This window comes from Podarcis raffonei, chromosome 14, assembly GCF_027172205.1.
Source record: "Podarcis raffonei isolate rPodRaf1 chromosome 14, rPodRaf1.pri, whole genome shotgun sequence".
NCBI classification, from domain to species: domain Eukaryota; kingdom Metazoa; phylum Chordata; class Lepidosauria; order Squamata; family Lacertidae; genus Podarcis; species Podarcis raffonei.
Window position 1 is genome coordinate 34932296 of NC_070615.1, and position 144179 is coordinate 35076474.

The following is a 144179-nucleotide window of genomic DNA, read 5'->3' on the forward strand; positions in this document are numbered from 1 at the left end:
CGCCTGTGGGCAGGGACTGTCTTTTTTTTGTTATTGATCGCATGTAAGTTTCTCTGGGATACTTTTTGGATAAAGAGCAAAGCGGAAATGCTTTTAGATAAGCTGCCCACTTGTTGCATTCTGCAGGGGAGGCCCTGCTAGCAATTTGGCTGCCGAGTGAAGTTTTGGGAGCAGCGATGCACAGCAGGGTGCTTTCTGTGGTGGCCCCTAAATTACTGAATGCTATCCCTTCTGGGCTCATCCCTGTATACCAGTGGTGTGCTATGAAATTTTTCATAGGGGAACAATTAGAGACAGAGGCACTAGCTTGTGAGGGGTGGGGTGGGGTTGATGTCATACACTGTGGTATTGTGACGTCCTGATGTCACACACATGAGCATCGCACCTCCCTCTCGGGCTTTGGGAAGGAGGTGCCAGGGCTCTGATAGGAATGCTGGAGCCTTCCTGCCTCCTTCCAGAAGCCAGATGGGCTTTTGGAAGATGGCAGGATGGGTCCATCAGAACCTTGTGCCTCTGTCCCTAAGCCAGGCAAAAGCTTCCCAGGCTTTGGGAAGGAGGCCCCAGGGGAACATTTAGGGGACTAGCCTAGTCCCCTTAGTTCAATGGCCACATGCCACTGCTGTACATATGTTGACATCAGGTCAAGTCCTCCATTTTGTACTGGCCTTTGGGTGTGGAAAATATTCTATGCAGTGTTGTTGTTTTTTCAGGGGGTACTCAAGGGTACGCAATACTGGCACCTCTTTTTGTTTTTGTTAAAAAGTGTGGCACTTACTGTAACAACTTCATGGTGAGTACCGGCACCTATTTTTCTAGGAAAAACCCACAGATTATATAGATTAATTGTATTGAGTTGTCTGTAACCACATATTGAAGGGCCACATCCTGAAGGGCCTATGAAAAAACAAACAACCTGCTGTTAGAGCCATCAGCTGATGATTGCGCATAGGATTACTAGCTTGTAGTAGCACAGTGGTGGGCTTTTTCAACAGGTAGCACAGTTTTGTGGAACGCTCCTCTGCTGATATACGAGATGCCCCATCAGTATTGGCATTCCACTGGATCTTGAAGACACATCTGGCTAAACAAGCATTTCTCTGATCTCTCGCTTGAACCTCCTGTTTTAACTGCTTTGCTGTTTTAATGGGCTTGTTTTTGTTGTTGTTTGATTTTATTGGTGGCTGTTTATGTTAACGTTTTGATGATGTTGTTTTATCTTGTATCTTAATGATGTGTCTTTGTTTATTTTTATATTTTGTTTCACACTTGTGAATTACTTCAAAGCCACCTTGGCAATTAAGCTGCATTCAAATATATCAATCAATTAACTAAACACCTACCAGCTCTGAGATCTGCTGACCTGTTGAATATTGTTATGAAGTAAGAACATTACATGAGTTTTTAAAGTTGATAGACAGAGAATCGAAAGTTTTCTCTCCTTTTTTCTTCTCATCTTTATCTATTTTCTTTTAATTTTTATGTTAAAAATGCTTGATATTTGATATTTATTTCTTTATACTTTTTCTTCTTTGTTCTTTCAAGCTTTAATAAAAATTCAAGGGAGGGGAAACAATCTGCTGGTTTCAATGGGATTAAAACAATTTAACTGCCTGGTTACCAGTGTAAACAATTTATAGGGTGAAAGAAAACTCCATTATAGGAATGTTCACCCTATTTCTATATTAGAGACAATGGGTTTTTTGCATCAGTGGCCAGAGTTTTCCAATGACCCAAGCTTTGAGAAGCCTGAAGCTGGTAAAAATCAGATTCATTTCCCTTCATGCATTTATCATTGATTCAACACTCCCACCTACCAAACTTCAGGAGAGTTCAGAGGGGGGACGGCAGCTCAAATTATGTGACTAGCAACCTCAGCTATGGCCCACAACAGACAAGAACCCCGATCCCAATCCCACACTTACCCCACCCAAACCATCATGCACTTGGGGCAGGATGAGGAGGGCAGATTGAAAGAGCAGGAGGTTGTAAAACGTCATCTTAAAAAATAGCTTAAAGCTTTACAAAGATGTTATGGCAACGAAATTTCTTGTAATTAAAGTTCTGTTGTTGCTGTTTAAAAAAAGAAAGTGGTTGTCAAACCAAGTTTGTTCGTGTGAGTCCCATACAAATGAAAGAAGCCTGTGTGTGTCCAAACACATCCTTTGGAACGATGCAGGACCACTTTATCGCCAAGCACAGGAGGTCCACAGTCCATCCAGGACAGGTGGTTGCCTTTTGCTGTAATCCTGCCCAGGTGAGGTTTGCATGGAGAAGCTGGGCCTCTATGCGGTGGCAGAGCTGAGCCAGTTGGTTGGCCCAAGTGGAGGGTTTATCGGATGATGATTGGTTGGGATGGATTTTTCCTGTTCACAGAAGATTCACAAACAAATTGAGTCTCCCCCCCCAAGCCCATCCCTCTTCATGCAAAATGACCCGCAGCGCTTCAACCCTCCCCCCCTCCCCAAGCTCTTTGAACCCAGACATCTAGTTGGGGTGTATCAAATGGTAAACATGGAATATCTTTCTTCTCTGTGGTCTCCTAAGCACCCCCAATGAGCAGGGAGCAAACCCCATGGCACCCCTATGGGGACTTGCTTCTGAGTAAACATGCCTTGGAAGTTTGTAAAACAGGTTGGATGTGGTTAGCATTAATCTCAGTGTATAGCAGGACTTTTAAAGATGGTTTCATTCTGGTTTCATTACTTTTTTTAGCTGCCTTGAGTCTCTTTGGAGAAATAGGTTGGGTAGAAATGTCTGAAATAAATAAACTAAGCCTGAATGGCTAAACAAGGGATGGAGAACCTGTGGCTCTCCTGATGTTGCATTGGCCATGCTAGCAGGGGCTGATGAGAGTTGCAGTCCAACAACATCTGGAGGGCCACAGGTTTACCAGCTCTCAGTTAATCTCATATTTATTTTACCTTATGTTTTTATCCAAACAAGCAAGGTGTTATGAAATGCTGCATGTTTTAAAAAAAATGCAAATGATTTTATTTATTTTTTAATTAATGAATGAATGACCGGATATAACCTTCCTCTAAATCAGCCTTCAGCAACCTGGTGCCATCCAGAAGTTTTGAACTACAATTCCCATCAGTCCCAGCTGGTTGTAGTCCAGAACCTCCGAGATAATTTCTGGGGAATCCACAAAGAAAGGAAGCACTCTAGTTCTGCTAAGGAGATCTGCAGACATAGTTAGATCCCTGGCCAAGGATGGTAAAAACACACACGAATTGCCATTGGATTTATAACAATCGAGCCAGAGTTCCAGGAACACATGGGAACTCTTTCTCAACCGTGAGAAGGAAAGATTAGGTAGACTCCATCAAACCTTACTTTGGTTGGTTTACTAGTTACTCCCAATGGCTGTGCTGGATGGAACTGATGGGTCCAAAACATCTGGAAGGCGCTAAGTTGGGAAAATCTCTGTTATACCTTTCGAGGAGATTTGGGGTCTTCTCGATAGGGTTTAATTCATAATAATCAAGCCATTGAGATATTGCAAATGGGTCATTGGCAATGGGTTTGGGTTTTACTTAATGGGTTTTCACTGGAAAGGTACAGCTGAATTAAATATAGGCTGCCAAGTTGATGTCAGTAACACTGTCTGGACTCCTGCATGCATGAAGAGCTCCAGATCCCACAAGAAACACCCATCTGGAAACACCTTTAGCTGGGGAGAAAGGTTTAATGTTCTGAGAAGGCACCAGCTGGAGCTTGTTCATCCTCTGTTCTCCCCTGCCAATATACAGTAATGACTGGTGCCCACTAGTGAGGCAGAAATCAGGGAAGTCCAACAGGAGGCAGAGCTAAAGCCAACTCATTCTAGTTTTGTCCCCGTCCTCCTACTCCCTGCTGCATTCTGCAAGGGCAACACTGAGACTAAGGAGGAGGAAGCCAACAGGCAGTGCTGGGACCTCCTGGGTTGCATGTGAGTAAGAAGGTAGGTGGATGGAGACTGGCTGGGGGCAGACTGGGGTGGGTGCCCCACTCACCGTGATGGACAAGCCTCCACTGCCAATATATAAGGAGGAGGTGAGGCTGGGTTGGGAGTAGGACTAAGAGCTGCTGCCTTTGAGGGCTAAAGGGAGGAGGAGGCTGTAGCATTCCAGACCTATCACTTAAGCTTGAAGAGGGAACTGCTTGCAGGGTATGTGGGAAAGCTACTGATAAGAGAAGTGAAGTTAACGCCATAAATATGGGACGGAATTGTGAGGGGTTCTGCGACTAGAAAAGGGCAGGCAAATGCAGCGCTTGCTATGTGTGATGCAAAGAGTCTCAGGCTTTCTCCTGGAAGACCCGCCGGGACCACATCATGCAGTAGTAGAGCTCTGAGGATAACACTGAACCTAAACAGAGCTCTAAAAACTGAGAGGAAGGCAGTGAGTAATCTCATAGCTGCCAAAAAGAAAGAAAGTTGCTCTGTGTATTTTTGAAAACCTTTGATCCGCACATCTTTTAAAAGATGAATGAAATAATAGATTGCCGTACAGTGGGGAGAGAGGGATGAGCAGGGAGTGGGAGATGGGGTGGGAGACTGTCCTCCTTTCGTGAGCAGTATTAATATAAAATGCATTACTAGTGCTGGAGCTGAATCCTCGGCTCAAATTAAGCCCCAGCGCAGTGATAATGCTGGGAAGACTCAACAGAGGTAGGGCTGGACAGTGCCTGTGGTCTCTTTCTGCTGGTATTGGGGATGATGGCTTAGCTGCAGGAAGAACGATGGGGACATTCGAATCAGAGGCCGCTTCTTCGGCATCACACATTCCTGTTTCTCCAAGCCACAGACTGGAGGAATAGTGTTGCTCAGCTGTGGCTGGTGCCCATTGGGTCTGGTGGGGCGGAAGGCTGGGAGGTCAACAGTAGGTGGCGCCAGAGCTAATGGCTGGCAGAGCCAACTAGTTCTACTTTTGCCCCCATCCTCCCACCTGCTGGGTTCTACAAGGGCAACACAGGAGGGGGAAGTTGACAGGCAGTGCCACCTGCTGGACTGGTTGTAAGAAAGAAGGCAGGCATGTGAAGGCTGGCTGAGGGCAGACTGAGGTTGCCCTAATGGACCTGCCACCACAAAACCGTAATGAGAAGGCCACCAAAACACCATGAATAGGAAATGGCACAGTGTGTAGTAAAATATCTGGGGCTGGCCCAGAGCAATAGGTCAGCTATCATCAACCTGGCACACTCCAGGTGTTTCAAACTACAACTCCCATCAGCCCCAGCCAGTGCCAGGCGGGGAGGGCGGCAATAGGCAGTGCAGGTGGTTGCTTTGGGTGTTGGACTTCCAAGCGAGCCAGGTTAATTCAGGCAAAAGCCACTAGGGGGAGCTTAGACCTCCTTTCCCTAACCTTTGGGACAATGTTGCCTGGGTTGCGTGTACCATTTGCAACATCCCCTTTCTCTGCCTCTGAAGAACAGGACGCAATAGGCGATCCCTTTGCTTGTCCCTTTGCTTGTCCCGCCTGGGTGGAAAAAGGAAACAGGGCTGCAAACACCTGGGAAACCCGCAAGGAGGGCACGCACTTGCCCCATGCAACAAGATGCAAGAAGAGAGGCAGAAAAAGTCTTCTGAGCCTTCCCTGAAAATCCCTCCTCTCATTTCTGCAGAAACACGGCACAAATCATGGCTTACATCCCTCAGTGCAATCCTAAGCATGCTTAGTCTGAAGTAAGGCCCACCATGTCCAACAGGTCTTACTCCCAGGTAAGGGTGCACAGGACTGCCACCGTGGCGACTTGGGTTAGCCTGCGGACACACACTTGCACCATCCAGCGAAATTGGAAGTAGCCCCTCTTTCTACCATTCCCCAAAAGGAGAAGATGAGAAGCCTTCGCTGTTTGGAGGCGAGCTTCCTCCTTTTTCTTCCAAAGCAGTGAATCGGGCAGAAGGGTGTGTGTACAGGTGCTAGAGCGAGCGGCAATGGCAAGCGAGCATTGCTCATCAATAAAGCAGCGGCTCTAGCTGTCCCGACAGGAGATCCCACCACCGGGATACAACGTGTCCTAGCTGCTTCAGAGGTGCCTGTCCAGATCCTGTAGCTAGCTGTGCCTCTTTGGGGTGGATCTCCATGGTAGCTTGCAGCAGGGGAAGGTGGATGGTTGGGAGTGGAGTGCCTGAGTTATTGAGGTTGCCCTCCAGCACCCGAGGGCCAACAGAGCCCCGAAAAGGACTTCGAGAAGCTACCAAGCAATGTTTAAAAAGAGGTCAAGGATCATCAAGCAACGGCCAGCCCGATCCTTGACCCAGGAGAGGGCAGGGCAATAGACTCTGGAGTAGGGATGGGTAAACCTATCCATTTTGGTTTCTCAGTTTCCCAGTCTTAAATTGAGTTCTTCACATTTCCACACCAGTTGGCATATCTTCCATTAAAAAGCCATCATGAAAACTCACTGGTATTTTCTTTAGTGTGAATTCTTCCTAATATACACATTTTTTTTGCAAAGCAGTTTTCCTTGCTCCAATGAATTTCCCTACGTTATTTTCACTAACAAATGCATTGTTATGCACTCTTCACCCCAGTATATGCATATTTAATTTGCACATTTACTTGGCTGCGGAACTGCATTGCAAAATTCAGAGAAGTGCGAAGGAGGGCTGTAGTTTTGGTTTGCGTATCATTACAGAAAGTGTGGATTAGGTAGATTCGTATCTGAACACAAACTGAATCGAATCTCTCCCTCACCCCTACTCCGCATTGCCCACTTCGGTTGGCAGGGTTGCGTAAGGAAAGGAAGGAACTGGTGTGTAAGGGGGTGGTTTGCGGGAGGTTCAGGGAAGGAGATGCCTCCATCTCCACTGGGCGGAAGCAGAAGACACAGCTGAAAAATCCCTGTGCATCAGTAAATGGAACGTGGATGGAAATACAAAGCCACACCAGCTTTACACTGGAACAGACAAGCCGAGCCCGGGGTCAAGGCTGCTGCCCACAGCCCTGCCCAAGACAAAGCAAAATCCAGAGTCTACCTTACCACAAGACGGAAGCAAGCGAGCATGCAAAAGCTGCGGGTTTGTTCCGAAGAGAGGAAGAAGAGAAGAAGAAGGAGGAAAAACCCTTCATCATTAGCAAAATAATAATAATAATAATAATAATTTTTTTAAAAAAAACCCAGAGGGAGGCAGATGGCTGTCTGCCAAGCATGGCATGACCTCAGGGTCAGCCAGGATTGTTCAGATGACTGTTTGTTAAATCCATTTCCTGGGGAACATTTGCTCCTTGGCTTGCTCTCTTCATGTGAAGATGACTTACAGTCAACACACCAGCTTTTGCCTGTGGGAGCACCCATCCACCCCGGTCTCCCAAGAGTCACGGGGACAAGGCTTTCTTTCACAGCGTTGATCGGTTTGCTTATTCTATCATTTTCTTCCCTCCCTTGTCTCCTCCTATAAACACTTCATTGCAGCGTCCCATTCTTGGAATCCAGAGGTGGAACCCAACACGCATCTGTAATCGCTCCATTATTCATCCTTAATTGACCTTCCTCTATCTCTTTTCTTCAGCTTTCCACCTCTACCTCGAACGACGCCGACTGTTTCAACCGAAGGCTCGGCCATCCAGAATCCATACCTGGGAAGGCCATCAAGGGGGTCTCTCTCCCCTTATTCTTGCATTACAACCCACCCAAGACTGGGCAGGGGGGGACACAGGCGAACCTCTACCCACCAGCACTTGGCCGGAAACCACTTTTGATCCAGCACTGAGCGGCAGCAGCTTTTGCCACCAACTTGCCAATCTGCCACAGCGGTTTCTTGTTTCTTTCCATATACCACTTTGTTTGTTTTTCATTTGTGTTTTTGTTTTTTTTGTTTTTGTGTTTTTTTTAAGCATCGTTATTTTTTTTCAAAAATTAAGATTTCAGGACAGATCACTACAAGGAAGACGGGAGGTGATGGAGGCATGGGGATTTTACAAACTTGAGGAGGGATTTCTTCCAAGTTGCCACTGCCACGGCTTCATGGGACGTGGACGCACATGCAAAGTGCGCTGGTCATTCATACGCACGATCTAACTCTTGGCTTATGATTTGCCACACGTTGCGTTGATCTCTCTCTCTCTCTCAGTGTACATGTGAGTGCATGTGTGGTTTATAAGTCACAGCATCTCTCCCGGAAAAGAAAATATATATATATAGATATATTAAATGAATAAATAAAACCATGACTCTGATTGGTTGGTCAGTGCTGGGTTGGGATTGGAGGACCTGGCTCCAGACGATGGTCAGATTCTTCCAGGGAGCGGCTTACTCGATCACCATGCAACGGGGCAAGTGTTGGGAAAAATATTTGAAAAGCTCTGGAGTGGCCCCTGGACAATTTGTCAACTCGAGTTCTTCTAAGTCTTGAAGCTGGACGAGGCCCGAGAGCCCGGTTGTGGTCAGGAGAGGACAGCCTGGAAAGACCAAAATCAGAGAGCACTCCATGAACAAGAAACATCTCATTCAGATGACCACAACTTACAGCAAGCAAGGCTAACAATGGTCACATTCACACGTCACATTTAAAGCACTCTGATACCACTTTTAATAGCCCCCTGCAAAGTGGGATTAATTGTGAAACCACTCTGGGAACTGTAGTTCTGGGAGGGGAACGGGGCCTCCTAACAATGCTCAGCAGCTCCCAGAAATCTTTGGGGGAAGCCAGGCCCATTCAAAGTAGCGACATAGTGCTTTACATGTGTGGTGTTAATGTGGCCTCAGAAGTCATCCCCACTGAATTCAGCTGAAGCTATTTTAGGGACACATGAATTCATTAGTTTTGGTTTCTCTCAGTTTCTCATTTCTCTAGCCTCAAGTTCAGTTCTCCACAATTCCACACTAGTTCATGATTCTTTTAAAAAAGTTAGCATGAAACTGCATCAGTATTTTAGTGCAAATTTATCCTAATATACACATTTTATGCAATTTGGCCGGTTACACATTTTTGTATGCCATTTCCTTGAACACAATGCATTTTTATAATATGATTTTCACAAATATAAGTGTTTTAATAGACATTTTACCTCAGTTGTATGCATTTTTGTGCACATTATTGTCGTTCTCATGAGGCAATGCAGCCCTTAGGCCAGGCTTCCTCAACCTTGGCCCTCCAGATGTTTTTGGCCTACAACTCCCATGATCCCTAGCTAGCAGGACCAGTGGTCAGGGATGCTGGGAATTGTAGTCTCAAAACATCTGGAGGGCAGAGGTTGAGGAAGCCTGCCTTAGGCAGAAAAGGGTTTCCCGCCTCTGAAGTAAAATGACCAAAGAAATGAGTATTATCAATTCCCTTTTGCCACTTTCAGCTCTCTGGGGAGAGGGTGAGGTAGTGTGTAATCCCTAGCCAAAGTTTCCCTTATTTTCCTTTTGCCCTGCCCCCACCCCACACAAAAGAATGTGGTGACAGTGTTTGTATGAATGAGTTTCTCAGCAAAGTGGTGGGTTCAAATGGATTCATGACATGCATCAGAAAATTTCCCCTTAGTTTGGCTCTCACCAGCAACAGACAAAAGGCGTAAACTTCTCATTCCCAGCAGATGCTTCAGGCCAAAATCTTGAACCTGAAACAGGAGAGAAGGAGGGAGGATTTGTGAGCCTGAATTGCTATTACTTGAGAAGCAAGTGGGTTAAGTCTGTTAACTATGCTCGTTTTTAAGACCTGAAGTCTTGCTAATATGGGGGTATTCTATTGGCACGGGTGCCAACTGTGAAATGACCATAGCTGTCAACTTTTCCCTTTTCTTGCAAGGAATCCTATTCGGAGTAAGGGAATTTCCCTTTAAAAAAGGGAAATGTTGACAGCTATGTAAACGACCTTTCTAGAGAAGTCTGGGGCAACCTTTGGCTTTTCAGATGTTGCTGAACTACAGCTCCTATCAGCCCTGGACACTGGCCATGCATGCTGGGGATTATGGGAGTTGTAGTTCAGTAACAACTGGGAGCAGAGGGTTCCCTACACCTGGTCTAGGCAGACATAATGGTGGCCTTGAAAGGTCTGAATGGCTGTTAGGCGGAAGATGGAGCAGACCGGTTCTCTGTTACTGCAGATGACAACATTAGGAGAAACTTCCTGATGGCTAGAACTGTTCAGCAGTGGAACACTCTGCTTCAGGAAGCAGGGGGCTCTCTTTGACTTGAGATCTAGCAGCAGAGGCCTACCCAAAGATACCGCAGCTGCATCCTGTATTGTAGATCTTACACTGAGAAAGAAATTGGACCAGATGACCAACTCTATGTCTGTCCGTATTTTCATCGACAAAATATTGGAGCGGTGGAAGCCGGTCCATTTGGGAAAATATGGCACTGTCCCACCAGCCTCAGTCTGCCCTCAGCCAGCCCCCACCTGTCTGCCTTCATACCTACAGCCCATCCAAGATGTGGCACTACCTGGCAACTTCCTCCTCCTTAAGTCTTGGTGGTTGCCCTTGTAGAACTCAGCAGGGAAAAGGATGGAGACAAAACTAGAATTAGTTGGCTGTGCCTGTCATTGGCTCTGGCTAGTCCCAATGGGCACCAGCCATCACCGTTGTCAGTCCTTCAAATAGAGGACTCACCTCCCCAAAGGTGAGGCTCCAGGACAACCTGAAACTCCAGAATGTTGTCATTTGCCCACTGTCCTGGCAGCTGCCACCACTTGCCAGCTGTTGGGGGAGAGAGCAGGAAGCAGGGATTGTGTAAAGGGAGACCCCCAGAATCTTTCCCACCTCCCCAACCTCTTTATAGCCTCTGCCAACAGATTGAAAGAACCAGGCTGCTCTTTCCCCATTACCAGAGGATTCTTGGGGACTGCCCAAGAGATTTTGCCCCTTGAAGACAAGGTGGCATCCCACCCTGCTTTCCACACACAGAAGCTGGCTAGAGCCACTATTGAATTGTACTTCAAGCCTAACAAAGAAAGTCATGTCAGGGGGGAGAGCTGCCCCTGCTGCCCCTCAACATTTGCCGCCAGAGGCACTTGCATCAGTCTATTAGTAGGGCCAGCCCTATCTATTACCTACCTGGCAGCACCAACGGAGATATAAGTTCCTAAGAGATGACATGGTGGACAAGTAACTGAGCCCGGTATCTGTGATCCGCACACACCTGCAGGAGAGTTGGGAAAATCGCAGCTGTGAGGAGGAAAGCATGAGCAATAGCAGCAGGGGGAAAGGGGGAACTTCTCAACTGCCCAGTCCCTTTTTATTATTGATATAAAGTAGCAGTATAATTGATGTTTTTAAATGCCTTTTTTATGCTGAGATGAGTAATGTATGGATTCCATATTTTGAGAGCTGGAATATTAGAAAATGTACCATAATAAAAATAAAATAAAATAAATAAATAATTCTATATAATCTATATCTATCTTTTGAAGAGTTGTTTCTCTGTTTGCTCCATGTCTGGACAGCTCTTAATATATCCTAACCCAATTTTGCAGGATGGATTCTTCAATCAAGGAGCAGGTTTCATCTGTGTTTGGATAAAGTTGGAAGCCATTTGGAATCAAGATGGCGGGGCACACCTTTCAAAACTGTATACTGATCTTAACAACTGATTTCAAAACTGAATCAATATTTTCCCCCTTAGAATTCCCTAGCGAAGCCAAATATGAGGCTGCCAGTGTGATATAATTCAATAGATTTTATTTATATGATATATGATGCTGTTGATGAATATAATACCTATATGTACTAAGTACTGTATGTGCTGAAATACTGTATGCACCATATTTTTTAATATTAGTAATACTAGATACAATTTTTAAAAAGCTGGAGCAGCAGGCATGGGGGGGGGGAGAAAGCAGGGGACCTTTTGATGGTACAGTTTCTAAAACCATCAGGTTGTATCAAATGTTAGTTCTACTCAGAGTTATGTCCATTAATTGCAACGAGTGTACTCTGAGTAAAACTTAGTTGGCTACAGTCCAACCTTTCCAAATGTGTTGCCATGAAAACCTGGGCAATGTGCATTTTAAAACAAATTGACACCACATTTTAGTGAAACACCAATAAAATGAACAGCAGCAGTTGTCAGAGGACCAAACTGGACTAGGCATTAAATGCATGTATGCATTGCTATGCATTTTGTACTGGAAGGAAGGAACCTGGGAAATGGGGCAGGGGGGTGTTTCTCGGTGACATCAGAGTGGACAGCCAATCAGTGCTGTGCACTTTGAAGCTTTCAGAACTGGGTCGCCCAACCCTCTTCATAAGAGCTCCATTCTGGAGAAGCACAAGTGCATTTTGAGCTGACTACTTAGAAGGCATCTCCACATCCAGAACAGCTTCCAGATGAGGACTTAAATTTGGAGACAGGTCTTGGAGAAATTGCACATGGGTTATTGGCAAAAGGCTTTTTAAAAATCAGATTTTCTTCTAAAAAGGTAAATCCAGATTAACTTGGTGGTGAGGACATACAAAAGTTGGCATTTTGATGCCAACAATGCCATGTGGACACTGGCATGATTAAGGAGCACCCATCACCCCAAAACAGGTCTCTTTCAGGTGTCCCTTTTATTGTGCATTCATGATTATTTGTGCTCATGATGTTTGTGGGATGGTCACACGTGATCCTACATTCAAGACTGTTTGCACCCGTAGAACCTTTGGGGCAGCCATAATGCTTCATTTCCAGGTAGCACATATCCTGAAACTTCCTTGTTGGCTTTGCTCTGCTTCCATGGTCAAAGGCATTGTGCTCCTGAATACCAGTTTTCGGAAGCTCCAAAAGAGGAGGGTGCTCTTGTCCTGCTCACAAGTTCCCACAGGCATCTGGTAGGCCACTGGGGGAACAGGATGTTGGACTTGGACCACTGGTCTCATCTAGCATTTGTGTGGTGTAGTGGTTAAGAGCAGTAGACTCGTAATCTGGTGAACCAGGTTCGCTTCCCCGCTCCTCCACATGCAGCTGCTGGGTGATCTTGGGCCAGTCACACTTCTTTGAAGTCTCTCAGCCTCACTCACCTCACAGAGTGTTTGTTGTGGGGGAGGAAAGGAAAGGAGATTGTTAGCTGCTTTGAGACTCCTTAGGGTAGTGATAAAGCGGGATATCAAATCCAAACTCTTCTTCTTCTCTTCTTATGTTCATAGGATCATTGGACTCTGCCTTACTCCAAGTCAGACAACTGGTCCATCTAGCTCAGTGTTGTCTATACTAACTGGCAAAGACTCTCCAGGATTCCAGACAGGGTTGTTTCCTATCTGGAGATGCCACAATGTTCTGGGGTGGGTGGGGAGCTGTTGCCTCACTTTTGTTGCACTTCTGTACAGGAATAATGTGGTGGCATTGGAGAAGCACCGCAGAACAGCTAAGCAAGCAGAATAAACTTACCACAAACACCCTATGATTGTGTCAAGCACATGTTGCGGAATACAAACGCTACAGTCTGGAGAGACCCACAGATTCTCTGTATGTGCTAGGATAACTCACAAGGGGGCAGCATTGAATTAGAGAAGTTTCATTGACTCTGTAGTCCATAGACTGAGGGGAGGGCCTTTCCGGATGCCCAGAGATCAGAAGCTACACACACAACTGGTACCTGAAGTTATGGGTGGGGAGGCAGCTGAGATAATTAGTGCCTTGGCATAACTGGAGCCAGACACTGATGGAGAGAGCCAGCCTGGTGCAGTTGTTAGGATGCCAGGCCAGGACACAGAAGAAGGGGGTTCAAATTAGCCCTGAAACACACTGGTGGGCTTTGGGCCAGTCAGCATCTCTCAGCCTCACAGGGTGGTTGTGAGGATAAAACAAGAAGTATATAGTCCACCATGAGCTTATTGGAGGAAAGGTGGGCTAGAAACATAATCTCATATAAAGACGTTGCACCAGCAGGGTCATCTACAGCAGCAAGTGGAAATGAGCCACAGGTGTTTGGAGATCAAGGCGAGAACATTGTTCCTTGAGGCACTGCAGTTCCCTGGAAACCCCTTGGTCTCATGGTGACCAAGCTGCATTGCAGGCAGATAGACAGCTGCCTCATTGTATCGATCAGGCCACTGGTCCACCTAGCTCAGTACTTGTCTACAATGACTGGCAGTGGCTCTCTAGGGTTTCAGGCAAGAGGGCATTCCCAGCCCTACCTGGAGATGTTGGGAATTGAATCTGAGGCCTTGTGCATGCTAAGCAGGTGCTCTACCCCTGAGCTATGGGCCACCCCTGGTCCCCACCTTGCCTGCTCTGACTCTGCCCTATCAGCAAGTGTCTCTGCTGCAATCAGCTTCCCCTGAGCCTTGAGTAAAGAAGGGAGAAACTGCTGCACAGACGTCTCTCCTTGTTTTGCCCCTCTGGAAATAGGCCCAGCCCATTTTAAACCGCACCATTAGCTTCTAACCCTTTCAGCGGTTCTCAACCTGTGGGTCCCTATATGTTGTTGGACTACAACTCCCATCATCCCTGAATTCTGGCCTTGCTAGCTAGGGATGATGGGAGTTGTAGTCCAACAACATCTGGGGACCCACAGGTTGAGAACCGCTGCAGATTGTTGTGTGTCTGTGCTAGAACTAAGCCCTAGGGTTGTAGGAAGCCATTTAGCTCAGTATTGTCTACACCAGGGGTTGTCAACCTGTTACCTACTGCCCACTAGTGAGCGTTTCAGGATTCTAGGTGGGTGGTAGAAGCTGAATCCTCCTTCCATCGAACCCTGGTGGGCGGTATGGAAATTTCACCATCAAGAAAGATGCATTAGTGGGCGGTAGGTATAAAAGGTATAAGAAGGTTGACTACCCCCAGTCTACACTAACCAGCAGCAGATCTCCAGACTTTTCAGGCAGGGGAAACATTCCTACCTGGAGGTGATGAGTATCAAAGCTAAGACCTTCTGCATGTCAAGCAGGTGCTCTGCCACTGATCTATACAGCCTGGTTTCTGAGCTCAGCCGAGGCCTGGCAAGATATTTAGCCATTGCTCAGCATATCATGCTTCAATCCTCCATCCCATCCTCTGTGAAACTTCAAGAGGGCTCAGTTCTCTACCTACCTATCCAGGACCAGCTCCTCCAGCTTGTGCAGGTCACAGGCAATGTACTCCAAGGCCATGTCTGTGATCCGAGGACACCATGACAGGTCCAAGCTTCGGAGTTTGCGGAGGTTCTCTGCCACCAGCTCCACGCCATCGTCTGTCACCTTAGAGCAGCCAGAGAGGCTGAGGACACTCAGGTTAGGGAGGCTGTGCACCATGTTGACCACCCCGTGGTTTGTGATCTCCCAGCAGGAGTTCAGGCGGAGGGTGTGGGTTGTGTAACCCTGCTTGGCAGTGAAGTAGGCTAGGGCCGTGTCCGTCACATGATAGGCTTGGAGATTCAGCTCGGTCAAGTTGGGCAGCAGCTGGGAGATGGCGGCAATGGCGTCGTCGGCCACGTTGATGCAGTCGCTGACGCTCAGGGAAGTGATGCGGGCATTCAGGCTCGACCAGAGGCCAGCTTCGGTGAAATCATTACAGCCGGACAGTTCCAGCCGCAACACCCCTTGCATCTGTTCCAGCATGACCTGAGAAAGGGAAAACACAGATTTCATTTTGGGGGAGGGGGTCGTAGAGTGGCAAAGCTGGAAAGGACATTAGAAATCGTCTAAGCCAGGGATCAGCGGGCATCAGGCTTGTGGGTGGAGACAGAGGTGTAGTAGTCTGAGGTCACCTAGGGTTAGGTAAAGGTAAAGGTAACCCTGACCATTTGGTCCAGTCGTGCGGCGCTCATCTCACTTTATTGGCCGAGGGAGCCGGCGTACAGCTTCCGGGTCATGTGGCCAGCATGACTAAGCCGCTTCTGGTGAACCAGAGCAGCGCACGGAAACGCCGTTTACCTTCCCGCCAGAGTGGTACCTATTTATCTACTTGCACTTTGACGTCCTTTCGAACTGCTAGGTGGGCAGGAGCAGGGACCGAGCAACGGGAGCTCACCCCGTCGCGGGGATTCGAACCGCCGACCTTCTGATCAGCAAGTCCTAGGCTCTGTGGTTTAACCCACAGCGCCACCTGCGTCCCCACCTAGGGTTAAAGACCTGTTAATATTTCTCCAGCAGGGTCTCTGTCTCCAGCATCCTAGAGCCGTCCAATCAATAGGAAGGGGAGCTTTTTAGCCAGTGAGAAGAGGTCTTTCTGACACTTTGTGCTGATTGGAGCCAATCAGAGTGGGAAGAGGTGAGCGGCCCTAAGTAATGGCTGAGTGGGGATTGGGACCTTTGTCTCCCAGGTCTGACACTCAACTACTATGCCACACTGGCTAAGCAACATTGGGAGGGCCAAAGGTTCCCCACCCCCCTGCTCTTTTGAACCAAGTGGGGCTTACTCTCAAGCAGACACATGTAGGTGCGTACTGCAAATCACCTACAAGGTATGTGTACTTGGAAGTCAGTCCCACTGAGTTCAAAGGTGCTTCCTCTGATGCAGCTGTACAATAGTATTGCAACTTTCACCCGCCTCATGCTCTCTCAAAGAGAGAAAAAAAAGAAGAGAACCACACTCTATGGATGCTCAAGAAACTGAATTTCCTTGAATTCCATTGGGAATAGACTTGATCTGCGCATTCCAACCTTATCCATGGATTGGAATGAAATTATTCTCCAGATTTTGCACTTCTCTGAATTTTGCAAGACACTCCTCAGATCCCAAATTGCCAACAAGCCAACAACTATTTAATTTGCATATTTTAGGGTAAGATAGGTTTAGAAATGCATACACCTAGAGGCAGCTTTTTGGGAGGTGGTGCTCCTAGGAATTAATTTAATAACAAAACAAAATTTGATACCAATCCCTCCATTAGAATTACTGGGGATATGAGAGGGGCCAAATGAAGATGATTTGGATAAAGAATTGACTCTGTATCTTTCTCTTAAGAATTGATTCTGTATGTAGTGTTAGCTGCTAGGATGATTATCGCAAGAAAATGGAAACATTTAGAGGAGTTCAATAAGGATTTATAGTGTAGTCAAATCTGGTCCATAGCTGTTGCTGAAAAACTAATTCAAAAATTAAAGTATACTACAGGACAATCAGAAAAAGTTTCAATTTCAACTAAGTGGCAAAAATATATATGATGATAACAACGTTCAAATGCCTCCTGTGAATTATGCTACTGTCTGGAACTCTTAGTAACATTTCAGCTTTCCTGATATTTATGAATAAAGTAAACTTTTTTAAAGTTACTACCCTGCAACACCAAGAATACACCCCCCCCCCCGGAATATGAATAAAATTAACTGAATTTATACTTTGTGTGTGCATGTGTTTAATTTTCATTTTCATTCAATTGCATTGTTTTTCTGCATTTATTTATGCTTGTCTATTATTGAAGTATATGTAATTGTTTAAATAAGCAAAACCATGCTAAAAGGAAGGAAGGAAAGAAGGCATATAGTGGGATAAAATATATATTTTTAAGCATGCATTTCATGGGAAGATATGCATTTAGACAGGATTTTCTCTGCATGATTTTTTAAAAAGTAAGTAATCAAAGCTAAATGGGGCAGACGGGCTTACAGAGGCACTACCATAAACAGACTGCTGATCCATCCATCCACCCTTACCTCTCACCCCATCAGCCTGCTCAGTTCTTTCTGTGGATCGGGGCTCTCTTTTGCCCAGGCTGCTCAGCTCCTGTAGGCCACCTCTGCTCTGCTTGTCTTTAGACCCTCCCCTTTATTAAAATAACAGCAACCATCATCATATGGTGTTTTGGGATTGATTTTGCACTGGATCTGTGTTTCCATTGTTTGCATATGTTGGGTGGTTTTTGTGATGTTCATATTGTGCGTACAATATGGTTGTGGCTGAGTCACATTGGAATAATGGTTTGTCCTTAAAGACGGGGTGTAAACAAGCAAACAAATAAGGTCACATCTGTACTATGCATTATAAAGCAGCCTTAGACTTCCCCACGGAAGATGTATTGATTAACACAGCACTCTGGGAATTGTACTCTGCATGGGGAATCGGTGTCTTAGCTCCCCGTACCCTGAACAAACTGCAGCTCCTAGGATTCTTTGGAGGAAGTCATGACAGTTTAAAGTGGTATGGTGCTGCTTAAAATGCATAATGCAGATGGGGCCTAAATCAAGACAGCCGATGCTCAGGGATGTTGTAGACCAGCAACATATGCAATGCCGCACTCTCCCCAGCCTTGCAACAGAGGAAAGCAGACCCTCCAAGTGTCCCTCTTTTCCAGGGACAGTCCCAGATTTACAGAAGCTGTCCCAGTTTCTCATTTGATCCCAGAATGTCCCGCTTTTCCTTAGGACGTCCCTATTTTCATTAGAGGAACGTTGGAGGGTATGGGAAAGGCTCTCTCAGCATGAAGGTAGGGGACCAGGGGCAGGGGACATACTGCACTGCGAGGGCCACATTCTCTTCTGGGCAACGTTCTGTGGGCCACATGCTGAGTGTTGGGGTCAGGAAGAGAGGCAAAGTTGGATAGAGAAAGGTAAAGGGACCCCTGACCATTAGGTCCAGTCGTGGCTGACTCTGGGGTTGCGGTGCTCATCTCGCTTTACTGGCCGAGGGAGCCTGCATACAGCTTCCGGGTCATGTGGCCAGCATGACTAAGCCACTTCTGGCGAACCAGAGCAGCGTACGGAAATGCCATTTACCTTCCCACTGGAGCAGTACCTATTTATCTACTTGCACTTTGACGTCCTTTCGAACTGCTAGGTTGGCAGGAGCAGGGACTGAGCAAAGGGAGCTCACCCCGTTGCGGGGATTCAAATTGCCGACCTTCTGATTGGCAAGTCCTAGGCTCTGTGGTTTAACCCACAGTGCCACCCATGTCCCTGGATAGAGAAACACATGTAAAAATTACTTTCTAAGTTACATTCACACACCCTTCTCTATCTATCCAGGTAAGCAAAAGGCATTACTGGAGTTCAGGGACACATTCCAGCCAGGCAAAAACACCCAGAGGATAAAGTCCGACTGGCAAGGGGTGTGGCCTGGGGAGAGGGGGTGTGGCTGTGGGAATGAGGGTGTGGCTAGAAGGGGGTGTGGCTACCTGGAGGACTGTCTGTGGCTCCTGGGCCTGAGTTTCCCCCTCTGTGCAGGAGACCTACCTCAAGGCCTGCGTCTGTGATGGTCGATCTCTTAAGGCTCATGGATTTCACCCCCTTCTTGGACAGAGGATAGTTATCGATGAACTCACAAATGTCCAGGTCAGAGACGCCGACCAGGCAAAACCCCTCAAAACCCCTGATAGCAAAACCCTGGAGGTTGACAAACTCCTTGTCTCCACTGGGCAGGACGTTGTAAAGCTCTTTGGTGTGTAGCACCGGCGTCAGGCCCACCCAGAACTTGGGCTGGTACAAGACCCTCCTCCATGCCTTGCAGACCTGGGCCAGGACACACTTCTCGCAGGCGGAAAAGTACGTAAACAAGCGGTTGAGGATCTTCTCGTCCACAGCCAGCTGCCGTTCACTGGGGGAACCGGAGAGGCCTTCGAGGGAAGTGACCTCCCCGTTTGTCGGGGAAGCCTCGCTGGAGTTCAGTCCCACCATGGCAGCTCCAGAAGGAGATGGCACCCCGGCCAGAGCCGCCAAGGACAAGGGTGGCGCCAGGCCAGGGATGGGCAGGTCGCTGTGATTTGCTAAGGCTGGACCGATGAGAGCAGGCACAGATGAAGGCTGGCACAAGCGGTTTTTCATCGCTGGCGTCCCTTTGGTGATGCTGGCAGAGCCGAGTCCATTGGCCTGGGCGGGAATCTTCACAAGTCCGTTCCGGGGTAAACATGGAGGTTTCGTATCACCGTTACTCTGGTTCGACATCTTCCAAGGTCACTCTGGAAAAACAACAAGGAAGGCTGTTAGGGAATTGGACCCATGGCGCACCAGGGAACATTCAGCTTTTCATTGAATCATCTTGCAGGAGGAATTGCCCCCCTTTTAGATGGTAATGGGCAGAAGTGTAGTGGCCTATGATCACAGTAGGTTGAAGACCCATTACAATTTATGCAGTAGGGTACCAGCAGCGTCCCTGTTTCCAGCATCCTAGGGCCATCCAATCAGCATGGAAGGGGAGCTTTTGAGCCAATGAGAAGAAATCTTCTCACACTTTGTGCTGATTGGAGTCAATCAGAGTGAAAGGAGGTGAGTTAGCCACTGAGGATTGACTCCTAGGGTCACTCTGTGCATAGGAAGAACAACATAGGAAGAGTTACTCCAAAGCTAAGCATTTAGGAACACAGAAAACGGAAGGGGAGCTTTAGTTTAAAAGAGAATGGTGTTCAAGTTCTGTTACATATAACAGAACTTCAAGGAAAACACAACTTAAGTCACTTCAAAAGAAGATATTGGAACACTCCAAACCATTTGCCCATGTATGTCTACAGAAAATAGTAAATCTGGCTGAAAGGCAACACATGGAAATCAGCACTAACTGTTGCAACGCATCCCTAATTAATATTGTATAACAGCAGTATTGTACAATCTTAGAAGGTTGCATAATCTTAGAAGCGGGTACGGCTTTGAGGGGGCATGGCTGTGACTGGCAATGGGTATTGCTTTGCTTACTTCATCAGCATTTGGGTGTGAATTTCTCCCATCTTTGCATGCAGTTTCGATGAAATGTACATCTTTTTGCAAAGCAACTTTTCCTAATATAATGCATTTAGGAATGTTATTTTCACAAATACAGTGGTACCTCGGGTTAAGAACTTAATTCGTTCTAGAGGCCCATTCTTAACCTGAAACTGTTCTTAACCTGAGGTACCACTTTAGCTAATGGGTCCTCCCACTGCCGCTGCACCTCCACCATGCAATTTCTGTTCTCATCCTGAAGCAAAGTTCTTAACCCGAAGTACTATTTCTGGGTTAGCAGAGTCTGTAACCTGAAGCATCTGTAATCTGAAGTGTGTGTAACCCGAGGTACCACTGCATATTAATTTTCATGTGCACTTTCCCCTATAATATATGCTTTTTTGTAAACTTTGATTGCTTGGAAAACTGCACCCAAAAATTTAGGTATGTGCGAATTTTGAAGAAGAAGAAGAGGAGGAGGAGTTTGAGTTTGGATTTGATATCCCGCTTTATCACTACCCTAAGGAGTCTCAAAGCAGCTAACAATCTCCTTTCCCTTCCTCTCCCACAACAAACACTCTGTGAGGTGAGTGGGGCTGAGAGACTTCAAAGAAGTGTGACTAGCTCAAGGTCACCCAGCAGCTGCATGTGGAGGAGCGGAGATGCGAACCCAGTTCACCAGATTACGAGTCCACCGCTCTTAACCACTACACCACATGTTGGTTCTCACAGTGATATGGAAATTGCAACTTTGATACACTGCCTTTTCAGTACAATACCTTTCAGTGAATTTCATCCCCATCCCTATCCATGGGGAATGTTTTACACGAAGCAGCATTCCATCAACCAAGCTCCCTCTGACAGCCCAGAGATCCCTCCCCCTCAGCGAGTGCGAGTCCTGAGTCTGCCGCTCTCTCCAGTAAACTAAGCAGAAGGTTGGAAATTGAGCCAATTTTCCTTTAGTGAAATCTTTGTTGCTGAGTTCGTCTTGCTCTGCTATTGTCATGTGAATGAAACTTTCCGGCCGTAACCACAGCAACCAAAGGTGGCAGCTTTGATAGCAACTTAATCCTGGGGCTTGCAAGAGTGGGCGGTGGTGGTGCAAGGGAAGCCCACGTGTTTAATATTGGTCTTCTAGGAGAGAACAGATTAGGAAGCATAGGAAGTTGGCTTACACAGATCAGACCACTGGTCTATCTAAGCTCAGTATTGTCTAGACTGGCAGCAACTCTCCAGGTTTCCCTACCCAGAAATGCCACAGACTGAATCTGGGTGGAAGATGGAGTCAAAACTAGACTGAGTTGGCTCTGCCTGACATGGGCTCTGGCTCCCCCTACTGTTGGGCTCCCTGCCTTCCACCCTACCAGCTACAAGGGGCACCAGCTGCCATTGGATTGAAAGTGCCTTGTTTCCAAAGAGTCTTCATCCTTTTTCTTTCCAGTTACCTCTGGCCATAAGCATCGTCAACAATTTTTTTTTTTAAGAAACCCTCATGATTTATCTACTGCCTTTATTTATATGCTGGACCCAACATTACTAGAACAGGAGGATACAAATATTTTACATATTTTTAAATCCCACACTTTTAAGGTCACACTTCATTTTGCATATGTGTTATCCATTGAACCTAAATTCAGAAGTCACACACGCTTGGGTAGCTTTTCTGGTTTGTTTACAGGGGACTGTTTTACCCAGCTGCCTGGCAGGACTCCTAATGCAGGCCTGCAGCAGGGATTTCCCTGAGCCAAGAGATGGATGGATGGGAAGACAGGTGTGGAGATTGGCTTGTGCTTAGCAGGTCACAGCACAGATAATTCACAGGGCCTGACTTCAGTACAGTGTGCAACACAGTGCACTGCTGGACCAGAGCGTTTGCAGACCATAGTTGTGATGCTCTGGCTGCTAGAGGGTGCCATCTTGGTTACAGAGCCTGATCACTTAAAGAGCTGAACAAGATGATGTGGTAAAATATATTTCCAGCCCTGTCCCTCAGTCCAGAGAATAGTGTGGCCCCAGAGAGTCCAGGCACTGGCCAGCTCTGAACTAAAGTGCACACTTGCATCTTGAGGTATACACAATCAATAAAGCCTTAGCTAATGTAAGCCATTATCAGTATCTTATGCGCCTCAGTATTGCATTCAACAGAATTTCATGTTTAATAAGAATGGGGAGGGGGGCGGCGATGAAAAAAACATAGCACAAGCAATAGCTCAAACGTGCAGAAAGAAATCAGAATTTGTAGACTCCAAATGGTTATTTTCAGTACACAAAACTGATTGACAAACAGCTGGCTGTTGTCAGGAGTTAGAATGTGTGTGGGACCAAGATAAACTGTTGCTTGGATTTTCTTATTTCCCTCTGCTCTCTTGCTTCCTCCTCCTCCTCTTATTAAACTTTTGCACCTCCCCTGTTCTCCATTAGTGAACCCATTTGCAGAGGGGTGTGTGGGTGTGGGTGCGTGTTAGGGAATATTGTTCTTTTTTTAAAAAAAAACCATGTGCTTCTGTAAATCTTGGGGGTCCCTCTGAGCATGCAGACACCTCCCTTCACTGCATCTATAAGGCCAATTGCCATCCAGAGTGATCCTCAGGCCCTATCCAAGTTGGCCGCTAGAGGGAGAAATCTGGCCGCCACCATCCCACACGTTAACACTCCTTTGCTGGAAAAGAGCAACACAGTGGAGGCTGGTCCTTTGGAGCAAAGGGGGCACCAACCTCAGTCTGCTCTCAGCCAGGTCCCCTCTTACAACCAGCCCCAGGGTGTGGCACGAGCCATCAGCTCCTTCCTCCTTCGTTTCAGTTTTGCTCTTGCAGAACTCAGCAGGGAGGAGGATGGAGTCAAAACTAGAACCAGTTGGCTCTGCCTGCCATTGGCTCTGACTCCATCTGCAGTTGGACTCCCTGCCTTCTGCCCCACCAGCCCCAGTGGGCATCAGCCACCTCTGCAGCCGTGACAACTGCCCACGGCACATAAAGCAATTGCTGCTGTTTTTCTTCATGAAAAGGATGGGAGCCAGGGAGAGAATTGCAATTTTAGACAGAGGAGGCAGGGACACTTCTTTCCTTCTTGTGTTGCCAGCTGACCTGAAAAAATCACTTTGGCCTGCTCTTGTGCATCGAACAGCAGATTAAGGTGCAGAAATTGGCAAGGGAATATTTTGATGACAAAAGCAACCCGTTATTACCTCCTAACACAGGTGCGGGGAACATTTTGTGGACTGAGGACTACATTCCCTTCTGGGAAACTTTTCAGGGGCCACACGGCAGTGGGGAGCAGGGCCAAGGGCCAAGGGGTCAGAGTAATGAATGTGAAGTTACCTGGTAACTTTTGTACCGTAATCTAGTTTCTATGCACATTTACACCCCCCCATCTCTATTGATAACTTCAGGCAAGCAAAAGGCATGATCAGAGCTCAAGGGCACTTTCCAGCCAAGCAAAAGCACCCAAGGAAGGAATGGAATTGGTCTGCTGAGTGGGTGTGTTCTGGGAGAGGCCCAAGGGCCAGACAGAAAGGCCTGGAGGGCCACATTTGACCCTTGGGCCCAAGATACACCACCCATGCCCTAACACCTGCGCACCAACCTGCCACTAAGGCACAGCTGCGGCAGCTGGTTGAAAAGTTGGCAACGGCACTGCCTTCCCCTTGCCCTCATGGGATGTATTTCTAAAGTGCTTTTTCAGTCTATAAATAAGCCCATGAATTATTAAGGGTGCCTTCCACTGGCCAGGCCTTGGACTGGGAAGGCCCCAAAACGGCAGCAGCCCCACAGCCTGTCGCATCCCATTTGCCTTGGGAGGTGCACCCTCCCCCCAAAAAAACCTTGAAAGGGAGAGGGAGGAAGCAAAGAGTCTGCATCCCAGGAGACTCGGCAGCACAGACATGTTTGAAGCAAGGCTAGGATCTGCTGTCTGCCGGCCTGGACGCTGCTTGCAATCACGTGCCAATGCAGATGACTGCCTGTTTCTATGCTGAGCCAGCTGGGTTGGAGAAACCCCACAAAGACACACACACAGAGAAAGAGAAATGCTCAACAGTCATGCTTTCCTCTCCACTGACAGACAACGGGCCTTCCTTCAGTTCAGGCAGCTGGCTGGGAGAGGAATGGAATACAGATGCTGGGTGGTTCTCTCCCCCTCTTCTTCTGAAAAGCCAGTAGCCTCTCCATTTGCACCACCCCACATTCTGCCCCACAAGAACGCAGTGGCCAAGAGAACTAGATTCTGCACCCTGTTTAAATGGCACAGAGTAGTAAGGCTACTCTCTCTTAGGAGACAGGATTGATTTTGCAATGTTTCCTATTTTAGCCAAGAGTTCTGGCAGGGAGAGGGAACCTTTTTCAGCCAGAGGGCCGCATTTCCTTCGGAGCAACTTTCCAGGGGCCACATGCTGGCATTTTGGCATGGGCAAAAGTGGGAGCAGCAATGAAGGTAAAATGTATCTTTGTGCAGTAGGCTAGTTTCTACAAATGCACACACACAGAGAGAGATAAGCAAAAGGCGTTATCAGAGTTCAGTGACATATTCCACCCAGACAAAAACACTTGAGGGGGTAGTCTGGGAAGAGCCATGAGGGCCGAAAAGAGAGGCCTGGAGGGCCACATTTGATCTTCATGCCTTGGATTCCCCACTGCTAAGTTACAGGAATCCCAACCACTGAACATATGTTTCCATCACGCTTCTAGTTTTGGATACTTCACCAGGCAGCTTCCAGCACTATTATCACAGCACTGAATCTTTGCCTCCCACTACCCTCCGCTCCAAAGGAGACCCCCCCAAAGGAGATTGACAAAACTGACAACAGCCTAGGAGGAAAGGTTAAAGGAGTTGGTGTGTCTTGACTAGAGAAGAGACAGTTAAGAGGCTGTATGATGCTGTTTTGGATGCTTTAGTTGAGATTCCCCCATTGCAGGGGGTTGGACTAGATGGCCCTTGGGGTCCCCTCCAACTCTACAATTCTATGATAGCCACCTTGCCATGGTCAAATATATGATGGCGCAAATGTCTTTCCTACTGTTCCAGAGCAGGGATTGTAGGCATGGCGCTCATTAGATGTTGCCGGACTACAGCTTTCATCATCCCTTACCATTGGCTATGGCTCTTAAGGCAGTTCTGCAACATCTAGAGAGGCTATTGCTGCCCTGGAGGCGAAGCCTCAAACTTAGCAGTTTAAATCACAATAAAAACGATAGGGTGAGCTTCCTGGCTGTGGAAGCTGTTTGATAGTAGAACAGACTGCCTTAAAAAGTCGGGGACTTCTTTATTAGGGTCATTACTCAGTGGTAGAGCACCTGCTCTAAATGCAGAAGTTCCCATGTCCACTCCCTGGCATCTCCAGGTAGGGTTGGGAGAGACTCATTATCTGAAACCCTGGAGAGCTGCTGCCAGTCAGTGAAGACAATACTGAGTTAGATAGACCAGTTGTTTGACTCAGTCTAAGGCAGCTCCCTGTGTTCCCAGTGAAATGACTTGGTAGAAGCATCCATCCCATGCTCACTTAGGTTGAAAACTGGATCATAGCACGTCGAGTGTATGCTTGCTGTGCAAGAGAGCCCAGACTCTATTCCCATCATAACCAGTTCAAAAGCCTCTCAGGTAGCAAGTGATGGGGGAAAGACCTTTGGATTGAGATCCTGAAGAGTCACTGTCCTCTATTTCCATTTAAATCAGAGTCACTCTTTCTAAACGTGCAGCTAGGTGCAGGCAACAGCGTGGGCACAGTTCCTGCAAAAATTGTGTCCTCTTTTTCTCTTGTGTGCATTTAGTGCATCTGTTTTTGACAATGTGAAACTGGCAAACTCCATGTGTGCACATGTGTGTATGGTCCCCTAAGGGGATTATTTATTTTAGGCACATGGCAGGGGGTGCAAGGGAAGGGAAGACCGCCGTTGGAATTATCCCGACCTCAAGCAGATGGAACATGGCGATAACTCCCAAGCCAGGTGGCGGAAGGGAAGGATGGTTTGTAAATAAATATGAATGAGTCAGATTATGTCTGGCTGGGTGGCAAGCTCATTGGGAAGCTTCCCAATGAGGGGACTGCCCACAAACCCTCTGGGTTCTTCCGGCTTCCCAGTAGCCTCTTCTTCCCATCCCACACCCATTTCTGATTGAAGAGGGAGGGAATCAGAGAGAAGGCCAAGCAAAATCTGTGTTTTTGTTGTTTTTTTCCTGCTTGATGTGGAGGTAGAGACTGGTGAAGGTTGCCACTTTCCATTAGCTGGCTCCTGTGCCTTTTTAACAGCCGCACAGAAGGTTGTCTGCAAACAACCTGTTTGTTCAGCATCCACCCTGATTTGCCTGCGCAAAGACGTCCCTGATTTAGAGAAGCCGTCCCGGTTTCTGATTTGATCCCGGAATGTCCCACTTTTCCTTAGGATGCCCCTATTTTCATTGGAGAAATGTTGGAGGATATGCAGTTATCTGACCCCACCCCCAAGCCGTCTGAAGGCAATCCTATATAGGGAAGTTTCTACATGTTTAATGTTTTATTATTATTTTTATGTATGTTGGAAGCTGCCCAGAGTGGCTGGGGCAACCCAGTAAGATGTGTGGGGTACAAATAGTAAAATTATCATTATGGAATGGGACCTCCCTATTTTCATCAGAGAAATGCTGGAGGGTGTGTGTTATATGGCAATGAGTTTCCACCCCGATTTGCTTGCAGGGTGTTTACAAGGGATGCCAAACTACCCAGGGTCTCCAGATTCACCTGCTGCTCCTCCAGGTGAATAAGCTGGTTTCATTACACACTCACACTTCCCCTTTCTCTCTGTCCTCCATCCAGGCAATTAAGAGGCACAATCAGAGTTCAAGGACACATTCCAGCCTATCAAAAACACTCAAGGAAGGCATGAAACAGAGCCAGTGAGGGGTGTGGCCTAGGGAGAGCCTCAGAGGCCGGAGAGAGAGGCCTGGAGAGTCACATTTAGTCACTGGGCTTGAGATTCCCCATCTTTAGCTTATCTAGCTGTGGGTGGTGATTTGAGATGGGGGAGAAATTTAAATCAGTCTGCATTTACAGGTAAGCCTACCTAAATCACATTTTCTGAGATAACTACATAAACTGAAACACACTCATCCTTTGAAGTTTGCACTTCTGTGAATTTTGCAATGTCATTACTCCAGTCAAGTAAAGTGCATATAAAAAGCGTATAATAATGAAAATAACACACAAAAATGCATGATATTAGGCAAAATTGCCTAGGAAAATGTGTCTATTTGAATAAATTCACACTAAAATGCTGATGAATTTTTATGAGGGCAATTAAGAAAAAATCACATGATGTGGAAATGTGGAGAGCTGAATTTAAGACTGGAAAAATGAGAAACAGGGAGAAACAAAAATGGACAGATCCATCCGTAGTAGTGACAGGCAAATGCCAAACTTTAAAAATGTGCTACCCCTATGTAGTAAAGAACACATTATGGAGAAAGGTGACAAAAAGCCTGCTCCTTTAGATGCTAGCTAACTAGACTAAGGGAGTTTTTGAAATGAACATTTTGGGATTTGCAAGCAGACCTGCTGGATTTTCAAATGACCTTCTGTCCCACAGCAGTTACAGAGTTACACCAGCCTGATTTTATGAGAAGGAAGCAGCACTTCAACCATTGCTGGGATGATATGAGGCATGATAATTTTTGGATTATGTTCCTTGGTGTGTGTGCATGTATGCACATATAGTGTGTGTGTGTAAAAGGTAAAGGGAGCCCTGACCATTAGGTCCAGTCGCGGACAACTCTGGGGTTGTGGCGCTCATCTCGCTTTACTGGCCGAAGGAGCCGGCGTACAGCTTCCGGGTCATGACTAAGCCGCTTCTGGCGAACCAGAGCGGCACACGGAAACGCCGTTTACCTTCCCACCGGAGCGGTACCTATTTATCTACTTGCACTTTGACGTGCTTTCAAACTGCTAGGTTGGCAGGAGCTGGGACCGAGCAACGGGAGCTCACCCCGTCGCGGGGATTCGAACCACCGACCTTCTGATCATCAAGTCCTAGGCTCAGTGGTGTGTGTGTGTGTGTGTGTATCCCCCCACATTGGTGGGGGGAAGCTACACAAACTAGCCCTCCCTGCACTGGAGGAGGAAGAGGAGTGCGGGGGGAGCGCAGAGCCCCCGGCAGCGTGATCCCCGGGGTGCCCCCACAGGCGGTGCGCCACACCCCCAGGACACGCGCCACACCCCTGCGGGCTGCGCGCCCTGCTCCCGGGATGCGTGCCAGCCCCCTGCCTGCTCTCCTCCCCCCCCCGGTGCCGGAGCATGATGCTTCACCACTGCCTCCCCGGTGTCCTACTTTACGACATGCATTTCCCCCCCCCAAAAAAACCACCCTCTTCCATGGAGAAAGTATTCACAAATATGACACTCACACCCTCGGTTGCATCCGAAAGTGGTGCAGTCCATAATTCCACCCCCCTGCAGCCTGCCTAGTGTGCAAATAGGTTCTCATCTCCAGCCGCCTCCATCTTTAGTGTGGGCGTGAGGCCTGAAGCAACTCTAGGACTCATCACACTGCAAAGGGGAGGGGGGACCACTGAGGCTGTCTAGGCCCATTTTGATCTCGGAGGCCGTGGGCTCTGCAGATTCCAACCGGTGCCTACAATGCCATCAGGCTTATTAGCACAGATCCTCACACTCCCAAGTGGAAAAAGCTTTAGGCTCTCACTTCAAAGGAAAGGTGCCAATTATGGGCTCACATCCTCCCACACCTCTCTGCTGCAGCACTGGCAGCAAGCACATCGTGCGAGCCCAGCATGGGAGCCGAAGATTGGGAGACAGCACTATTACCCACAGTCTTGGATAGAGGCACAGTTCTCCTGCGATTGCTGTGAACAAGCAAAGGGTGGATGGGGCGACCCTTTGCATAACACCATAGAAGAGGCAACGCATCGCGAAGCGAAGAAAAGAAGGCTCAGATTTGCAGGAAATCTGTGCCTGCTCCTTTATATGCATGGATGCAAATTTAGAAACAACTGAAACAGAACTACACAGTGCATTTCCCCGTGGTGAGGAAGATTGTGGTTCGTTGCCGTGTGTGTGCATTCTCTGCCTGCTGTCCGTGGTGCTGAAACAGTTGACCAGCAACTGTAACCCTCCACCCAGCTCTCCCTTCTTACGGTTCTTTATTTTTAAATCATACTTGATTTTGAACTAGAGGTATGTTCTCTGTAATGCAGAACACAATTCCTGGCATCTCCAGACAGGGCTGGGAGAAGCCCCTGCCTGAAACCATGGAGAGTCACTGCCAGTCAGTGTAGAGAATGCTGATGTGGATGGAGCAATGGTCAAGCTCAGTATAAGGCAACTTCCTTTGTTGCCTTTTGTGATAATCTTCTAAGCTGTTGCTTATGAAATGCTAAAGGGATGGGCATAGCTTAGGTACAATCGGAGAAAGTCAGGATGTGGGCTTGCAAGATTGCCTTACCCCATGCGTAGGAAACCTAAGGCCCGGGGGCCAGATGCAGCCCAATCGCCTTCTAAATCTGGCCCACAGACAGTCCGTGAATCAGCATGTTTTTACATGAGTAGAATGTGTGCTTTTATTTAAAATGCACCTCAGAGTTATTTGTGGAACATAGGAATTCATTCATTTCCCCCCAAAATATAGTCCAGCCCCCCACAAGGTCTGAGGGACAGTGGACCGGCCCCCTGCTGAAAAAGTTTGCTGACCCCTGGCTTACCCCACATGCGCCCACTCAACTGCTTCCATCTGCAGAACTGGCGCTGTTGCCACATAATACTCATTCTGTATTTGTAAGAAATGAAGCTTTTAATGTGGCCACACCTACACTTTGGAACTCCTTGCCTATTGACATCAGGCAGGTGCCTTTGTTGTACTTGTTTCAGCACCTGCTCAAAACATTTTTGTTTAGGCAAGCCTATCCCAACATATATAATAGCAACATGTGCTTTAATGTGGTTTTCAGCCTCCCGCACTCCTCTGCATCCAACCACTCCATGACAATTCATCAAGCTGGAGGGCTTCATATTGAGGGAAGGACCGTAGCTTAGTAGTGGAACATTTGCTTGACATGAAGAAGGATCCAGGTTCAGTCTCTGGCATCTCCAGACAGGGCTGAGTGATACGCCTGCCTTAAACCCTGGACAGCTGCTGCCAGTCAGTGTAGAGAGTACTGAGCCAGGCCATTCCTGGAAGCTTATACTGAATCAGACCATTTGTCCATCTAGCTCAGTCCATGCTGACTGCCAACAGTTCTCTGAGGTCTCAGATAGGGAATCTCTCCCAGCTTTCTAGCAACTGAACCTGGAGTCTCCTGGACGCAAGACATGCACTCTTCCATGGAGCTACAGGATGGAGAAGACTTCTAGATGAACACATGTGATAGTTACATGGATAGAAAACAGATTCACCCATTCATGAACCTCTAAGTCCAAGACTGCTTTCACTTCTGTTCTGGGCACCTGATCCACCTTTGATTTTTATTTTTCACCCTAATAGGTGAAGATCAAAATGCAACCACAGGAGAGTCTAGAACTGCCAACAGTGTAGTTTTCCCTCCTGCAAAGTCACAGGATTCAAGGGGTTGGTTTGATCCATCTGCCTCCTTTTCAGGTACGCTAAATTTACTTGGAATCAGATGAAGTAGGAGGAGAAAGGGAAGGGGGAGGATGTAAATGCAAAAGAGAGAAAGGGAGAGGGAGAAGTCAGCTGAGCGCCTAGCAGCAATTAGAAGAAATGAGCGGCACAACATGCAAGGACGTCTAAATTAGAGGGATGCGACACAAATCAAAACAGATAATTATGGCACAGTCAGCACAAAAGGCAGATGACATGGCGTGGAGAGCCTGCAATTTGTGGTGGCTGCGGATGTCTGGCAGGGAAGGAAGTGGGACATGCTCAGCAGAGGACGGCTAGGCCAGGAGTCAGGCATTTGGTCCTCCAAGAGGATGCTTGTGGCATATCAGCACAGGTTTAACAGTCAGCTGCCTTCCACAGGTAACCCTGGGAAATGTAGTTCTGTGAAGGGGTGGGCTAGAGTCTCTGAGAATTCTCAGCACCCTTGCGAAATTACACTTCCCATGACTCTCAAGGGGAAGCCACAACAGCTACACTGGCGGAAAACCCAATATATGTATGTAGCACAGATTAGGCCTGAAGGACTAGGCAATGGCGGCTGGTCCATTAGGGCAAATGGAGCATTGCCCCAGCAACCTCAGCCTGCCCCCCAGACAGCCCCTACCTGCCTGCCTTCCTACTTACAACTCATTGAACATGTGACCCTAGCTGTCAACGTCCTCCTTAGTTTCTGTTCTGCCCTTATAGAATTCACCAGGGAGGAGGAGAATGGGGGGAAAACTAGGATTAGTTGGCTCTGCCTGTCATTGGCTCTGGCGCCACCTACTGTTGGGCTCCCTGCCTTCTGCCCTACCAGTCCCAACGAACACTGGTCACCACTGGGGATTGTCTTTGCTTAAACCCAGAATGGCCAACTCTTTTTGCACCCAGCTGCAGCCAATCTGCAATGGCTCATGCATGGTGCAGAATCAGCATGTGAGATATTGCACTGCCAGCTTCAAACTACACTACTTATTTAAAAAGTTCTCGCTAGCAAATATCCAGAAACTTAGAATGACCCAGCTTTCCCCCCACCTTGAAGCAGCACAAATAGATTGGTATGTCTCCCACAGTTAATTGGCCGGAGACGAAGAGACTAAGAACCCTTCATGGTGCATGTGAAGTTTCGGCAAGACAAACCTGGACACAAACTGCTGGAGATCATTAGACCCAGCTGGGAAGCACAGCTATAGTGATGTTTGGCAGTAAATAACATTTCCGGAAGATGAGGGAAACATCCAATTACTACATTTCCTAGAAGCCAGAACTTAAAAGTCTCCTTGGATATGTGCAGAGAAACCTGTTTAGTATGGTCCTTCTGCAGTAACAGAACAGACAGCAGAGAATCTTCCCTCCTGCAGTGACTGTGTAGACCCAGGGTAGAACCCCCATGCAACCGAGCTCAGAATGGACACGGGAGGTTTCTCATGCAATGGAGCAGGAAGATGGAGATTAAAGGTGATGCTGATGGACAGGCGCTGCCTATGGAGGAATCAATTAGGAGCTCAGGAAAACATTCCCCAAGGGGATGCTTCCCTTCTAAGAGCCTGGCTATGTGTTAACATTCATCACGTCCAAAGGAGCCACATCTGTGCCAGGACCTGACAGTTGAGAACGGATTGAAGAAACCCAGAAGGCAGACAAAGGCAGCTGGAGGGGATCAAAGGGCCGAGCCCACAAGGAACCAGGAGACCCTGACCACCTTTCTGCCATTCATCTCTGCTTATCTTCACTCTCTAGGAGCAGCTGATTGTCCCCTGCTCCTCCCCTCCCAATCCCTAGAGAAATTAGCTGCTAAAAGAGCAAAAAAGCATAAGGGTGGGGGAGCAAATTGAAGAAGCGGATGGAGCAACATGGTCAAGGGCTTGTGTTTCTCTGTGTGCTTGATCTCTTCCATCTTCCTCTGCTTTTCTGCAAGGAAACTTCAGAATTCTCAGGGTGGGGGAGAAGCACTCCACACAGTGGCAGCCATGTCTTTTGAGAGGCAGTGTGGTGTAGTGGTTAGTGTTGGACTAGGACCTGTGAGCCCACAGTCCAAATCCCCACTTGACTACGAAGCTCACTGGGTGACCTTGGGCCAGTCGCTGCCTCTCAGTCTAACCTACCTCACAGGGTTATTGCAGGGATTAAAGGAGGAGAGGGAGAACGATATACGCCACCTTGAGCTCCTTGGAGAAAAAGGTGGGATAAAAATGTAGTTGTTGTTCCTGTGTTTGCGGGCATTTATAAAATAGGGCAAGGTAGCAGCAGCAATTTTATTTGCCAAGCTATAAGCCATAACAAAGATAGAAGATGTTCAAAGTTGAGCTACAGAATTGGCTCTTAATGATGAGACAGCACAAATTGGGAGACAGGCTAGGAGATTGAATTTTCCTTGTCCTACATCAAAAAAGGACACAAAGTCACTTGGTGTAACAAAATGATTCCTGTGGGTAAACCCACCAATTAAAATGGCCTGTTGTGGGATCTAGGATTCGACATGTGTTTCCCTGCCTCTTCCCTACCACTACTGGTGCACCTGATGCACAAAATTGACAGAGCCTTCTTGGTTGTGGTACCATCAGTATGGAATATCCTATCATAGGAAGGAGGTCTATCCAGCTCCATCTTTGCTACCCTTTCAATTTGATTTATTAGGTTTATATATACAGTACCCCCAAAATAGTCTCAAAGCAATTGACAGTATATATATATCTATATCTATATCATCTATCATCTATCATCTATCTATCTATCTATCTATCTATCTATCTATCTATCTATCATCTATCTATATCTGATGATGATAAAACTTCATACAAAACGTATTCAGACAATACATGGTATCAGTACAATAGCAATGAAAAACACACACACTGTGAAGGTTGGATTGAGGAGCTGTAGCAACAATATCATTAAAGCTCCCCACATACCCAAGAGAATAAAAAAGGTTTTACCTGACGCTGAAATGATAGTAAAGTTGGCGCCAGGCATGCCTCCTTAGGGCACTCATTCCAGAGACAGGGTGGTTGGGAGGGGAGCTATTACAGGGAAGGTCCATTTGATGGGCTGAGAAAAACCTTTTTATTCCAACAGGCATTTGAATCTTTTCAGTGGACTAGGCCTTTTAATACGCTAAGATGCCTTCTGTTTTTTAGGGGTGGGGTGGGGCCTTTGATTTGCTCTCATTCATTTCTGTTGCACTTATTGATGTGCTATACATTTTCTCCTAAGCAGAAAAGCAGGGTACACAACGAATGGAAATAAATGGAAATAAATATCACAATGCTTTATATCCCTGCCCAATCACTGAGATCGTAGGTGGGAGGTTCTCTGTCAGTGGCCCCGTGACTCACACGCAAAGTTTATGACTACCAGAAGTCATGCATTCTGTGTTGGGAGCCCAAGCCTGTGGACTGCCCTCTTGACTGTGATTAGACAGTCAAGTTGAACTTTAGGTACATGATAAAATACTTTCTTATTCCAGCAGGCATTTTCAGCTGGTGTTTGGGTTTCTGCTTGGTTTTATGATTACTTTTTATTATTTTATTTTCCATGTGGATTATTTTTATGCACACCATTTAGAAATGCTAATGATTAAGCAATATACAGTGGGACTTTGGGTAAAGAATTCATTCTGGAGGTCCGTTCTTAACCTGAAACTGTCCTTAACCTGAGGTACCACTTTAGCTAGTGGGGCCTCCCACTGCCGCCGCGCCGCTGCCAAGCGATTTCTGTTCTCATCCTGAAGCCAAGTTCTTAACCCGAGGTACTATTTCTGGGTTAGCGGAGTCTGTAACCTAAAGCGTCTATAACCTGAAGCATCTGTAATCCGAGGTACCACTGCATATGCATGGATTGGGCAAATTAATTGAGGATAAGGCTATCAAGGGCTACTAGCCACAATGGCTCTGTTCCACTTTCATGGTTAGTGGTAGTGATGCTTCTGAATAGCAGCTGCTGGAAGCCAGGGGAGGGGAGAGGGCTTTTGTGCTCGTGTTGTGCTTGCTGTTTTCCAACAACCATCTGGTTGGTCACTGTGAGAAGAGGATGCTAGAGCAGATGGGCTATTGGCTGGCTCTAGCAGGCTCTTCTTATGTTGTTATGTACTGTCTTGTCTTGGAGAGCAAGTTAGGAATATAAGGATGGTGAATGAGGGCAACTCAGAGAGAACCAGATGCCACAGGAGAGTTGGGAGCTGCTGCTGCTGCTGGCCCAGGCCTCCTTGCACTCTGGAGCCACTCACCCCAGCATCCTTGAACTAATACCAACCCTGAATGATGCCCTGCTGACCTGTCTGTCTGTTCACCTGTAGCTTTTCTTGAAACTGCACGAACCTGTTTTGCCCCCAATCCAGCCACCTTGCACATGTCCTGGCTTTCCCCTTGCCAACCACAGGATCAATAGATGCAATAGGTGTGCAATTTGGGCCCACTGTGGGCCCTTCTCCTTACTTGCTCCTGCCTTCAAGGATATCATGAGTCAGTTTCCATCCATGTGTCAGGCGTGCACATGTTACAAGAGTGCCATTTGACTCGCAGCAGAAACAGGCATCCATTTGATCTCAAGCTCCACAGTCTGAGTTTGGATGCAGTTCCCCATGGATGGGGGTGGGCCAGGAATCGTGATCCCTTTGTAGTGCTGAGGCTGCCCGGAAATGGAGAGCCTTGCATTGGAGGATCACCTTGCAGTCTGCAAAGTGGCACAATGTGAGGCAAGCGTTCTCTCATCCTGAGCTCACAGCTGGCAAGCATCCTCGGAAGAGAGATCAGCTTACAGCCTCTGGTTAAAGCGGCCAAGAGATACAAGCCTGGCTTCTTCAGAGGCAATTTCTCAACATAACAATCATCTTTCATAGGAATATGTACAGAAGGAGAACTCTCACATTGCAATGGAGGGGGGAAGGGGGCAACACCACCTGTGCAACTCCACCTGCAGATTTTTCATGCAAAGATCCAGGAGTCATTTGTAAGTTGGTGATTTATATCTATCCATCTATTTCTATCTGCTTTGTGTTCATTTTATAAAGAACAGCAGAGATCCAATCTGGCCCTTAGAGACTTCCTGCCTGGATCCAGAATATCCCATGATCTCAAGAACAAACCTTTGCTAGGTACCAGTGCTTTCTGAACAGAGATGCTGACCTGCTCTAGAGTTTCCCAACCCTCACCCCACACCCTCAACAGCATCAATCAATAGGACTCACCATGTGAATCAAGGCCACATGGATTTGCCATCTTACCACCAAATGACATGGGAGGTGGGTTATGAGCACAGACACTCCCAATGTTAGGTGAGACCATGAGCCAGATGTAGCCTGCAGTCATATTTCATCCAGCACTCTGGATCCTCTCCTGCCCATCAGCTGTTCAGGGGGAAGCAGGTGAGAGGGAAAACACCTTTGGTGTTGAACAAAGTGTGTGACTGCAGCCCTTTCCTCAGCAAGAAGATCAAAGTAGGGGGAAATGTGTCAGCAGAGAGGTGGACTAGTGTTCCTTGCAAATATTCAGAAAGCTATATGTGCATTTGCAATTGTACCAATGCAATTTTTAGGATGCAGTTCCACTTTGAAGTTTGAGGCTTGGTGTCAGTTGCTGTAAGTTAGCAGGGTTCACAGTTCAGCTGTATATTGACTTTATCTGAATCCTTCTCCTGGGATGACTGGGATTTGTTTTGCCTTTTGGGCTCTCAGGACACATAAAGGATAAGCGGAGTTTCTGGGCATTGAATCTATGCTGGTTTCCATGGGAAATAGTGCTCTCTGTTTGAGAAAGAGAGAGAAGGGGGGGAACTAATGGATTGTGCCCCCAATACCTTGTGGTCCTTGGCCTGAAAATATTGCCCCACCCCTGCCCATCATGACAGCCCAGACTCATGTGCTTTCCTTACTCTGCCTTTTTCAAGCAAAAGTCTTGGCATTTACTCCTGTGGTGTTCAAAGCAGCTCTCATACGCTGCAGCACAAAGATGTTCCCAGGTAGCCTGGTGAGATTCCAAGAAACATGTGAACATCTTTACAGTGTGAGCATCTTTGTAAAGTGAGCATCTCCCTATCTGGCTGAGGCATACAACACAGATGGGGTAGTACTGATCTTTAAAAACAAACAACCGCCACAGCTATATAACCACAGTAGAGCCAGAATGCTGGGCTTTGAGCTAATGATCATTACTATTTTTATATATATATGTAAATAGCACCTCTTATTCCATAACTGCACCCACTCAGCCTAAGAGAGGTCATAGAATCATAGAGTTGAAAGGAACCCAAAGGTCATCTAGTCCAACCCCCCCTGCAACGTAGGAATCAAAGCTAAGTGATTCTGGAGAGCCAATAATGATATTACTGGTACTATGTAAGATCTTTCCTGGACTTAGCTCTGCAGTTTAAACAACCTATCCATGATGGAAGCTGCAGGGCAGACATTTGCCCAGCCCTTAAAAATAATTGAAGGTCCAGAGAGTTTAGAGTTGGGAGGCACCCCCAGGAATCTAATAACTTCTCAATTTTTGTTTTGAAGGGAACTTTCTGGAGAAGCAGAGGTTGGATGGCCATCTGTCAGGGATGCTTCAGTTGAGATTCCTGAATTGCAGTGGTTTGGACTAGATGATCCCCAAGTGCCTTCTAACTCTACAATTCTATGATTTTATTGGTTGTAAGCTACTTTGAGCATGGTGTGTGTGTGTGTGTGTGTGTGTAAAAGCAGCATACAAATAAAATTAATGAGTGGGTGGGCCCTATAGGAGACCCACCTCTAAGCTATTAAAAGGGACTGGCCTGGTTCCTGCAACTTCAACAGCCCAACAAATGGGTAGCAGCCCATTGAGTAGTACTGCCAAATTGCATCTCCAGGTAGAGCTGAGGGAGACTCCTGCCTGAAACTTTGGAGAGCTGCTGCCAGTCAGTGTAGACAATACTAGATGAACCAATACTGAGCTAGATGGTCTGACTTGGTATAAGGCAGCTTCCTATGCTCCCTCTTTGATCCACTGCAGGTTCCCACAGGCTTTCAGGCCACAAGAGCATAGTGGCGGTAATTTCAGCACCTTGGACAGCAAGGCAAGTGCTTGGCTGGCATTTCAGCACCTTGGAGAGTAGCAAAAAGTTCAGTAGGCCAAAAACCCATTTTCGTGTTTTCGCTGCATGGCTACTTGCTGCAGGAACGAAGTAAAGGGAAGTCATGAAGAATAAACACAGTCTTTCCTCAAAGCACACAAAAGCTCTCTGGCTTTCAAAGCACCCAGGGGCATTCAGAGCCATTTTACACTCTTGACTTCCTTCTCAGTTTCTACACCATCCTGGCTAAAGAGCCCAAATATTTATTGTCTCCAAGAGTACATGGGGGTGGGCTGAGATGCTGAATTTTTTGTCTGCAAAATGCACCCACTTCCTCTTGCCATTATTTTGAAGCCTGGGCCCCAGTTCCACGTCTCCTTCCTTCCTTCCTTCCTTTCTTTCTTTCTTTCTTTCTTTCTTTCTTTCTCTCTCTCTCTCTCTCCTTCTTGTCCACACATTAGGAAATTCAAGTGCTGAATTTCATTCCCACATTTATGCACCAAGGAGATATTATATTATTTAATCACAAAAGTTCATACATTTGTAAGACTGCCTCCTTCCCAGCAGTCCCTCTTGGGTGTTACGATAAGCAGAGGGAGGCCCCTGAGTAGTGCCACTGCCCTCAGAAGTTGGGAGTGGAGGGAGTGGCCGACGAGAAGGCTCTTCTCTGTAGCAGCTCCCATGTTGTGGAATTCTCTCCCCACATTCTCTCCACACCTTCATTATATAGCTTCTGCTATATGCTAAAGATGTACTACTTTACCTTCCACACCCAAGATACGTGTTTTCAGGACCTACCTGACTCCTGTAATTTGTTCTGTTTTCAACATTGAATTTTAAATTGTTATAACCTTAGGACCTCACAGTAAAGGGTGGGTACTGCATTTAAAATGATGATGATGATGATATGAAGGGTGTAGATGTATTTCAAAGGCAGATTTCCCCTTAAAACACACAGAAGCAGAAGGCTGTCAAGTTCTTATATGTCTCATGTCCATTTAAAGAGGAAAGCTACATTTGAAACAAACATTTTTCGTGCTTATGTATCAATTGCATTCAGTAAATAATTGCCATTATAAAGTGGTGGTGACCAGAAGTGGGGGAACTCTTATACAGCACCCCAGTTAGCCATGACTCTCACTTTGTGACCTTCGGCCAGCCACTCTGTCTCAGTCTAACTTACTTCACGGGATTGTTGTGAGTCAGAGGCTCTTAAACTGTGGTTTCTGTCCCCTGTAGCCCACAATCTCTATTCAGGTGATCCGTGGAAAGGTTGTGGAACATTTTGCTTACAAGAACAGGCACATCCATCACACTAGAAGAGCAAGGCTACCATTATTAAAATATGAATTATGGATGCACTGTGGTTTGTAGAACCAAAAAAAAGTTTATTAAGTGATCCACTGAGACCCCCACAGCAATTTTCAAGTGGTCCATAGGAGAAGAATTATGACTACTGGTGTCATGAGAGAAGGGGAGGGTTTGAGCTTCTTGAAGGAAGTATAGTATGTATATATATCACCATTCTTCCAAAGAGCTCAGGGAGGGAAGCATACATCTCCCTGCCCCCCATTCTCACAATAACTCTGTAAGGAAGGTTACACTTACTGCACCAAAGTCACTACACAACTCAGCAGCAATTTGAACCCAAGTCTTCCCCAACTTATATCCAACACTACAGTCTCTAGACCAGCCTGGCTCAAAGTGATGTAGCACAGAGGTATTTAGGCAGTTGAGAACCCCTACTGGAGTACAGAACTTCCTATCTTGTGGGAGGCAGTATATGGGCACACAGGAAGATATAGATGTAGGCAGACTGATGGTAAAGATATTTCAAGCTCTCCTTTCTCAGCCATGTTTCCTGAAGACAAGTGCTCTGTTTGCCAACAAATAAGCATGATGACACCTTGTATTTTTATGTATATAGGAAGATAATGGTAACCTTTGGGTAAAAAGCATCTAACAAGTCATCATCATCATCATCATACCGTATTATAAGTTGCCACTTAGAAAGAGTGGCCATCTCTAATATTTTCTTTTTTCATTCTCTATTACAGAAACACACTGGAACCAAAGTACCTTCCAAGTATGAACACACAGTGGGGCTTCACTCTTTCTAATTCCAAGGTACCTTTTCCTAATTGACTTGCTTTGCCAAGGGATCTGGAATTCTAGTATGTTGCAGAGGATTCTGGAACATATGCCAGACTGCACACTCTGCTCCCAAGAGGGTTACCTAGCCCTGCCAGGCCTCACTATGCCCTCAAGTGAAGTTGGAGCACAATATGAAACACAATACATCAAAATTGTGTTCTTCAACCTTGGTTCTCCCAGAAATTGTTGGTCTATGGTTCCCATCATCCTTGACCATTGGAGTAAGCTGGCTGGGGATTAGGGGAGTTGGAGTACAACAACATCCAGGGACTCAAGCACTGTGTTCAAGCACACATAGGGAAATGAGTCAGCCATCACTTTCCCTTCTCATTGAGGAACTATGGAAAGTTCTAAGGGGCTCAAGAGCACAGCCTGGAAATGGTGGGAGTAAATCTTTAGTTTATCAATCTACCCATTGAAGAACACAGCCCCAATGCAAATACACAAAGGGTTATCATCAACTGCCTTCATGGCTGCAGCTCTCAGTTTTTGCTAATGTTAGCACTTCAGGCTGCTCTCAAGGAGAAAACAAAACAACCACTGAACTAGATAACTCTGTTTTCGAGAGGAGGAATAAGAGAGGGATAAAGACTTATCTGGATCCTTTGACGAGTAGCCTGGGGGGGTGGGTCTAATTAGCTGTGCAGTTAAGCATTCAGCAAGCTTTGGGTGGTGAACCTCACTAGGTATATGGCAAGAATAAAGTCATTCTCTGATAAATAATGCACCTCCCTTGTATCCTTTTCGCAGATGGTGCTGAGCACTCTGCAAGCTGATGTCATCCAGTTGACCTCTGCTCCTGTTGTTTATTTAGGCAGATCAATATATATTATCTGTCTCAATTGTAAGATCCCTGTCAGGTGCTTGGAACTTATGGGGCTGGGAATGTTGCAAATTCCTGGAAAGGCAGCATGTGAGTGTGCTTGTGTGCATCCATGATCTCATTTCCTTCCTTCTACTGTTGTATTAAGCCATTTCCATACTTTTAACTGTGACCCCCTCCCCAAAGTAATAATGGGGCATGTTTAGGAATGATTGTGGTTCTGTACGGATATGGTTGCTGAAATTCTTTTACTGGTCAGATAAAGACTTCTCTTACAGCTATTGTAGGCACGAACTCCCCACCCCTAAATTTCACTGGATGTTGTATGTTTCCAATTTTTTGCTACCCCAGCAATATCAGGAGGGTGCAATGGCCAAATGTGCTTGACTGTGTTAGGCTGCAGGCACAGGGCCAATCAGAAGCTGCAATCATGCCCCTCTACCTAGCCTTCTGCCCTTGCTAAGCCTCAATGTGAGCTAATATTTAGCTTTTCATCAACAATTATGAAATTTCCACACTAAAAAGAAATAATAACATCCCATTATCTTATTCAATTAAAGAAACCAAACAAGCCGCCGATGCTCGCCTGCTTAGGGACTTAGTTCAGGTTGCACTCAGGGCAGATGTTGCTGTTGCTGCAGCTGGGCACAACCAAAGATAAAATACAATCCAGGCTGTTGTGCAGCAAAATGGCCTTTAATTTCAGGTGTAGGGAGGGCTGCAGTATTTGGGGTTGGGAAATAAATTTGAATTTATGTCAAAGTGCATCAACATGACCCAGGCTTTCAGTTTTGTGTATTGACTGCTTAGGTGATAACAAGCCAATTAAATGCAGGTGCTTATTTTTCTGACCCCATATCAGCTAAATAACTAATGAAGCAATCTGAAGGTACGTGCAAAGGGGAGAGAGATATTTGGTGGCAGAGGAGGCATTGTGGCCTCAGCCGCCTTGGCTCACTCTGGCCAGGACCGAAGGTGGGGGTGGAGATGATTTTTCAGTTCCCTCTTCCCCAATCCCTGTACAGTGGTACCTCAGGTTACAGATGCTTCAGGTTACATACGCTTCAGGTTACGGACTCCGCTAACCCAGAAATAGTACCTCGGGTTAAGAACTTTACTTCAGGATGAGAACAGAAATCGTGCTCCAGCGGGGCGGTGGCAGCGGGAGGCCCCATTAGCTAAAGTGCTGCATCAGGTTAAGAACAGTTTCAGGTTAAGAACGGACCTCCAGAACAAATTAAGTTCTTAACCTGAGGTACCACTGTATTGCATTTTAAATTTCTGCACTTCCCATTGATGTCAAAAGCAGAAAAAATCAGTGTGCCAGCCTCAGGGCTATTATAATATCCAGCCCTTCTCATAGGCAAGTCAGGGGATAGAGGAGACTTTGGATTCTCTAGACCCAAGGCTTTCCATGAGCCCCCTATGGCACACCCTCTTTGAAGCCCCACTGCTGGTGAGGGAAGCACCACTGGCACTAAATCGACCCTTGGGGAGCTTTCCCTTTGGGGGGGTGGCGGCACTGTTAGAGGTTCTCCTCTCCACCAATGGAATGACCCTTACACCACACCTAAGACCTCTCAGCTGGCTTTTGATGGGCATTATTTTTTCATAGATCAGAGAGTTGGAAATGAATCCAAGGGTCATCTAGCCCAACCCTCTGCAATGCAGAAATCTTTTTGTGCAAAGTGAAGCTCGAACCCATGACTCTGAGGATAAGAGTCTTGTGCTCAACCAGTTGAGCTATTTGACAGGCTTTTACATATATCCAGACATTCTTGGCAGTTGCTGGTGCTATTTTATATTTAATTGCCCCACAAACCTATCCGTAACCATGTATCATCACGGACTGCGAGTTGTCATCCCCTGCTTCTCTTCATTAGTGACCTTGCTGCATTATTTGGTGTTCTTTCTTTCTACTGCCTGCAATGTTTGACAATTATTACTGTATTTTAATATTTTGTTGGAAGCCGCCCAGAGTGGCTGGGGAAGCCCAGCCAGATGGGTGGGGTATAAATACATTATTATTATTATTATTATTATTATTATTATTATTATTGGGGTTCTGATCTTGAAATGAAACACAGGAAGCTGCCTTATTGGTCCATCACTCACAGCACTGGCTACACAGCCTGGCAGTGGCTATTCAGGATTTCAGACAGAGGTCTCTTTTAGTCGTACCTGGACATGCTGGAAATTGAATCCAGGACCTTCTGCATGCAAACCAGGTGCTCTGCCACTGAGCTATACAGCCTTTCGAGAGCCAAAGTGGAACTTTGCTGCTTAAGACTCTCAACCTACCCCCTCTTCCTCAAAAGTCTCTCATCTCCCAGGCCCCATGTAGTTTCAGCAGCCTGACAATGAAACAACAGCCTCTCACCTCCAGATAACCCATCAAATACACTGGGGGAAACCCAAGGCTGGTTCCTATTTGCCTGCTATTTATAGACTCATCTGAACTCCACAAATCAAAGATCGGAGACAGCAAGGAAATCTATTTCTTTGGATTCGCTGTCTCTGCCTTTAAATTACCAGAATCCACATGTCAGTTTTAAAAGAGAATGTCCATGTGATACTCACATAATCCTCCCTGAGCTCATAATGGGCGCTGCAAGTATTTTCTCCTCTGCCCCGCTCCCCTTCACGTTTCTGCTCATCCATGCAGATTCAGAAAAGAATTTGTAAATTTTTGAGGAGGGGAGGGGCTGTAAGGATACAGTCGTGCCCTCCCCTACTCAAGCCCACCATTTAAGACCAAGAGGCTACTTTGACTCAAACCACGCATCCCTTTTGCTTTGGAAAAGTTATTTCAACTCCGCTGGGTTGCTGTTTGATTTAAAGGGTTCCCTGCTTTGGGCTCCCAAGACCTCAAGCAACCTCCCAGCTGCTGGCATTCCACTGCCAACATATAGATACAGTGGTACCTCGGGTTAAGAATTCGTTCTGGAGGTCCGTTCTTAAGCTGAAACTGTTCTTAACCTGAAGTACCACTTTAGCTAATGGGGCCTCCCGCTGCCGCTGCGCCACCGCCAAGCAATTTCTGTTCACATCCTGAAGCAAAGTTCTTAACCCGAGGTAATATTTCTGGGTTAGCGGAGTCTGTAATCTGAAGCGTCTGTAACCCGAGATACCACTGTACCACTATCTCTGACTTATTTTGTCATAGCCCTGATAGCTTAGCCAAATATGAAACGTGGTTGGATTAAGCAAACTTTATTACTACAGTAAAAGCTGGCTGTAACAGGTTCTAATATGATTTGCTTCTAATAACAGTGTTTGGATGCTTTGAATTTCAGCATGTGCTTATAATTCTAGTCCCATTCCTATCCTGCCTGCTCTACCCCTTACTCCTCAGCACCCGCCCAGCCACCCTCCACTCACTCCCACACCCAACTATCCTTCCCCCTCACCACAAACCCCTGTTCTGTCACACTCCAATCTCAACTAATCAGTGTGCAGCACACACCATGGTGCTATCCCTCCCTCCCCTGGCACTCACCTTACCTTGTATCTTGCAAATATCTCCCCACACAAAATTTTACCCTCCACCACTTAATAGTCAAACCTCTACAAGTCTACAAGTTTGTGCTCTGAACTGGTCATTGGCGCCACCTAGTGTTGGGCTCCCCGCCTTCCAGCCTACCAGTCCCCCTGTGCAGTAGCCATCATTATCAGCTGTAGGGGCAAAGGGCTGGGATCCAGCCCTGACATCTTGCCTTGGCCGCACTATGGCTTGGAACAGATGACATACAGAGGCCTTTTGCTTTGGCGATGAGCCAGGTTTGATTCACTTTCTCCCACTTCCCACTTGATTCCACTGGCATTCTGAACCCAGAGCTGGAGGGGGGGGGGCATTTAGACATCCCATTCCTTTGTCCTCCAATGTGGGAGAGGGCTTTGGAGAGCCCTTCCTGCTTCTCGTTACACAAAGAGAACGCAGCTGTGAAGGGGGACAGGGAGAGAGGGAATTTGTTTCCAAGCAAAGTCCATTATTTTATTCTTCCCCTGTATCCCTGGAATAGCTTTTGTCCCTCTCTGAGTCAGCTGGCTATAGAAATCAGATAATGGATCTCAGCATGGGTCATGAATCTAGACCTCCGGGGAAGGAGGAACAGAAGAAGCAGGGGTTGCATGTTAGCTGGTGCAGGGAAGGGGGGAAGGACAGTGCTTGCTCTGGCATTAGCAAACACACACCTCTGGAAAAGTGTGTGGCTGGTTGGACCTGCACTCTTGGCTGGGTGGGTGGGGTTGCCATCAGTGAGCAGAGTATCGAAGATTCTTGGAACTTGCTGTAGTTAAATAGAATTGTCAATAGCACAATGCTTTTTGACAAATCTGCAGTGTAATCACACTGCCCTACACTGAGTCAAATCACTGGTCCATCTAGCCCAGTATTGTCTACCCTGACTGGCAGCAGTTTTCCAGGGTTTCAGGTAGAAATCTCCCCCAGCCCTGCCTGGAGATGCCAGGGATTGAATATGGGACCTTCTGCCTGCAAAGCAATTTTCTGTGGCAAGAGATTATGGCTTTGGGTCACAGGACAGCTCAATGGAGCCTCCAGGTCACATTCTAGAGGAACTGGGAAGACCCATGTTAAGGCATGAAGGCCGGAGTTCTCCCCTGTGACTGGGTATTCAAAGATCATGTCTGCACCATTCATTTTGAGAGCATCGCTTATCCCAAAGAATCATGGAAACCATAGTTTGCTAAGGGTGCTGTAGTAGCTTTGAGAGGGGCTAAATTACAGTTCACAGGATTATTTTTTTTTGGGGGGAGTTGTACTTTAAATATATGTGGGGTGGCTGTGACTAGAGGCCTTCCTAGAGGGCTGGCTGAGGCTCATGGCAGCTGTAGTCCAAAACAGCTGGAGGGCACCAGGTTGGGGAAGCCTGCTTTACATTTTCCTTCTAGTTCATCTCCATAAATCTTTAAACCTATCTACCCCAATGGAAGCACACTCACTAAGTCAATGGATGCAAATCTTTTACTTTTGCATAATAACCATTTCCAGAAATCTAAATGAGTTGTGGTTTTTTTAAGGCTTTGAAAGGGACCAACACCCACCTCATCAAAAATGCTAGATTCCCTTCCCATTGCGTGAGCTGCATCTGGGTACCAAGCTATGCAAATCTCAACTGGAAAGAAAAATGCCCCATGCAAATTTCAGAATAATGGGGGGTATTTATTTATTTTTTGTCTCTCCCTGTAGGAACAGTGTGGCAGTAACAAAACAAAGAGAGGGCCCTGAAGAGACGTGATAAGGAGTGCTGTGTTCACGAAGCTGGAGGACTGACCCCCCCCCCAGCTGAATAGCTGCCTCGCTCTAGCAGGAAGATGGGCATCAGGCAACGGTAATCATTTCTCTTTTCAAATATGAATGAAGATGTAATTTGAAGTGTCATGCATGAAGCGTATGACGCCATTAGACTAATCAGCCACACACAATAGACTACTTGATTGGCCTGTAAGTATCTGTCTGGGATGCACAGTTGAATTCTGTTTGGAAGAACAAAGCAAAGGCTTGTTTCTCTCCAATTTGGATAGCGGTGTGAGCCAACACCTGGATTTAATCCTTCGTTCAGAACATCTGTATATCACTTTTCACTTCTGCGACAAACTATAAAAGCAGCTTGCATATGAAACACAATACCATCTACTACAATCAATAAAATCAGATTAATAAAACCAAGTCAGAACAACAGGGGGAAATTATACACACACAAACACGCAAAGCCAAACCAATAAAGCAAAAATGATCAGGAAAATGCTGTGGTAAGTGAGGACTTTTTAGACCACCTAGCATTGAAGCAAGCCTGATCTCTGCTGGAAAATCATTCCGCAGGGCAGGTGCCACCACTGAGAAGGCCCTTCCCCACACTGTAGTCAGGTGAACGGCTCAGTCAGCCTCCGTAGATCACAGTGGTGGTCTATATAGGAGAAGGCAGTCTTTCTGATAGCCAGGTCTTTTAATACCTTGAAGCTCTCTCCATAGTGGACTGGCAACACAGTTATCTCCCCAAAATATTTGTAAGGGGGATTCAAGGCTGCCCCATTAGGGCAAATAAGGCACTGCCCCACCAACCTCAGTCTGCTGTCAACCTTTCCCATTTACAAGTGGTCCAGAGGGTGGGCCCTGCCTGTCAGCTTTCTCCTCTTTAGTCTCAGTCTTGCTTGTGTAGAATTCAGCCGGGAGGAGGAATAGGACAGAACTAGAATCAGTTGGCTCTGCTTGCCACTGATTCTGCCTATGAGCATCCTTGGCTCTGGCTCCACCCATGGCTGGCTTCCCTGACTTCCCTAGTCCTGATGTGAATCAACTGCCACTGAGAGCTGTTTGCTTCTGCCAGCTTTGGGCACAGAGAAACACATATGAAAATAAGTCTGTGCAATAAGTCTGTTCTGTCCCATTTTCTACATTAATCTACCATTTTTTGGTAGATATTATGAGTCGAGAATTGCACCATAAAATCTGGAGAAGTGTGAAATCTGAAGGGCAGCTGCAGAAGGGTGCCTAGGGTCTCTTGCACCCCTGGCAAGGAGCCATATCGGTGCCTTTGTGCCACAGTGCAAGAAGGATGGGAAACTTCTCCCGCATTTGATCTCACCATGACAGCTGCAGTGCAGAGCCACAGACATATACGTCATACACTACATAGCCTGATAGGTTATTTTTTTGGGGGGGTGGCAGCCTACCCCTCCCCCCAGGGGGGCACTTTTGCCAACCCCTAGGTACACCCCTGGGCAATTGGAAGCTGATCCGCCCATTACCCAGAAGGTGCAAATCAGGTCAGACTGCAAATAATGATTTCCTCAAGAATGATTTCCTATACCAGAGGCTTTCAACCTTTTTGAGTCCGCGGCTCCCTTGACCAACTACATTCTTTACGCGGCTCCCCTGTGGGATATCTGGTAAAAACTTGTGTAGTTTCATCATTTACTGGTTTTGCCCACCATTCCTTTAAGGCTTCAAATTTAAGCAGTACAGCTTTGAAAAGGCTTTTAAAAAATTATGAGCCATTCATTGCTTTGCTAAATGTTGCTTTTGAAAGTTGGGAGGAAAATGAAAACAAATTTATATAGCAATCAGAAAAAGATACAAAGTGCACTTTGAAGCACTGATATACTGATATACCGCAATGGCCATTTAGTCTTCATAAAAAACACACACAGATCTCCCCGGTGTGTGTGTGTTGTGTGTTTGTGTGCATGGTATGTGTGTGGAGATAAGGAATTCCATTCCCTGCAATCCTAACTGTGCCTACTTGCAAGCAAGTCCTACTAAATTCCCACCCCTAGGGTCAGGGGTGTGTGTGTGTGTGTGTGTGTGTGTGTGTGTGTGTGTGTGTGAGAGAGAGAGAGAGAGAGAGAGAGAGAGAGAGAGTACATGCCTTGTAACTTCACCCCATCTGAGGCAGAAACAGGGCTCAGGAACTACATTTCCCATCAGGCCTTGCAGGCCATGCCTTGCAGGTGTTGCAGCCCTCACTTCTGCCACACACAGCCTCTTCTATTAATCTAATCTATCTATTAAGAGGAAGGAAGGAAAGAGGGATGGAGGCTGCTGCTGCCTGCGACTCTCTCCACCCACAACACATCTGACCGTCATACAAGGCACCCAAGGGCATGGCGGCACATCCATTGAAAACTACTGTCCTATATGAACACATGCAAAGCAGTCGTTGGTACCTGACATTGTCGGGCAGTTGTCAAAGGCCCAAGCACCCCAACATGGCCCATGTCTGATGCCAGCCTTTGTGGTCAGCAGCTGCACCTGGAATAGGATTCCTAACTCTTCCTTGTTTCAGTGAATGTTTCCTTATTTATCAAACCTCATTTATTTGTGAGATGACGGTGACAATAAAAAGCAACATAAGCTGGATACCTTGTGCAGGTTGCAAACTAGTTTTAACTAAACATTTCTTCAAGCAGCACGTAGTTAAGTTCTGGAATTTGCTCTCCAAAGGTTTACTTTTTTATTTAACATAATTTATATACCACTTGATTGCTTAGAGGGTCTATTTGCAGTTTGCCCAAAAACAAAAAAACAAACCGCACACCACAGATTAAAATTGTCAATGCAAGACAAAATTCAAAACATGCACTCAAAAACTCCAAAATATAAATAAAACAATTCATCTGAAAACTGATTAAAACACATGCCAACTTCTACACGTCTGGATAGACTTGCCTGAACAAAAATGTTTTTAGCAGGCGCCAAAAGGAATAGAGATGTGGGCTTGTCCACACACCTAGAAAGCAAGGGTCCAAGCAGTTTCCCATTTGCCCTGCCGCATTCCCTGGGAAAACACATTCTTCACTGCTGAATCAGAACAAATGTCAGTCTGTGGAAAAGCCAATTGCTCCAATTCAGTGATAAGGAGCAGGTTTTCCCAGAGGAAAGTGCGAGACAAGTGGCAGTGTGGACATAGTCACCAACATGGATGGCTTTCAAAGGGGATTAGACAACTTCATGGAGAAAGAGGCTATCAATGACTGCTACTCATTATGGCTGTGTGCAGTTCCTCAATACAGCCTCTGAATACCAGTTCTTAGGGAACGTTAGTGGAGAGCGTGCTGTTGGGCTCACGTCCTGCTTGTGTTGCCAGGTTGGCCCCTGTGAGAACAGGATGCTGGACTAGATGGGTCTTTGGGCTGGTCCAGATGAATTCTCATTACGTTCGCATTTTCCTTATCCTGAAGCGTAACTCCCTCCACACACAATTACACACATTTAACAGTATTTTTTTTTTAGCTGAGACCTGTGATGGAACACCCAGGGAAGTGTGGAAACTGTTTGATAACTAGCTTGAGCTCAGTGACCGAGCATCTGCTTTGCATGCAGAAGGTCCTGAATTCAATCTGAAGCATCTCAAGGTAGGACTGGGATTGTTCCTAGTCTGAAACGCTGGAGGTCCATCAATACTGAGCTAGATGGACCAATGGTCTGATGCAGCATAAGGCAGTTTCCTACTTTCCTAAATTCTGATTTGCATGCTAGCCTAGAAAAGACAGATCAGGTCAGTTTCACAGTGGACTTTGCCAAAAACCTAATCCCTCAAGCATTCCTAGTATGAAGCAACTCTGGTTGTGTGAACAGCCCTAGGATTGCTACCCTAGAGGGTATAATAGTGACTTGTAATCATGGTGGGTGGGTAGACGCAGCTGAAACACTCTGGAATACCTTGATCATGGAGGCCTTGGCTGTTTGCTCTTAAGATAATGGAACAAATTATCCTTAACTGTATGCAAACAAATCCTCTGCGTGGTAGACATTCCCCGCCATCCTGTTTTTACAGCAGGGTTTCCCCAGTGTGCAAATGTCTTCATGATCTATATCATCTAACCAGCCTCGTGAGCAGGGTTTATTCTGAGTTCAGCCTTCACCAGCACTCGGTTCCAAAACCCAAAGAAACCCTCCATTAAACCCAAACCCTTTTGAGGTTAATGGGAGTCGCTGTCTATCGCAAGAGTGAACACACCAGCGCCCTGCAGGGTTATTTACACAAAGAGGCCTGGCTTTCACCCTCTCTGACATCCCACTGCGAGTGGCGGAGGCAGCAACCACAGCCCCTCCCCTCTCCCCATCCCCCTCTGCCTGCAAATTGCTGCAGCTTTTGAAAAAGCGAACATATGGCTCTCCTTCAGTGGCTATCTGAGAACTTAAAGGCAATGCTGTTGTGCTCAGCAAAGGCAGTCTGCAACCTGAACACCCACACCCACACACCCCACATCAGTTTCCCTTTTGGGATCTCCTGCACAGTGTGCTTTCCAACGATGTTTGCATCTACCCAGCAGGGGTGCTACCCTATTCCTCTTAAAACGTATGCTCCAAATGGCTCCATTTTTTGGTTCGTGTCCCTAGTAAATTCATGTCCCCTGCCTTTTGGGGGTGCCTTGTTACATTCCCCCCCCCCCCTTGAGTGTGAGTTGCTAAAGTCGTTCTTCTTCAGAATTCAGCTGCGTCCCCAGACTCCCTGGAAGTGAAACCTCTGAGCGGGGAGCAGATGCCTCCTCTCTAGTGTCGAGGCAGACATGAGGACACTGAAGCACTGTGCAGTTCACAGCCTGCCATTTCACACTCAGCAGCTGCTGAGACGCATCTGAACTGCTGGTCACCTATTTTGGGACAGCTCTGTTTTGTTTATTTTGAGCAGAAAGGAACAAAACCCTCTTCTGGCTTTGGAATCGCTGGAGGAGAGAGGCGATTGCAAAGCAAGCAGAGAGAGCACAAGGAAGGGATAGAGTCAAGCCCTTAGCAATGGAAAATAAGGACGGTGGAAGGTCTCAGGACCACTCATTCTTGGGTCCTTCAAATGAGAATTGGTGTGTTGCGAGCATGTCCCTATTTATTATTATTATTACATATTAATGACTCAGTGCTGAGCAGAGAAGCACCAAGCCAGACAGACTCAGCAGATACCATCATCCTTCTCCCACAGTACTTCTGGGTTTCCCCACACTATTCCCACTTTGACCTGGAGATGCCAGGTTTTGAACCTGAGACCTTCTGCATGCAAAGCAGGTGCTCTACCACCAAGTTATGGCCTGTTTGCTAAAAAATAAAATAATGGAAGCTTCCAGTCCTCATGGCTATGATTAAAGGGCTGACACATCAATAGAAGCCTGGGAAGCTGGCTAATACCAAGTCAATTAGTCCATCTAACCCAGTATTGTCAACACCAGCTGGCAGAAGCTCTCCAGGGCTTCAAGCAGTTCTCACAGTGGCCAGCCAGAGGCCCCTGGAGGAAGTGTGCAAGGACCTGACTACCACAGCACTCTCTCATAGGAAGCTGCCTTAAACAGAGTCAGGCCAACCATCCCATCTAGCTCAGTATGGTCAGAGCTGACTGGCAGCAGCCCCCTGGAGTTTCAGATAGGAGCATTCCCCAGTCCTATTTGGAGATTACAGGGTTTGAACCTGCGACTGTCTGCATGCAGAGCAGCTGCTCTGCCACTGAGCTATTGCCCACTCACCCAGCCCATCCCCTGTGCCATCACAAGTGATCAGGAAGATGAGCTGGACGGATGGGGCTTTCTCAGTAAGTTGGCGGTGGTGGTGAAAGTGACTGTTTCTACATCACCAAAAAAACAGGATAAGAGAGGGTGCAGATTTGCATGAAATATGGGTTTATATGCAATTTGTAAAGAATTACTACAATTTTTTTAAAAAACACAATACTTTTCACCACAGTGGAGAAGACTCTGAGCAGATGACCTCTACTGCAATATCTGGAGGGTCAAGGAGCCCCCACCTCTGCAGAAAATCAACCACAAAAACAGGCAGGTGTCCCTGGAAGGAATAAAATGGTGGGGCGTGGGGGTGGGTTCAGGGTTTGTTTTGTTTTTGTTTTTGCATCTGATCACCTGCCATTAGCCACACTCAAGACTGCAAACTCTAGATTTAGGAGGAAGAGAACAAGGGGCTCCAGGATGAAATTCTGCTGCAGAGTTTTTTGAAAAGAAAAGCCATTCAAAAAACTGAAGCCGTTAGTGACTCAGCTGAGGGCACATGAGGATAAAACCAAGGTTTCCTGAAGATGAACCACAAGACCGGACAGCTTCCTTTTGGTTTAGACAATTGAAACCAATAGTGGGCCGTTCCCCCACAATCACGTTTAAAAACAAATATATATACAAATCCAGTGAGATTCGAGAACCCTGTAGCAGCAGCAGAAGAAGAACTTCTGGGTGTGGCAAACAAGGAATAGGACGACATGATCACCAGTTTCTTTTTTGAATATCAAGATGCAGTTAAAGGGTCAGGAGGAGAACCCACAAAAGTGATGTTGGCTGAACAAGTTTGATGCTCTCTAATACAGATGGCACAAGAGTGAAGGAGGTGGGCAAATGCGCCCATTTCATTTTTTCCTCATTTTTCCAAGCTTAAGTTCAGTTCTCCACATTTTCACATCAGTTTGCAAGAAAGAAAGAAAGAACAAGTCCCTATTAAAATTCACCAGCATTTTTGTGTGAGTTTCTCATACATATTTTTGGTATGCAATTTTGCCCAAAGCATAATTTTTTGCAAAGCCATTTTCCCTAATATAATGCATTTTTGTGTTTGTGTTCATGAATATATGTATTTCTATGCACGCTTGACCCCAGCATATGCATCTCCTTGCTTATGCAAGGATTGTTATCTTTAAAACCAGACTTGGAATGGATAGATCGGCATTTGAACAGAGCTGGGGTGGCAAACTGGTGGCCTTCCAGATGTGGCTGATCTCCACAGCAACTGGCATGGCCAGTGATCAGGGATGATGGGTGTTGTGGTCCAAAAGCATCTGGAGAATCACAGCTTACCCAGCTCTGAAACAGAGGATGTCTTCAAATAGAGGACTTTCCTCTGTAAAGTGGGACATAGGGACAAAGACTGCCATGTTCTCTGGTCTACGGTAGACATGTAAAATAGTAAAAGACTTCTGGGAAATGATATACAATGAATTGAAAAAATGTTTAAGATAACTTTTATTAAAACAACATCCCAGAAGCCTTTTTACTAGGGTTAACAGGAGATGGAATACCAGAAGATTTTAAAAAGACTATTTATGTACATGACAACAGCCGCAAGAATGCTACTTGCCCAGAAGTGGAAGGAAAAGAAAGTCCTAACTAAAGAACCATGGATAACCAAGATGATGGACTATGCTGAAATGGCAAAGATGACCGTGAGGATCAGGCACCAAGATGACAAGAAATTCAGTCAAGAGTAGAAAAAGTTTATAGAATACCTTAAAGACCACTGTATATACTTAAAAACATAAACAGCATTGTTGTAACACTTATAATGTAATATGAGTTAAGGAGTTCAAAAAGGCGATAATGTGGATTAGAAAAATGTAATTCTATATCTATATCATCTATATCTATATCTATATCTATATCTATATCTATATCTATATCTATATCTATATCTATATCTATATCTGTATCTATATCTATCTAAATAGATATAGGGGGTGGGGGGAGTCCAAGGGATCTGAGTAATCCCAGAAATATAGAAACTGAAAAAGATGTGAGTGTATAACAATATCGTCTTGAAAAATGAAAAATGAAATATTAAAAAAAAGACTGCCGTGTTCTCAGGCCTCTGTTACCACTTCTGGTTCAAAGGAAGACTCAGAGGGGAGAAGGCATCACGCAGGGAGGCATCACCTCCCGCTCCAGGACCTTCCTGGTCAGATGACATGGCTTCACCTGATTCATTGGACTAAAAGCCCCCTGCCCCATGCAATCTTCACTGCCCCTTCGCCCCAGGAACCTGCAATGGCCCTTTGAGAAGCAAACAGGTCTTCAGAGGCAGGCAGGGCCCACAGCCAGTCAGACCAGTGACAATTCATAAGGAATCAGCCAGGCTGCTAAGACAACAGCTCTTCTTGGGAGAGTTGCAGCCAGCATTTGCCACAGTGATCTGTCCAGGGTCCTGACAGACCTGCCTTTTTGTGATCCTGCAGAGCCTACCTTGACTCTGCTCTACCAGACTGGACTTTGCATTGTTATTGGTTGTGACTCTTCCTCTTCCTCACATAACCCTGCCTTGCCAGGAAGTGCCAAATCCTCAACACAGTCTTCCCCAGAAGCCTTGAGCCAAGCTAGAAGAGGACATCAACAGGATAGGTCTCTACTGTTTAGCCAGCACCTGCTGAAGACCTTCCTCTTCCAACAAGCCTTTCATATAGATATTTACACTGGAATGCTTTTAATATATGTGTGTGTGTGTGTGTGTGTGTGTGTGTGTGTGTGTGTGTGTGTATGTATGTGTATATATATATATATATATATATATATATATATATATATATACAGTCGTAACTTGTTTGTCGAACAGAATCCGTTTCAGAAGTCGGTTCGACTTCTGAAAAGTTTGCAACCAAGGTGTGGCTTCTGATTGGCTGATTGGCTCTGGAAACAATGCCAACAGCCAAAAAAGACATTCGGCTTCCAAAAAACATTCGCAAACCAGAACACTTATTTCCAGGTTTGCAGTGTTTGGGAGCCAAACGTCTGAGTACCAAGGCATTCGACAACCAAGGTACGACTGTATATGGAATTGTTTTTCATCGTTGATTGTTTTATCAGTAATGTGTTTGCTGCCCTGGGCTCCTCTGGATGGACAGATGGGATGATACAATAAACAACAACAACAAGGCATATCACCATTAAGGAAACTCTACTGGTCAGTTCACCTATGCATCACTTGCTGGTGGCAGCATCAAGCAACAGGTTGAATGTGTGAATGAGCCACCTATTGCCCACTTAGAGTGTTCCTGTCACCAGATGCTGACTCAAAGGCAAACGTTTTGCCACGGAGGCAGTTCCTGTATGCAGCTATGAGAGTCCAAAGTCTTGAGTGCCCCATCCCTAGCTGAGGCGGTTCTGTTTGGGTAATCTTACCATCTCTTCCCTTAGGAACTGGCTCACACAACTTTCTTGTGAATACTGTATTAAACTTTGGAGGGTGGTGGTGGGGAACAGGTCTGATATTTTTGGAAGTGAGATACTGTGAAAATTTAAAGGTGCTAATTTGTGACATTTAAGTGCAAAAGCTTTTCTGGCCTGAAGGGAAAGCTGTTTTGAATATCTCATTTTTTTCAATATCTCTTCAGTAGAGTGAGCTACCAGGTTCAATTAATGTGACATCTAAACTGCTCACTGCAGCAATCGCCTCACTCCCCCCAAATATTTTGTGTAATCGTTTAGAGGTTTGCAAACTTCAGGCAAGTAATGATACCTTTCCCCCACCTCCTGAATTATATATATTTTTTCTAAATTAAAGTTGGAGTGTAAGAACAGCCCTGCTGTATCAGGTCTGTGGCCATGTAGTCCAACACCCTGTTCGCATGGAAGCCAGGCAGGTGCCTAAGGGAGGCCTGCAAGCAAGATCTGAATGCAATAGCACTGTCCCTATAGGAATGGAGGAAGCTGCCTAATACCAAGCCAGGCTAGCTCAGCATCATAGCTGCTCTGGCAGGTCTTCTGCAGGGTTTCAGGCAGAGAAGGATCTTTTGCCTCACCTGCTATTTTGTACAGGGGCAGAGCATCTGCTTGGCATGCAGAAGGTCCCACGTTCAACCCCTGGCATATCCAGGTAGGGCTGAGAGAGACTTGCCACCTGAAACCCTGGGGATGCACTGCTGGTCAGCGTAGACAATACTAGGCCCAATGGACCAATGGTCTGAGTATGAGGCAGCTTCCTATGTTCCTATCTAATTAAAAATGCCAGGAATTGAACCTAAGGCCTTCTGCTTGCAAAGCACATGTTTTACCACTAAGGAGTACAATATTGCCCATTGGTCTAGTCAAAAGTTTTGTTTTCACTCTATTAATGTGCTGCATTTCCTCACAGGGACACCCTTTCCTCCACGTGGTTTGAGAGGCAGAAACAGTAACCAGCTTTTAAAACACCTCTTAAACATACAGTATAGGATTGCATTCCTCTAACGCCCCATCTGCACTATTTGAAGCATCATCGTACCACTTTAAACAGTTGTGGCTTCCCCTAAATTTCCTGGGAACTGTAGTTTGTTCAGGGTGTTGAGAGTTGTTAGGAGAAACCCCCTTCCCCTCATCCTGCTACAACTCCAGGTGTGGTTTAATAGTCAATCCCTCTTCACGAGGAATTCTGGGAACTGTAACATTGGACATGACCCCTCTGTGTTCACCCAAGCCATCCTAGATTCTTGATTCCCAATTCTTAAACTTTTTCATTCATGCACTGCTCCATTTTATCTATGGTATATAGTTTCAATTCTGGTTTCATTTACCTTTTAAAAGACATTTTATTCAATTGTGTATATATATGAAATTTATTTTTATATTAAGCAGATTTAAATATAGAGAGAAAAATAAGTAAATACATTTCTGTCTGAAGGGCTGCAAGAATAAGGACTCCCAGTCCAGTGCTTCTGAGTGAATCACTGTGCTGGACCCACGTCTGCACTGGAAACAGGAAGAACTGGGGCACTGACTCATGCCTGAGTGTGGCTAATCTTGCTACCTCTCTGCAGCAGGTGTGATTGGATCATCCAATCACACCTGATGCAGAAAACCAAGCATATAAACATAAGAATATAAAAGGAGCCCCACTGGATCAGACCAATGGCCCATTTGGTCCAGCATCCTGGACCCAAGCACAAGAGCACTTCTCTCCTCCTTTGCAATTCCCAGCACTGGTATTTAGTGGCATACAGTCTCTGACAGCAGAAGTGGTACCCAGTTTAGGAACGTAAGAAGAGCCGTGCTGCATCAGGCCAAAGGCTCATCTAGCCCAGCATCCTGCTGTCCAGCGGAGATTCCTATGGGAAGCCTGAAAGCAGGACTTGAGCGCAACAGCCGTCTCCTCACTTGTGATTCCCAGCATCTGGTCTTCAGAGCAGTGGCAGCAGAGCATAGCCATTGTGTCTAGCAGCCTTCTCCATGAACTTCTCCAATTGTCTTTCAAAGCCATCCAATTGGGTGGCCATCAATATATCCGGTGGGAGCAAATAATATAGTTTTAACTATGCACTGTTGTATGTCCTGAATCCTCAGATATCTCCATTGTGAGAGAGGGAGAATTTTTTTCTCTCTGTCTACTTTCTCCACACCATGTATAATTTCATAAACTTCTACCATGTCGCCCTTTATTCATCTTTTCTATGAACTAAAAAGTTCCAAATGCTGTAAGCTTTCCTCTAGGAGAGTCGCTCCATCCTCTTTATTTATCACCTAGAGAATTGTGTTTGTGTGCACACCAAAATCTGGAGAACTTTTGGCATATGTGCCGTTTAAAATTTTCTGAAAGGGATCCCCACAATGTACCCACACAGAGCATTTGAAGGTAGGGTGGTCAGTTATGCATTAGCAAAAGAAAAAGGAAAAAAGGAGTAAGTGAATCACTGGAGATGGAAGGAAGTCCTTCTTCATGCAGTGCATAGTTAAACTATGGAACTCACTGCCACAAGGGTCCATGATATGGCCACCAACTTGGATGGCTTTAAAATAGGATTAGACAAATTCCTGAAGAATCAGTTGATCAACGGCTGGTAGAAACAATGGCTATGTTCTTCCTTCATGATCAGTTGCTGGAAACTATGGGGTGGGGGTAGCTGTGCTCTTGTGCTCAAGTCCTGCTTGAGGGTTGCCCACAAGCATCTGGGCAGCCACTGTGAGAACAGGACGGTGGGCTAGATGTGCCATTGGCCCCATGCAGCAGGCTCTTCTTACATTCTTATGAGAGTCATGTATAATGAATGGTCGGCTTGGGCCTTCAGATCCCTCCTGAAGAGCCACCTTCTCTTTGAACCTTTTCGCACAGCCTCCCACTTCCCACATCTAACTGAGCCTGCAGCCAAACCTCAACACGTGCAACTGAAACAAGCCGATATTCCTCCTCTATTTATTCTGGCTGCACTTCCCTCCTTTTCCTTGGTTTAGACCAGGTGTGGTTAACATTAGGCCTTCCAGATGTTGCTGAACTACAGCTCCCATCAGCCCTAGCAAGCATGGTCAATGGCCAGGGATGATGGGAGTTGTAGTTCAGCGACATCTGGAGGGCCAAATGTTCCCCCAACCCTGATTTAAATTGGAAGGTCCTCGAGGCAGGGATCTGTCATCTGCTACTCTGGCAATACAAATGGATGATAAGGAGGCTGTCCTTTTATAGACACAAGAGAGTTCCTAAATTCATTTGTGAAAAATTTCAGCATACACAGTCACACAGTACCAGCATTGCTACCTTTTAACAACTCCCCCCCTTTTTTCAAGTGAGGAAACAGCTGTGTGCGAAGCAGGAATTTTGCAGATGATTTCGCCACTAACAACCCAATACAACTACAGGAGGCAGTGATGGCCATCAACTTGTTTTAAAAGAAGACTGGACGAATTCACAGAGGAGAAGGTCACTGATGGCTACTAGCCAGGATGACTCTGTTCTGCCTCCGTGGTCAGAGGCACCAATGCTTCTGAGTACTAGTTGCTGAGAACCACAGGAGGGGAGAATGTTATTATGCTCAGGTCCTGCTTGAGAATTTCCCCACAGGCATCTGGCTGGCCATTGTGAGAACAGGATGCTGGACTAGATGGGCATTGGCCTGATCCATCAGGGATCTTCTTATGCCCTCCAGATGTTTGGGGCTATTCTTTCATCAGTCCCAGACAGGAGCTGCCACCCTAAACCTCTGGAGGGAAGCAGATTATGAAAGCCTGTCTGAGGGCTTCTCCATACCTTCCTTTGCCCCACCATTTTCTTCCTGGGGAAACCCAGTTGTTTGCACTGCATTGGAACAAATGGCCATTGGGTTTTCCATGGATTTTCATTTGTTCTGATTTAGTGCGAAGGAGAGGGTTATCCCGGGGAAAGTGTCACGTCAAAGGCAAAACCACTTGGACCAGTGTCTAGAAAGTGTGGGTCAAGTGTGAAACCGCTTGGACCTAAGCTTTTTAGGCACAGGACAAGCAGAAATGTGGATGAGCTCTTACACAGAGTGAAGCAAACACCAACCAACCCAGCATGCTGAAACTGAACCTTGGGTGACCCCTTGCCCTTCTTTCTAATGGCAGGCATGGATCCCACAGAAAATAGTTTCTTTGAGCATATGCAAAATGTTTTGTTTGCCACTACTGAGAATAGCCACAGCCAGCTCCCACATGTCTGGGCTTAGCGATTATGGATTTCCAACGCAGCAGGCACAATTTAACCAGGGAATGGCCATTTTTAGAACAGAAACAGTGAAGAACACAGCCCACCATAATCTGCTCATTGTTTATGTTATTATGGGGAATCAGCACAGCTAAACTTGCACGACTACCAGCCCTGTTTAGTTAACAACTGCGGCGTCTTTCAGTGCTAAATTAAGACTGAATTATTATCGGCTCTCTCTCACACCTTCACAATGTTTACACCACAACCCTCTTTTCATATCAGAATTCAGTTCTCAAACAGAGAGGGCAGCACATCTGGCATATGCCAGGATATGTTTCACCAACCATTGGAATTTCCAACTGACCAGAAAATAAAAATGGCCTAGGCTGTTCTTCTGCCTTTCACAGCTGCTTCATGGACAGATATCAGCAGGTGAAGCTTTTGGAGTGCAAGGACACACACCTGTTCATCTGACAACATCTGTGGCTCAGCTCCAGGTATTTGGGAAAGGTGCAGGAGCAGAGGCTAGAAAAAGAGTTGGCAACTCTACTGCTTGTTAACAGGGGTAGGGAGAGAACCACATCTCACCAGCTGCCACACTCATGGAACAAGGGATCAAGATTTTCAGGACAGAGCACACAAGTTGGAGCCTCCAAAACAGTCATTTTAGAAAGAAACCAAGCCCCAAATTCAACGAGAAAACAGAAGCTCTCCAGCTAGCCACAGACCACTCTCTTAAGCATGGGAAGAAAGCTGCAGAGATATCTTTCAAACAACACAGCCCTCGCATCACCAACCCAAAAATAAATCCACTGCATTTCGAAACAATAACAGGCAAGCCAAACAGCATCCTGCTGAAATCTGCCATTGGTGTCTCCTCTATGGCTGCTGATCACTACAGTGCCATTCCAAATCTCGGCTCTTGGCAGTCTCTAGGCAGAACCCCCAAGAAGACTATTTGCTCTTTGTGTGTGTGTGTGTGTGTGTGTGTGTGTGTGTGTGTGTGTGTATATGGGAAGGGGAGCTTTTGATAGTGTTGCCACTTTTTAATTAAAAAACCCCCAACCCTTCTGGTGTGCCTTTAACTACAGAACCCTGAAAAAATGTAACAGGTGACACTTTCCTGGGTCATTTCTTGTTCTGCGCCAGTCAACCTGTTTTTTATTTTTATTTTTGTACCAGAGGTTCTTAGGGGGGAAGCATAGGTATGGGGGGGGGGGAAGGTCCAGAAAATTAAATTTGTGCAGACCAAATCTGTGCATGGAAATAATTCTTGACGAGTTCAGTGGAGCTTACTCCCAGGCAAGTGTTCCTAGCAGTGGACTCTCAAGACCCACACAGAAGTGGATATACGACATCAAACAAAAATTCCTGCGTTGTTATTATTATTTCTTTCTTTAAAAAAACCAAACCATTTTTTCAACCAGGATGGAAGGCAAGAGACCAAACAGCAGGGCCCTCTTCTCTTTCCACTGGGCAGAGAAGCAAAATCCAAAACAGTCAGGTCAGGCTTGCCCTGTTTTCTTTCTCCCAGTCTACCTTCTTTCCAAACTAAGAGATCCACGTGGGGCCCAAAAATCAACCATCTCACCGCCACATCCTCTCGGCCAGCCCAGATGGGGATCAGGAAATGGCGCCATCAAGACACCCCCCAAATCCATGAATCACAACAGCAGCAACACCCCCCGCTCCCCGAAAAAGAATGACAACAACAACAACAGTGTGTCCCACTCAACACGCAGCCTCTCAATGAGATTGCCTTGGTAGCGATCCACTAAAATTTCCATTCAATGCAGCAAACCAAAACTGGGGGAGGGGGGTGTTTGGGCAGGAGGGGTCAAATTCCTCCCCCCAATCTAAAAACAACCACCACCTAGGCTGCCAGACTATATTAGAGTATCTGCTGGAGACAGATAGAAACACAGAGTCGGATCCCTGTTAAGCAAAGCAAGGAGGTTTGTCCTTATGTAACACTGGCTTTGAGATGCTCTGATCTTCATTGAGGAGGGATGTAATTACAGCCCCTGGATGGTCTCTCCCTTGGTGGTGCAAATGCAAGAAAAACCCTCTGGGTGGGATGCCATCCTACAGACATCAATACCTGGTGGGAAGGTATTCGGGGGAGAGGGAGGGAGGGAGGGAGGGAGTGTGTGTGTGCAAGCGTGAGAGAGAGAGAGGGAGATATTTGTGCTGTAAAGGATTAAATACACAGATGCAGCATGCTTACCTCCAGGAGAGTCGTTTTAGCTCATGCCATGCCTTCCGCACACCGACGGCCTTTTCATGTAAGGAAGAGAAGCATCAGGGACCGGATGGAGGGATGCCAGAGGTGGTGGTGGGGGGACAGCAAAGAGGAGTCGAAATCTCCCTTGTTTTCCAATCCAGCCTGATGGAGAACCTCAGCCAGGGAACCTTCTTCCTTCTCCCCTCTCCTCCAGCACACAAACCTCCTGCTTCCAGCCTGCTCAGAGGAGAATCCACGGCTGGTCTCTGTTGTTTTCAGAAATGGAGATGGGAGACAGAGGGAGGGGGGAGACAGAGAATAATACTAACAACAACAACCTGGGGGGGGGGAATACTCGGAGAGATGCATCCCACCAGATCAGGATGAATGGAGCTGCAGAAGAGGTGGCAGCGATGGGAAAATAGGCGTCCCCTTCTTTTCTCTCCTCCTCTCCCCCCCCCCCCGCAACAAAAATCAAGAGATGGTTATCCAGAGTGCAGGGAATGAAAGATGCTGGCGTTGGTTCTCTCTCTCTCTCTCTGCCTGTTTCCCTCCCTCAACACACACTCACATGCACACACACCCGCTTGCAGGCATGTTCATGCACGCACCCTCAAGTGTCGTAGAGCAAAGCCAGTTAAAGAGGCACGGCTGTTATTATCAATAATGCATGACTGCAGGCCGGTGAGTCCCATCTCTCTCTCTCCCCCCCCCCCCCCACCTCTGCACACTCACTCACACAGAGAGATATACACACCCCTCCTGGCTTGGATCCTAAAGAGATTACAACAACCGCTCGCTGTGAATAAATACAAGGGCTCCCCACTCTCCTCCTTTACGGACTTACCTTGTTTTGATTTGGATTATTTTTACAGTTTAGGTCGATCAAGTGGGGTTGGGTTTGCAAGAGATCTATTGCAAACCGTATATATCTATATCTGCAAGCTCGGGAGGGAGGGAGGGATGAAATGATGGATAGGGGATTAGTGTGTATGGTTTATAATAGGGCTGTCAAGAGGCTTTTTATAGCCCCATCAACAACCCAGTTGAGCCTGGACTTAAACCAATTTACATTCCGATCCTAAGACTTGCAGTGCCAAGGTATGGCCAGCAGCTCTGAAGGCCAGGCCCAGGGTGTTTCAAGACAGTTTCTGACTTCCAAGATTCAAATCAAACCTCTCCTCCCCACTGCGTTCATTGCCGCTAGGGATGGGCAAATATGTCCATTTCAGTTCCTTTCAGTTTCTCATTTTAGTTCTCCTCATTTCCACATTTGTTTGCAATTAAAAAAACAAACAAAAGTCCTCATGAAAATTCAGCAGTAGTGTGAATTTCCGCTAATATACATATATTTGTATTCTATTTTGTCCAATATACACAATTTCTACAATTTGAGGAAAGGCAAAGCAAATCCCTCCTTATATAATGCATTTTGGTATGCTGCTTTCCCAAACAGATGCATTTCTGGACACACTTTACCCAAAGCTTAGTTGGTTAGAGCGAGGTGCTGATGACCCCAAGGTTGAAAGTTCAATCCCCGTATTGGGACAGCTGCTCATTCCTGCATTGCAAGGGGTTGGAGTAGATGACCCTCAGGGTCCCTTCCAACTTGACTACAATTCTATGATTCTAAGTGCATGCATTTTTGTCCACATTTCTTGGCTGGAGAACCATGGTGCAAAATGCAGCAAGGTGCAAATTTCAAAGCATGACTGCATTTGGGTTTGTGTACTGACCCAGAAAGGGCAAATTAGGTGGGTTCACCTAAAATGCAAACTGAATCCAATTTCTCCCTCATCCCCAATCACCATGTTTTGTTTTAATTTTTTGAGGGGGAATTAGGAACGAAATGAATATCCATGTTCCCCCACCCACATTTTCCCTGAGCTGATTAGTAGCATGGACAGAGCAGCATGTTTCTGAATGGTTATTGATGTTCCACAAAGCAGCAGCAACTACCACCAGCACAGAAAGTAAAGGGGGGGGGGAGAATGTGACATATTAGCAAACTATTTTACTGAATCCTACCACACAAGAGCCTACTGTACAAAACAAGAGAAGCCACACAATGGTCTGGTGGGCTGGGGAACCTGTCGCCCTCCAGAAGTTATTCGAACGCAATGTCCAGCATCCCTGATCATTGGCTATGCTGGCATTGCCCAAGGGAAATTGGGGTCATCCAGTGGCGTAGCGTGGGTTGTCAGCACCCGGGGCAAGGCAAGTAATTTGCGCCCCCTAACCCGTGGATTTGCGCCCCCTAACCCTAACCCCCAGATGTTGCGCCCGGTGCGGCCGGCCCCCCCTGCACCCCCCACGCTACGCCACTGGGGTCATCTGGGGCTGAGCCGAGTCGGAGTCCAACCACATGTGGTTTTGTATTGTGTTTTAATTTGTTGGAAGCCACCCGGAGCGGCTGGGGGAACTCAGTCAGATGGGCAGCATATAAATAATAAATTGTTGTTATTATTATGTGGAGGGCACCATGTTGGCCACCTCTGGTAGGGCAGAAGGCAGGCAGCCCAACTGCAGGTGGAGCCGGAGCCAATGACACAACTCCTTCTTGTTTTGTCCCCCTCCTCCCCTCCCTGCTGAGTTCAACAAGGACAACATGGAGACAGAGGAGGAGAAAGCTGGCAGGCAGAGCCCCATTCACCCTAATGGAAGCAGCCTCTATTGCTTAACAGTGTTTGGGTTTATTATTACAGTGGTACCTCGGGTTACATACGCTTCAGGTTACATATGCTTCAGGTTACAGACTCCGCTAACCCAGAAATAGTGCTACAGGTTAAGAACTTTGCTTCAGGATAAGAACAGAAATCGTGCTCCGGCGGCGTGGCAGCAGCAGGAGGCCCCATTAGCGAAAGTGGTGCTTCAGGTTAAGAACAGTTTCAGGTTAAGTATGGACCTCCAGAACGAATTAAGTACTTAACCCGAGGTACCACTGTATTAAATGCAAGGGTATCATCACATACACTAATATCAGTATTCTGTGTCTCATTATACAGCCAAAATCCACACAAAAAGAATATGTATCAGAGTGGTTGGGGGAAACCTCTGAGGTTTACATAAATTGCAAAAATTATGGAGGGGGCAACTCAGGGGGAACGGGACCCAGGCCAGTGAATGTTGAGCATGCTCACTGGGTATGAACTACTTGGGGTGGTGTGTCTGGAACTCAGAGCTGTGCACTGTGTTGCAAGACCCACGTCATCCCTCTAGTTCAAGGTGTGAGTGCCATTCCTTATGTAGCCAAAACAGCTCCACTTATGCACCAGAGAGAGGTGTTAGCAGGCTTGAGGAAGCCCTAAGGTTTTCAGAAGTACAAAAAATATTTAGGGGAGGGGGAATCCAAAATGGGTAGCAGCTAAAAAAGAAAAAAGTTCAGTGCAGACTAAGCATACCCAATGAGCACACAATGCTAATTTACTAGGGGGAAATGGAAAACTCAAGGGGTGGGGCGAGGAGGGGTAGAAGAAATCAAACAGTATTGTAAGGGAGGCCATGGTTGTCTGACTGGAACAGTGAACAGGAACACTCCACACACTGCAACCTTTTGCTTTAGTTCCCTTTAGTTCCCTTTATTGTCATTTATTACTTTTGCAAACTGCCCTTCGTCCACAGATCTCAGGGTGGTTCACAACATAAAAATACAAAATACATGATTAAAACAAAAAGAAAAAAACACAAACCAATCATGCCCCCTCCCTGCTACCCCCTCCTACAAACACATTTAAAAGGGGTATAAGATGTCAGTCAGTCAGTCAAAGGCCTGGTTGAATAGGAACCTTTTTGCTTGGCACCTAAAGGTGTATAATGAAGGCATCAGGTGAGCCTCCCTGGGAAGAGCATTCCACAAATGGGGAGCCACTGCAGAGAAGGCCTGTTCTCATGTTGTCAGACCTCTTACAGAGGAGGCACAAAAGGAAGGGCCTCAGAGGATGATCTCAGGGTCAAGGTCGGTTCATATGGAGAGAGGCAGTCCTTGAGGTATTGCATTATTCTGCCAAGGAGCTCAAGGTGGTATATTCCCCTTGCTCTCTGTTTTATCCCAGCAGCCCTATTAGGTAGGCTAGGCTGAGACAGGGACAGGGACTGACCCAAGGTCACCAAGTACGCTTCTTGGGGATTTGAACCCTGGTCTCTCAGGTTGTAGTCAGACACTCCAGCCACGGCCAAACACTGACGCCCACTTGTTTAACAGAATGTTTTACCTCAGAATGGACCTGAGTAAGGTTGCACTTTTTTGGGAAAGCTTGGCACATCCAGTGTCGGGATAGGCACTGATAGAGGGTGGCGGTGGAGGAGGGGCAATGTGTACCTTGTTTCAGATGCCTGTGTGCTAGAGTCAAAGTGCAGAGATTCATCACCTGCCATAGAGATGGGCACTATAGATGGTCCCTCCAGATGCTGCTGGACTTGCATCTCCCGTCAGCGCCAGCCAGCGTAGCCAATGGTCCAGCGTGATGCCCAGTGACACCTGCAAGGCCACAGGTTCCTCATCCCTGATCTAAAAGATTGGGGTGGGGGGGGGGAGAGAATGAAGCCTAAAGAATTCTGGTTGATGTATGTATCTGCTTGCATTTTTGTGCAGGACCCCCAAGATTATGCAGACACAAACACACACACACAGGTACCAGAAAACTTGACCTGTCCCCTAGTAAACAAGGGCAGACAGTTGGAATGCCTGTAATCAGATCCTGGCAGGGACCCTAATTAGGTGGGAGCCCTGCTCTGTAGGTTACTTAGCATAATGATTAATCCAGCCCAGTCGCTGAGTGATAAAAGGACAGTGAGGAAGAAGAACCATCTTGAACCTAAGGCGGGCGAGGGGGGGTAGGTGAAAAAAGTGGAAGGGAAAATCTGTCTAGAGAAAGGGTCGGCTAATATGCAGGGAATGTGTGTGTGTGTGTGTTAGAGAGAGAAAGGAGGGAGGAAATGTTTCTATTTTAAGAGCTGCAGTCTCCCTCTTCCTCTCCGCCAGCCCCCCCCCCTAGCATTTTGCACGCCTGCCAGATTGAGAAACCTGACCTGCCTTTTAAATAACCAAGGAGGAGGGGGAGGCAGAGGCGGCCGCCATCCCTGCAGGCCCTATCCTGGGTTTCATCAGCCATTCACAGGCCCCGGGGACAGGCCGGTCCCAGTGGCAGCTGGGGAAAGAACCTTTTACTGACTCTCGCATTCGGTGGCAAGGAGGATATGGCGTCCCTTGGCAGATAAACACGACTTCTGCCTCCTCCTCCCATCCCCTGCTGCGTCCTTAATTTATGAGCAGTGCAACTCCTCCCCCCCCCAGCTCCACCCTGGTGGGGTATTTTAGCTGAAGGGAGCAGGTGTCATGGCAACAGCAGCAGAGGGACATGGGTGAAACCCTAAAAACTATACAGGGAGCTTCCGAAAGATTGCTTTCTGCTCAAGAGCCTTCTTGCACCCTCCTCTCAATGAAGGATACAAACTGTTACTGGGCCTTGCTTGCTCTCTCAGCTTGCTGTAGCCCATTAAACTTTGTCCCACAGAACTTAATGGAAGCCACTAAGAGCTATGCATGAGGGGTAGTCAGGAGAAATCCAGCCTTGAAAGGTGAACCTGTCTGGTCTGAAATTTCATTTTGAAATTTGCATTTCTCTGAATTTTGCCACCAAGGTTTCCATCCAGGTGTCCAATAAAAGAAAAAGAGTGAATGCACAGACTTGGGCAAAGTGTGTGAGAACATGTATGTATTAGTGAAGATGGTATACAATATGTGTTATATCAAAGGAAGTTGCATACAGATATATAGACTTCTTAGCCGCCATTGCTTCACCATACCCAAATCCATCCTTTTGTTTCATCCCATATAAGCAGAAATAATCATCCAACTATGCCCAAAACCTAGCTCCCAATGAGGTGGTTTTAAAACATGGGTTTGGGGAGCATTCCCCAAGTAGAGCACTAATATGCACATCTTTGCAAAGCAATTTCCTCTAAAATAGTCCCTGGGTAGTCCTGCCCCAAGCAGACCAGTGAGCAACTCAAATGTGAAATAATCAGAAATAAACCCTCTGCAATAGGAAATCAAGATTGCATGTTTGCATGATCATTCTTTGATGATTTCATCCTGACCTCATGCAGATGACTCTGCCAGGCAAGCATTTGGTATATGATGAGGCAGAAATCCAAATGCAGCTGCTAGGGTGGTAAGTGGGGCAGCCCAATGTCACCAGTCTTGACATTGCTGCACTGACTGCCAGGGAATTACTCTACTCATAACTTTATGTGCTCATAACTAACACCCTAATGGCTTAGGAGACAATTACCCAGAAGAGTGCCTTATCCAATGACAAACTGATAGGAAACTGGAATTGACAAATTCACCCATTCTAACCTATAGGAGCACCAGGTGTCTTACCAGGTAGTCAGCTGACCTACAAAAGACATCATGTGATTTGTCTTGGACGGTGCCAATTGACCAAGGCAGGATAAGGGAGATAAAAAAAGGGATCCCAGTAGGAAAACTATCTTGGCCCACAGATAAATTCCAAACCCGGTTGGTGGGTTTAGACATCAGGTAAGGAAGGAAATGCCAGAAGAGGAGTCATGTTTAGACAGGCCTCTTAAGCACTGCCCAGAAGAATGGGAAAGGGTCATGTATCACCCCTGCCCCCTGCAGAAAAGTTTCAACCCATGTGGCATCTTCAGGTGTGAACAGAGAACACTCCCTACCTTAAACCCTAAAGAGCAGCAGACAGTCAGCGTAGACAATAGTAAGGCCACATCCACACCATACATTTAAAGCCCTATGATACCACTTTAAACAGTCAGGGCTTCCCGCAAAGAATTCTGGGAGCTGTAGTTTGTTAAAGGTGCTGAGAGTTGTTAGGAGATTCCCATTCCCCTTGCAGGTTACAGTTCTCAGAGTTGGTTTTAATTATCAATCTCTCCTCACAGGGAACTCTATGAATTGTAACACCATGAAGGGATTGGGGGGGTGTCTCCTGATAACGCTAAGCAACATTAACAAACTACAGCTCCCAGAATTCTTTGGGGGAAGCCATGACTATTTAAAGTGGTATCATAGTGCTTTAAATTTATGGTGTTAATATGATCTCAGTTAGACGAGGCAATGAATTGGCTCCTGTGATAAGGCAGCTTCCTATGTTTCTGTGGGGAACATGTCACTAAATACTCCGGGGGGGGGGAGGAATCCCCTTCATGTAGAAAACCAGCACTTCAGGGAGCGAGCCTGATTTCCCCCCCTGACATGCTAATTTTCTTTCTTCATTTTATGGTGTGGAAGAGCACTCCGTGGTGTGAAATCTCCACCAGCCACCTGAAGTGGTACAGTCCAAACACTTAGGCCGACCTGCCTCTAGGAGGACTAAGGTTTATGTTTCATTCATGCACCGGATGACATGTGAGGATTTCTCTTTCTCTCTCTCTTTCTCCTATCCTTCTTGCAGAAAAGCACTTCCACAGTGCTCAGGGTATACACACAAAAACATTGCCTTCCCTACTCTCCACAGCAATTGAAATAGATATAATGTCCTTCTGCATATTAAATATTTTATAAAAAGCCTGATTCTTCCTGAGCCCAAATCTCCACCGCTCCCTCCTCCCACTCTGCCGGAAACAAACATAAGCAGAGCAGGGGGTGTGAAACCTCTCAGCAGGCGCTCAGTCACCGTTTGGCCAGCTCCTACCCAAGATAGACTGCACTGCAGATGACTCAGGCTCCCAGCTGTCACCACGGCAACCGGTGTCGCCTAGCAATGCCTGCCTCCCAGTAACCACGGTCTCCTAGCAATAGGATGGATATATATATATATATATATATATATATATATATATATGAGAGAATTTTTTTTTCACAGCTCTGGGTGGAGAGTTTAAAGTTATTTTTGGTATTCCTGCAAATCAATAGATAGCTCTCTTTGCTGTTGGAGAATAGGCTTGCTAGGTATTTTGTTCTCTCTCTCTTTCTATGTTAGCAAAGCATACTTGGTACTTAGTTGCAAGCCAGCTTATGTGCCTCATTTGTGGGACAAGTGGAATCTTTGCCCCAGGCTCCCAGAAGCGTAAAACTGAAAGTTCCTCTTCGGAAGCTGTCTTATAATGAGTCAGACCATGGGTCCATTTAGCTCAGGATTGTCAATGATGATGGCAGGTCCACGCCATAGAGCCAATACAAGACACATTTAAAGCACCTGACTTCCCCCAAAAGAATCATGGGAACTGTAGTTTCCCCCTCACAGGGCTACGACCCCCAACCCTCTTTATAAACTACGGTTCCCAAGATTCTTTGGGGTGAAGTCAGGTGCTTCAAATGTGCACTTGGCATGCTTTAAATGCATGGTAATGACAGTGTCTCTCAGGGATTCAGACTTGGGATATCCTCACCTGAGGATGGCAGGGGTTGAATCTTGAACCTTCTGCATACAAATCAGGTGTCCTGCCATTGAGCTCCGACCCTACCTGAAAGCTCCCTATACTGAGCAAGGCCCTTGGTTGATCTAGTTCAGTATTGTTGTCAATCACTGGCAGCAACCTTCCGGAATTTCAGAAAGGGTTTTCAATCCCGGGGATTGAACCTGGGTCTTTCTGCAGGCATAGAAGATGTTCTTCCTCCTCCTGGCTTCTTCCAGAGAAACCAGGGGCAGCCCCAAACATTTTTGCTGCTTAAGGGCAAGGGCAAGATGGACCTGTCACCTTCCATGTATAAAATCCAAGTGGGAGCAGAATCTCACTTCAGTACTGGTGAAGGAACAGCGCCTTCTGCTGCATCTAGGAATGGCCAAATAGCTTAGACTCGCAGTGGTTCTCAACCTGTGGGTCCCCAGATGTTGTTGGACTACAACTCCCATCATCCCTGTGCTCTGGCCTTGCTAGCTAGGGGTGATGGGAGTTGTAGTTCAACAACATCTGGGGACCCACAGGTTGAGAAAGGCTGGCTTAGAGGGTACAAGTTAGCTTCGGGGTCTCTGAGGGGAATGGGGGAGCCCTACTTTCTTGCCCCTGGGGATTTGCTACCTGAGGCGGCTGCCCCACTCAGCCTAATGGTAGGGCTGACGATGCATTCAGGGCAGGCAAACAAACAAATGCCTCGCCCGTAACATGTAGTTAACTGATGGGATTTACAGCTACAGGAAATAACAGTTAGCAGAGGTTGCCAGCCTTTGGGGGCCTGTAGGCACATCCGGATTTCTGATAAAGTGCTGAGGATGCCAGTCACAAAATGGCTGCCATGGGGTGCGGCAGAACACAAAATGGCTGCCATGGTGTGTGGCAAAATGGCCGCCACATCTAAAAGAGAAGAAAAAAGGGACAGGGCTGCAAAATGTGTGGACATAACCCCCTCCCCATCAGCTGTGCCACTGATATGGGGAAATGCACCCACCACATCTGCCACTGTGCTCACGGAGAGAAGGTCTTTGCGCCTCTCCTCTGTTCATATCTGACTGGAGTTCCAGTTCTTATGTTCTTAAATCATGAACATACATCCACAGGGGATTGGACTACTTCTGAGATCCTTTCAATGCTATGGGTGTCATTCAGCCACGTTTTACTCAGGGTAGACCCACTGAAATTAATAAACATGACTAAGAGCCAGTATGGTGTCAGATGGGGACCTGGAAGACCAGGGTTCAAATCCTCACTTGGCCATGAAGCTCACTGGGTGACCCTGGGCCAGGCCCTGCCTCTCAGTCTCACCTACCTCACAGGGTTGTTGTGGGGATTAAATGAGAAGCGGGAAAACCATTTATGTCACTTTGAGCTCCTTGGAGAAAAAAAAGTAGGATATAAATGCAGGAAATAAATACATAAAAGACAGGTCCATTAATTTAAATGGGTCTACTCTGGGTAAAACATAGTTGAATACCACTCTGTAAGGACTTGGTGCCTTAAATATTCCATTGGCTTATCCTATTCTAATATAGGATGAAAGATTGCCAAAGTTCTGAATATTTTCCCCAATGTACACAACTTAGACCAGAAATGTCTTTAAAAAGATATTTTATTCAGAAGCATAATATGCCTACTCATTTATGGCTGGCATTATTTTCATCCTTTCAAATCTTTTGGCAAGTAAAATTTCTACCATTACCATCACCTTCCCACAAGAACGGTATGTTTCTCTCCCACATGATTCCTGACATGCCCTAATAGATTTAATAATGGATTCATTCATCTCTCATATCCTATAATTGCTTTTATGTGTTCTAATATAGTTTGCCAATATTTTCTAGCCACTTTGCAATCCCACCAAATATGTTTAAAGTCTGCATTGTCTTTGGTACAGTGCCAACATCCTCCAGGACTTCCTGAGTACAATTTGCTTATCCGCAAAGGCATATAATATCACTGGAGTAATATTTTATAAAAAAACTTCCCTTTGGTGTTGTCTCCAACAAGAATCTTGGGAGAATATTCTCCCCATGCAGCCGGAATAGCACACTCATTGTATTGTTTTCTGTGCCTACTAAAACCTTCTTTTTGTTTTGACCCATCCAGAAATATAATTTTGACATGCATTCCATCATGTCATTTTATTTTACTAAATATATTTTTTATAACTGTAGATTTTATTCCTGCATTTTTTTGGGGGGGGGAACAATAATAGGTTAACTTGATTTTCACATCTGATTTTATTGGAATGCCTAATGTATATTTTATATTGTTTTGTGTAAACTACTAAGAGGTATTGATGTTTAAGTGGTATAATTGCTGCCAAATAAATAAAAACAAAAACAATAATTCATGACCCCCTTTTCTCTCACTCAGACAAAGACACACCATAGATGTGGGGTGCAGACTAGTACATTACAGGCCTCTCTTGCCTCGGAGCTAAATGTTACATTGGTGCATCACAAGCTATAAGGATCAAAATTGGCCATGATGGAAAACGAAGCCCTCTTGGAAAGTAAGTGGCTTTATTCTGCCTTTGGCTGCTCTGCAAACAATACGCCGCTCATCCCAAACGATAACCCTAGATGGGAATGCGACCAAAGCTTGGCATCTCTAATGCGTCCTGCAAGAATGCCAAAGTTGCAGTGACTGTGCAAGAAGATGCTGCCCCCCCAATCTCTCTATAATTCACCCCTCAGGTCTTTGCTCCTTGCAATCTGCCTTCATTGGGGTGGGAAATCTGCTGAGTCTGCATTAGGTGTGATTGGATCATTCAAAGACACATCAGAACTGACCAGTTGCTTGGTCATCCCTATTCCTTTTTGTCCCTGAGCCTAAAGATGTGGAATGCAGAGATTCCATTATCAAGTCTCAGAAGCCTCCTCACCTGTGTTTTAAAATGATAATAATCTGATTTATTCTGCCAGAGCACCAAATCCACTTTAAAAACCTGGATTTCCTGTTGTTGTTTAGTCGTTTAGTCGTGTCCAACTCTTCATGACCCCATGGACCAGAGCACGACAGGCACTCCTGTCTTCCACTGCCTCCCGCAGTTTGGTCAAACTCATGCTGGTATCTTCGAGAACACTATCCAACCATCTCGTCCTCTGTCGTCCCCTTCTCCTTGTGCCCTCTATCTTTCCCAGTATCAGGGTCTTTTCAAGGGAGTCTTCTCTTCTCATGAGGTGGCCAAAGTATTGGAGCCTCAGCTTCACGATCTGTCCTTCCAGTGAGCACTCAGGGCTGATTTCCTTAAGAATGGATAGGTTTGATCTTCGTGCAGTCCATGGGACTCTCAAGAGTCTCCTCCAGCACCATAATTCAAAAGCATTACATGCTTGAATTCCAGCTGGAAAAACCAGTGTAGTGTTTGGAGTGTTAGATTTGCACTTGGCTCCATGTGGCCACAAAGCCACAAAGCTCGCTGGGTGACCTTGGGCCAGTCACAGCCTCTCTCAGCTTCACCCAACTCACAGGATGGTTGTGATGATAAAAAGCAGAGAGGAGGAAAACAATGCATGCCGCCTTGAGCTCTCTGTAGGAGAGGCAGGACAGAAATATAAGAATGAATGAATGAATGAATGAATGAGTAAGAGCCAAAGGGGAAGAAATGTTTACTGTAAATACTGGTGTGAGTCAACCTGAGCCTGAGATTTGGGGTGGGTGCTTGAGAGTGAGGAAGAGCGGAGAAGAGATTGTGATGAGTGAAAATAAAGAAATAAAGCTGTTAAAAGAGAGAGAGAGAGAGAAATCCACCAACATTCTGTTTTAAGCAAGTGTGATTTTTTTCTTCTTTCTCCAGCCCTGCCGAAGATGAAAAAGGAGTGACCTTGAGTTTTTCACAGTGGAGTGGGTCAGAGAGAGAGACAGGCAAGCCTCTCAAGGGCTTCTGTCCCATTAGGTTTCCTTGCCAGGGTTAATTAACCTGAATTCAAGAGTATGGACTTCCTCAACCAGTCAGTTTCCACTGTGAAAGTCCCTGTGGCGTCTCCTGCCAAACGGGCTGATGTCGCAGAGGCTCAGCCTTAACTTAAAGGAAGCCGAAACTACACTTGACAGGCAATTGTGTGCATGTTGTTGCTGATTCTTACTTTCAACACACACAAAACCCCAAAGCAGATTTCCTATATCTTTTAATCTTCAGGGAGAACAGAAGATCGGGAACAGGGGGCAGTGATTTTGAGCTGGGAAAGGCTAGAGGAGAAGGGGTGAGGCAGCTCCTCCTCTCTTGAGAAAGTGTCATTGCCCCTCCAGACAACCTTTTTCTTGTGCATTCATGAGGTTTTGTGCTAATGATGCTATTAGGGCAGTTAGATGCAAACCCGCTTTCTATACTGTTTGCCCCTGCAAAACGTTTTGGAGCGGATATCCTGCTTTATTTCCAACCAGTGCCTGTCCAGCAACTGAAATCCTGCAACTTTTTACACCAAAAAATGTTCCAGGCTTATTTATTTTTGTGTCCCGCTTTTGTCGTGCTGCAGTGCAAGGGTGCCCCTCCAGATGGCAATAATGCAGTAACATTGGGGAAGTGTCACAGAACAGAGAACACAGAGGGATTGGTGGATGGACAGCCCAGGATTAATCCATCCCAAATGGCCTGTTGCTGCATCAGTGACCTGTTGCAGAAAACACCAGCAAAGAACCCCCATCAGGTAGAGCAGCAAATGTAGTTTCCCCTTGCTAGAGTAGGCTAGTTTCTGTACGCATTCACACATCCTTCTGTGTTCTCCAGGCAGGAAATAGCTATTGCCAGAGTTCAAGGACAAATTCCAGCCAGGCAAAAACATTCAAAGAAGTTGGAAAGCAGGGCCAGTGAGTGGTGTGCTCTGGAAAGGGGAGGGTGACGTGGGGTGAGCTCTGGGGATCAGATAGAGAGGACTGGAGGACTGTATTCAGCCCCCAAGCTCAAGATTCCTGCCCCCCCCCCAGGTTTAAAAGACAGAAAGGATGGCAACACTTCATACAGAGTCAAAAACAAGTCCTAAACCAGCACCCCCTGCTGCCCCTGTGAACACATGTTGCGGGTCTTCAAACACAATTGCAAGAGATAAAGCTTGGCTCTTGAACTGCTTTTGAGATTGTTTCTGTTAAGGTTGTTTTCGAAGCTTGGGACTGAACAGCTCTTAGGTGGCACCTCTGTTTGACAGAGGTGGTTATTATAAGAAACGCCAACTTGGTGGTGGTGGTGGGAATAACATTATCTCCTTGCTGAAAGGGCGCAGTTTCATTCAGAGTGTGCTGTGACTCAAAGACACAGTGACGCGTGCTATGAATATGCAAGCGTGAATCATTAGAGATGGATTGAGGCGAGAGCAGAGGGAGGCTTCAGGCCTCCTGCCTTGACGCAAGAGGAAAAGGGGGAGGTATCAGCAAGGGCTTCTTTCAAGAATGGCCAGGGCCCGTCAGGACCAACAGGGCCGAAGGCAGGGAGACCAACAGTAGGGGGAGCTAGAGCCAATGGGAGGTGGCAGTGGTGGACTTTGGGCTCTCAAATTTCAGTGGCTCCCTGTGCAATGCTAAAATTCAGCATCCCTCGCTCCATTCCACAGCATTGTTGTGGCACTCGTTGCAGTGGCACCGGTCATGCTTACTTAAAACTGCCTCTGGAGGCAGAGCCAACTCATTCTAGTTTTGCAATACCACCATACCTTTATTCCAGATCCCAACATCTTCCCCGTTGCTCCCACCACCTTGAAATGTTGGTGTAGCCATCCAGCCAGGTGTGTGATCAATGCCTACTGGGCTAATAAGCTGCTTGGCCCCCCTGGCGTATTGCAAAGGCTCCCCGCTGTAGTTGTTCTTAAGCATTCAAGAGCTTTGACGTGTTAATGTGTGCTACACCTGGAGGCTGTAGCAATCAGGTGCTGCAAGCCTAGATCAGATCAGTTTGCCACATATTTGTATATATATTCTACCCGATATTAGTACAGGAGAACTGGCCATTTGTGAAGGAGGGTTGGTGATGACAAGGATGGCGAAGGTGATAAGAGATAAGTGACATCTGTCAGGATAGGCGGCTGCCAATACTTCTGACAACAGTTTTAGCAGCAGAACCTCCTCAGCTGGGGACTCCATTGTAGCTGGGCTAATGCTGGTTTTATGTAGCTTAATGCTGTCTGGGGTTGAACCCACAAGCTGTTCCTCTTCACACAAAAAAGATGAAGGGCAAAGCTATACATTTAAAGTACGTTCAATGCCTGCTTAAAGCAAATTACTTCCCCCAAAGGAATCTTGGGAACTGTGGTTCCCCCTCACAGAGCTACATTTCCCTGCACCCTTAGCAAACTACGCTTCCCAGTATTCTTTGAAGGGTGAAATTGCCACCTGGCCAAGGCAAGAGGCAGGGAACTTTTATCAGCCTGAGGGCCACTTTCCCTTCTGAGCAACCGTTTTGAGACCACATACCAAGGATCTTTCAAATAACCAGAATGTGTGAGGTTTGACCTGTTGGCTTACACTCATTTATGGCTGCCTGACGTGAGAAATCCCCACCATCTCCAATTAATAGGATAAGGTAGAAAGGCACGAGAAAGGCCACCAGATAAGAGCAACGGCTGCCAATCAAGATAAAGTATGCATAACAATAGCTATATTGGTGAAAACAACATGCAGAAAGGCATTCTATTAGGGAAGGGGTGGCCAACTCCCAAGAGACTGCGATCTACTCACAGTTAAAAACTGGCAGTGATCTGGACTTCCGGGGGCGGCGCGAACGGCAATGGCGGTCCCCTTTCACTTGTGAAGGGGAAGCTCCGCAGAAACGGGTCGTCCGCTATGGCGAAGCAGAGACCCTCGTCGGAAATCCACAGGCAGTGATAGCCTGTGGCCGTGGGACTCGGCGGGCACCATTAGCGCCCCCCGAAAACGCAAAGGGACCCCGCAAGGGGCTCCGGAGCGTGACGGGGTTGGCGCGGTGCTGTGAGTCGATCGCTCTTTCTGTGGGGTGAAGCCGCAAAGCTGCTGTCGGTGAGCGCTGACCCTTTTCTTGGGACTATTCGGTTTAAAAGAAAACAACTACCCGTGAGTAGGTGATTGAATCGGGACTAAAAATAACTTAATTTGGCATACAAGCGGGAGACGCAACCAGGAAGTCCGTCTCTTGGCTTTGTTTAAAGATTAAAGCAACGACGTTTAAACAACCTATGCTTTGGAAATTGGGAGTTTAAAAGAATTAAATCTGTACATCAAGCAGAAGACCCCACCTCAATTTATTTGGGGTGGAGAAAGGGAAAATTGACTCTTTCCTCTTTGTTTTTGGATTTATAAAATAACTGAACTCCCGGTTATCGGGCTGTCAACTTTGGAACTGGAAGGCTGTCTGGAACTGCTATATTGTATCTTGCACCTTTCTTTGGAGACATTGTAACTTTTCATGAACAACTTTGCGAAAACTTAAAGGATTTTAAAGGATTTTGAAGGTCCTCTGGTGACTGGCTACTGTTAACTTTTTGGGGACACTTTGTGACTTTGGGGAAAACTTTACAAACTGCAACATCTTTAAACATAGTGTCCCTCTAGTGGTGCATTGAAGTTTGACAACATACTGGGGGAATTTTCCATCTGCGGACTTGGGGATTTCCATGAGAAAAGCAGACTGTGGGACTGACCTTGACGCATAGACAAGAAGTGGGATGAGTGGGAAGACAAGATCAGCTAAAGCCAAAACACAGCAGACTACTATAACTTCACAGCTACGCAGATCATCTGTTCCCACGATTTCTGTGACACAAGAGGAAGATTTAGACCAAACTAGGCCTGAAGGAATGGCCTCAGGAGGGGACTTTACTTCAGTGTTAAATAAAATTTTTGAAAAATTGGAGGGTCTAAGTAAGCAAGTGACTGACCAGTCAGCTAAAATTGACTAAAATACTGCTAGCATTAACAATCTGACCCAGCAAGTCAATTTAAATGCGCAAACCATTGGGAAATTATTGGAAGACACTACTTTAAATCGTAAAACAGCTGAGGAGGCCAAGCAGAAAGTTGAGGAAGTCCAAGAAGAAATTAAACCTATGCGTAAACAGATAGGGGAACATCAGGCACTTCTGTCTATGATAGAGTTAAAAAATAAAGAAAACAATTTGAGAATAAGGTCAGTACCAGAACTTGATAAAGAGGACTTAATTAATTATTTGACAAAGGAATTCGCAGAATTTTGGTCTCTGGAAGAGGAGAAAGATTTTAAAATCGTAAGTGCATTCAGATTGGGAAAGGGAGGGAGGAAGATTAAGTCGAGAGACTGTCTGATCTCCCTCAGAACGAAGGAAGAAAGAGACAAGATTCTGAGTGCGCATTTTAAGAAGCCCTTAGAGATCAAAGACTCAAGGGTGGAAATTTACAAGGATATTCCGAAACATCTACTTGACCTTAGATCTAACTACGGAGATCTGGTGACACTACTGAGAAGCAACAGAATTATCTTCAGATGGGAATTCCCCCAGGGGATGTCCTTTACTTTTAAAGGGAAAAAAGTTAAAATTAAATCTGTAGAGGACAAGGAAAAATTCTTGAAGGACTACGGAGAAGACCTTCGGAAAGGAGTCGAAGAAGAAATAAGAGACTTAGGACCTGGACTATTAAGTTTAATACCTACACCTGGGGGGTTGAAAGATCCTGAGAAAGAGACACCACAGTCAAAGGAGGAAAAACTTTTGGGAGCAACAGGAGGAAAATAGAATTACTTCAACATGTCCCTGCAACTACTAAGTTGGAATATTCATGGTTTAAATTCCCCGGAAAAGAGGAGAAAAATCTTTCACTTATTAAAAAAGGAACAATTGGACATAATTTGTTTGCAGGAAACACATGTTATTAGGCTTCACAGGAAAATTTTAATAAATAAAAAACTAGGCCAAGAATTTATTTCATCAGACAAAGTAAAGAAGAGAGGAGTGGTTATCTATGCAAAAGAAAGCCTATCACCAAAATTTCTTTTTAAAGATGAGCAGGGAAGAATTTTGGCAATTGAAATTCAAACCCAAGGAGAAAAATTTTTGATTTTAGGAATTTATGCGCCAAATGAGGGGAAATCGGAATTTTACAAGAAGTTGCATGAGACAATGTTGGACTTTATGGATTATAATAACATCATTATGATGGGAGACATGAATGGAGTGGTATCTACGAACATGGATAAAGCACAAAGACAGACTGTAACGAAAGAGGGCAGACTACCGAAAACTTTTTTTGAACTGACTGACAATATGGATTTGATTGATATCTGGAGAACCAAAAACCCCCTAGGTAGAGAAGGAACGTTTTTTTCTGAAGCCAAAATGACATGGACTAGAATTGACCAAATATGGATAACTAGAGGACTGGCACCCAAGATAAAAAAGGTGGAAATCTGCCCAAAAACCTGCTCCGACCACAATGCTGTAAGGATGGAAATGAAACTAACACCTATCGGTTCCTTCAGATGGAAGATGAATGACACCTTGCTAAGAGATCAAGAGATTGTAAAGAAGGCCCAAAAGACCTTGAGAGACTATTTTGAGGTAAATTTGAAAACTACAGTGGAAAAAAGAGTAATTTGGGACGCAAGTAAAGCGGTCATGAGAGGGTTCCTGATTCAACAGAATGCAATAAAAAAGAGATCTCAAAATGAGAAAAAGGGAAAGATTTTGGAGAAAATAAAAGAAGGAGAGAAGAAGTTAAGATCAAAACCAAACTCAAAAGAGATTTTAAGAGAAATTAAATTATATCAGGTACAATATATGAAATTGATTAATCAGGAAGTAGAGTGGAAAATTAAACAAATGAGACAAAAGACTTTTGAGTCTGCTAATAAATGTGGAAAATTATTAGCGTGGCAGTTGAAAAAAAGACAGAAGTTAAATACGATTACAAATCTTGAGATTGAAGGGAAAAATATACAGAACCCGGTGGAGATCAGAAGGTGTTTCCAGAGATATTTTAAACAACTTTACACGCAAGGGCCACAGAAAGAGACTGATATAGATCAATTTTTAAGAACAAATGGATTACAAAAAATATCTCAAGAAAATAAGATAACATTAAACTACAAAATTACAGATCTTGAGATTGAAGGTGCCATTCAGAATATGCAACTGGGCAAATCTCCAGGGCCGGATGGGCTAACCTCCAAGTATTATAGGACCTTGAAAGATTATTTAATTCAACCATTAAAGGAGGTTTGCAATGAGATTATGGAGGGGAAGAAGGCGCCAGAGTCGTGGAAGGAAGCATACATCACATTGATACCGAAGACAGAATCTGAAAAGACACAACTAAAGAACTACCGTCCCATCTCCCTTTTAAATGTGGATTATAAAATTTTTGCAGATATTTTAGCTAATAGACTTAAAAAAGTGTTAGCTGAAGTAATGCATAAGGATCAGGCAGGTTTTCTCCCAGGCAGACATTTATCTGACAATACAAGGAATTTAATTGACATTTTGGAGTTGTTGCAAACGAACATTAATACAAAGGCAGCTTTAATTTTTATTGATGTGGAGAAGGCCTTTGATAATATTTCTTGGAACTTTATGAAGAAAAATCTTAAAGGGATGGGAGTGGGACAGGGGTTCAAAAACGGTATAGAAACAATTTATTCAGAACAAAAAGCAAAATTGATAGTAAACAATGTGGTGACTGAAGAATTTAAGATAGAAAAAGGAACACGCCAGGGCTGCCCTATCTCTCCACTATTATTTATTTCGGTCCTGGAGGTGCTGTTGAACATGATCAGAAGGGACCGGTCTATTAAAGGAATTTAGGTCGGAGCTAAACAATATAAATTGAAAGCTTTTGCAGATGACTTGGTTTTGACAGTACAGGAGCCAGAATCTAGTACGAAAAGAGCTTTGGAACTGATTAAAGAATTTGGTCATGTGGCAGGATTTAGATTAAATAAGTTAAAAACTAAAGTATTAGAGAAGAATTTAACACCAGTGGAAAAGGAAAGGTTTCAGAATAAAACAGGTTTAACTGTGGTTAAGAAAGTGAAATACCTAGGGATTAATATGACTGCGAAAAATTTGAATCTATTTAAAGACAACTATGAGAAATGTTGGTTAGAAGTTAAAAAAGATTTAGAAATTGGTCTAATTTGAAGCTTTCCTTGTTGGGTCGAATTGCAGCTATAAAGATGAATGTTTTGCCAAAAATGTTATTTTTGTTTCAATCATTGCAAATTTTGGACAAGATGGATTGTTTCAAGAAGTGGCAGAGAGATATTTCTAGATTCGTCTGGCAGGGCAAGAAGCCCAGAATAAAGTTTAAAATACTAACTGATGTAAAGGAAAGAGGTGGATTTGCCCTGCCAGACCTTAAACTGTACTATGAATCAGCAGCTTTCTGCTGGTTGAAAGACTGGCCGCTTCTTGAGAACACAGACATTTTGGATTTAGAAGGTTTTAATAATGTTTTTGGGTGGCATGCATATTTGTGGTACGACAAGGTTAAAGCCCATAAAGCATTTAAAAACCATATTGTCAGGAAAGCACTGTTCAATGTCTGGATAAGATATAAAGATTTGTTGGAAAGCAAAACCCCAAGGTGGCTGTCGCCAATGGAAGCTAAGTCTCAGAAAAAGCTCAATATGGAGGCCAAATGGCCAAAATATTGGGAAATTTTGGAGCAAGAAGGTGACAAATTGAAATTGCAGAGTTTTGAGAAATTAAAAGATAAAGTGCGAGATTGGCTTCATTATTATCAAATAAGAGAGGCCTATAATTTGGATAAAAAAATTGACTTCCAGGTGGAGAAATCAAAATTGGAAATAGAATTGTTAGAACCTAAAACCAAGATATTGTCAAGAATGTATAACTTGCTGTTAAAATGGAATATACAGGATGAAACGGTCAAATCAGCTATGATTAAATGGGCGCAGGACATAGGTCATAACATTATGTTTGCTGACTGGGAGCAGTTGTGGACCACCGGTATGAAGTTTACGGCATGTAATGCCTTAAAGGAGAATATTATGAAAATGATTTACAGGTGGTACATGACCCCAGTTAAACTTGCAAAAATTTATCACCTATCTGACAACAAGTGTTGGAAATGTAAAGAAGCTGAGGGAACATTCTTTCATCTTTGGTGGACTTGCCCAAAGGTTAAGGCTTACTGGGAAATGATCTATAATGAACTGAAGAAGGTACTTAAATTTACCTTTGCAAAGAAACCAGAGGCCTTCCTTTTGGGCATAGTCGGCCAATTGGTGCCAAAGAAAGACAGAACATTTTTCATGTACGCAACAACAGCAGCAAGAATACTTCTCGCTAAATATTGGAAGACACAAGAATTACCCACCGTGGAAGAGTGGCAGATGCAAGTGATTGACTATATGGAGATGGCAGAAATGACCGGCAGAATCCGTGACCAGGGAGAAGAGTTGATGGAAGAGGATTGGAAAAAGTTCAAGGATTATCTACAGAAATATTGTAAAATGTTTGAAAGTTAAAATGATGTGGGATGTGAAGGTAACATGGCATTTGGGATATGGTTAAAAGAGTTATGAAAAAAGAATCTTAAAAAAGAGAAGGGGTGTGTGACTAGAATAATATTATGTTAAAGTATATAAGGTGGAGTAAAGGACCAAGATAAGGGAAACTAGAGACATAATAAGCGGGAACATATAATTATAAATGAGGTTTGAAAGAGGGTTAGAATTTGCTGAATTTGACGGAATAAAGAGGAACACCAAAAAGGGAGATGTGAGGAGGTCAGGAAAGAGGGATATAGAACCTTGAAACTTAAAAGTGGATTTTTCTTTTTTCTCTTTTCTTTTCTTTACTAAGTGTGTATTTTTTGTTTTCTGTTTTCTGTTTTGATTTATGTGATTGTTTGATTTTTATGTTTTGTAAAATCTTAATAAACATTTATTTAAAAAAAACTGGCAGTGATCTATCCCCTTTTTTGGGGTTCAGGTCAAAGGTTTTTTTTTTTTTGGAAGGAGGAAGACCCATTATGGAGGGGTTCGGGTCAAAGTTGTTGAGTTTTTTCAGACAGGAGGTAAAATGTTGAGCTTTTTTTAGGGGAGCCAATGATCTACTAGTGATCTACCACAGATGTCCAGTGATCTACCGGTAGATCACGATCTACCTGTTGGACATGCCTGTATTAGGGGAAACCACTTCGCAAAAATGTGTATCTTGGGAGAAAGTCGCACTAAAATGCTGGTGAATTTCCAAGAAGAATTTCCAAGAGGGGAAAAAAATCTCCAAACTGATGTGGAAGTGTGGAGAGCTGAATTTAGGATTGGAGGAAAAACGAGAAACTGAGAGGCAAGTGAAAAGGATGTGTTTGGCATGCAGAGGGTCTCAAGATATAAAGCAGGGCTGATGTGGAAGAGGAGAGATGGAGGAGGAAGCACAAAAGAGGGTCCTCATCTCTCCCCAGAAAGGCAGCTGCAAACAATGAGACTCAGAGATTTCCAAACTGTTCATTTAGCAGCCCTGGTCTAAAAATGCTGATGGTTCTTTTTTGATAAGTGCCAGGCAGGCAACAAGCAATCTCTCTCCCCCTGTTTTGTTACTAGCTGTGTAGCACCGCCCTCTGCTGTTTGGAAGGAGTCACATCGGTATGTAGGATGCAGGAACGATTTTCTCTGCAGGTTGGGTGGGTGAGTGACACTAGGAAAGCAGAAAGCTGCCTTATACTGAGTCAGACTAGCTCAGCATTGTCTGCACTGACTGGCAGCAGCTCTCCAGGGTTTTAGGCAGGATTTCAGCCCTACCTGGAGATGCTGAGAACCAACCTGGAATCTTCTGCATGCAGAGGAGATGCTTCATCTTTGAGCCTTTCCTGGGATGAAAGAGAGAAGCAAAGGGAAGCACACTGGGTCCAGCCTTGCTTTTTGTTCCTCTGTCAAAATGAGGATGGGGAACACCTGGCTTGACAACCATACATGTGAAAAGGATCTAGGAGTCTTACAAGACCACAAACTTAACATGAGTTAATAGTGTGATGCAGCAGCAAAAAAGGGCTAATGCTATTCTAAGCTGCATCCACAGTATGTTTCTGTGTCCCGATCAAGGGAAGTAATGGTCTTGCTCTATTCTGTCTTGGTCAAACCACACCTGGAATACAGTGGTACCTCGGGTTACATACGTTTCAGGTTACATATGCTTCAGGTTACAGACTCTGCTAACCCAGATATAGTACCTCAGGTTTGAAGCTTTGCTTCAGGATGAGAACAGAAATCGCAGAGCGGTGGCAGTGGCAGCGGGAGGCCCCATCAGCTAAAGTGGTACCTCAGGTTAAGAACAGTTTCAGGTTAAGAACAGACCTCCAGAACAAATTAAGTTCTTAACCTGAGGTACCACTGTACTGTGTTCAGTTCTGGGAACCACAGTTTAAGAAGGACGTGATAGGGAATATGAAAGCCATCTTCAAATATCTAAAGGACTGTCACGTGGAAGATGGAGTGTGCTTGTTTTTTGCTGCTCCAGAGGGTAAGATCTGAACCAATGGATTCAAATTAGCGGGGGGGAAATTCTGGCTTAACTTTAGGAAGAACTTTCTGAAGGGAAGAGCTGTTTGACAGTGGAACGAACTACCTCGGAAGATGACTTTAAAAGTGAGGTTGGATGGCCATCTGTCAGGGATTATTTAGCTGTGATTCCTGCATTGCAGGGGGTTGGACTAGATGACCCCTGAGGGTCTTCCAACAGTACCATTCTAGGATTCTGTGGTTTAACAAAGTTCACAAAACTAGTTCAAAAATCTCTGAACTTCCCCTGAAAGTGTTTCCCTTAACTGCTGGGTGAACTGAACATGAATTAAGTGCACTTCGAGATAGAACATTAAACAATTTCTTCTTTGTCTTAAAGTTCATTCTCTTACATCTGTGTGTTTACTCTTTAGATTCCTTGGGCCTTAAAGTTTAAAGATCATAATTGTTGAGGAAAATAAAGTAAACCATTCACATTCCACTGTGTGTGTGTGTGTGTGTGTGTGAGAGAGAGAGAGAGAGAGAGAGAGAGAGAGAGAGAGATGATGTTTTCTTAGTCTTATGTATCTTTTGTATGTTAGCACATCAGCTTGTAACACTCAGGATGCTAAGGGGAAAAAATCACTGAGGATCAGTTGGATGATTTGAATCAAACAGTGAACCAAACCAGTTTGTTTGGTGGCAGGATGGATATGAACTGGAATTAGTTCCTTTTTTAAGATGAGCTTTCCAAGCTTTGCCTGTCACTCAACTTCTGGTTCCTGACTCGCTTCATCACTTCAAGCTACTATGGCACCTTGTGTGAGCCTAAAATTTGCCCTTCTCCCCAACCCTGCTTGGGAAGGAGGCATGAGGTGTCTGATAAGGTCCTAGAGTCCTCCCGCCTCCTTCCCAAAGCTGGGAAACTAGGCTCTGGGAAGAAGACAGGAGGACTCTAGCACCCTGTCAGCACCTCATGCCTCCTTCCCTTGCACAGCCCTAAATCTGCCCCTGCTGCCAAGGAAATATATGTGTACTAACTTTAATTCCCACAAATCTTTACCAGTTGGAAGGCAGAGTGTCCTGCTTGCGGGTTTCCCCACAGGAATCTGTTTGGCCACTGTGAGAACAGGATGTTGGACTTACATGGCCCTTGGTCTGATCCAGCAGGCTCTTGTTATGCTCTTATGTTGTTACTCCTAACTGTGGACACCAGAGGGCACTTTAAGACTGCATCTGCTACAGGCCATGACAATCCCCACCTTCCCTCATAGCTTCCTAGATCAAAATAAAATTTCATTACTGCTTACCTCAGCCTTTCCTCAACATGGTGCCAGATTACATCCCCCATGATCTATTGATAACTGGCTGTGCCAACTGGGGCTGATGGGAATTAAGAATCCAAAACACCGGGTTGGAGAAGGCTGACCTATATGATCGTTTTATTACCAGATGAAATACAAGCGTGTCGAAAGGCTCCTGATTCCGTCTGGGATTTCCGGGATATCTTTTTTGCCCTGTCAGCCTATCCTAATTTGGGGAGGCGGGAGGGAGACGTTGGGCACAGTCTGATAAACTTGACGTACCAAACTTTCACATTAAAATGGCTGTTCCCCTGGATAACGCCTGTTGTGGTGGTGGAAAATGTCACAGAAATAAGAGGGGGTCTCTGGAAGGCACTGGTGAGAGGCCCCTCCAACCAGGCCTGCCCCAGACTGAAGTGAACTGTGGGCATTTTTTTACCTCACAATAACCAAGTGTGCCAGTGGTTAGTCACTGTCCTGTCCCGGCACCCGGAAGGCTTTGGAGTGGTGAAACCCCTCTCCAGGGAAGCTGGACAGATCAGGAGCCACCTGGGAAGTAGCTGGCGAGTTTTATAAAATGCAGCAAATTTGGCCACTTTGAACATTCATAGGGTTGGACATGGCTGCCGGCCGCCGGAAACAGTGCTAGCTCAACAACTTTTCCATCTGGATTTTCACTTTTTGAAATAGGGCAACTCTAACTCAGCAGCCATTGCAGACGAAGGTCCTGTGGGATGTGAAACACAAGTAGCAGTCAAGTACAACATTCCTTGTTTGCCTAGAGTGGACGTGCAAAGGGGATGTTTGTTCCAGCCAGTCAAAAACTTCCTGTTTCCTCCTGAGCCGGGACTTACTTCCTCTTGCATGTGACTAGAGGTGGACGCATGCAGTCATCTCTTTCTTTCTTCTCTTCCTCTCTTTGAGTTCCTTTCATCGTGTGAGCTGCAGCGACTGCTAGTCTGCAGTCACTGGGATTATCCTCTCATATGAGGTAGATCCACATGTATATATCTCTGTAACTAAGTCTGCCTTCGGGGATCCAACTGTGAACTGATGCTGATGCTGTGAGAAAACTACTTTTATATATCTTAAATAAGATTGTGTTGTGTTTATTCTTTTAAGAGGGAAATACAGTCATACCTCGGGTTAAATATGCTTCATGTTGAGTGCGTTCGAGTTGCACTCCGCGGCAACCCGGAAGTAACGGAGCACGTTACTTCCGGGTTTCGCTGCTCACGCATGCACAGATGCTCAAAATGACATCACGCGCATGCGCAGAAGCGGCGCAAAGCGACGCGCGTGTGTGCAGACGTGCCATCGCTAGTTACATTTGCTTCTGGATGCAAATGGGGCTCCAGAACAGATCCTGTTTGCATCCCGAGGTATCATTGTAAAGGGATCTTACTAGGAATCTATATTGAGATAGATTCCCAACTGCCTCTGTGAGGAAAGTGCCAGGCCACCCATGGGTGGCAGAGACCCCTTGACAACAGCTGGGTGCTCTGGGGTCACAGCTGAACCCCACTGGCCCACTGGGCCCACCTGCTCGCCTTGGGCCCAACGCAGAGATGGAGCTTTTGTATAGCTTCGCCATGGCAACCAGAAGGGTTGGGCGAGGAAGACACGCCAGAGGTTTAGTCCATGCTTTACTGGAGATGAATTAGCCCCAGGCCTGTTGCTTCATCGAAGGCGGGCTGTTTAATTCTGCTCCTGGTGACAGGAAGAAAGACATCTCGAAAGGAACTGCTGTAGGCATCACGGTTCCTCTGAAGGCACCTGAAAATCCCAGGTTTCTTCTGGAGGTGGGAAGAACAGGGCACTAGATTAGACGGGACCTTGGCAGCCGCTTCTTATGCTCCTATCCTTTCACTCGCGCTCCTAGTACATAAAATCTCTGTTGTTTTTTCAGTACCAGCCCAAAATTCCCTCTTTCTTCAGCAAGGCTTTTTAAGTGGAGATCTTTATCCCAGTCTGCATCTGTATTGCAGCTATTTTTAACAGTTCTTATAGATGGAATTGTATCATTTGTATCATTATTTTTTTTTAATAGTCTCACTTTAAATTGCTTTTACACTTTTTTGTTGTTTTTCTTTTATGGTTGTAACCGTGTTCTTTGTTTTATCATGTAAGCCATACTGGGACTTTATGGAAAACGCCAAGGAAGACATCTAATTCATTAAATTAATATTCATTTCTTTGGGGTAAATATATAGTAACAACAACTGAACCATTTGCTGCCTCCATTATGGCTAGTAGCCATGGATAGCTTTATCCTTCATGAAATTAGCCAGTCCTCTTTAAAGCCATATGAGTTGGTGGGCATCACTCCCTCATGTGGGAGTGAGTTCCATAGGTTTACTATGCACTGCATAAATAAATCCTTTCTTCTTCTTCTTCTTCTTCTTCTTCTTCTTCTTCTTCTATCATTATTCATTTCATTATATTTTTTGCAAACAAAATCCAAAGTGGTTTACAACACATTAAAACATCAGCTAATACAAGCTAGAAAATAAAATTTTACTGAAGAAATCAAAGTATATATTCAAAGCAATGTAATTAACAGGAAACTAAAATATTATCTTAAAGACTGCAAAATAAAACATTATAAAACAGGTTAACTACAGAATGCACGTGTAACACAGCAAAGTTAACTGCCCCCCCATAATAAACTCTTAAAAAGGGAGCACGACTAAAGGAAGTCAAGTATAAAATGCACATTTCAAACAGCATAATTAACAAAAGAATAATCTGCTCCAAATATTCCAAAATTCAACTTCATTGAATGTCCATGAGTTCTAGTTAAATGAAAGAGGGAAACTTTTCTTTATCCCCTTTCCCCATGCCATACATAATTTTATAAACTTCTGCCATGTCCCCTCTTACTCAGCTTTTCACTAAACTTAAAAGTCCTGAAAGCTGCGAACTTTATTCATAGGGGAGTCACTCCATCCTAGTTATCATTTTGGTTGTCCTTTTCTGAACCTTTTCCAAGTCTACAATATCCTTTTTGAGATGAGGCGACCGGAACGGTACACAGCATTCGAAATGCAGTCACACCATAGATTTGTAGAGCAGCATTAGGATACTGACTTCGAATAACATAGGAAATGCCCTTATACTGAGTCAGACTATTGGTCCACCTAGCTCAATGTCGTCTACTGACCAGCAACACCTGCAGAGGGGTGATTGCAAAGTTTATTTCAGTAATGTGGATCAGGAAGCAACACCACATATCAGAAGGCTACTGGTCACCCCCTTCCAATAGCAAAACAGAAAGTAAAAAAGACTCCTACTACCCAAGAGTGGTGCAACAATATTTGGAAAACATTAACTACAGAGACAATCTCATGTCAGTTAAAGGCTCCAGCTAATCCCAGATTAATTTAAAGGCTAGAGCAAATCAATTGAAATCTCTGCTTCCTTATTTAATGATTATTTTATAATGAAATGATGACTAGTTCTAAATGTAATGGACATGGCTAATTGGAAATACATAAAGCCACTTGAATACTCTTCAATAGTACATTAATCAGCAGAAGATACATATCTATCTATATCTTTTATTGATTATATGTGTTTAACTTTTTTAATATACATGTGTGCCCAGCCAGAACTTTTGTTATACCTCCTACTAGTCCTCTCTGTTTATTTCTTTCCTTGAAGCTTGTTTGTTAATTTTAGGCTGTGATCTTATACATACTCACTTCAGAGTATGTCCCATTGAACTCAATGCAGCTTCCTTCTGAGTAGGAACATATAGGACTACACTGTTATTTATTTACTTCATTCTTCTAAATAGCATCCTATGTCAGAAGAACCACCTAGTAAAAAGTGGGGAGGGGGGACTAAATAGTTTGGTTTTTAATTAAATGCACAATATCTATTATTGTTGTTGGGTTTTGTTTTGTTTTTAAAGTTCTGCATCTTTTAAATGGATCAGACTCCAAGGCAAATCTAGTATATGGCTGCATTGATTTTATTTTTTTGAAAACTCTGGGACGATCTGTTTAGGAGGAGAATAGAAGACACTTAACTGGCACAATCAACTCTAAAATATTATACAAACCTGCTTAGTATTTGACTTCATAATTTACATTTCATGTGCATGGAATGTTTTGGGGGGGTATATGAGAATTGTTTGTTTTAAGCACTTTTAGAAACTGGAATATTAAGTTTCTGTGTGTGTGTGAATTTAGCTTGGCTGGCAGGCTGTCAATTCTGACTCTTCTCCTTTCTCTCCCCTGATTGCTGCCTAATTTTAAGGTGTCATGATCAGGCCACCTCTCCCATCAGCTTCTCCTATTTGAGTACACTTTTCCAAATTTGATGTTTTCCCAATTCTTTTTCCTGATAGTCACAGTGAAGTATTAATTAAAGGGGAAGTATGCCAAGGCAGGGAGTCAAAAGTTCAGCTGCCAGGTTCCCCCGCCCAGGCAATTGAACAAGAGGAAATAGAGGGGGGGGAATCCCAGCCAAATGACCACATAGCTCAGCTCATTAAGTGACCGGGAACCTGCCAAAGCGTGGCCATTAATTCCACCCAATTGATTGCTGCTTCCCATTCTGCAGAGTCAGGCCCAGAAAGTACGGGTCCCATCCCTTCTCTCGGGAAATATTTATTTAAACCCAACCCTGCGCGAACAGCCGTTTGTGAACGCCATTTAGAGACAGGCTACAAGTTCCAAATGACCCAACACCATTTAGATGCGGCCACTATAAGAGAGAAAAAGAGAGAGAGAGAGAGCGCTTTTTAAAGAGTGAATAGCAGATGGGGGAGGCAGAACTGGACCTAGACCTGGGGAGTAGGAGGATTTAAACCATGGGTAGGCAAACTAAGGCCCGGGGGCTGGATCAGGCCCAATCGCCTTCTAAATCCGGCCCACGGACAGTCCGGGAATCAGCGTGTTTTTACATGAGTAGAATGTGTCCTTTTATTTAAAATGCACCTCTGGGTTATTTGTGGGGCATAGGAATTTGTTCATTTCCCAAAAAAATATAGTCCGGCCCCCCACAAGGTCTGAGGGACAGTGGACCGACCCCCTGCCGAAAAAGTTTGCTGACCCCTGATTTAATCTCTCTGTACCCTGCTGTGGTCCAGATCTGGATCAAGCCTTCTCTTGTAGTGGTTAAGACCGGTAGACTTGTAATCTGGTGAACTGGGTTCGCGTCTCCGCTCCTCCACATGCAGCTGCTGGGTGACCTTGGGCCAGTCACACTTCTCTGAAGTCTCTCAGCCCCACTCACCTCACAGAGTGTTTGTTGTGGGGGAGGAAGGGAAAGGAGAATGTTAGCCGCTTTGAGACTCCTTCAGGTAGTGATAAAGCGGGATATCAAATCCAAACTCTTCTTCTTCTTCTTGCACCTGCTCTTTGCATTGTGAGGAACCCTCCCAAAGGCTCCAGTAGGACTTGAATGTGGTAGAGGATTGAGGAAAAGCAGGTCCAGGAAGCCGCATATGGTCCACCAGTGGCTTCTCTATTAGGTTCTCAGGAATATCCCTAGACCCTGCTCTTCATGCTACTCCCCCCTTGAGTGTTTTCCCCCAGCTGGAATGTGCCCTTCATCTGTGATAATGGCTCTCACGTTTGCATGCTTGGAATAGGAATGAGGTTGACATCTTCTTTGGGGTACTTTTGGTGGCAGTTAAAGACTCATTGGCTCACTGCTAGCACCCGTCTTGTGTGCCTCTTTTATGATGCTGTTTTACTAGTGATTTTGATTCTGTTGAATTTTCGAATGCTTTTATAGTGTGACCCATGACTCCCCCCCCCCAAAAAAAAACCACCCTCAGACCAATGAGGACTCTGCATGCCCAATGGCTACAGAGTATGTCTTGGGGAAAGTGGAACCAGACAACTAGGGGGAGGGAATGGAATGGAGTATCCTGAAATAAGGCATGGTTGCCTGGGTCACTGAACAGGGACACTCCACACTGCAGCAAAATAGGAACATGGGAAGCTACCTTTTGTTGAGTCAGTCCATTGGCCTATCTACATCAGTATTGGCTACACAGACTTGCAGCAGCTCTCCAGAGTTTCAGACAGGGAGTTTCTCCCAGCCCTACCTGGAAATGCCAGGGATCTTCTGCATGCAAGGCAGTAGCTGCTCAACCACTGAACTACTCCATAAGAACACAAGAAGAGCCCTTCTGGTTGACCAGATGTCTTCGGAAATCCTAAAAGCAGCACCTGAGGGCAATGACACACTAACCTCTTGTGATTCATAGCAACTTCACCAAAAGATTACAGGTCTCTGTGTTGCTCTAGTCCAGGGGTCAGCAAACTTTTTCAGCAGGGGGCCGGTCCCCTGTCCCTCAGACCTTGTGGGGGGACGACTATATTTTGAAGGGAAAAAATGAATGAATTCCTATGCCCCACAAATAACCCAGAGATGCATTTTAAATAAAAGGACACATTCTACTCATGTAAAAACACGCTGATTCCCAGACCGTCCGCGGGCCGGATTTAGAAGGCGATTGGGCCAGATCCGGCCCCCGGGCCTTAGTTTGCCTACCCATGTTCTAGTCATAAGTTTGTAGGAGAAGCATTGTTTTCTCCTCACCCCAAGCGCCTAGCAAGTGGCTATTTTATCAACCCACATTTGCAAGAGAGAGAGAGAAGCTACTGCTCCTTTCAAGATAACCCCTCCCAGAAGCTGTGCAGATTGACAAAGGACCATATTCCATCTCCCTAGCAATAAATGCCCTTCTGTGCCCAGTCAAAGCGAGACGGAGTTTAATTGAATTAAGATTCCAGCAGGAAAGGCAAGATGCCAGGAGCCTCCAGTTTTGCTGCCTCCTCTCCTCTCCTCCCTGACCCTCCCCCCCTCCCCACTTTCCTAATTTCTGGGCTAACCTAACCTAGAACTGTCATCTCCATCCCTCGCTGCTTACTTCACTCCTCAGCAATGTGGAAGCGTTCAAAGAGGAAGATGTGTTGGCTGGGATGGAGATGGGGCGGGAGGGTTGGGGGGGTGGGAGGAGGGTGAGAGCGTGTTTTCCCAGGCTCGTTGAGATTCATAAATTTAACTCGGGGTGCGGGGTGGAAGTAGGGGAACAAAGAGAAGAAAGCGGAGAGAAAGGCTGGCTTGCTGGGAGGAGTGGCGCAACAGCTCCGAAACGGTTAAACCAAGGCAGCCGCCCAGCACCGTAGGGGCAAAGATGCCCATGTTTCGGAAGCTTTTGACAGGAGAGCCGCTGGCTGGCATCCAGGGCTTCAGGGGTGTACAAAAGGGGCTGAGGCTTTGCTGCCAAACACAGCTCTTGTCTATAGCTGTTCTCCAAAGAGTTGTGTGCCACAACAAGGCCAGTTTTAAGAAGCCGGGATTGCTTGCCCCCCCCCCCGCCTGCAGTTTTAGGGGTGCAGGAAGCTGCCATCTACCAAGTCAGATGGTTGGTCCGTATATAAGAACAGTTTTAGGAACATAAGCAGAGCCCTGCTGGATCAGGCCAGTGGCCCATCTAGGGCAGCAACTTGTTCTCACAATAGCCAATCAGATACCGCAAGGGGAAGGATGCAACCAGGCCCAGAATGCAACAGCAACACTTGTAATTCCGGTCCAGTGGTATTCAGAAGCATTCTGCCTCTGACAGTAGAGGGAAAGCACAGCTAGAAGCCTCATCCTCCATGAATCCTCTTTTGAAGTCACCTAAACTGGTGACCATCACTAAATCTCGTGGGAGCAGATTCCATGTAAGTTGCATGAAAAAGTACATTTCTTTATTTTCCCTGAACCTTCCATTGGATGGCCTTGAGTTCCAGTACTTGGGGGATGGGGACTTCTCCCTATCCACTTTCCAGCGGTTCTCAACCTGTGGGTCCCCAGATGTTGTTGGACTACAACTCCCACCATCCCAGAGCACTGGCCTTGCTAGCTGGGGTGACGGGAGTTGTAGTTCAACAACATCTGGGGACCCACAGGTTGAGAAAGGCTGCTCTAGACCATATATAATTTTATACACCTCTACCATGTCTCCACCTTGAGCCATATCTGTCTAAACTACAAGGAGACAAGAAGAAGTATAGATAGTCTGGGCATGTGGATGTCCCTCACTCAATCTGTCTTAAACACCATGCAAACCCCTCTTCTGCAGAGAGAGACCCACAAGACCAGGCTGGTTCCTAGAAAACATCTATTACAGGAGAGACCAAGAACTGAAAACTATTGCGTTGTAACCCATGCTAGCCCTACTCAAGAGAAGACCCATTGAAATTAACAGCCTTGACTAACTCAGGTCCACTCATTTCAATGGGTCTACTCTGAGTAGTAGAACGTAGTTGGCTACATTCTCACACGTGAAACATACAAGAGAGAAGTCACCTGTATTCTTGGCATGTCAGAAAACTGTCTTAATGTTTTGTAAGCGAAGCGGGATGGTATTATAGAACGTAGCACTCTGTAGCTCTTTCTTTTTGCTGGTCACCAGACTGAAAGCTTCCCTATCTTTCCTATCACCAAATTTTCCTTTCCCCCTTCTCTTCTCCCCCACCTTTCTGCAAAATGCACCCCCCTCCATCTTAATCACAAATGCCCAGCTCTCTTCTCCCATTCAATATGCACCCCCTGCTGCGTCCTTTAGAACCCGGGAAAGGATAACTTCAGCAACAGCTGCTGGCTCAAACTTCCCTTGGCAATCACATCCTCCTTCCCACCATGACTATTTCCCTGCCCCCAGCCCAAAGAAGTCCCCCTCCCCCTCCCAATAGAAGAGAGTCTATATACTCCCTGAAAAAGCCCATGCTGAAAAAGCCCATGGCATGCATTTCCGTTGTCTCAAGCCCAGCTCAACATATGCATGAAGTCGCATCCTCAGTTGCTGTGCATGTGTGCAAACTCTCTCACACACAGGGAAGTATAGAGAGGGGAAATGCAAACAGTGGCGCCAAAAGACCAGGAAATGCAAGAGGTGCATTTCTATGCAAAGCTCAGTCGTATGAAAGACAAGCACAGTGACAGCGGGGGTAATAAATGGCCTTTGCTGACTGCTGCCTCTCTCATCATAATTCTAGAACTCGGGGACATCCAATGAAGATCAGGACAAACAAAAGAAAGGACTTCTTCACACAGCCTGAAGTTAAACTATGGAATGAGTTCCCACAAGAGGTAGTGATGGCCAGCATCTTGGGTGGCTTAAAAAAAGAGGATTAGGCATATTCAGGCGGGATAAGCCTTTCAGTGGCCACTAACAATGATGGCCACATCCACAGTTGGAGGCAGCATGCATCTGCATACCAGCTGCTTGAAGCCACTGGGAGAACAGCATGTGGACTAGGAACATAGGAAGCTGCCTTATACTGAGTCAGACCACTGGTCCATCTAGCTCAGCATTGTCTACACTGATAGGCAGTGGGTCTCCAGGATTCCAGGCAGGAGTTTCTCCCAGCCCTACCAGGAGATGAACCTGAGACCTGCTGCGTGCAAATCAGATGCTCAGCCCCTGACCTATGCTTGTTATGAACCTTTGGCCTGAGCCAGCAGCGCCCATATTATGCTCTTAAAGGTAAAGGGACCCCTGACCATTAGGTCCAGTAGCAGACAACTCTGGGGTTGCGGCGCTCATCTCACTTTATTGGCCGAGGGAGCCGGCGTACAGGTTCCGGGTCATGTGGCCAGCATGACTAAGCCGCTTCTGGCGAACCAGAGCAGCGCATGGAAACGCCGTTTACCTTCCCGCCGGAGCGGTACCTATTTATCTACTTGCACTTTGACGTGCTTTCAAACTGCTAGGTTGGCAGGAGCAGGGGCCGAGCAATGGGAGCTCACCCCGTCACGGGGAATCAAACAGCCGACCTTCTGATCGGCAAGTCCTAGGCTCTGTGGTTTAACCCACAGCACCACCCGCGTCCATTATGCTCTTAGGTTCTCTCTAATAGCAAACACAAGAGGTGGAAAAAATGAAGCCCAAACAGGGCTGCTGAGAGGTGTAAGTGTGCTTTGCAAAAGTTTGAAGTTTTTTTTAAAAAAAGAACATGAACACCAATGAAATACTGAGAAGAGGACTTGGGAAGAATATAAATTCTGTTTAATTTGCCTTCCCCTTTCCGATTAGGTAAAAAAGGTAAGGTAAAGGACCCCTGGATGGTGAAGTCTAGTCAAAGGCGACTATGGGGTGCAGCACTTATCTTGCTTTCAGGCCGAGAGAGATGGCGTTTGTCCACAGACAGCTTTCCGGGTCATGTGACCCGCATAACTAAAGCGCTTCTGGTGCAACGGAACACTGTGAAGGAAACCAGAGCACACTTTCTCGCCACATTTATCTACTTGCACTGGCATGCTTTTGAACTGCTAGGTTGGCAGGAGCTGGGACAGAGCAACGGGAGCTCACCCAGTCGTGGGGATTCGAACTGTCGACCTTCAGATCAGCAAGCCCAAGAGGCTCAGTGGTTTAGACCACAGTGCCACCAACATCCCAATTATATTACACTAGAAACAGTGACAAGAAACCTCTAAGTCAGGTGGCCAAATGTGTCCTACTTTACAGCAGGCAGACCTCCGCCTGAAGGGCAGTCAGGGGACAGTCCTCTATTTGAAGGCATCCCCACTTTGAAAGGCTGCCTGGTCAAAGCCTGAGTTAAAGAACTTGGACAGCAGGCACACAGGATTTGTCCCTCTTCTCTTTAAATTCAAGTCATCCTTCTGAAATTTGCATCTATAGATGTAAAGTAGTTATTCACGTTTTAATGCATGGCTATATCCCCTGCCTGTTCTTTTTTTTGGTGATGTGTACATTTATATTTATTGTTATTATAAAATTTATCACCCGGCCCTTCCCCAGCAGGTGCTAAGGCATTTACAACAATATAAGATTCAAAATTAAAAACATTTAAAACTGGTTACAGTCACAGGAATAGGGTGTGCCCTGAAAACACACATTTCAGGTGTCAAAGGTCAGGGTAAAGAGGCCACATGGTCTAGCGTCTGCATGACCCCAGACTGAACAATCTCAAATATTAGAAGTAATATTTCATATCAGATTAGGCAGGGGAGACAGTACAGTGCAGCAGTTAGAGGGTCAGACAAATCCCTGGGAGACTGGGATTCAAATCCCTACTTGGCCAGTCACAGTCTCAACCTAGCCTACCTCACAGGGTTGTTGTGAAGTTTAAACAGCATGAAGGAGGAAAACACTGCATTCCACCTTGGAGGAAAGGTGAGATAGAAATGTAATGTAATAAAACAAATAAATTCACAGAGCAATCATTTTCCATTTCAGTTAACTGAACAGAATTGTATCATATGCTATGATATGGGGTGTCTTACTGGGAGGGATAGAGGCAATGCATTTCCAAGAAAGGGAACAGAAATCTGCATAAATTTAATGATATACAGGTGGTACATGACCCCAGTCAAGCTTGCAAAAATCTATCATTTGCCCGATAATAAATGTTGGAAATGTAAGGAAACAGAAGGTACATTCTTTCACCTTTGGTGGACGTGCCCTAGGATTAAGGCATTCTGGGAAATGATATATAATGAATTGAAAAAGGTATTTAAATATACCTTCTTGAAGAATCCAGAGGCCTTTCTCTTGGGCATGGTCGGCTGGTGTCAAAAAAGGATAGAACTTTCTTTATGTATGCTACAACAGCAGCAAGCATACTTATTGCAAAGTACTGGAAGACGCAAGATTTACCCACTCTGGAAGAATGGCAGATGAAGATGATTGACTGCATGGGATTGGCAGAAATGACTGGCAGAATCCGTGACCAGGGAGAAGAGCCGGCGGAAGAAGATTGGAAGAAATTTAAGGACTATTTACAGAAATATTGTAAAATTAAAGAATGTTGAATGATGTTGGATTGAAATTAAGGGGTTTCCAGCTGTAATGATTTGAGATAAGGATTTGCTGAGTAAATAATTTGAATTGGAATACAAGAAGGGGAGGTATGAGGAGGTCAGGGAAATATGTCATTGAAAATTAAGTATTGAGAACTGTATGTGTTTTTTTTCTTTTTTCTTTTTTCTTTTTGTTTGTATAAAATTGGAAACTTAATAAATATCTTTATAAAAAAAACCCAGAAATCTGCATAAATTTGTATATGCTAATTCCAAGATGTAGATGCTAATTTAGAAGTGCTACAATTTAAACAGAAATGCAATGGGAAGGACTTTGGCCAGGTGACTTGCTTGATAGGTAACAATGGACGATGTTAAAGCCCCATCCCACTCTCCTTTCTTGGGATTCTTCCTCTCTAAAATATAGAGGATTCCTTCAAATAGAGGACTTTCCTGGATAACATAGGACGCATACGGACAGAGCTTCCCTTCTAAATTTCCTGCTGGGTGGCAAGGCAAGGGTTAACACAGCCCAGTTCTCAAGAGGTGGTGTTGTTGACAGCTGTGATGAATGAGGCATGAATCCACCTCTGGCTGGACTGAGAGGCAGGATGGGGGTGTGCGGAGGAAAGAAAATTACCATTATCCACACCCCATGCTCCACTTTTCTCAGCAGGAAGATCTTTCTTCTCTGTTTTGACACTGGGAGACTGTCTCAGGGCACGAACTCCAGGTCACTTCACAGGGGGGACTTGCTCCTTCCTTACACCCTTGAAACACCCTTGCTTGCTCACATCCAGGGTGGCAAAACAATCCCCCCCACACCCACTTCCCAGACTGACTATTTCTAAGGCTGCATCATTAAGTGGTGATTAACACCAGGAAAGGCCCACTTTAACTGGCAGAGTCAAAAGCAAAAGGTTTTCTGGGCTTTTTGTTTAGCGTAGACTTACTTGTCCTGATCAAGGATAAGCAATAGTATGTACTGCTCTATTCTACCTTAATCAGAACCCACCTGGAGTCCTGTGTCCAGTTGAAGAAGGATATTGGCAAGCTGCAACACGTGGAGAGGAGGGTGACCAAGATGATCGGGGGTCTGAAACCAAGCCTTATGAAGAATGGTTGAGGGAGTTGGGTATGTTTAGCCTGGAGAAGAGAAGACCAATTTTCATGTCTCTTTTGTAGGAAATGTATACAGTCTTACCTCAGAAGCCCAAGAGAATCCATTCTGGAAGTCCGTTTGACTTCCAAAACATTCAGGAACCAAAGCGCAGCTTCCGATTCGGACGTTCAGCTTCCAAAAATAGTTCGCAAACCAGAACACTCACTTCCGTGTTTGCGGCGTTCGGGAGTCAAAATGTTCGACTCGCAAGGCATTTGACTTCCAAGGTACGACTGTACTTGTTTGTGTGTTCTGTCACATGGAAGATGGAGCAAGCTTGCTTTTGCTGCTCCAGGGGGTAGGACCTGAGGCAATGGATTTGAATCTACAAAAGATGACCCTTTGGGTCCCTTCCAACTTTACAATTCTATGATTCTGCGAGTATTTATAGCATGCTTCATAGCTCCCAGAGGGCTATATTCTCCCTCCACTGTCGGTGGCAGTACAGTCTCTGAATACAATGGCAATCACAGGGGGGGATAATGCTGTTGTGCGCAGGTCCTGCTTGTGGGATTCCCATTGGTCTATAGCTGGCCACTGTGAGAGTAGGATGTTGATTTCGATGGACCTTTTGCCCAATCTAGGCCTAGGCTCTTCTTACATTTCTGCATTCTTAACCAGGGTGGAATCCACACACACATTAAAAAAACGCTGTGCCAATGCTTTTTTAAAAAACATTTTGAAAAATACATTGGAATTGCCATAGCTCACTGTCGCCATCTAGTGTCACCTTTGTATATTGCACTTTACTTAAAACATTTTATTTGCAGCTGTGTAGCTGAGTCCGATGATTATTTCGTCCACACTTCCTGCTCTTGTCACCGGTCTTCTCTTGTGCCAACCTAGGCAGGCAGCACCTCCTACTGAGGACCTCTGAATCAGGAGACATATTAAAATGCTGTATATTGGGGAAAATATCCTTGCAAAACTGTGCATATTAGGCAAAACCGCATAGAATAATATTTATAGTGGGGAAAAGCTGCACTTAAACATTAGTGAACTTTTATTAGGTTAAGGTCTGGTTAACTACAATAACACCCCCCTTTTTCCTTTCTTTTTTGGTTCTGTTTTGTTTTCTACATAGGTACTAGTTTCTTCTTCTTTTTGTGTCTTACCTTACTCTGCACACTTGTAATTATGTACTTTTTATTTTTCAATAAAGAATATAAAATGATAATAATAATAATAATAAACATGAATTTGCTAACGGATGTGGAGATCTGAAGACTGGAAAAAATGAGAAAATGAAAAGTTTCCCCCATTCCTACCCATTGCAGCCCAATCAATCAATATCCAGTTATGTTGGAGATGGTTCGTTCTGCCATGATCAGATTGAGGAGGCCTTTTAGAAGGAGCCTGGACAGCTGGAGACTTTGAGTTCACCAGCAAGGAAATGCAAAGGCTCCAGGCAGCTGATGCTGAATGGGCCACCATGTAACACCAAGGAAGGCAGCATCTGTTTGCAGGCCGGTGATAAGCAAGAGGGCCTCTTCTCCCCTCAGCGGAACTAAGTGCCTGCATGCCAAGAATATGGCGTGTGGATGGCTTTGTGGGGTATATATAATGCAGCATTCACAAGAGCCGGGGAGCAGATGTTTCTCTGTAGGTGAGAAGGTGGCCGAGCCTCTCATCCAGAGGAAAGCAATGCCCTCATTGTTTGAGCATTCCGCTCTCTAGGCTCTACAGATGTGTCTGATCTCATTCAGACCGGATGGAGAGCTCAAGGCGGAGGAGGCGCAGGCTCAAGGCAGGCCTGCCGCAAGCGTTTGGCACGTTGGGGTGTGAATGAGAAGGTGCGGAAAGATCCCCATCCCATTCTTGGACGGACGCTGGAGATTGACAAGCCGCACGCCATGCAGATCTTTCAATGCAGCGGTAGTGTGGTTTTAGTGGTTAGAATGTCCGACTAGAACCGGGAGACAAGGGTTCGAATCCACACCTGGCTATGAAGCTCACTGGGCGATTGTGGGCCTCTCAGCCTAACTGACCTATGAGGAGGAAGAGAGCTCCTTTAAGAAAAGGGTGGGATTAAAATGCAGGGCATGTGTGCTGTGTCCTGTTGAGGTGGTGGTGGTGGCACTCGACCTTCTTCTGATAGGAACTGCTTGAGAGGGGAATGGGGGGGTCAGGGAGGTTCACTGGGACGCGGGTAGCGCTGTGGGTTAAACTGCAGAGCCTAGGACTTGCTGATCAGAAGGTTGGCGGTTCGAATCCCCGCAATGGGGTGAGCTCCCGTTGCTTGGTCCCTGCTCCTGCCAACCTAGCAGTTCAGCACGTCAAAGTGCAAGTAGATAAATAGGTACCACTCCGGCTGGAAGGTAAACGGCATTTCCATGCGCTGCTCTGGTTCGCCAGAGGCAGCTTAGTCATGCTGGCCACATGACCCAGAAGCTGTACGCCGGCTCCCTCGGCCAATAAAGCGAGATGAGCGCCGCAAGCCCAGAGTCGGCCACAACTGGACCTAATGGTCAGGGGTCCCTTTCCCTTTCCCAGGGAGGGTCAGTTGTGGGGGAGTGAGAAATGTCCCTATTTTCATCAGAGGAATGCTGAGGGTATGCAAGCATGGAGACAGCAGACTCAGCAGGTCCCCAGCTCACCTGGTCTCAGCCTTCCACACCATGGTCAGGTGCACTCTAAGTTATATTAACTTTTGCAAAGTAGATGGGGCTGAGAGTGAGTGACTGGCTCTAAGTGTGTTTCACAGCTGACTGGGGATTTGAACCCTGGTCTCCCAGATCATAGTCCAGCACTCTAACCCGGCTGGCTGGCTGTTTCTTATCTTTGCCCTCTAGCAATTGGATCCATCCTACTTTGGGTTGTGTGTGTGTGTTTCAGCTCACCACATACCTGTGAGCTTCACCCCCAGGCCTAGCAACAGTTGCCCACTTGGTGTGAGATTCCCCCACTTCATCTTAACGAGGTGCAAAGGGTTGGAAGCCAATTAGGAACAGCTTGTCAACATCGTTAAGTAAGCTTTGCTATGCCGGAAACAAGCCAGGTCTGCTGGGCATTCCTGGAGTTTGAAAGGCGGCAGCATGCCAGAAATCAGCACTCAGGGGCTTGTAAATCTTCAAGAACCAACCCTAGAACAGACTGGCCTTCCTCTGCTGATGACGAGGATGATGGAACATTTATTATGCAGTCCCAGCCACACTTACCCATTAAGGTGCCCTTTTCATTTGTGCATTTATGCCCTTGATGGTAGTGGAGCAGTTATGCTCTCGCATTTTCAATACCATTTGTTTTGCAGGTTTCAGGGCAGTCATACTCCGTCATTTCCAATTAGTGCATGTCCCCTCACTTCCTGCTGAATTTCCCTAAGTTTTTAATACTGTAATTATGTGTGTTTATTTGGAAAAGTGCTAACCAGGCTTAGGGAAGGAGGTGGGAGGACTCTAGGACCCTGTCACAGCCATCACACTTCCTCCTTGATCCAGACTGACTCCCCACCAATAACAATATACTATAACAATACACCACATCAGCTATAACAATAGACAACATCAGGCACTTTGCCAAGCAGGTGTGCTCCAGCTGTTTTGGGCTACAACTTCCAGCCAGCCCAGACAATGCTGGCTAGGGCAGGTAGAAGTTGTAGTCTAATACAGTTGGTGGGGAATACCAGGCTGGTGAAGTGTCTGATACAGTATATATTTTCCAGAAGAGCAAGTACCCTCCTGGCTTTTAAATCTGCACAGGCTACCACATATGAGCATATCATAAGAGCTGGTTATTCAGCAGTGCTATGTAATCATGTAAGTGAAGAGAGCACCAAAGTCAAATCTGAGGAATCTCTTTGGCTTCCTTTCAGAAGTGGGTCACATGCCAGTTTTGGGCGGGACCAGAGAGAAAAGTAGGTGGAGCTATGGATTGAATTATTATTTTTTTAAAAAAATACCCTGCTTTGCACCTCATCTGGGTCTCAAAGCAGCTCACCAAAAAGAGAGAAAAGAACATATAATATACTTCTCTGAATTTTTCAGTACAGTCGTACCTTGGAAGTCAAACAGAATCCTTTCCGGAAGCCCGTTCGACTTCCAAAATGTCTGAAAACCTTTTGGTACAGCCAATCAGAAGCTGCAGAAGCCCTGTCAGATGTTCAGGTTCCAAAACAACGTTCGCAAACCAGAACAATCACTTCCAGGTTTGTGTCGTTCGGGAGCCAAAACAACTGAGTTCCAGGGCGTTCGACAACCAAAGTACAACTGTATAGTTCTTCAGCTACGGAATGTGTCCAAAAGGGCATTTACCGCTGTAAAATGTCCCCATACAGTAATTTATTAGTGAAAACGACATACAGAAATGCATTATATTAGGGGAATTTTACCAAAATGTGTATACTAGGAGAAATTTGCACTAAAATGCAAAACATTTTAGGACTGAAACAAAACCTGTTGTGGAGAACTGAATTTAAGACCGGAAAAAGGAAAAACTGAGACTGACAAGATTCACCCACCCCAAATCCTGGTGTACCTTCTTCCCACCCTTGCCTTTTTAAAGGAGCAGAAACAAACTGGGGGCCCCTTCCCAATCAGTTGGCAACCTTACGTTAAGCCTGCTGTCCAGGGGATTCAGACTCTGAAAGGCAAAATCTGTGGAACATGTAAATACTTTTTAAAGCACAATTATCCTGCCATTTGAAAGGCATCATACATTATTCCCACAAAGGGGTAGCTGAGCACATAACTGTGCAGATGTGGCAGGCCTGGCTCCAGGGCAGTGAAAGGAACTGGGGTTTTGAGGTGGGGGAGGACAGTGTTTCCTGCTGACATCCCTCCACCCCTTATGAAGATGGTGGGCTTTGATCTTAGGCAAGACTAACAGTCATTTATGATAACCAGCTGGGAGGAGGCTGCTATGATGGCCCCTCTCCTTGTGTTGCTTCCAACCCTGGGACCCCTGACTTTTGAACTCTGACCCCCCCACCGTCTCAGTGCCCCACTGCAGGGAGCCTCCAGAGCTGAGATAATGAAGATCATGAAAGTGAATAGAGCCAACAGAAGAAATTATGCCACTGATGACCGGGAGGCTAAGAATGGACGAATATGCCAATTTCACTTTCTAATTCTCCCTCCCCCTCCCACCCTTAACCTCCATTCTCCATATTTCTACATTGGCTTGAATATATGGGGGCTTGAGTGTGTGTTGTATCCCCTCGTGAAAATTCAACAGAGTTTTAGTGTGAATTTCTCCTAATAGACACACTTTCATATGCAATTGTTCCTAATATAAAGCCGTTTCTGTATGTGATAGTCCCTAAATACATTCTGTATGTTATCTCCACCAATATAGGCATTTTTAATGCACACTTCACCCCAGTTTATGCATTTTTGCACACATTACTTGGCAGGAGAACTGCATTCCAAATCTGGAGAAGTGCGAATTTTGAAGGATAACCGGGTTGAGTTCCACGTATTATTTTGGAAAATGCAAATTAGGTAAGTTCCCTTTTAAATGCGAACTGAATAGAGTTTCTCCACTCTCCCTAACAGAAGATGGATCAGGATCTACCAGTAAATCTCTGAGTGATTTTCAGTAGATCACGGCAAGGGATGCCGAGAGGCTCCTAATGGATTCCACTCCATTTATGAATTCTGGATCCTGTGCAAGTTGCCTAAATGTGGACACAAACTCTGCTCAGACTGGCTGGAGACAGGAGACTTTTGAAGACATTTTGAAGTGTATACTTGTAATGCTGGATTACTAAATAGGCAGAGTAGGCCTATGGGCTCCACGCCTTTTAGGGGCCTCACGACAATGGATCAAAATAACATTGTGTAATAAAACTGGTTAATTAAAATTGTTGGTTGGTAAAATAAAAAACATATTAGGAGATGATTTGCAAGCCCCCCCCCCGAGATTTAGACTGCCTGGGGGCCTCTATGGGGCTTAATCTGGAACTGTATACTTGATTCTGACCAAACTAAGCCTAGGCAAAGGTAAAGGGACCCCTGACCATTAGGTCCAGTCGTGACCGACTCTGGGGTTGCAGTGCTCATCTCGCTTTATTGGCCGAGGGAGCCGGCGTACAGCTTCTGCGTCATGTGGCCAACAAGACTAAACCGCTTCTGGCAAACCAGAGCAGCACACAGAAACACCGTTTACCTTCCCACTGGAGCGGTTCCTATTTATCTACTTGCACTTTGAGGTGCTTTCGAACTGCTAGGTTGGCAGGAGCAGGGACCGAGCGACGGGAGCTCACCCTGTCACAGGGATTCGAACCGCTGACCTTCTGATCGGCAAGTCCTAGGCTCTGTGGTTTAACCCACAGCGCCACCCGCGTCCCAACTAGAGCAAAATATACATCCATAGGTTTAGTTTGGTCAGAATTGAGCATACGCTTCTGGAATTAACGCTAATTTGTCCGGTTCTTCTTGCATTTTTATGTTCAGGGAAGCATCCATTCTGTCTTTGTGACCAGGGCTGTCTCTATCACTAGGCAGCATCTGGTCAGCCACTATGAAAACAGGATGCTGTACTAGGTGGGCCATTGGTCTGATCCAGCAGCCAGGCTCTTCTTAACTGGAACTGTCTACTCTACCAGCTGTTTTTATGTGCAAGAGATATCACTTATTTCTATCCATTTACATCCTATCTTTCTTCCAGGTAGTGGACATGGTCCTCCGCCCTCCTTATTTTGGCCTCACAACTACTCTGAGGAGGAGTTTAGGCAGAGGGATTGTGACTGGCGCAAGCCACACACACACACATACCCATGCTTCATGGCCAAGTGGGGCACTGAACCCTGGTTTCCCAAGTCCAAGGTCAATATAACCCCACCTTGGGCTCTGCACAATGTTATATCGTCATATTGGGTATGTGTGTGTCTAGTTAAATATTCTGGGTTTGTGTGGGCATATTAAAAAAAATCTTAATACAAAATTATTAATAGTAAAGGAAAAAGTTGTGGCTGGGGCCTTGTGATGAAGAGTGCCTGCTGTTTTTCAGAATTTACCAACACAACACTGCACTACTCCCCACCCCTTGCAATGCAGCTCAGAAGAGATGGGAGACTGGTAGGTGCCTCGCTCTGCTCTTATTTCAGCCTACCAGATTTATGAGTGTTTGCGGAACAAAGGAGAGCAAGGGTCGGCTAGCCCTTTAATCTCCAGCGAACTGCCTAGAATCCCAGATCTTTCTCTTTCTCCCTCCTTTTGCAAACTTGCTGCTTCTCTCCTAATCACAATTCTGGCGGGAGCTGTGATTGATGGGGGCAGGACAATTGGGCCTCCCAACTTTGTGCCTCCTGCCCTCCATCCCCCCCTCCTCTCTGCCGCCTTTTCGTTTATCTCCCCTCATTTTATGGTAATGAGCCCTGGCTGCTTTCCTGCTCGCAAGCAGTCTTGGATGTTTCCCCTCCAAAGGCATCCAAAGAACCACACAAATATTACGGTGTTTTGTCCAGGGTGTGCAGTACGTGAAGGGTGAATAACTCCTCCGCTTGTTCTTCTCTGCAAAGCACACCCGCCTTTCTCTGAGCACCTTGGTGACCCAGAGACCACCACGAACCTTCAACATCTCTCACTCTGGAAAAAAGAGAGAGCTGAATCTCCGTCTCTGGCAAAAAAAGGAGAAGAAGCCCAGGTTGCTAGACATAGCCTGAACCCAAAACCAAACCCAGTGCCATGAGAAATAAAATAATTCAATAATGAAGATGCGTGAGAATTGCGTACGGCTCCATGATGCAAAACAGATGGCTCAGGCCTCTTTAAAACTACAAAACCTATGAGGCAAAAGAGACTGCCCAGGCCTCCTTAAAACTACAAAACCCATGATCCACAATGAAACCTCTCAGTTTGGGTTCACATGCCCCTTGTTCCCTTTTGCCACCAAATGTGCATTTGCATTCCAGAATGTGCTCCAACGCTTTCATGCCACATGCTCCATAGTCCTCCAACCGGCTCTTTTATTACCAAATTCCCCTTTTTAAATTTTGTTATCATGCATTTATATATTGAAATATTTCTGAAAAACATCTTCATGTATGCGACAACGGCCGCGAGCGTTCTGGTAGCACAAGGATGGAAGACTGAAGAAACCCCAACTAAAGAATCATGGCAAGAAAAATTGATGGACTATGCAGAACTGGCAAAACTGACATATAAGCTACGGGACAAGGATAACTGTGACTTTAAGGATGAATGGGAACCCTTTACAAAGTATCTGAAGATGCAACAAAGTGAACTGGACTCCTTGGCAGGTTTTGAATAAACATTCACAAACTTTTTATTGATAATAATCAGCTAAATAGTTTGAGGATCTATACAACTTTGTAACATGCAGAAAACAGCAGTCTCAGAGAAACCAAAGACTGGAACCGAGGGAAGTCGGGGGGGTGGGGGTGGGGGGGTTGTGGGGGGGAGGGAGGGAGGAAAAATGGGGGGAAAACAAGGATGATATGTTTTTAGATAATATGTCTTGTTTTAATTTTGAATAAAAAACTTTTTTTTAAAAGAAATATTTCTTTTTGGTGTTGGTTAACCAAGCCCTCTGTGAAAAGTACCTTTCCTTCAAGCAAGCAACCACAATGGCTTGTCAATGGAAGGAGGGAGAGGGGCTGCTTGTCCTTGGGAAGGGCCACCATCCAATGGCAGAGCACCTTTTTCGTAGGCACACGCTGCCAAGTTCAGCTCTTGGCATCTCCAGTTAGGACTGCAGAAGACCCCTGCAGAAAACCCTGGACAGGCACTACAGGGAATGCTGAACTAGATGGGCCAATGATCTGGAAGGTGGCTTCCAGTGCAATGGTCTCCCTCCAGAAGTTGTGGACTCTCCTTCCTTGGGAGTTTTTAGAGGTTGGATGGCCATTGGTCATAGATGCTTTAGCTGAGATTCCTGCACTACAGGGGGTTGGACTAGATGACCCTCAGGGTCCCTTCCAACTCTACAATTCTATGTGCTCCAGCTCTGTGTATATAAGCCAAAAACTCCTATCCACAGAAGAGGTTGCCTGGTGGTCTCTGTGTGATGCACCAGTTCCTCCTCCTTATTGGAACAGCAGTGATTTTTCTCCATCTGTGCATCAGGTGTGCTTGGGTCCCTGATGAATCACTCCCTAAGCCCAAATCCAGCAGAACAGCATTGGTCACATCCACACCATACCTTTAAAGCCCTCTTATGCCACCTTTAGCAGTCTTGGCTGCCCACCAAGAATCCTGGGAACTGCAGTTTGTTATCATTGCTGACTTCACGGACCTCCCATTCCCAGCACCCTTGACAAATTACAGTTCCCATGATTCTTTGGGGGGGGAGCCATGACAGTTAAGACCTGTGGGTGTGACCTGAGTCAGACCATTGCTCCATCTAGCTCAGCATTTTCTTCACCGACCACCAGCAGCTTCAGAGGGCTTCTGGCAGGGGTCTTTCCCCGATCCACCTGAAGATGTCAAGGATGTATCTGAGATCTTCTGCAGACAAAGCAGATGCTCTTCTAATGACCAGCGGAACAGAGGAAGGAACCTACTTTGCACTGAGCCAGACCATTGCTCCACCTAGCTCCGTATTGGCTACAGCAGCCTTCCTCAACCAGGTGCCCTCTGGATATCCTATCATCCCTGCCTGCTGCCCACACTGGCCAAGGCTGATGAGATTTGTGCTCCAAAACAGGTTGGCCCACACTGATTGGAAGCTCCAGTCAGGAGTCTATCCTCAGTCTTTCCTGGAAATAATAATAATAATAATAATAATAATAATAATAATAATAATAATAATTTATTTATACCCTGCCCATCTGGCTGAGTTTTCCCAGCCACTCTGGGTGGCTCCCAATCAAGTGTTAAAAACAGTACAGCAGTAAAAACTTCCCTGAACAGGGCTGCCTTCAGATGTCTCTTAAAGATAAAATAGCTGTTTATTTCCTTCACATCTGAAGGGAGGGCGTTCCACAGGGCGGGCGCCACTACCGAGAAGGCCCTCTGTCTAGTTCCCTGTAACCTCAATTCCCGCAATGAGGGAACCGCCAGAAGGCCCTCTGTACTGGATCTCAGTGTCCGGGCTGAATGATGGGGTGGAGACGCTCCTTCAGGTCTACTGGACCGAGGCCATTGAGGGCTTTAAAGGTCAGCACCAACACTTTGAATTGTGCTTGGAAACGTACTGGAAACCAATGCAGATCTCTCAGGACCGGTGTTATGTGGTTCCGGCGGCCGCTCCCAGTCACCAGTCTAGCTGCCACATTCTGGATTAATTGCAGTTTCCGGGTCACCTTCAAAGGTAGCCCCACGTAGAGCGCATGCCAGGGATCCAACTCGGGGACCTTCTGCATTCCAAGCAGGTGTTCTGCCACTGGGCTGCAGCCCTTCCCCACTGGAAAATTTCAACATATATAGAACCCTGCCTCGTAGCAAATCAGACCATTGGTCCATTGACCTCAGCATTGTCTACACTGGCTTGCAAGGTTTCAGACAGGAGTCTTTCACAGCCCTACCTGGAGACGCCAGTGATTGAACCTGGAACCTTGCTGCATGCAAAGCAAGTGTCTCTTCCCCACAAGTGTTGCTTTGGCAGCAGATGGGAGCTTTAATACATTGACAGTGCCAGGACTTATTTATGCTCTGAATTCATTCTCTATGGATTCCAACAGATTGTCTTGTTCCACTGTCCCCTTTTCACAGGCTGCATCCCAAATGCACTCTCTGGTCTGCCCTCTCCCTCCCCTCCCTCATTCCTCTCTTTCTCCCATCAAAATTTACAATCCCTCATTTTCATTCTGCTCCACCCCCCCTCTGGACGCTTTGTTCTTCAGCCTATATCACTGCATCGCAATTGTTCCGTGTTTATTTCAAACATTTTGGCGGGCTGTCACTCCGATGGAAATGTAATTAATTGGAGGGTTTGTTAAACCTGGGGACAATGGTGTCTGGAGCAGTGGAGGAGGGGAAGGAATAAATAGAAGAGGCTTGCGGTGGGTTTGTATGGTATTCTAATGAACAGGCTAATAATAACAGCAGCGGTTTGGTGGGGAGCAGAACAGTGGTAGGGTTCTCTTTTATTAAATGTTTGCAGAAGTCTTAAAATGCACTGCAACTGGATTGCATCACTGCCTAGCATTAATAATGCTTGGATAAGAATTCCTTTGGGTCTAATCCTGCCAAATCTCTAGTTACAAAGAATGTCAGTAGTCACAGCACAAGGTTCGTAATCAAGGTTGTGGTGGTGGTGGGGGGTGTCCCCCCCCTTGTTAAAAAAAATAAAGAGGAAGGAAGTTGGATGTAAAGTCAAGCAGCAGCCTTTAATCAGTTGATCAGTGCAAATTAGCAACTTGGGCTGCAATCCGAGCCCCACTTACCCAAGAGTAAACCCCATTTAATTCAACAGGCCTTGACTTTTGAGTAGACATGGTTCAGATTGCACTGTGAAATGCTAATTGTAGATTCAGAACTGGATCTGTTACTCAGGAAATGCAATAAGCTGATGAGAGCAGATCCACACCACACATTTCAAGCATATCCAACACACATTTCAAACACACAACTCCCTCTGGCAAGAATCTTGGGAATTGTAGTCCCCACACACAGAGCTACATTTCTCAGGACACCTAACAAACTATGGTTCACATGATTCTTTGGGAGAAGTAGTCCCTAGCTACTTATTTGCACAAAAGTTTGAAACACACTGGTGCTACCTGGGAATTCAAAGAACCCACCAAAAGTGTGATTTTTAAATGTAATTTCTGAGTTTTGTGCACTCTTCTCTATCTGTGTCTCTGACATGGGTCTCACTGTATCCAACAGCATCCAAATGTAGGCAAAAACTACCTCCTCAACCTTGGGAAAATTTATAATCATAGAATTGTAGAACTGGAAAGGACCATGAGGGTTGGATAGATGACTCTCCGGTGCCTTCCAACTCTAAATTCTAGGATAGCTCAGTTGATAGAGCATGAGCCTCTTAATTTCAGGGTTGTGGGTTCAAGCCCCACATGGGGCAGAAGATTTCTGCATTGCAGAGTGTTGGACTAGATGACCCTGGTGGTCCATTCCAACTCTGATTCTATGAAAGATTCTATGTGGTCACATTTTCTAGCAAGTAATCTAGAAGCAGTGGGGGGGGGGGAGGAGTGAGGTGAATATAGGGGAGGATGGAAAGGGAAGAGATGGGAATGTTGAGGGAATTTTGTTCACTTATCTTGAACTGTTGCACTTTGTAACTTGTAAAGAAAGGTTAGTTTGAAATAACAAAACAAAAAAACCCCTGAATTTCTCACTCTCCGAAACAAAATTTTTGCCTCCTTTGAAAAAGCGATTCCCAAACTCACAACTTCTAATTGCTCCTAATCCTATAGGGATTTAAATGATGACTTAATTTAAATGCACTCAAAACTCTGAAAGTAAAGCCTGCCTGCCTCTGCCTGCAATGGACTTCCACACATCTGGAGAAAAATATTTTCAGAGTCCGTCCGTCCGTCGCCCCCTTTTTTTGAAATCACATTGTTCTCAGAACCACTAACTTGCTAATCTAGCGGAGAATCGCACCCTCCCCTTTGCCTGCATTCCGATTGGCCGAAAGTTTCCCAGCTTGGTTTTGATTGGGAAACCGCAGAGGATCTCCACCCCCCCCCCGCCCCGCGTCTCCAAACCCATACACTCCCGGCTCTTCCCTCCGCCCGGGTTGAAACTGCCTTGCGCTCTGTGGGCGTCTTATATAGTCCGTTTCAAACTCACCATGAGAATCTCGGGAGCTTCCCATCTCTCTCCAGGTCTGTCTTGCCCCCGATTGCAGCGTCTCTCGCAGCGAGCGGGGGCGAGGACGCGCTATTTTGCAGCCTGAAAAAGAGGGGAAAGGAAGAGAAAGCGGGGGATTCCTTGCGAGGAGCCAGAAGAAAGCCGGCAGAGGCAGGAGATGGATGGTGGGGAGACTCGGGCGTTCCTAACTCCGCCAGCACATTCCAGGATGGTGCTCCAAAAGGATTCGTTCCCCTACATTTGATTCTTCTCCTCTCCTGCTTCTTTGCCCAGGAGTTAGAGACCTTAAGATGTCTTTGGCGTTGGGGCTCCTGGGCTTAGTTCTTCTGCATACAGCCCTTTGCAATTACTCAGAAGATCAGTGTAGCTGGAGGGGGAGGTAGGTATTAATACGGACAAATTTCTTGCCTTCAAAACGTGTCGTCGAAAAGTGATGCTGTTTGACCTTCATTCATCTGCAGAGGTTTTTCCTTCTCTCTCCGAAATACTGGGTTATGTAGGTTCTTCAAACCTGCTGTGTTCCATGCTAGCAGCTAGAGTTAGAATACTGTAAGTCCTGGTAAGCGTTAAGGGAGTCATTGGTGCAACAGCAGTTCAAGGAGACAGTCAGAAAAAGAAATTAGATTTTGGATGCGGAAGCCGTGCAGGGTGTGAGTCACAGGCTTGTCTAAGCCAACTAAGTTTTATGCAGAGTAGACCCATCGAAATGAATGGGCCTAAGTGAGCCAGGCTCATTAACTTCAATGGGATCTACTCTGACTTAGAACCAACAATGGCTACAACCCACAGCTTCTTATAAAGAGCAAGGCCAGATTCCCTTCAGGGTTTTGCAAAGTGGGCTGGTGATGGGTCTCCTTAACTGGGCCTTTTATGTTGCAAAACCATGTCCTGGTGCTTGTCATCCTCCTTAACTGATTTTAGGTTTTTCATGGAATTACAATGGGACTTGGCTGCTGGTTATTGTTGTCGTCCCATCCCCCGTCCCCCCCCCCCCCCGCAAGTGGAGATTGGGAGTTCAATTCTATATGTGCATACTCAAAAATATGACTTACTGAGTTCAGTGGAACTTACTTCCAGAAAAGGATTGCAGCCTAACTTGTTCTGATATTGTATGGATAAGAGAGAGAGAAGTATTGGAATCTCCTACTGTTCTTTGACAATGGTTTACCAGAAAGACAAGTGAGGTCATACTTATTGAAGAGTTTAACTTTCCTCCTGGCTTATTAAACATTGGTTGCCCTAAACCATCCTTGTGCACAGACTGTAATTCTGGTCTTCTGCTAGGGACACCTAATTTATACTGGCTGAAACTGTTTGAGTGATTTTGTGGGCTGGTTCTTTGTGCCTATGAGTGGCCTAATTTATTAAAAGGAGAAGAATTGTATGGTGTGGAGAGGGAACTGCCCTGGTAGCTGCCATTTCTTCAGTTTTCTAGGGTGCTGAAAAAAAGTGGACCCCTGGGATTAAAGTACTTTCATGGGGTGCTTTACTCATTTATTATGGGTTGCTCAGAATAGACCCACTGGAAATAATGGACATGACTAGCCTACATCCATTAATTTCAATGGGTCAGCACTGAATATAGCTTGGATACAACCCTATCCTGAACTTCTCAAAGGCTCAGGGTAGTATTGCTGGTTCTCCCACTCCATTCATGTCTGCAGACAGGTCCTGATTTCATGTTTCCTATGATGGACATCTGGTTGGCTGCTGTGAGAACAGGATGCTGGACTAGGTGAACCATTGGACTGTTTCAACAGGGCTGTTCTTACGTTCTTAAAAAAATTAAGGTTTAGTTGATTACATATATATTAGAAAAAAAGAGTTTTGAAACTTTTAAAAAAGAATTTTCATATGTGTTGCCATTTTAGAAAAGCACCTTTTAAAAAGAGAGAAGCAACTAAGAGGCATTCCCTCATGTATGAGGGAGAAGGGATAAAGACTCTTTTAGGATGGTGCTTGTCATTTGAATCTTATAAGTACTGCAAAATAAAAAGTACTGTGAAATAGGAGAAAACTGCCTGAGGATTGCTAAATTGGCTCAGTTGGTAGAGCATGACACTGTTAAGCTCAGGGTCGCATGTTTGAGCCCCATGTTGGGCCAAAGATTTCTGCATTACAGGGGGTTGAACTAGATAACCCTCGTGGTTCCTTCCAACTCTGCAATTGTATGATTAGCTAGAGACATCATTTTTGTGTGCTACAAGTTTTTTTTTTCATTTTCTGAGCAACCGATTAAATAGAGCAGCCCTTTTTGCAATGTGTGCTGCAGTAGCAAACCCAATCCATAAAGATTTCCGGATTTGGCACCAGAAAGGCTTAGTTTGTTTTTTAATATTATATCCAACCTTTCTATAATTGAAGCTGGTTTGTGACACTAGTTGCTGTGCTGATGTCCAGAATGCTGGCCACACTTCAGTGCATGCACGCCTAGATTGAGATGCAGGGGGTCATAAGAACAGCTGCGCTGGACCAAAGCCTCTGCTTTAAAAAATAACAATAATTTGACAAGCTGTGTGGCTGGAGGCAATGGTACAACTAGGTAATTTTAGATGGTGGGATTTATGGTCCTAAATCCCTATCGCCCCACCCCCAGTAATGGGTTTTCCTTCGCTTCCATCCAAATATGTCGAGCCAGCCCTCTTGCGTTCCAGGGCCTTGTTTCTTATTCTGCTGAGTTGGGGCCCCGCCATAGAATCATAGAAATGTAGAGTTAGAAGGGGACCCCCAGGGTCATCTGGTCCAGCCCCCTGTGATGCAGGAATCCTGCCCACAGACATCCCTGGGTGGGCTTGAACCACCAAACTTTTGATGAACATTCCACCACAGGATCATCTGCCCTAAAGTCCTGTCTTAATGGCACCACTGGCTAGAGGAGAAAACATTGGAGTTAGACTGAATGCTTCTGAGCTATTGTGGCTTGTGGGACTCAAAATGTTTCTGATATCTGAACATGATGGCTATGCGATTCCTCCACAGTTGGAGGTAGTAACGTGTCTGAAGGCCACTTGCTGGAAACTGCAGGAGGGGACAGTGCTCTTGGGCTGTCCCACAGTCATCTGTTTGGCCACCATGAGAACAGGATGTTGGACTAGACGGGCCATTGGATTGATGCAGCAGGGTCCTTTTGCTGTCTTATACTGAGTCAGACCACTACTCCATCTAGGCCAGGCATGTCCAAAGTCCATTTTGGGGACCTAGTCCGCCCCCGCCCCCCGGATTTATTTATTGGGGTAAAATCCTACTTTGGTTGGCCTTCACACTTGTTCACTTCATCAAATCTGGCCCTCTTTGAAAATAGTTTGGGCACTCCTGATCTAGGCCGATGTTTTCTAGACTGATGGGCAGCAGCTCTCCAGAGTTTCAGACAGGGATTGGCCCTGGGACCTTCTGCATGCAAAGCAGAGGCTCTACCACTGAGCTACGGCGCTTCCCAATTTCAAAAGGCAACGAAAGAACACGTCATACTTCCTTTGTGTAGAATGTTGAAATGTGACGCAGCGATGGTGGGGTAGACTGGAGGGAAGGAGGCAGCGCCTGTGTATGGCCACTTACAGGACATCATCATATTGAGCAGAGACCATGAGAAGTCAATGCAGAGATTGGAGCATGCCTGGCTTGACCAGTTTAGCCTCCTCTCTATGACAGCCCCTTGTGGCATGCATTACAGTGGCCGAGCTGAGAAATACTGGAGATTTGGTTTTATTGCACGTTTCATCTTAAATGGTAACCTTGCACTTGAAATACACTCAGAGAATGTATTGACAGTTTGCATTGGAATTATCATAAATTCACCATAATTTATTTCCTTCCCACGTAATTTAGTATAGTTGTACCCTGTGGGAAATGCAAGAAAGAATGACAACATTGTTAGGTTGTGTGGGGGCTTTGAAAGCTAGTGGTTTTTTAAAAAGTCTCACTGAACAAGCCATGCTGGGTTTGGTGAGCAAATGCTCTGTTTCAATTTCCCCTCTTTTAGCAGCTGTTCCCCGGGGGAGGTGGGGCAGTCCAGGCCCTTGCTACCTTATAGAGCAAAGGTTGCTGCTGCAGCCCAGCTGAATCAATTCAGCTGTTGAGCCACAGACAGCTGACGATAGTTGTTGTGTGTCTTATTATTATTATTATTTTCATCGTTATTACACAATCACTGAGCATAACACTTTTTAGGGAGTGCAGGCGGACGAGTCTCCATCCTGATGAGTTTATGATCCAAAATGCAACGTAGGGAAAACATCAGAGGAAGGGGAGTCAGGACAAGCGAGGGCCCCTCCAGACTGGTGCTTTATTGCGGGTGTATTCTGCAACATTTGCATGTTTACATTTGCAAACTGCACTGAACCCTTTACATCGTATTGAAGGCATAGTTTAATAGGTCTTTTTATATGAAGATAATTGAACTCAGAAACTAGTATTTTTCCAGGGTTGATGACTGACCAGTATTGATTTAGATTGCCCAGTATAATCTGACCCAGAGGTCATAGACTATGTACCAACCACTTCTCTCTTAAGCCTTAAAATGAAGGGGGGAGTATAAAAAGGGGGGTGCTTGTTCCTCTCATTAATCCTGTAGGACAACTGTTCTTCCTCCTGTGTCCTTTGCAGAATGTCCAAGATGAAAATGGGAGGCAGGGGGTGGGGGTGGGAGGTATCTGCAGGCAAAGCAGCCTTTTGAAAATAACTGACAGCTTCAGGGCAGAATAATTTAGATTGCAAGAGCTTTGAAGAATTCAACCTTGTGGGTTAGTTCTACTCAGAGAAGACTCACAGCAATTAGTGGGCATGACTTATTTATGCACATTCATCTTAATAGGTCTACCCTGAGTAAAACTTAGTTGGCTACACAAACCTTCTGTTTTCTGAACAGGTGTGTGTCTATGAATATGAATGAACCGTGTACTGCAGTCCATGAACAGGGGAACCCTCAGACTTCATTCATAAAGAAGTGGCCCACTGTGTCTTCTAGCATAATGCGTTTGCTTTTGTGGGGCCTCTAGAGGGCAGCGTAACAGGGTTTTGGAGGGGCGTGTCGGGTGTGTGACACAGCTGCCGCATCTGTTTCTCAGTGATCTTGATCCTTTGCAGAGCAGATGAGTCACTTTTGCTGCGAAATGGCAAGTCGCTCCAGAGTCTCCAACCATCTGGACGGCATCGTGCTGCAAGAGACATCTTTTCTGTCCATGGATTGGGAATAGGATGTCCAGGTGTCCTACTTTACAGGGGAAAGTCCTCTGTTCCAAGGGTGGGGAACCTTGGGCCCAGCAGCCAAGTGCAGCCCTCTAGGTCTCTGGCCCTCGGAACTCTCTCCAGGCCACGCCCTTTTCTAATAAGCCACACCCCCAGTGGCTCCTGCGTTGCAACCTGAGTGTTTTGCGAGGCTGAGCTCCATCCCTATACTCTGGTAATGCCTCTGGTTTGTCTGGATGCAAGATAGAGAAGAGTGTGTGACACCATGTGGAAAGTAGGGAAGTGGACATACGTTGCTCCACCCGCTTTGGGCTCTGGCCCTGCCCACCACTGGCATGTGGCCCCTGGAAGGTTTTCCAGAAGTGAATGCAGCCCTGACACTGAAATTTGTTCCCTTCCCCTGCTGTGTGGCCTAAATCCAGATAATGGGCTCTAGCCAATGCTAGTCCTACTCACAGTAAACCCATGGAGATTAACGGACAGGTCTAACTTAGGCTCAGGGTAACTGAATCTCCTCTGAGTTAAACTTCATTGTGTTATAACAATAAGAAGGGAGAGTGGCAGGAACCTTCAACTTATTTACAAATGTTTAGCACCTAAGCCACCAAACAGGTCACCAACTTCCTCCTTCTGCTGAGATGTATTTCTGTTTAAAGTAGAGTGATTATGTCTAAATTTTCATTTTTACATATACGCTAGCACCATACATTTTTGGTGGTGGTGAAAAACAAAGTGCCAGTACTCATATATTGATAAAAATGCTGTGAGCGCCAGAACAAAATGGCTGCCACGGGCAGCGAAAAAAGAGGTGAGTGTGCTCCGTACCGGTGAAGGTAACCACAAAAAAGCTATTGCACTGGCATATTTAGAGTTTGTACAAATCTGTGTCTTTTGTCATTTTTTGTGATGCATTTCATCTGTTTTGACAAAGAGTAAGGGGCAACTCCAACTGGGGAGAGAAGGGCAATCTGAACAGGTGTTAATGATGCAGAGGCAAGCTCTGAGAATGTGGCTGAGAAATACTCATGGGACTCATTATTGGCCACTGTGTCTCCCTGAGAGCTCTCCAGCCGCCAGGGCCAGCTCTGACATTAGTTAGGTGCTGGAGAACAGCAGCAATAGTCAGGGGTGGCCCAATAAATCTTGCTTCTTACAGCAATGGACCAGATGCTGCTGTTGCTACTCCATGCCATACACCACTGCAGGGCAGCCCAGGATGTTTGGTCGCTCCAGGAAAAACTGGAAAAGCCACCGCCCTGCCTCTTCCTCCTCTCTGGAGGCACCATTGCCTGGAGGCAGCCCAGGGATTAAAAAGAGGCTGGAATGGAGCATGTGGCACAGCAGCGGCACCCCTCTCAGCTGTCTGGAGGCTGCCCCAGTGTGCCTCATGGGTGGGCTGACCCTGGTCCACTGCACTGGCCATTGGTGATGGGTAGACATTTTTTCACACCTGAGAGCATCAGACTAGCTTGGGAGGGTGCTATGTAGTACACACAGCTCTGTTCTCCAATGTCTCACCTCTCACACCCTTTCAAACCCCTTCTCAGCCCTAACTTGCCTCTCTTTACTGATATTCTTACGAAACCAGTTGTTGCCTTCTACACCGGTGCCTGGGACACCGGTGGCGCTGTGGGTTAAACCACAGAGCCTAGGACTCAGAAGGTCGGCGGTTCGAATCCCCTGCTCCTGCCAACCTAGCAGTTCGAAAGCACGTCAGAGTGCAAGTAGATAAATAGGTACTGCTCTGGCGGGAAGGTAAACGGCATTTCCGTGTGCTGCTCTGGTTCGCCAGAAGTGGCTTAGTCATGCTGGCCACATGACCCGGAAGCTGTACGCCGGCTTCCTCGGCCAATAAAGCAAGATGGGCGCTGCAACCCCAGAGTCGGTCACAATTGGACCTAATGGTCAGGGGTCCCTTTCTTTACCTTTACCTGACTGATGTATGTCCTGACTTTCTTGGGAAGAGACGAAACTGCCCCAGCTTCCTTGTTATACTAACTCCATTTTGCTATCCCTTGCAGTGGTCTGTCGCAGGAATCGGGCAGCGTGGAACAGATCTCCTTGCACTGTGCTGAGGGATCCCTGGAGTGGTTGTACCCAGCAGGAGCCTTGCGTCTGAGCCTTTTCCCCCGCCTTCCCACAGGCACCACCGGCAGAGAGAACCCCAGGCGGGTGACAGCCTGCATCAAGTCCTCCAACAGCTTCCGAGGAGCTCAGATTTACTTGGAGAGGGATGGTGTCTTGGAGCTCCTCCTCTCGGAGGCCGACGCTACCTTGCAGCCCAAGGTGCGCTGTTTTAGCTGGCTGCCCAAGGAGAAGGTTGCTCTCTTCCTCCAGTCCACCTTGCACCAGGACATCAGCCGCCGGATCGCTGCCTTCCGCTACGAGCTGCGGGGTGACTGGAACTCCCGCTTCTCGTGGCCGTCCAGAAACCTCAGCATGGAAGGTAAAGTTCTTTTGGCTTTCATGGCTGGGTTTGGAGGGAACATTTGCGATGCATCCGTGGTAGTATTTTCTCAAGCTTTTATCTTCTAGCATATCAAACCCAGAAACAACCATCTTCTCTACATGTGAGCATGGAGAGACCAAGACCAAGAATCCATTCAGCCATGCCAAATCATGGCTTGTACTAAGCATGGTTTAGAACGCAAACCATGGTTTGAGCTTAGAACGCAACCCATGGTTTACTGTTGTTTTACCATCTCACCACTTCCATTTCCATGGTGCAAGGGGCTGTATCTTTGTCAATTTAGCCATCATGCCAAAACAGAGTTAAGCCTCCTTAAACATGATTTGACATAATTGTGGATTCAGCTTAAAATAAATGTGACACACACACACCCTTCATAAAACTGTACAGGGAAATGTCAGAGGGACACTTCTCCCGCCTCCAGATCAGGGTAGGATTACAGGGCAGTAGGTATATGCCCATTTTCAGAAATCTAACATAGACCAAGGAAGTTCTGCTGCTGGGGGGCATTCAATTCACCCAGTTCCTTGGACCTTGGGACCCCCAAACTCAAAACTGGTTCTGCTTTTCTTCAAGAGGAAAATAAGTTAAAGGACAAACAACTCTGAACTAAAGCAGTTTGGTATAGATCCTTAACCTTTACTTATGGAACCCCCACATTCAAAGTGTGAGACTTTTAATCTCAGGGTTGTGGGTTAGAATCCCAGATTGGGCCAAAGGTTCCTGCATTGCAGGTTGGACTAGATGACCCTTGTGGTCCCTTCCAACTCTTTGATTCCATGAAAGATGGTATTCCTCTGAATACAAGATTTGGGAGAGGGCCAGGGTCAGCATAATCAGCATTCCTCCCTGTTGCTGGCAGTTCACCTGCCTTCTGCCTGATGAGCAGTGAAATAGGCAAGGGAATAGGACCAGCATCCTCTTAGCTGGCTCTTTCCCTCTGCCTTGCAGTAATGCAGTTTTGGCCCAGAAGAAGATGGCAAGCCAATGGGCAGTGGTGGTGACACTGGCAAGGAGGGGCAAGGTTTTAGATTTAGGTTTATTAAATGTGTATATTGCTTCTCACTAAAAGGTCCTGAAGCAATATACAAGTAAGTGAAAAATACAGTAATAAATATTCAAAAACATATTTAAAAGAATATAATAAAATGTAATAGCATTGGTGCTGCCAACAATCCCCAGGAAAGGAAATATATATTTGCCTGGCGCTGCAGTGATGCTAAGTTTGGGGCCAGGCAGGCCTCCCTAGGGAGAGCATTCCAAACAGAAGGGCTTACTGCAGTGAAGGCTCTTTCTCTTGACACCACACTCTGTGCCTGGCTTGCAGGGAAGGGCTTTGGATGGTGATCTCAGGGGCCAGGCAGGCTCACCTAGGGGTCCTCCTGTATAAGACTTTATAGGTCAAAACTCGCTCAGGATATTTTGCCCAGGATCCTTTGAAATCTGAAGTTGAGACTTAGGAGGTAGGGATAGACAAATATGTCAATTGCAGGCTTTCTCAGTTTCTCACTTTTCCAGTACAATTCCTCCCATTTTAGCTCAGCTGGTAGAGCATGTGACTCTTAATCTCAGGGTAACGGGTTCAAGCCCCATATTGGGCAAACGATTCCTGCATTGCAGGGTTTTGGACTAAATGATGTTCATGGTCACTTCCAACTCTACAATTCTATTATTTCTACATAAGCTTTTTTTTTAGTTCCCATCCATGAAGTTCTCCTAATATACACATTTACTATGCAATCTGCCCTAATATACACATCTTTGCAAACCAATTTCCCCTAATATAATGCATTTCTCTATATTATTTCCACTAATATATGCATTTTATGCATGCTTTACCCCAGTATGTGCATTTTTGTGCACATTATTTGGCTGGGGAAATGCATCGCAAAATTTGGAGAAGCGCCCGTTTCGAAAGATAAATGTGTTTCAGTTTGCATATTATTTTGGAAGATGTACATTACCTTTAAACATGAACTGAATTGAATTCATCCCCCATCCCCATTCAGGGAAAAAAAGATCAAGGGAGGCTCAGTGCTCTCAAGCTCTATTTCCAAGCTTTCCAGAATCATTTCCCTGGATACTGCTAGGAACTGAATCCTGGAACAGATGAATATTTGCATCATATTCTTATGCCTATTGTGTTACAAGTGGCACATGCGTAGGATCATGAGCCACAGTGGTGTAGTGATTACAGTGCTGGACTAGAGCCTGGGAGACCTGGGTTCAAATCTCCACTCAGCCATGAAGCTTGCTGGGCCAGTCATTGCCTCTCAGCCTAACCTAGGACACAGGGTTGCCTTGACCTCCGTGGAGGAAAAGGAGGCTATAAATGTAAAATTAAACAAATAAAATAAATAAGGAGGAAACATGACATTCAGGACCATGCTAAGTCCTGCTGGAAAGAAACAGCATGTAGCTGGGGCTGTTTGCTTTTTCTTGGGTGTGGAAATAAGGTTGCCACACAACCAGAAAATTTATGTCCTGATCAGAATGGTGTCCTTTTTAGCCTAAGTGTGAGGAAGCTGTTTCAGCCCTGGGGCTGCATTCCCTCATGGTCAACTTTCCGGGGGCCACATTTCAGTGCTGGGTGGGGCCAGGGGCAAAAGTCTGTGGGATGATGGATGTGACTCATTCACTTGCACAGCACCATAGCCCAATCGAAGAGTTCGTTCAGCAATTCCAGGCTCAAACAGCACACTGGGCTTTCTCCAGGCAGGCAAGAAAGCAACAGCTTTCTGTAATGGTCAGAGTACTATGACTCATATATCCTTTTTTTAAAAAAAGAAGTCTTTCCCCACTTGGGGTAAAGGAACTCTGCACATGCTCTGAGGCACCCTTATGCTAGAGCATTTGCAAACCAAACGTGGAAACAGTCTTAACTTGCTTCCCAGGCTTAGGAAAGCGGAAACTCCTTTTGCTGTTGTTGCATTTCAAGGACTCTGAATGCTGTGTGGGCCTCCCTCACGGCAAGGGGAGGAGGTGGGCAAGTAACCCAAGCTGTCCGGAGTGTGCTCAGCAATCGAAAACACAAGGCCGAAGAAGGAACATCTAATCGGCCTCATCTCTGAGCTAACAAAAGTCCAGTGTGCGGCAGCTCGTAGCGGAGTCACCCGCCAAGACGTTCAGCTGCATCTCAGATAAGGCCTGAACATGGTTACCATAGCAACCCTAGGCATTCTCCCCAACTGGAGAATGGCTTTTTTAAAAAACCAAAAAAACACACACTTTTTACTAGGCTTTGTCTTGAGAAATGTTGGCACCTAGGGCCAGAGTTAGGCACACTTGAGCCCTACCAGCTTAGCTCTCTAATGCCAATGGGATTGTGCCCAGAGGGCATCTTAGGAAAATGGAAGGCTGCCTTCTACCAAGGCAGGCCATTTTGTCAGGCCTATTTCTTTATTACATTTCTATCCCGCCTTTTCCTTCAAGGAGTTCAAGGTGGTACACATGGTTCTCCCTTCCCCCATTTTATCCTTGCAACAATCCTGTGAGGTAGATTAGACTAAGAAGCTGACTAGTTTCAAACAACCTTCTACAGGTACTTAAACCTAATAAGACCAGTTAGTTGGAGCGTGGTGCTCATAATGCCAAAATTTCTATTTTGTTTGGCTGTAAATCTTGACTCTTATTAAGTATATTCTTTCCATTAAACACTAGGAGCAGAAGGGGAAGCTTAAAGCTAAACCTTTTAGTTTAGGGTTTTTTATGTTTCATATCTATATCTATCATCTATCTATCTATCTATCTATCTATCTATCTATCATCTATCATCATCTATCTATCTATCTATCTATCTATCTATCTATCATCTATCTATATCTAGTTATGGAAAATGAGAATTTATATTGAATTAATTTAGTTTATAGAATTTATGTCAACAAAAACAAAAACCCACCTCTGCATATGCCAACTTGACATTTAATACATGAAGAGTTTGAAAACTCACAACAACCCTGTGAGGCAGGTTAGGCTGAGAGGCAGTGACTGGCCCAAGGTCACCCATTGAGCTTCATGGCTGAGTAACGTTGGAAGCCTCATCCCCTAGCTCTTAGCCCAACTCTCTAACCACAACACCCCTCCTGATCAAGGATGAGGAAATTGTGGCTCTCCAGTTCATGATGGGAGTCAGTCTGAATGGTCAACAGCCAGTGATGATGGGAATTGCAACCCAACAACTTCAGGAGGGCCACTGGTTCCTCATATATTGTCTGGCAGTGGCTTTCAAGGCATTTGGTCTGGGAATCTTTCCCAGCTCTTCCTGCTCAGCAGAGAAGCCCCACATAGAGCTCATTGCAGTAATCAGGTCTTGAAATAACCAGTGTATGAACTGCTGTAGCCAAGTTTTCCCAGACCAGGAGCCAGTTGATGATATTGTACCAGTCACAGCTGATAAATGATGCCTCTAGCCACAGAGGCCAAGTCTCTAGTGTCAAAGATGAATAGAGTGTACAAGCCACTTTCCATATTTTCAAGTGAAAATCACCCGAAATGGACTGCCATTTCTCCTTCCCCTCCACAGATGAAGCAAACTTTTCACAATGCCTTTCTACGCTTTACTTCTGCCTCCCCTCATTCTCCACATCCCTTCTCTAAAGAAGAACTATTGGATAGTGAGGCCGGCATGAACTCTGTTTGAGTGACTGTTTCCTTTTTCCCTTTGGAAGATGCAGGGAGCTGCCGTCCGTGTAACAACACTGAGATTCTGATGGCTGTTTGCACTAGTGATTTTGGTGAGTACATCTTCCTCAACGTCACGTTTTCCACTCCCCTCTTCAGCATCATAAATTGAAGCTGCCTTATGCTGAGTCATTGGTCCATCTAGCTCAATATTGCCCACACTGACTGGTAGCAGCCGCTCAGGATTTCAGAATTCTGGACTGCCCAATTTGCTTAGCGATCCTTATTGCATTCATCATTGCAACCAACCCTGTGATTGTGATTTACTTGCCTAATGTTACCCAGGGACCCAGGCCTAAGAACTGTTAATTGCACGGCTCTTTCTTTTGCTTTTTTCCTTTTACATGGGAAAAAATGCCATAGAAATCACTCTTAATAATGCATGTGCAGCTGTGAAAGCTAAAGCCTGCCCTTCTGGAACTCTGTCCTCTGTCCCTGAATGCTGCTTAAGTAGCTAACCAGGAGCTGCTTGCCTGCCAGTCCGGGCTGAGGCACCAGCAGCCAGAGCTGCCCCCACAGAGCAACTCGCTCCCCAGCTGGGATGATGTGGCCTTTCCATTCTCCCCTTTAAATGCCTGCACACTCAAGGCTGTCCGGCTCAGTGGGCAGTTGCCAATTATTGCCCCGCACGCTCTGCTAACCTCCAGATTTGCAACCCTAAACAATAGGAGAAGGGGGTCAGGGGGTCCGCTGGCTGCCCACTCCAAAGTTCCCATGGCAACCAGGAAGTCAAACAGGAGAACAAGGGGATTTGCCACGCCGGATCAGATCACGAGCCTGTCAGAATGATCTCGGAGGGGCTAATTCTTGCTGATTTGGAGGAAGCCAAAGGCACCTGCGTGCAAGCAGGCTAATAGCTGGATTCCTCTCCATAATTGGCTAGATCTGACCAGTTATACTCAGCTGTAGCCTTAGAGCTGGGTGCCACTACAGAACCACTTCTGTTGATTGATTTGGTTTTGTTTCCATGCTGCCTTTCAGTGCAGGGACCGCCAGTGTGGCTGAGAAAAATAATAAAACAAGCCCAACAGCAATAATGTAGAGCATTGATTTAGAAATGCCAACAAATACATGAAAGCCAAGCAAGCAAAACCAAACTGAAATAACTGATTTGTTTGTGGTCAAATGCATGCCAAAACAAGTAAGTTTTGCTGTTTGCCTAAAGCAGGGATGGGGGACCAATATCGGGTCCTGGGGCCAAGTGTGGCCCTCCAAGCAACTCTGTCTGGCCTTCGGAGATCTCTACAAGCCACACTCGCCAGCCCTGCTCCAAGACCACCCACAAGTGCTTTTGCCTAGCCAGAATATGTCCTTGAACTGTGGCAAAGCCTCTTGCTTCCTGAGTAGAAGACAGAGAGAGATGCATGTCCAAACTTCTGACTTTTGCAGAGCTGGAGTGCAGCCTATTGTACAAAAAGAAGGACCACATCTCCTGCTCCATTCACTCTTTGCTTCTGGATCCATCCACAACTGGCATGCCCCCCACCCAAGTTTACTGTTGAGGGGAGAACTACAGTTCCCAGGGTTATTTTGGGAGGGGGATATGCTTTAAATGTGCTTTAGATGCATGATGTGTACATACGGACGTAGCCAGGATTTTTTTTTGGGGGGGCATGACTTTTGTGGGGCAGAACTGATGTGATTAGTTAGTTAAGTATTTCTATTGTTTTACTTGATTTGGGGGGGCAGCTGCCTCCCTGCCCCCCCTGACTACACCCATGTGTGTGCGCATATCCGTGGTTTGTAGGATTTCACACACACACACAGTTGGGTTTTATCAGTGTGCTGCTGCTCTAAGTAATTGTTGACATTGTATTGATATATCTCATCGACTGTGCTATTTTTAGTCTTTAAACTGCCGTCCATTTGGCTTTAATCTGCTGTTTTCTCTGTGTGTGTATGTATTTTGTAAAACTGCTGTTGGCCAGTATATATATAACAAACAAACAAACGTTTCTGTTTTCTCCACTCCTTCCACCCCTGCAGTCATCCGTGGCAATATCCGGACAGTCTCCAATGACATGGAGTCGCAAGAATCCATCATCAGTGTCAGTGCCACCCGGATCCACCGCCAGAAGTTTGCCTTGTTCCAACCGGTTGGCAAATATGGGAAATCCACGGGCAGCATCCGTACTCTGCTGCGGTGTGGAGTGAAGCCGGGACCTGGCAGCTTCCTTTTCACTGGGTGGCTGCATTTTGGGGAGGCCTGGCTCAGCTGCGCTCCTCGCTACAAAGACTTCCGCCACATCTATGAGGGTGCACGCCAAGCTCACGAAAACCCCTGCGAAGTCTCCTTGGACTGATTTGTTGATGGGAAATGGGTGGCAGGAGTCGATTTTGCCAGGAGGGCAGGATCCACACACACAAACCACACCGTGACCATGCTGGAAATGGCATTTCCTGGCTTAACAGTGGGAGACGAGAGCTGTCTTTTGAACCCAGAGGGAACAAGCTCTTTTCTTTCCTGTATGAGACTGATGGCCCTACTATAACTTTCTCATTGGTCTCTCCAGCAAAGGGAGGAATTGTAGGCCAAGCAAAAAGGCAACTGAGGTGCTCTCTGGTTAGGTTGGAACATGCCACAAATTGCATAAAGGGAATTGAGACTCTCCCAGTGTGGGAAATGTTGTCTTGCTCAGGACTTCTTTATCCTATTATTTACTGGAGCGCCAAATCAAACCCATACCTAAAAATAAGTGCATGATGCCCTTCCTGAGTTCCGCCCTCCCCCCAGCAAACCCCTATTGCTATTGCCTATGGATTGCATATGCATTACCATCCCTCCCAACAGGAAATAGCATCACAGACAAGCATCACAGACTTCATTCACTGCTCCTGCCTCCTTCCCAGTTTCTGGAGGAGCTAAGGAAGCCTGCAAAGCGACCTCGTCTGTCTCTCCCTTCTGCGGCTTCCTTGACAAGAGAAACACCAGGATTACATCTCGGTCAGTGACCAAAAACATAACAGGAATGAGATTCCCTTTTGAAAAAGTACAGTCTTGATTTTCGTTGGAACACCTTCATTCAATCAAACGTGGCAGAAGACATCAGGTAGGAAGACAAAGCGAGCAAGCAGTAGAAGTGAGAAGTCTGTTTGCCTCTTCTTGGGCAGGTGATTTTGCAGGCGGGCCTCAGACCTCCATGTGAATTGGTGAATGGCAGGCCGGATCATTTCCTGCTGCCAAATCAGCCAATGGTGGCAGGAATTTGGAAGGTGGTCCCCTGGGCACAGGACCAACCGCCCAGTGGCCGCGCTTAGCCCTACGCCCAGGGCCAGGATATATTGCCCTTCTCTTCCTGCGCCGGTTCTGGAGGGCCAGGCTCCATTGCATCGCATCGTGGAATTTTCCTACCTGATTGAATTGTGGATCCTGGACTGTTCATTCCTGCTGGCGTGCTTTGCTCAGTGCACACCTTTTTTTAAAAAAAAGCCTGCATCAGTGTAACACTTGAGATATGCACAGATATGGCTGTAGTTCAAAGGTGGGCAACCTGTGGGCCCTGCATGTGTTGCTAGACTCCCAACGCCCATCATTTACAGCCAGCATGGCCAGTGTTAAGGGACGATGAACTTGTAGGTACACCAAAATCCTGCAGGGCTACAGGTTCCCCAACCCTATTATAATCAACCTTTCATTTTTCTCTGCCCCTATGAATCCCAAATCTAGATAATGTAGTCCATCGGATATGGATTTCTAACCCTGCTTCAATGATGAGCTCAGGTGTTAAGGACCCAACCCCAGGTGCTGTTGCAGCTTTTCCTGGTAAAATTTAATTCCCTGTCCCTAACCTAGGGGTGGACCCCCTGCCTCTCTCCAGATGTTGTTGGACCCCCCTTGTTGAGGTGTGGGTTTTTTGTATGTGTCATTTTTTTTCTTTTGCTTGTTTGTTCTTACATATTTGAAAACCTAACAAAAACAAATTTAAAAATACAGTTTCAGAAAATGCAAAACAAACAAGCAAGCAAAAGAATTTAAGCTTGAGAAATTAGCCTGTCTACAAACCACCTTAAATCAGTTTTATTAATCCAGTTTAAATTAAACCACTGAAAATCTCAGTTTAGGTAAGCCCTTAAAACTAGTTTTCAGTCCAGTAATTATTATTATTATTTTTACAAGTGAGGATTGAGGAGTATCATGTGCACTAAAGTTATAACGATACCAAATTTGAGATTTTGTTTTTTAAATCTAAATTCTATTGTAAGGTTTATGTGTATGTGTGGTTTCTTTCATTTTCTTTTCTTTTAAAAAGTGAAATGTTAATATAAAGTGAATCACCACAGTCAGAGAGACACTGCCAGATGCATTTGGGCCGTCTGTAGTAATTTTTAGACCAAAAGCAAAACAAAATGCTAAGAAGATCTGTAATATTTTAAATATAGTTTTTGTACATATTCATGTCTGTGTACAGGTCAAGAGAGACAAATCTGACTCTATGTAGCTTGTAATGGTGGGATTTCTTTTCCATTATTTGTTCTTTTTTAATCTTGCATTTGTCTTGGGGCTGGGAGGGTACATTAAAAATGCTTCTTAGTAATGCCTGATCTACGGTGATTTCTCTCCCTGGCTGGGTTTATTCTTTCGCCCGTTGGCAGTCTTCAAACAAAATGAACGGAGCACCCGAAAGAGCTGGAGGATGGTCAGCTAGATAATTATTTGTCTAGGGAAGCAGCCGAAACAGCAGCGGTCAAACGAGCTCGAATAATTTAACAAGCTCTGGAATGTGCAGTAGCGAAGGACAAGGCCGGAGCATTGATTTTGGCACCTGAGGCGGAAAATCCCAATGAGTTGCGCATTGCACACATAAGTACACACACGTATAATAACTGACCAGTTGCCACCTTTGACGAGTTTCCCAGAAATGCAACTCAATGAGCGAAGAGAATGGAAGCATTGGGACACAGAGCTCTGTTGCTTCAAGTGTTTTCCTCCATTGCCCAATGCGCATGTTGTGGAAGCAGGGGTCAGGAACCTCAAGCCTGGTGGCCAAGTGTGGCCCTCTAGACCAGGCTTCCTCAACCTCAGCCCTCCAGATGTTTTGAGACTACAATTCCCGTCATCCCTGACCACTGGTCCTGCTAGCTAGGGATCATGGGAGTTGTAGGCCAAAACATCTGGAGGGCCGAGGTTGAGGAAGCCTGCTCTAGACTTCTATCCTGCCCTTCTCTGGCCCTGTTTCACACCCTTAGTGTATTTTCCTGGCTGAAATGTGGCCTTGAGCTCTTGCTGGTCTGGATGGAAGATGGAAAGCGGGACGTGCCGGTGTGTGTAGAAACTCGTCGTCTGTGCAAAGGTAAAATTAGCATGTGTTGCCCCACCCACTTTTGTTTCTGGCCCCGCCTACCACTTGCATGTGGTCCCAGGAAGGGAAAGAGGTCATTGGGCAGAATAGGTTCCCCGTGCATGGTTTGAAGTGACAGAGCATAGCATGCAGAGGTGGGCAACAGTTGCACCCACTTCAGAGCCAAAGAAGGCCTTGGCAGTGCCTTCTGAGGGGGTCAGCTCAAGACTCAAAACAGAAATAGGAACAATAGTGACAACAACTAATTTCATTAATAACCAACCACAACAAATTGCATATATATCTTGTTCTTCCTCCAGTGCTGCTAAGGTGGTATATGGTTTTATATTCACTACTATCCTGCAAGATAGGTTGGACTGAGACAGTGTGACCAGCCCAAGGTCACACCATGAGTTTCACAGCTGGGAGGGGATCTGAAGCTGGGTCTTCCCTGGCACTAACTGATTCTGTGGACCTCTGTTGGAAAGATACCCACAATGAGGAATGGATGGATCAGTCAATTTTGGTTCTCTCAATTTCTCATCTTTCCAATCTTAAATTCTGCAGCAATTTGCATTTCCCTTTTTCTTTTAACTAACTCCTCATGAGAATCCATCAGCATTATAGTGCATGTTTCTTCAAATAAACACATTTGTATGCAGCTTTGACTTGTGTACACATTTTGGCACAAACTTCCCTAATACACATTTTTGTATTAATATTTTCATGCACTGGACTGTATGCCGTATAGCGCTGAGTGGCGCTGTGAGCCAACAATGACTTCCACTATCCACAATGGAACTTTGTCCCCTTCTCGTCCCCCTGCAGGTCTCCTAAATTTGTTCTGGGGGTTCCCCCAACCACCCAGAGCAAATCTGGGGACACTATGGGCCACATGGAACTTGCTCCCACAGGAGACAGTGATGGCCACCAACCCAGATGGCTTTTCAAAGGATAGAAAAATCATGGAGGAGAGAGCTATCAATGGCTACCAGCCACACTGGCTACGCTCTGCCCTCACATTTGGAGGCAATAATGCTTCAGTTGCTAGAAACCACAGGAAGGGAGAGTGCTCTTGTGCTGGTTTCCCACAGGTTTCAGCTGCTGTGAGACCAGGATGCTGCCAATGGCCCTGATCCAGCAGGCTCTTCTTATGTCCTTATGAAGCCTTTGCAGCAGTCAAGAGGCATCGCCCTAAAATGTGCTACTTGGATAATTCTTGCTCTGCATCTTCACTCATTTGGAGCCGGCTGCCTGAGCAGCGGTGGAGCTGGAGAAGAAGTGTGTGGGAACAGGGAGGTGCTGGGGCTGTCAGTGGTGGGCGGCAGCGGGCTGCACGGCTGAAAAAGCTTTGTTGGAGGAGGGGCAGGCGAGAGAAGGAGGCCCGAGAGGCTCCCACCCTAGATGCTGTCAGGCCTTATTTCTGTCATACGCCTCAAGCCCACAAGGACTCATTGTGCGGGCTTGTTAAACATGATTTTCCCAGCCAAACATAAGAGACCTGGCTTCGATGCTTACATGCTCCCAAATTCCCATCCGTCCTTTCTCCTTGTTGTTCCCTCCGCCCTTCATCTCTAATAATGAATTCCCCCTGCCTTTATTTGTGCCCCCCCCTTTGCATTAGCCTGCAGCTTCTCTGAGCATGACTAGAGAGAGTTGGGAAAAGGCCAGGAGGTGGACAGTGGCCTTGTTCCCTGCCCACTGGGCTCCTTTCGACACAGCCAGACAGTCCGTATATCCCAAAACCCAAAAAGCTAGCAGCTCGTGGGCCGTTCCCCAAAGGGGTCTTCCTGCTTCCTTCCTGATGAGTCATTTCCTCAGCCCACCGATCCTTTCTCTACTGGGGCATTGGAAGATTTTTCATTTTTACTTTTCACACACCATGGTCTGGGTCCCCCGAAAGCACCAGTCAATCCCTCACTCTCATGGATAGAGTTGGGGTGGGTGAACCTGTCAATTTCAGTTCCTCTCAGTTTCTCCTTTCCCTCCCAGTCTTCAGGTCTCCACATTTTCACATCAAGATTGGAATTTTTTTTTAAGGCCTCACAAAAATTCACCAGCATTTTAATGATGATTTATCCTAATATACAGTACACATGGGGCTCATCCACACTTAACACTTGCTCTGTGTTTTCTAGGCACAGATCCAGGTCTGAGCAGGGGGTGTTTTTTTATTTTTCCCCCCTGGAGCCACAGGCATAGCCCCCACCTCAAGTAAAACAATAGAAATACTCAACTAACTGATCAATCATGTTGATTCTGCCCCCACTAACAAAAGTCCTGCCCCCTCCCCCCCAAAAAATGTTGGCTACGCCCATGCCTAGAGCTTTCCTAAGGAAAAAGCATGTTTTTACCACTGAATCAGAGCAAATATGAATCCGTGGAAAATCAAATTGACGTTTTCTCTGATTCAGTGGTAAAATGCAGACATGGAAAGCCCGGACCTGTGCCCAGAAACACAGAGCAAAGGTAAGTGTGGATGAGCCCAAATATATGGCTTCCCATTAGCTATTTGTTTGTTCCATAGTTTTTAATGCATTTCCCCCATCACTTTCCAAAGCACAAAAGTCTAGTCAGTGTGTGGGGTTTTTTGTTTGTTTTTTGTTTAAAGTGGATTTGTTGCTCTCGGGTGACAACGTTTTAATCCACATTAAATGTGCAAAACTTAGATCATGGCTTCTGCCAAAGAATCCTGGGAACTCTCGTTTCCTCCACAGAGCTTCAATTCTCAAGACCCTTAACAAAAGAGTTACCAGGATTCTTTGGGGAAAGCCATGTGCTTCAAATATGCTTAAAAGTGTATGGCTTTGATTGTGACCCTCAGGCTCTGGTATACTGTATTATTTATTTATTTAATTAATTTTTAGACCACCCTATAGCTCTCAAGGCGGATAACAACATATGCCCTTGAATCCCTCCTGCCAAATACTGACAGTCTGGAGGAAGCCTCTATCAGTCCCATAACAGCCTAAGACAAATCGGCACATATACTGTTTTGGTTATGTGAGACTTCAGCTCACACAGCAAGGTGGGCTAGAGGGGCAAGAGCCATAGCTCAGTGATTGAGCATGCTAAAGGTCTCAGGTTCAATACTCAGCATCTCCAGGTAGGGCTGGGAATGTCCTCTGCCTGAAACCCTAGAGAGCTGCTGCCAGTCAGTGTGGACAATACTGAGCTAGATGGTGTTGTGACGTGGGGTTTGTGATTTCAGCTCTCTTGACATCATATGCTGGAGACAGTTCTGTAGTAACACTTCTTTATTAAAGCAAACAAGACTGAGAACTGAGGAGGGGAGAGCTACATTTATAGGGACAGGGAACTAGCTAGAAAGGATACATTTTGGAGGGAACAATATCAGGCAATCACAGTCCTGCCTTTTGGAGGAAACCAATAAGACAGAGGATCCAAATACAGCAGCTTAAATGAACCAATAGTAGCTGTACCCTCTGGAACCAAAAGGCAGTTACTTTACCCTAATGCAAATACAGGCAATAATAATACAGATATAAAATCCTTTGACTCAATACACAACAGATGGACCAATGGTCTGATTTGGTGTATGGCCGCTAACCATATTCCTAGAGTTGTCGTCTTGCACCATAGAGACTACAGGCCAGAGTGTCCCTCTTTAGGTCTCACCTTGCCACACTCTCCTGCCACTGTCAATAGTTATACAGTCATATCTTGGATCCCAAACGCCTTAGCTCCCGAACAAATCGGCTCCCGAATGATTGAAACCCGGAAGTGAGTGTTCTGGTTTTCAAACAATTTTCGGAAGCCGAACGTCCGACGCGGCTCCCAATTGGCTGCAGGACGCTCCTACAGCCAATCGGAAGCCGTGCTCTGGTTTCCGAACATGTTGAAAGTCGAATGGACTTCCGGAACAGATTCCGTTTGACTTCCAAGTTACGACTGTACCATGGAAAAGTTTAAGCAAGAAAAGTCTCATATCACATTAGAAACACACAGACAAATTGCCCTGGGTGCATAGGGGAGAGAATGGCAGAAAGCAAAGAGGAAGGAAAAAGGCGGAAAGAGAAAACAGCTCATGAAACAACATAGATTTTGGCTCTCCTCCCCAATGCATTCCTCTCATTTAAATTACTGCATTTAATACTGTGCACATCCGGTGGGGTTTCTGCCCAGGAGAAAAATATCTTGTTTTGATTTAACAAGGGCTTTTTTGGCCAAATCAGATAGCCTTTTCTGCCAAAGCGAAACATTTATTCTTCTCTTTCCCCCATGTCAATTTTTTTCCTTTGTTGTTTTTGCTGCCCTCTGCCCTGTGTCAGATTCAAGCTCCCCCTCCCATTTCCCCACATCTCTCTCATTCCAGAGCGGTGTTTGGGCTGCAGCCAATTTCAGTGCTATAGAAAGACTTATTTGAAAAAGAAAAGAAAAAGAAAGCAAAGGATGGCCAAACCAAACCGGAGGAAATGAGAACAAATGAAAGAGAGCTCAAGGTAGGCTGTAGACTCCAAATCAAAAGCAAGGCAGCTCAAACCAAACACACAGAAACATCAACTGATCTTCATATGAACGATTACACCACAACACGGTCATTTCCTGGAGTTCTGCCCAGTGATGATGCAGAGAATTATGTACAGCCCCATCAATGGTAATCCAGAGAACTATTCCATTTTAGCGTAGTCATGCGGTTTACTTTACAAAGGACAGCCCTCTGCTTGAACAATGGAGAACCTCCAGCCCATGGACCTCATTCGACCCCCTCCCCTGCCTGTTTTGGGTAATCCATGCCTAACTGCCCTACAATATCATTACATATGACATTTGCAGGCCTTGCTCATCAGCTGATCATCAGGGCTTGCAAAGTCCTGTGCTTTTGCCTATGTGAAATTGGTCCACAGTTGTGTGTGTGGATAAAGATCCAGCCTGCTAGCTGAATGCAGGCCCCAGGTGAGGCCAGGTGGAGCCCAGTTCAGGACACTGGTTTGTATCCAATGTTATTCCTATTCTGAAAGGACCTATTGAAATGAATGAACATGAGTAGCATGTATCTCTGAATTCCAGTAGGTATACTCTGAATAAATGTTAGTAGGCTACAACCCATTCTCACTCGCCTGCCAATTTCCCCCTGTCTCACATTAATGTTAACAGGAGTGTGTTTCCAGTAATATGAGTATTTCCACACTAACAGACGGTACAAGCAACATGGCTGTAGTGCAGCTTAGGTGTATTTCTATCAAGGACTTCTGCTGGGCTGCTGCTGTAACTCAAACATACTGGCTTAATTATTTGCTATACAGAACCTCATGAACCTTGGTACCTTGGCACAGAATTCAGTAAACCTGTATCAAAAAGAAAACATGCCCCTCAAGGGACACGTCCAAATTAATATTTCCTCAGCAGGATGAAAAACAGTGTGTCAGCTCCTGTCACAATGGGAGAGAAAAGAGAATGAGAAAGAGAAGCAACATGAGCGATGAATGATCTGTTTGCACAAACAAAGTTTGTTTTCTTGACATGGCACAACCAGCCTTCGACTTTTCAGTGGCTGAATCAAAAAGTCATAGGTCTCTCTCTTCATTGTCACTTCCATTCTGTCTTAAATGTGACTGTGATGGTGTGAAGCACTTCCAAGCTGCTGTTGGACATATGTGTTGTGTGTTGTGGACTTCCCACAGAAGTGGTTCTAGAACAATATTCTTCAACCTTTGGTCCACATACAGTATGTTGCATGATGAGAGTCACTGTCCACAAGAGGATAAGAAAAACCTTGCTGGATCAGGCCAGTGGTCCATCTAGTCCAGCATCCTGTTCTCACAATGGACAAAAATATGCTAACGGGGCGCAAGGAAGCAGGACCTGAGTGCAACAGCCATCTCCCCACTTGTGGTCCTTGACAAACGGTATTCAGAGGGATACTGCTTCCAACAGCAGAGGCAGAACATAGCCACCAAGGTGAGTTCAACGATTTCTGGGGTACCAAGATTGAAGAGCACTGCTTTAGGACATATGCACATAATGTACAACCCTGTTACCACTTTGGAGTTACTCCTCTGACTACATGAGATGCTGGAGCAGTGGAGTTCATGCCCAAGAGCATGGCATATTATGCATTCTCTTTAAGATCAGTTACTCAGGGAGGACCAAGAGTGGAATGACCAAGAGTCTTGTGTAAGGAGGGATCCAGCTCAAGGAGGAGAATTGTAACGGGCATCATTTTGTCCTTTTGAACTTTCAGAATGGCAGAATGTGAAATGGCAGATGATGCAATCCTTGGCACCTTAGTGTTCACGTATGCACACCCCTATGCATGCACAGTAGACCCAAGATGCACCTTGTCTCACCGAGAGATATAACTTTTCAGGTGTCAAGGAAGGGGCTGAAACCTGAAAGATGGGAACTTCTGAACTAGGCTGTGGAACACTTTCTCCTCCATGAGGACAACGTTTTCCCTGGGGAAAAGTAGTCAAGTGATGGTAGGTGGGGCAAAAGTGGATAAAGCCAAAGCACATTATCACAAACAGGGACACAGCTCAGTAGAAGGGCACATCCTTTGCATGAAGATGGTCCCAGGTTCAATCCATGGCATTTCCAGCTAGGACTGAGGGAGACATCTGTCTGAAAGCCTGGAGAGCTGCTACCTTAGTGTTGACGTAAAGGTAAAGGTAAAGAGACCCCTGACCATTAGGTCCAGTCGTTAGGTCCAGACCGACTCTGGGGTTGTGGCGCTCATCTCGCTTTACTGGCCAAGGGAGCCGGCGTACAGCTTCCGGGTCATGTGGCTAGCATGACTAAGCCGCTTCTGGTGAACCAGAGCAGCGCACGGAAACGCCGTTTACCTTCCCACCAGAGCGGTACCTATTTATCTACTTGCACTTTGACATGCTTTTGAACTGCTAGGTTGGCCGGAGCAGGGACCGAGCAACGGGAGCTCACCCCGTCGCGGGGATTCGAACCGCCGACCTTCTGATCGGCAAGTCCTAGGCTCTGTGGTTTAACCCACAGCGCCACCCGCATCCCAGTGTTGACATAGATGGACCATAATAAGGCAGCTTCCTTATGTGCCTATGTACATACATACCACATTCACACACACACCCATTCACTTTCTCATATGCACACCATTCTTTCTCTCTCTCTCTCTCACACACACACAAAAAGATTCAGCTTGCTCTTCTTCCACCTTAACCTATACCTGTGCCCAGTAACATTTTAAAAATTGCTCACTGGAGACAGAGAAACCAAATCAACATGTGTATGAAGCAAGGACAGAAGTTACAAACTCAGGACCGTCCCTGCTTTAAACAGGAGCTCTATTACCTATGGCTGTATAATAATGGGAAATGTGCTATCATCCTGTCGTGCAGTGTGGCATTCTTGGCTATGCCAAACCATTTCTAGCAGCTTCCACATGGCAGCCCTCACATAAGAACACGCCACAGGAGAGGTGGCCGTTGTGAGGGGCTGCAGGGATCCTTTCTCGAATCCCAGAAAGCTGTGAAGAAATCCTGTGGGGTGTTTCCCCAGCGCAGTCACTCACGACCATGCATGTAATGAAAATGCCTGGCTAGTTCAATAGGCCAAGTTCTTTTCTGCACTCAAGAGCTCTTGGGCAAATCAGGAGAAGGGAAGACGAAGAAGAAAAAAACCTCTCTTCTGGTGCGTGATTTTTCCCAAAGCTCTGGGGGGAGGAAAAGAAAAAAGAAAAACCACAACGGTGAAGAATGTGCAGCTTTTCAGTGAATTCCTCACCGGGGCCCAAGGCCTCCTTCTCACACATGATTAGTGTGTTTACCCTTGTAATACGGCAAAGGCGCACAATGGGACCTCTGAGGAGACATTTCCCGCCATTTTCCCTTCTTCATTGTAGCCTTTCACTTTCCTCTTGCAACCCCCCACCACCATCTTTTTCTTCCTCCTTCCCCCGCTGCTTCCCCCCTTTTTTTTCCAGGGAGATAAAAGCCTGAATTTGTGAATCACTCCATTACAAAGGAGGGAATGACAAAAGCGAAGAGAACTGGAGTCTTTAATGCCGCTCCACCAGTGAAAAGGGCTCGAGGCCTATGGGATGAAGAATAAGCCTTTGGCGGTGCTGATGATTCCTTCTCTTCCCCCTCTATTGTAGATGTACAAGGTCTGCAGAAGAGGCGGATGGAGGGGGGACGGACAGCAGTGCCATGAGGGGCTTATCTGAAATAAAACAGCAGCTGGGGGAATTCCTGAGGGCCGCCGCGCCGAGCTGGCAGGCAGAGCGAATGGCAAAAGATCGCTCTCAGGCGTCCCTGAGGGCCCCGGCCCTTGAACTCCGCGAACTTTGGTTGTGAAGTAATCCTTCCCAGCCAAGCGCTCAACAAGAAAATTAAGACTAGGCCTCCCGTACAATAAAGGACAGGACGGCAGGTGTTTCGAGGGCATAGGTTAATATACCCTCCGACATGGGCTGGAGGAAGAGTGGGGGTACAGTGGGGTGTGTTTGTTTTTAAGGTGGTTGAGTAAACAAAGTAAGCCTTTACGCAATGCCTTTTAAATCAGGTCCCCGTTCCCCAAAATGCTTGAGTTCATTGGCCCCCTTGAGGAGATTATAAAGTTGTTTTTGATCCCGACCAAGGGTCTTAGGAACATAAATGAATTAAAATCAAGAAATACTGGCACGTAATCAATATTGAGCACTGTAACTAGGAATCATAAAATGTTAAAAAGGAATACTGTTGCGTTATGGAATCATCTTATTAAACACAGAGGTTCCCTGGTGGCAAGAGATGCGCACTCCGCACATGACCCTTGTTTCTGAGGCTCAGAGTTCCCAATTCAATTTTCACATTATAAGTCATTAACATCTTTTCCCTCCCTAGGACTTTTTTCACCCCAAGGTCTTCATTCACCCCCTGCACAACTTGGGGAAAACCCTGAATTAATTCAACCAAATATATAATCTAATTGTACAAAAGGTTCTTATTGTGGCAGTGAGCAATTTCAGGAATACAATATATTCTATTCGTAAAATTGTTCACTAAAAAAAAACTCCTTTGTTTCATATTATTATTATATTATATTATTATATTATATTATATTATATTATATTATATTATATTATATTATATTATGTTACAGAATGGAACAGGTTTATTTTTTAAAAAAAGACTGCAAATATAACAGAAGAAGGAATGAATAAAGGTATAAACATTGCCTGCTGACATTAACAATAGGAGTATTCCATCAATTCTAATTTAAACAAATGAACTAATATAGGCAGTCCATATATCCAAATAGGTATGTAAATCAGATTGACAATTATAAGCTATGTGTTCACTGGATAATAGAGGGTGGGTATCTTTCCTGTCATCTTGGACAATATAATGACAACAAAAGGTTTCTACTGCAGTAGTGAGCAAGCCTCAGATTGCAGTCCTGTGCATTCTTCATTGGGAGAACAAGTCCTGTTGCCTCAGTTGGACTTCATAGATTTGCAGAGCTGGAAGGGACCACAAGGATCATCTAGTCCAACCGATCTTTTTGCCCAACATGGGGCTCAAACCCATGACCCTGAGACTGAGAGTCTCATGCTCGACCAACTGAGCTATCTTACTCTCACTTATTTCCAATTTAATATTTTATTTTATGTTAAAGCATTTATAAACTGCTATGCCTAGGATTTGTGCAGCACTGCTGCATCAGTGGAGTTTCATGTGAGTAGGCCCCACCAAAGATTATTTTAAATATTAACTGTTAAAATGCATCACCCTCTGAAATCCGGAAAACAGATTTCATGTCAGCTTTGAGCAGTGGCGTAGCGTGGGGGGTGCCAGGGGTGCCGGCCGCACCGGGCGCAACATCTGGGGGGGCGTGAGTCCAGAGGGAAGGGACAAGTTCCTTCCTCCGCCGGGCTCCCCGCCGCCAACGCCAGCCTTGCGCCCTAGCGCGCGCGCGCCCCCCGCCGCCGCTGCGCTCCACTCACTGCTCGCAGGAGGAGCAGCCGCTGCAGCAGTGCCGACGCCGCCACCGATGCCTGGCCGGGCACGGGCAGCCTCCGCACCCCGACGCCATCCCCTCGGCCCAGCCACAGGCGGCGGCTGCTTCTGCCGACTGGGAGGGAGGAGAGCTCCGAGGGGCCTCGACGCGCCCTGCCCTCCCCAAAACCCTCCGAGAGGAAGCCGGCGGGCGGGCGAGGGTCTCCCGGCGGAAGGGGGCGCCACTGGCTCCAGCTCTCAGCGCAAGCCTCAGCCGGGGGGGGCGGACCCGGCCGGGAGGAGGAGAGGCGCTCGCCAAGCCCGGATCTGGAGCGCCTCGGAGCGCGGGCTCCACCTACAGCCCAAGGAGAGGAGGGGGCTTCGGCTGCCTCGGCCCGCGGGGGCTCCGCAAATAATAAATTTAATAAATTCCTGCTGAGCCTTTGGGGGGGTCCTTGGCTTCTTCGCTCGCCCCCAGCCCCAGTGGCGTAGCGTGGGGGGTGCAGGGGGGGCCGGCCGCACCGGCCGCACCATCTGGGGGGGGGCGCGCTGGCACTCGAGTGCTAAAATCCACGGGTTAGGGGGCGCAAATTACTTGCCTTGCCCTGGGTGCTGACAACCCACGCTACGCCACTGGCTTTGAGCACATCTGTGCCATCAGCAAAGCTATCAGATGGATAACTCCCACTACCCCAACCAGCAACCATGCCGGCTGCGGCTGGTGGGTGTTGTGTAAAACATCTGGAGGGCACCAGGTTGGGTGAGGCTCTTGTAAAGGATAGGGTACAAATCCAGAAAATAAAATAAAAGAGTCAACACTATAGCAAAAGCTCCAGAAGGAAATCAGCATGAGTGTACTGGTGCATTGCAACTGGAGGAGTCAGACTTTAGAGTAAATGTGCAGAATTGGGCTGCAATACAGCTATTTTGCTGGAGCCAGCTTCTCTTGGCACAGTCTGCCATCCCTCCATGTCTGCATTTCCTCCTGCCACCCCCCAACTCTGTGCATCTGTTTGGGCCCCCACAGCTTTTCCAGTGGCTGGCTGAGCCTCTGACAGCTGGGGAAGGCAGAACTTAGCAGTGCATAGTGACAAATTCTTTACATTCACTGCTGCTTTACAGCCTCTGAGAAAAAGTCCTGAGATTTGGGGTGGGGGGTGGGGAGGGAGGTTAGAGAGAATCAGCTTTTATTGAAGGCTTTCTATTAAAAAAAAAACCTCACTCTCATTAGCACAGAACCATCTCTAGGGGATGCCTGCTACTCCCAGGCGCACCTGCTTAGTTAAATAATAAGTGCTTCAGGCTTGGAGCCTAAACTACATTCTTCGTTTGCCACTGCACACACATATCCACCCCAGCGGGCTGCTTATACCTTTAAAGAGCAGCACAACAGGCAGAAATAAAACAGGTGAAGTTTTCTGTCATCACTAAGTCCCCACTGATACATTTCTCCTGCTGTTTTCAGCTAGGTCGCCCCTGTGAGAGGATGCAGGCACATTCCCAAGACGCACATGCCCCTTTCTCACATCCAATGGGTATTCAGAGTATAGAAAGCAGGGAAAATTATTTAATACACCCATCCTTGTATTTTCTGCTAGTAGTCTAATGTTGATATTTTCTTCTGAGTGTTCTGTTTCTCTGGAACACCTCACTGGTACTGCTGTATCTCTGCTTACCAGAAGTAAATACAGATACAAGAGATTTAACTTTATAAGCGCTGCCTGCAGCAAATATAAGAATAGAAGCAAGTTTCCCATGTCCCCCCACCCACCCAAGGAAATAAAGAACCTCTTCCTGTCCCTGCTGCAAGCTTCCAAAGTTATTTGTTTCTTCCATTTCAGTGACTTGCATAGCGTCTCTTGTGAATTTTGGGTTGTTCTTCCTGTCTATTTCCTTACTGAGGATTTGAATCAAGCTCGCATTGCCACCTTCCATTCTGGCAGGGCTCCTGTGTCTTTCATAAACTTGCATGATAGGCCGAAAGGTGGGATGGGGAAGAAACTTCGTTCAACCTGCATTGAAAGGCAAACCTACTAAAACTGCGCTTCCCACAGCAATGCAGCAACTGAAATGCAACCATCGTTTGAAATTTGTATTTGTCTGAATTTTGCAATGCTGTACTCCCTCCAAGTAATGTGTACAAAAATGAATATACTCAGGTATGCATAAAAGTGCACGTATTTGTGAAAATAGCATATAAAAATGTGTTATGTTAGAGGAAATTGCTTACAAAAATATTTAGTCAGTTAAAAATATGTTTATTAAGAGAAATTTGCACCAAAATGCTGATGAATTTTCATGAAGTTTTTTTAAAAATTGCAAACTGATGTGGAAGTGTGGAAAAATGAATCTAAGATGGGAAAAATGAGAAACAGAGAAAGACCAAAACTGACGCATTTGCCCATCCCTAACCAGGATAGGGTTTTCTTTTTCCTGATCAGTTGCCAGCCCTCTAGGATCATTCACACATTAGGATGAGAGCTGGATCATGGCTGCTGCCTTAGGCTTGCCCGCTAAACCCATTCAGCATATGGCTTCTGAAGGAACCTCCATGTGTGCAATACAGGTTGCTTAGGCTTAATCTGCAAGCAGGGCCTCCCATCATGTGTATACCATGCAGTTTGTGCACTCTTTCAGAAGTTGTAGTGAACACACATGTACGGTGGGAGCAAGGGGAGTCGGATGCAACCCCTCTGCCTGTAAAACGTCTTCCTGTCTTTCCATGCCTTCATCTTGCAGTTTTCCTCTCTTTCCCTTCGCCTCTTTATTTTTCCTCTGTATATTCCCCCAGACTTTTCTCTCTCTCTCTCTGATTTTCTGCTTGCTATTAGGCTAATTGGCTGCACCTGCCAGCGAGAACCATAAAATTGGAGAAGCCGCTATGGCTGACTGATTTGGATATGCCCAACTTCCAGATTGTTTACATTAGTGTAACCCTTTGTCACGGGTTCTCAATGGTTCTCAGCCTTTTTAAAAAAAATAAATCTATGAATCTATCTGAAAGTGTATATATATATATGTATTTCTCTCTATCTGATGAAACGTTACAACTTTCTGGATTTTTAGTTTAGAGAAAAGGTGAGTAAGAGGGCTCATAATAGGTTTACAAAATTACTGGTGGTGTGGAAAAAAGTAGACTGGGCAGAGGAAAGTTGTTCCCCTCTCTCTGAAGAGAACAAGAACTGGGGCATCCCTTGAAGCTGAATGCTGAAAAAGAAAGTACTGTTTTGCAAGGCATCTGTGGAACTCACTCCCACAAGGTAGTGGCTTTAAAAGAAGGTTAAACAAATTCATGGAGGGTAGAGGTATCAGTAGCCACTAGCCCCAATAGCTGTGTTTCCCCTCCACTGTCAGAGGCAGAATATACATTGTTTGGAATCAGAGGAGGGGAGAGCACTGTTGCTCTCAGGTTCTGCTTGGGTTCTCGCAGGTGTTTGGATGGTCTTTGTGACAATGGACCTTCTGCCTGATCCAGCAGGCTCTTCTTATGGATGGATGGATATTAAGAAATCTGCTGCATCAGATCAAAGGCCAATTGTTCAGCATTCTGTTCTTAATGGTGGCTAACCAGATAGATGCCCATCATGTCAACTCTTACTCACCTTTCCTCTAAACTGACAAGCCAACAAATTAAGCAGAAAGGCACCGTGTTAAGAGTTATGTGGATTGCACTGTCAGGCTGCATTCTTATGCTCCACAGATGGGTAATCTTGAGCCTGGGGTCCACACATGAGCCCCAGTCTCGTTTTATGCAGACTTCAGCACCCCCAGAAGCTGCCTCATTTGTCCAGCCCTCCACAGTTCCTTGTTTCCTGTTCTTTTCTTCCTCTCCTGGCTTTTTAAACATGCCTCCCCACACCTTGCTTCAAGGTAGTCTCGGGGCAACTGTGATGGGCAGTGTGTTGTATGATGAAAATAAATTTATGTGGGGTTTTCTTTGGCTTTTCAAACCTCTTTCATGGTTGCATGTCTTTGGGGGTTCAAGGTTTTACCCTCCAATAGTCCGAGAAGAAATTGGTGGTGGGATTGTGGTGTATGTAGCACATTAAAGTTAGAAAAGAACCGTGTTCTCTTCCTTTTTAGAACAGTTGTGGTGTTTGTAAACTGTACTTAAAAACCAACTCTCTTTAATTCTCATTTGAGAGCAACCCCATCAAACCCTGTGGGGCTCTGAGCAGACCTGCTTAGGCATGGGGATTCTGAGCTAGCCATAATGAAAAATGAAGCAGGGTACTCTATATTCCAGATTCAAGAACATTTTTATCTGTGGCTCCACCCACCACCCACTCTGGCCCCACCCACTGCCAGAATGTGCCCCCGGTACATTACCCTGCAGGGAATGTGGCCCTGGATTGCAGCAGTGATCCCCCTCCTCTGCTATGCACACTTATTGAAAACAGTGGGACTTACTTCCAATTAAGCAAACACAAGATTGCCCTGTAGATATTGTTGATCAAGGCCAAATTAGGAGCCAGCAGAAAAACTGGAATTGCAACCACAGTTCCCTATGGTTCAGCTAGCACAACCCCTGTCTCCTCTCTGCTTTATCAGGACACCCTTCCACAGTGTGTTAACATTTCATCAAATCAGTAGAATGATAGTATTTATAAATAACCAGCCTCATATACAACTCAAATACACAAATTGACTGGGATGAGACAATCCATATGCTTCTTTATCAGGGTCGTTGTTTTTTAAAAACCACACACCATTATGCTCCATACTACATCTCCTCCCCCTTGAGATCAGTGTTACAGATGCTTGCAATCCCAGTTGTGCAATTGTCTAGATTTCAGAGTGAGTTTTAATGTGTGAGTGTGTGTACAAGAGAGAGAGAGAGAGTCTGATTCCAAGAAGGAACCAAATATTTGGTTCCCATGCGTAAGCAATGGAAAAGAAAAGAAACACACATTCTGTTTTGGCAGCCTCTCTTTCTTGGCTCGTAGTTGTCTTTTACCGACACAAAAATGCGGGTGAGCATAGAAAGGAAAAGCAATGAGCTGGGGGTGCAGGAGAACTAAGGGACTTTCAAGCAAAAAGAAAGAGAAAGCTTCCCCCCCCCCACTCTCTAACTACACCACTTT

General features: G+C 45.9%; 2 protein-coding genes across 6 annotated transcripts; one reads left to right on the forward strand and one right to left on the reverse strand.

Moving 5' to 3' along the window:
- Positions 1-8116: 8116 nt before the first annotated feature.
- On the reverse strand, positions 8117-69573 carry FBXL16 (F-box and leucine rich repeat protein 16). 4 transcript variants are annotated; one of them, XM_053364749.1, is made up of 7 exons: positions 69504-69573; positions 61871-62133; positions 18981-19702; positions 14923-15431; positions 10968-11052; positions 9467-9530; positions 8117-8384 (listed from the first exon to the last, which is right to left on the reverse strand). In XM_053364749.1, the coding sequence occupies exons 3-7, from the start codon at positions 19686-19688 to the stop codon at positions 8236-8238; spliced, it is 1515 nt and encodes a 504-aa protein (XP_053220724.1). In that variant the 5' UTR covers positions 19689-19702; positions 61871-62133; positions 69504-69573; the 3' UTR covers positions 8117-8235. The 4 variants fall into 4 exon arrangements, with proteins under 4 accessions (XP_053220724.1, XP_053220723.1, XP_053220722.1 ...); XM_053364748.1 differs by lacking the exon at positions 69504-69573 and adding an exon at positions 62479-62573; XM_053364747.1 differs by lacking the exon at positions 69504-69573 and having other exon boundaries at positions 61871-62561.
- Positions 69574-111460: 41887 nt separating this feature from the next.
- Positions 111461-127183, forward strand: METRN (meteorin, glial cell differentiation regulator). Of its 2 annotated transcripts, none has more exons than XM_053364753.1 (4): positions 111461-111947; positions 118774-119198; positions 123896-123955; positions 125889-127183. In XM_053364753.1, the coding sequence occupies exons 1-4, from the start codon at positions 111859-111861 to the stop codon at positions 126203-126205; spliced, it is 891 nt and encodes a 296-aa protein (XP_053220728.1). In that variant the 5' UTR covers positions 111461-111858; the 3' UTR covers positions 126206-127183. The 2 variants fall into 2 exon arrangements, with proteins under 2 accessions (XP_053220728.1, XP_053220726.1); XM_053364751.1 differs by having other exon boundaries at positions 111462-111947; positions 123890-123955.
- The last annotated feature ends 16996 nt before the right edge of the window (positions 127184-144179 follow it).

What these genes read in the sequence shown, in the direction of transcription:
- METRN (XM_053364751.1), top strand. Translation starts at nt 111,859, where the DNA reads ATGTCTTTGGCGTTGGGGCTCCTGGGCTTAGTTCTTCTGCATACAGCC. An exon ending in CAGTGTAGCTGGAGGGGGAG is followed by an intron (nt 111,948 to 118,773) that starts GTAGGTATTAAT and finishes TATCCCTTGCAG; the next exon opens with TGGTCTGTCGCAGGAATCGG. An exon ending in CAGAAACCTCAGCATGGAAG is followed by an intron (nt 119,199 to 123,889) that starts GTAAAGTTCTTT and finishes TCCCTTTGGAAG; the next exon opens with ATGCAGGGAGCTGCCGTCCG.
- FBXL16 (XM_053364749.1), bottom strand. Translation starts at nt 19,688, where the DNA reads ATGTCGAACCAGAGTAACGGTGATACGAAACCTCCATGTTTACCCCGG. An exon ending in ATCTCCGTTGGTGCTGCCAG is followed by an intron (nt 9,531 to 10,967) that starts GTAGGTAATAGA and finishes CTCCTGTTTCAG; the next exon opens with GTTCAAGATTTTGGCCTGAA. An exon ending in ACGCCTTTTGTCTGTTGCTG is followed by an intron (nt 8,385 to 9,466) that starts GTGAGAGCCAAA and finishes TGGTCTTTCCAG; the next exon opens with GCTGTCCTCTCCTGACCACA.